General features: G+C 41.7%; 7 protein-coding genes and 1 long non-coding RNA gene across 8 annotated transcripts; 2 read left to right on the top strand and 6 right to left on the bottom strand.

Moving 5' to 3' along the window:
• Nucleotides 1-9,830: 9,830 nt before the first annotated feature.
• On the bottom strand, nucleotides 9,831-18,795 carry egf (epidermal growth factor). The gene is given in 14 exon segments (XM_071395330.1): nucleotides 9,831-9,927; nucleotides 14,856-15,020; nucleotides 15,450-15,566; nucleotides 16,168-16,357; nucleotides 16,504-16,579; nucleotides 16,716-16,920; nucleotides 16,922-17,002; nucleotides 17,004-17,016; nucleotides 17,139-17,183; nucleotides 17,186-17,257; nucleotides 17,421-17,665; nucleotides 17,771-17,875; nucleotides 18,282-18,430; nucleotides 18,688-18,795. Coding segments are annotated over 14 exon segments (1,668 nt in total).
• A 16,933-nt stretch (nucleotides 18,796-35,728) lies between these two features.
• Nucleotides 35,729-45,234, bottom strand: lrit3a (info leucine-rich repeat, immunoglobulin-like and transmembrane domains 3a). Its single transcript, XM_071395238.1, has 4 exons — nucleotides 45,119-45,234; nucleotides 43,813-44,279; nucleotides 37,505-37,810; nucleotides 35,729-37,306 (listed from the first exon to the last, which is right to left on the bottom strand). The coding sequence occupies exons 1-4, from the start codon at nucleotides 45,232-45,234 to the stop codon at nucleotides 36,270-36,272; spliced, it is 1,926 nt and encodes a 641-aa protein (XP_071251339.1). The 3' UTR covers nucleotides 35,729-36,269.
• Nucleotides 45,235-50,304: 5,070 nt separating this feature from the next.
• On the bottom strand, nucleotides 50,305-72,168 carry gpm6aa (glycoprotein M6Aa). Its single transcript, XM_071399009.1, has 7 exons — nucleotides 71,719-72,168; nucleotides 57,034-57,226; nucleotides 56,510-56,666; nucleotides 54,276-54,429; nucleotides 54,040-54,116; nucleotides 53,726-53,791; nucleotides 50,305-52,181 (listed from the first exon to the last, which is right to left on the bottom strand). The coding sequence occupies exons 1-7, from the start codon at nucleotides 71,753-71,755 to the stop codon at nucleotides 52,029-52,031; spliced, it is 837 nt and encodes a 278-aa protein (XP_071255110.1). The 5' UTR covers nucleotides 71,756-72,168; the 3' UTR covers nucleotides 50,305-52,028.
• Nucleotides 72,169-86,145: 13,977 nt separating this feature from the next.
• spata4 (spermatogenesis associated 4) lies at nucleotides 86,146-91,269 on the bottom strand. Its single transcript, XM_071395239.1, has 6 exons — nucleotides 90,885-91,269; nucleotides 88,465-88,594; nucleotides 88,076-88,194; nucleotides 86,723-86,943; nucleotides 86,428-86,541; nucleotides 86,146-86,327 (listed from the first exon to the last, which is right to left on the bottom strand). The coding sequence occupies exons 1-6, from the start codon at nucleotides 90,983-90,985 to the stop codon at nucleotides 86,233-86,235; spliced, it is 780 nt and encodes a 259-aa protein (XP_071251340.1). The 5' UTR covers nucleotides 90,986-91,269; the 3' UTR covers nucleotides 86,146-86,232.
• Nucleotides 91,270-91,416: 147 nt separating this feature from the next.
• asb5a (ankyrin repeat and SOCS box containing 5a) lies at nucleotides 91,417-95,332 on the bottom strand. The gene is given in 8 exon segments (XM_071399010.1): nucleotides 91,417-92,112; nucleotides 92,361-92,552; nucleotides 92,896-93,030; nucleotides 93,736-93,886; nucleotides 94,129-94,236; nucleotides 94,321-94,400; nucleotides 95,153-95,199; nucleotides 95,201-95,332. Coding segments are annotated over 8 exon segments (960 nt in total). The 5' UTR covers nucleotides 95,320-95,332; the 3' UTR covers nucleotides 91,417-91,984.
• Nucleotides 95,333-104,577: 9,245 nt separating this feature from the next.
• Nucleotides 104,578-110,663, top strand: neil3 (nei-like DNA glycosylase 3). The gene is made up of 10 exons (XM_071399011.1): nucleotides 104,578-104,813; nucleotides 104,926-105,035; nucleotides 105,182-105,316; nucleotides 107,446-107,659; nucleotides 107,928-108,002; nucleotides 108,144-108,310; nucleotides 108,689-108,858; nucleotides 109,132-109,558; nucleotides 109,919-110,099; nucleotides 110,280-110,663. The coding sequence occupies exons 1-10, from the start codon at nucleotides 104,706-104,708 to the stop codon at nucleotides 110,460-110,462; spliced, it is 1,770 nt and encodes a 589-aa protein (XP_071255112.1). The 5' UTR covers nucleotides 104,578-104,705; the 3' UTR covers nucleotides 110,463-110,663.
• A 32-nt stretch (nucleotides 110,664-110,695) lies between these two features.
• aga (aspartylglucosaminidase) lies at nucleotides 110,696-115,794 on the bottom strand. The gene is made up of 9 exons (XM_071399012.1): nucleotides 115,428-115,794; nucleotides 114,622-114,775; nucleotides 114,338-114,450; nucleotides 114,006-114,118; nucleotides 113,372-113,477; nucleotides 113,190-113,265; nucleotides 111,549-111,656; nucleotides 111,063-111,196; nucleotides 110,696-110,958 (listed from the first exon to the last, which is right to left on the bottom strand). Exons 1-9 carry the CDS (start codon nucleotides 115,525-115,527, stop codon nucleotides 110,858-110,860), a joined length of 1,005 nt encoding a protein of 334 aa, XP_071255113.1. The 5' UTR covers nucleotides 115,528-115,794; the 3' UTR covers nucleotides 110,696-110,857.
• Nucleotides 115,196-120,901, top strand: LOC139574447 (uncharacterized). Its single transcript, XR_011674774.1, has 4 exons — nucleotides 115,196-115,324; nucleotides 119,473-119,602; nucleotides 120,089-120,184; nucleotides 120,703-120,901. It is a non-coding gene; the product is annotated as an uncharacterized lncRNA (long non-coding RNA).
• The last annotated feature ends 995 nt before the right edge of the window (nucleotides 120,902-121,896 follow it).

Below are 121,896 nucleotides of genomic sequence, written 5' to 3' on the forward strand. Positions count from 1 at the left end.
TCTGTTACAGCACTCCTATCATATTTTATGATCAATCTCTTCCTCTGATTCTGCATCTGTTGGATTTATGTGCGTTTATGTACATATTTTCAAAAATAGCAAACGTACATTTAACCATAGTTGGAAATGTTATATTTAGTCAGTTTCCTTCTCTTGGATAGATCAAGTTGCTTGATATTCTGTGAATATATGCTTCTTTGCACTATGGAACCACCACTTGAAGACATACTGCTGCAGAAAGACTGATATAGGTGACCAGCGTACCATCTTGCATGGCTTAGCACTTGGTATGGGTAAACACAGTTCACATCATCAATCCCTCCTCCCCTCCATCTCTATCGGACTTCCTCTACCACCTCTAACCTCTCGACAACTCAATCAAGGGAGCAACAAGTAACTCACTCACTCAGCTTTTGGGCACAAGTGTTCATGCCAAAATACAGTAAATAAACATTATCCCCCATTCTTTCTAAATCTGCCCAAAGGCTTGCAAAACAGACCTAAAGTGCCCAGTTTAGACGCCAGGGGGACAAAGAAGTGACCTGAAGGATCAGGGTAAAGCCTTTGAGTGGACAGCTAATACTGTGTTTAGCCACTCTCATCTGTGGACCTAGCAGAGTGAAGAGACGATGGCCATCTTGAGCCAACTGCTTCCATCTACCACATGACTGGGAAATTAGGGGGTAAGAATAAGATACAGTAATCTTTTTTTCTGGGAAGGTAAGGTGTTGTTGTTTTCTCTCTCTGTCTGTCATTCTCGCTCTCTTGCTTTTTCTCTTACTCTCCCCGTCTCGCTCTCCTCTTTCTCTCCTCTCCCTCTCCCACTCTCTTTGTTGCTCTCTCTATCTTTCTCTCTCCCTCCCTCTCTTTCTCCTTCCCTCTCTCTGTCTCTCTCTCCCCCTGTCTCTCCCTCCCTCTCTCTTTCCCCCTCCCCCGTCTCTCTCCCACTCCCTCCGTTTCTCCCTCGCTCTCTGTGTCTCTCCCTCCCTCTCTCTCCCTCCCTCTCTCTGTCTCTCCTTTATCTCGCTCTCTCTCTCCCTCTCTGTCTCTCCCTCCCTCTCTGTCGCTCCCTTCCTCTCTCAGGTGGATAATCTCCTCATCCCTTGATCCCTCATTTTAAATTCCCAACAGCTGAAGCGAAAATGGGACTGGACACACACACTGAATGAAGTAGTAGCAGTAGTAGTCTTAGTAGTAGTAATGGCAGTAGTAGTAGTAGTAGCAGTGGTATCAGTAGTAGCAACAGCAGTAGCAGTAGAAGCAGTATTTGCAGTAGTAGTAGTAGTAGTATTAGTAGCAGTAGTAATAGTAGCAGCAGTACTATGGTCTGCCGGGTGGCGCAGTGGTCTAGGGCACTGCATCGCAGTGCTAGCTGCGCCACCAGAGTCTCTGGGTTCGCGCCCAGGCTGGGCTGGGTTCGCGCCCAGGCTCTGTCGCAGCCGGCCGCAACCGGGAGATCCGTGGGGCGACGCACAATTGGCATAGCGTCGTCCGGGTTAGGGAGGGTTTGGCCGGTAGGGATATCCTTGTCTCAGTATGTAAAAAATGTAATAAAATGTATGCACTCTACTGTAAGTCGCTCTGGATAAGAGCGTCTGCTAAATGACTAAAATGTAAAAATATAAATGCAGTAGCAGCAGTAGTATCAGTAGTAGTAGTAGCATTATTTGGAGTAGTAGTATCAGTAATAGTAGTAGTAGAAGTAGTAGTAGTAGTAGAAGCAGTAGTACTAGTATTAGTAGTCATAGTAGTAGTCATAGCAGTATTAGTAGTAGTATTATTATTATTTAGTAGTCATAGTAGTAGTAGTAGTAGTGGTAGTAGCAGTAGCAGCATCACTGGTAGTAGTAGTAGTAGCAGCAGCAGTAGTGGTAGTAGTATTAGTAGCAGTAGCAGTAGTAGTAGTGGCAGCATCAGTGGTAGTAGTAGTAGCAGTAGTAGCAGTAGTAGTATAAGTAGCAGGAGTAGCAGTGTTAGTAGTAGTTGTAGTTGTAGCAGTATTAGTAGAAGTAGCATCAGTAGTAGTAGTAGAAGCAGTAGTAGTAGACATAGCAGTATTAGTAGTATTAGTATTATTTAGTAGTAGAAGTAGTAGCAGTAGCAGTAGTAGCAGCAGCAGTAGCAGTAGTGGTAGTAGTATTAGTAGCAGTATCAGTAGTAGTAGTGGCAGCATCAGTGGTAGTAGTAGTAGCAGTATTATTAGTAGTAGCAGTAGTAGTAACATTAGTAGTAAAATTAGTAGTAGCAGTAGTAGCAGTAGTGGTGGTCATATTAGTTGTCATAGCACTATTAGTAGTGTTAGTAGTAGTAGTAGTACTAGCAGCAGTAGTAGTAGTAGTAGCAGTAGTAGTAGTAGTAGCAGTAGCAGAAGTAGTAATAGTAGTAGTAGCAGTAGTAGTAGTAGCAGTAGCAGAAGTAATACTACTAGTAGTAGCAGTAGCAGAAGTAGTAATAGTAATAGTAGCAGTAGTAGTAGTAGTAGTAGCCCTTGGTAATGGTAAACACAGTTCACATCATCAATCCCTCTGCCCCTCCCTCTCTATTGGACTCCCTCTACCCTCTTGTAGAGGGAGTAGTAGTAGTAGTAGTAGTAGCAGTAGTAGTAGTAGTAGCAGTAGTTGTAGCAGTAGTAGTAGTCATATTAGTTGTCAGCAGTATTAGTAGTAGTAGCAGTAGTAGCTATAGTAGCTGTAGTACTAGTAGCGGTAGTAGCAGTAGTAGTAGTAATAGTAGTAGTAGTAGCAGCAGTAGTAGTAGTAGTACCAGTAGTTGTAGCAGTATTAGTAGTCATATTAGTTTTCAGCAGTATTAGTAGTAGTAGCAGTAGTAGCAGTAGTAGCAGTAGTAGCAGTAGTAGCTGTAGTACTAGTAGCAGTAGTAGTAGTAATAGTAGTAGCAGTAGCAGTAGCAGTAGCAGTAGTAGTTGTAGCAGTAGTAGTAGTCATATTAGTTATCAGCAGTAGTAGCAGTAGTAGTAGTAGCAGTAGTAGCAGTAGTAGCAGTAGCATTTGTAGCAGTAGCAGTAATTGTAGCTCAACACAGGTCATGTATTCATTAGATTAAATATGTATCCCTCATGGTCAAACAACTAGCACCTCATCATCAAACAAATACAATTTCTTTAAACACAAAAGTTTAGATGGTGAGTATATAAAAACATCCTTGAAAATGAGAGGTTAACATTGTGAGAGAAAACGCCTTTTACTTACCATTGACTCTATTGCCCCTAATACAAAATAAATTGACACGGGTCCAATTTCATCTTTATTTCACGGCCGATCTACCACTATTTTAGAGTAGAGGGCCAAAAAGGCTACAATGGAGGGCAATATATAGATGTGTTCCCTTGCCAGGAAATCAATATCGATGTGGCCTCTAATAGTTTTTGAAGGGAAGTATTTTGTTTCCCCCTATCAGCTCGAAACAAAGAAGCGACGGTGGCCCTCCACTAACCACCCCCAGTGAGGCTTGAGAGAAAGGCGGGTGCATCGGGCACCAAAGTTGCCAGAGTGTTACAGATAGAATCATTTGGTCCCTTGACGGGAAAGCATCGTCGCTGGAGCACAACAGTCTTTACCTGGGTGAGGTGAGAGGCAGGGAAAGAGAGAGAAAGATATTGCCAGACGGGCAGGCAGGCAGGCAGGCAGGCAGGCAGGCAGGCAGGCAGGCAGGCAGGCAGGCAGGCAGGCAGGCAGACAGACAGACAGACAGACAGACAGACAGACAGACAGACAGACAGACAGACAGACAGACAGACAGACAGACAGACAGACAGACAGACAGACAGACAGACAGACAGACAGACAGACAGACAGACAGACAGACAGACAGACAGACAGACAGACAGACAGACAGACAGACAGACAGACAGATAGATAGATAGATAGATAGATAGATAGAGAGATAGAGAGATAGATAGAGAGAGAGAGAGAGACAAGCAGACAGACAAACAGAGAGATGATCTGTTATTCTTGAATTGTAGCCAGAGAGGCTCATGCAATCCATGAGGTATTCCATGAAATAATCACCAATAGCCTTTCTCGAAAAGGTTATTTAGAAGTTTCACAATGACTGTTCAAAGAAGTCACTGCCATTGGTTCTCTCCTCGTTGTTAGCTCTTCTTATTGCTAGAGGCATTAGTCTGATAAGGGTCATCTCCCCCCAAGGCTTTTGAACTATTCTTCTTTTAACATCTTACTCTTAGCCATAGTTGGAGTGCTTGTGGTATGATCTTGAGATGCTGGTACATGCTTTTCCTTTTTAAAGAACTAAGGTCAGGTAGTATGGTTGTTTTCATTGATTATTGACTACTGACTTTGTATTACATTTTTTTTGCACTGAGACAAACCCATATCACACTTGGATTGAAATTGTATTTTCTGGTACTGTTGAAAAGATATCCGTCTCTCCATCAGACAATTTTTTATGGATATAAGTATTTGATCACCCACAAAAATACACAAGCACTGACCCATATGTACGCTTTAACAGGTCAGTCCAGTTAAATGGAGAATGTGTATGATGAACAACAAAAATACAGCAAAACAGAATAGAAAAGGAAACCAGTTGTTATCAAGTTCTTGAAGAAGATCACACTCACTGTCAATTTTATTTATTTTATTTATTTAACCTTTATTTAACCAGGTAGGCAAATTGAGAACACGTTCTCATTTACAATTGCGACCTGGCCAAGATAAAGCAAAGCAGTTCGACACATACAACAACACATAGTTACACATGGAGTAAAACAAACATATAGTCAATAATACAGTGAAAAAAAAAAATAAGTCTATATACAATGTGAGCAAGTGAGGTGAGATAAGGTAGGTGAAGGCAAACAAATATATGTATAAATAAATAAAAATATAAAAGGCCATGGAGGCGAAGTGAGTACAACACAGCAAGTAAAATAAAAACTAAAAAAAACAATGGAATGGTTGGTTTGCAGTGGAAGAAAGTGCAAAGTAGAGACAGAAATAATGGGGTGCAAAGGAGCAAAATAAATTAATAAATAAATACAGTAGGTAAAGAGGTAGTTGTTTGGGCTAAATTGTAGATGGGTTATATACAGGTGCAGTAATCTATGAGCTGCTCTGACAGCTGGTGCTTAAAGCTAGTGAGGGAGATAGGTGTTTCCAGTTTCAGAGATTTTTGTAGTTCGTTCCAGTCATTGGCAGCAGAGAACTGGAAGGAGAGGCGTCCAAAGGAAGAATTGGTTTTGGGGGTGACTAGAGAGATATACCTGCTGGAGCGCGTGCTACAGGTAGGTGCTGCTATGGTGACCAGCGAGCTGAGATAAGGGGGGACTTTACCTAGCAGGGTCTTGTAGATGACCTGGAACCAGTGGGTTTGGCGACGAGTATGAAGCGAGGGCCAGCCAACGAGAGTGTACAGGTCGCAGTGGTGGGTAGTATATGGGGCTTTGGTGACAAAACGGATGGCACTGTGATAGACTGCATCCAATTTATTGAGTAGGGTTTTGGAGGCTATTTTGTAAATGACATCACCGAAGTCGAGGATTGGTAGGATGGTCAGTTTTACAAGGGTATGTTTGGCAGCATGAGTAAAGGATGCTTTGTTGCGGAATAGGAAGCCAATTCTAGATTTGACTTTGGATTGGAGATGTTTGATGTGAGTCTGGAAGGAGAGTTTACAGTCTAACCAGACACCTAGGTATTTGTAGGTGTCCACATATTCTAAGTCAGAGCCGTCCAAAGTAGTGATGTTGGACAGGCGGGCAGGAGCAGGCAGCGATCGGTTGAAGAGCATGCATTTGGTTTTACTTGTATTTAAGAGCAGTTGGAGGCCACGGAAGGAGAGTTGTATGGCATTGAAGCTCGCCTGGAGGGTTGTTAACACAGTGTCAAAAGAAGGGCCAGAAGTATACAGAATAGTGTCGTCTGCGTAGAGGTGGATCAGAGAATCACCAGCAGCAAGAGCGACATCATTGATGTAAACAGAGAAGAGAGTCGGTCCAAGAATTGAACCCTGTGGCACCCCCATAGAGACTGCCAGAGGCCCGGACAACAGACCCTCCGATTTGACACACTGAACTCGATCAGAGAAGTAGTTGGTGAACCAGGCGAGGCAATCATTAGAGAAACCAAGGCTGTCGAGTCTGCCAATGAGGATGTGGTGATTGACAGAGTCAAAGGCCTTGGCCAGGTCAATGAATACGGCTGCACAGTATTGTTTCCTATCGATGGCGGTTACGATATCGTTTATGACCTTGAGCGTGGCTGAGGTGCACCCATGACCAGCTCTGAAACCAGATTGCATTGCGGAGAAGGTGTGGTGGGATTCGAAATGGTCGGTAATCTGTTTGTTGACTTGGCTTTCGAAGACCTTAGAAAGGCAGGGTAGGATAGATATAGGTCTGTAGCAGTTAGGGTCAAGGGTGTCCCCCCCTTTGAAGAGGGGGATAACCGCAGCTGCTTTCCAATCTTTGGGGATCTCAGACGACACGAAAGAGAGGTTGAAGAGGCTAGTAATAGGGGTGGCAACAATTTCAGCAGATAGTTTTAGAAAGAAAGGGTCCAGATTATCTAGCCCGGCTGATTTGTAAGGGTCCAGATTTTGCAGCTCATTTAGAACATCAGCTGACTGTATTTGGGAGAAAGAGAAATGGGGAAGGCTTGGGCGAGTAGCAGAGGGGAGGGCAGTGCTGTTGTCCGGGGTGGGGGTAGCCAGGTGGAAAGCATGGCCAGCCGTAGAAAAATGCTTATTGAAATTCTCAATTATAGTGGATTTGTCGGTGGTGACAGTGTTTCCTATCTTCAGAGCGGTTGGAAGCTGGGAGGAGGTGTTCTTATTCTCCATGGACTTTACGGTGTCCCAGAACTTTTTTGAATTTGTGTTGCAGGAAGCAAATTTCTGCTTGAAATAGCTAGCCTTGGCTGTTCTAACTGCCTGTGTATATTGGTTTCTGGCTTCCCTGAAAAGTTGCATATCACGGGGGCTGTTCGATGCTAATGCAGAACGCCATAGGATGTTTTTCTGTTGGTTAAGGGCAGTCAGGTCAGGAGAGAACCAAGGGCTATATCTGTTCCTGGTTCTAAATTTCTTGAATGGGGCATGCTTATTCAAGATGGTGAGGAAGGCATTTTTAAAAAATGACCAGGCATCCTCTACTGACGGGATGAGATCAATATCCTTCCAGGATACCCCGGCCAGGTCGATTAGAAAGGCCTGCTCGCTGAAGTGTTTCAGGGAGCGTTTGACAGTGATGAGTGGAGGTCGTTTGACCGCTGACCCATTACGGATGCAGGCAATGAGGCAGTGATCGCTGAGATCTTGGTTGAAAACAGCAGAGGTGTATTTGGAGGGCAAGTTTGTTAGGATGATATCTATGAGGGTACCCGTGTTTACGGAATTGGGGTGGTACCTGGTAGGTTCATTTATAATTTGTGTGAGATTGAGGGCATCAAGCTTAGATTGTAGGGTGGCTGGGGTGTTGAGCATGTTCAAATTTAGGTCGCCTAGCAGCACGAGCTCTGAAGATAGATGGGGGGCAATCAGTTCACATATAGTGTCCAGAGCACAGCTGGGGGCAGAGGGTGGTCTATAGCAGGCAGCAACGGTGAGAGACTTGTTTTTAGAGAGGTGGATTTTTAAAAGTAGAAGTTCAAATTGTTTGGGAACAGACCTGGATAGTATAACAGAACTCTGCAGGCAGTCTTTGCAGTAGATTGCAACACCGCCCCCTTTGGCCGTTCTATCTTGTCTGAAAATCTTGTAATTGGGGATGAAAATGTCTGAATTTTTGGTGGTCTTTCTAAGCCAGGATTCAGACACGGCTAAAACATCCGGGTTGGCAGAGTGTGCTAAAGCAGTGAACAAAACAAACTTAGGGAGGAGGCTTCTAATGTTAACATGCATGAAGCCAAGGCTATTACGGTTACAGAAGTCATCAAAAGAGAGCGCCTGGGGAATAGGAGTGGAGCCAGGTACTGCAGGGCCTGGATTCACCTCTACATCACCAGAGGAACAGAGGAGGAGTAGGATAAGGGTACGGCTAAAAGCTATGAGAATTGGTCGCCTAGAGCTACTAGAGCAGAGAGTAAAAGGAGGTTTCTGGGGGCGATAAAATAGTTTAAAGGAATAATGTACAGACAAAGGTATGGTAGGATGTGAATACAGTGGAGGTAAACCTAGGTATTGAGTGATGATGAGAGAGATATTGTCTCTAGAAACATCATTGAAACCAGGTGATGTCATCGCATATGTGGGTGGTGGAACTGAGAGGTTGGATATGGTATAGAGAGCAGGGCTAGAGTCTCTACAGTGAAATAAGCCAATAAACACTAACCAGAACAGCAATGGACAAGGCATATTTACATTAAGGAGAGGCATGCTAATCGAGTGATCAATAAGGGTCCAGTGAGTAGAGGTTGGTTGGGGTCGTGGCGATCCAGACAGCTGGCCGGGTATATGGCTATCGGTAGCAGCATAGGATGGAGGTCTGTTTGTAGATACCTCGTGCGTTTCCGTCGGTAGGTTAGTGGGGTTCCGTGTAGTGGGGTTCCGTGTGGTAGAGGGGATCAATCCAAATTGGCAAAATAGATATAGTGACCCAAGGAAAAAATAAAATAAATAAATAATAATAATAATAATAGTTGTCCAATATACTTGTTCAAATAGCAGCCGATAAGACAGCTAACGATTAGCGGGCCTCAGATGAGCGTTCAGGTAACGTCGGGACGGAGGTGCCAGTTGGATAAATCCCTCGGGCAGATAACGTCGGCAGTCAGTCGCGGCAGTCAGTCGTGAAGGCCCGGTGGGTTCCGTATCTGCAGCAGCAACAAAAGAAACGGGTCCGGATGGTGATGGAACTCCTCAGCTGGCTAGCTCCAGGATGATTAGAGTTTGCTCCGGGGTCGACGTAAGCCAATAGTCACACGGTTTGCAGCTAGCTAGCTGCGAAATCAAAGTACAAGTGTCCAGAGCCTGCGGCTGGAATCCGGGGAAACTGAGAGAGAAAAAAAAAAAAAAAAAAAAAAAAAAAGAGTCCCGGAATAATAACTTGACCAGGTATAGACAAAGTCATATTGAAGCAGTGAAAAAGCAGAAATCAGTAGCATAACAAGTCTCCACTTTCCTTCTCTACTATTAGTAGCGTTCTACACCAGTACTCACAGATAGTGTGTCTCTATGGTTACGTACCAAATGGCACGGTCTACAAAGTGCTCCCTACATAGCCCTATGGGCCCTGGTCTAAAGTAGTGCACTACATAGGAAGTGGGGTGCTATTTGGGATGCATTCTCTTTCTTCTTTTTTTATTCAGACACCCCCAGCATCTCCAATGGAACCTTCCAGACAAAACAATGTTGTTTTCATGGCCTACTTGTAAAGCCTACTACTAGTAGGCTTTACAAGTAGGCCATCATTGTAAATAAGAATTTGTTCTTAACTGACTTGCCTAGTTAAATAATAAAAAAATACATTTATAAAGCCAAGCTCATCTCAGTCCAGAGCTTTGCTTCACTATACAGGAATTGTAAGGTATTTACAAAGAAATATCATAGTAAAATCATAATGACATAGTTATAACCTATGAATGACATGTTTTTGTTTGATTGGGAATCCTTAAAACAAGCATGTGTGATGGTACCTGTTTCGGAGGAGCAAGAGGGACTAACAGCTCTTCTTGGACAGCTCATGACGTGAATGACCTTTCCATCGCCACCATGTTCCAAAACAACATAGAACTAAAACAGAAGGGATAACCGTTGGGGGGCACAGTAAAGTAACATACTACTAGTGCATGGTCAAACTTTCTGCCGCTGACCAACACCGCCTTTTGTGATTGGTCAGTATACGTAAGTCACCATTAACTGGGTTCAAACTTACCCATTGCGAGTTGGGCACTTGTGCTTGTCTTGCTCATGTCATCCACAGAGGGGTGCTCCCGAAATAATCTCCTGGACCTGAAATCACAGTATGAATCAAATTACATTTTATTTGTCACATGCGCCGAATACAACAGGTGTAGGTAGACCTTACAGTGAAATGCTTACTACAAGCCCTTAACCAACAATGCAGTTTTAAGAAAATTCCCCCAAAATTAAGAGATAAGAATATGGATGGACATCAGAAATAGAGGAAGGACTAAGAACAAACAAGAGAGACCTATTGTAAAGTAGACTGTGTCTGTAAAATGTGTGTAAGATGTATAAATTGAAGGTAAAAGCAGAAGTGTTTATTAGTTTACTACAATTGGGGGATCGGCGGTAGGGTTTGCGGGGAATAATAATAAAGGTATATTCTTTAAAAAAGTATGTATGTCTATATAGGTATGTGTATGTATATATGTGTATATGTATGCATGCGTGTATGGATATATATATTTACCAAAAAAACATGGGGGATTGGAAATGATGCAGACAATTACATTGGAAGCAACATTCTTTCCGCAATATTAAGCTGATCCACCCCTTAAAAAATAGAAAAAAGATAAAAGAAAGAGATAAGAATAACAAATAATTAAAGAGCAGCATTAAATAACAATAGCAGGGCTATATACAAGGGGTACCGGTACAGAGTCAATTTGTCAATGTGCGGGGGGCATCGGTGTCGAGGTATTTGAGGTATTTATGTACATGTAGGTAGAGGTATTAAAGTGGCTATGCATAGATAATAACAGAGAGTAGCAGCAGCGTGGGGGGGGGCAATGCAAATAGTCTGGGTAGCCATGGCAGGAAGCTTGGCCCCGGTGATGTACAAGACCGTACAAACTACCCTCTGTAGTGCCTTGCAGTCGGAGGCCGAGCAGTTGCCATACCAGGCAGTGATGCAACCAGTCAGGTTGCTCTCGATTGTGCAGCTGAAGAACCTTTTGAGGATCTGAGGACTCATGCCAAATCTCCTGAGGGGGAATAGGTTTTGTCATGCCCTCTTCACGACTGTCTTGGTGTGCTTGAACCATGTTAGTTTGTTGGTGATATGGACACCAAGGAACTTGAAGCTCTCAACCTGCTCCACTACAGCCCCGTCGATGAGAATGGGGGCGTGCTCGGTCCTCCTTGCCCTGTAGTCCACAATCATCTCCTTTGTCTTGATCACGTTGAGGAAGAGGTTGATGTCCTGGCATCACACGGTCAGGTCTCTGACCTCCTCCCTATAGGCTGTATCATCGTTGTCGGTGATCAGGCCTACCACTGTTGTGTCATCGGAAAATGTAATGATGGTGTTGGAGTCGTGCCTGGCCGTGCAGTCATGAGTGAACAGGGAGTACAGGAGGGAACTGAGCACGCACCCCTGAGGGGCCTCCGTGTTGAGGATCAGCGTGGCGGATGTGTTGTCACCTACCCTTACCACCTGGGGGCGGCCCGTCAAGATGTCCAGGATCCAGTTGCAGAGGGAGGTGTTCAGTCTCAGGGTCCTTAGCTTAGTGATGAGCTTTGAGGGCACTATGGTGTTGAACGCTGAGCTGTAGTCAATGAATAGCATTCTCACATAGGTGTTCCTTTTGTCCAGGTGGGAAAGGGCAGTGTGGAGTGCAATAGAGATTGCATCGTCTGTGGATCTGTTGGTGCGGTATGCAAATTGGAGTTGGTCTAGGGTTTCTGGGATAATGGTGTTGAGGTGAGCCATGACCAGCCTTTTAAAGCATTTCATAGCTACAGATGTGAGTGCTACGGGTCGGTAGTCATTTAGGCAGGTTACCTTAGTGTTCTTGGGCACAGGGACAATGATGGTCTGCTTGAAACATGTTGGTATTACAGACTCAGACAGGGAGAGGTTGAAAATGTCAATGAAGACACTTGCCAGTTGGTCAGCGCATCCTCGGAGTACACGTCCTGGTAATCCGTCTCGAAGCAAGTATAGAAGTTATGTTGCTCATCTGGTAGGCTTGTGTCACTGGGCAGCTCTTGGCTGTGCTTCCTTTTGTAGCCTGTAATAGTTTGCAAGCTCTGCCACATCCGACGAGCGTCGGAGCCAGTGTAGTACCATTCAATCTTCGTCCTGTTCTAACGCTTTGTTCGTCGGAGGGCATAGCAGGATTTCTTCTAAGCTTCCGGGTTAGAGTCCAGCTCCTTGAAAGCAGCATCTCTACCCTTTAGCTCAGTGCCAATGTTGCCTGTAATCCATGGCTTCTGGTTGGGGTATGTACGTACAATCACTGTGAGAACTACATCCTCGATGCACTTATTGGTAAATCCAGTGACTGATGTGGTGTACTCCTCAATGCCATTGGAAGAATCCCGGAACATATTCCAGTCTGTGCTAGCAAAACAGTCCTGTAGTTTAGCATCTGCTTCATCTGACCACTTTTTTATAGACCGAGTCACTGGTGCTTCCTGCTTTAATTTTTGTTGTCAGCAGTAATCAGGAGGATAGAGTTATGGTCAGATTTGCCAATTGGAGGGCGAGGAAGAGCTTTGTACGCGTCTCTGTGTGTAGAGTAAAGGTGGTCTAGAATTTGTTTCCCTCTGGTTGCATATTTAACATGCTGATAGAAATTAGGGACAACTGATTTAAGTTTTCCTGCATCAAAGTCCCTGGCCACTAGGAGCGTTGCCTCTGGATGAGCGTTTTCCTGTTTGCTTATGGCGGTATACAGCTCATTGAGTGCAGTTTTACTGCCAGCATTGGTCTGTGGTGGTATGTAGACAGCTACGAAAAATACAGATGAAAACTCTCTAGGTAGATAGTGTGGTCTACAGCTCTTGATGAGATTCCTCAGGCGAGCAAAACCCTGAGACTTCCTTCGTGCACCAGCTATTGTTTACAAATATGCATAGGTCTCCGCCCCGTGTCTTACCAGAGGCTGTTGTTCTGTCCTGCTGATAGAGTGTATAACCCGCCAGCTGTATGCTCTTAATGTTGTCCTTCAGCCACGAGTCTGTATATCATTGTGTCCTATGTCATATGTGTCAAATCATTCTGGTAGACAAAGAATAGAGTAACATGTGATCCATCTGTCCATAATGCATTATAAACATGATTTATATAGGCTGCTGTTAGCGACCATGAGCTGTTAACAAGCATAGAATGATATAAGATACTTCCCTTCACATCATAATGTTGACACCCATTGCAACATTGTGAGTCTCAATCACAGGTCAAAGGTCAAGGGAATGGCGTTATGTTCAGTTCTCTTCAATACATTTCACATGACAACTCCAACACCAGTGTCACTACGGATATAAGCTGTGTAAATACTGTCATGTAAATATGGATGCTCCTATCTATGTAAATGGTGACCTGGGAATCCTGACTGGTGGTATCATTTTGATATCATTTTGACAGACCATATCAGTTCCACAGTAAAACCTGTCCCCACGGCCTACAGCCTCCCTAGATAATATTACATGCAAACAGACATGACTCAAAGGAAAAGATGGTGAAAACAACATTTTACAGTAAATTAAGTATGTTTTTACAGTGGATAGAGTAAGTGGCTTTATTACTTTTACAATTGTGTATGTTTGATCTATGTGACCTGTCCTTCCACCTGGAGAAGAGAGGTGTGTGTATGTGTGTGTGTGTATGTTTGAAAGTAAACTACATTTTCAGCAGATGTGAAGAAAGAGACAGGCAGAGAGAGAGTGAGTGTGTGACTGTGACTGTGACTGTGTGTGTGTGAGTGTCCCCAAACACTTGTATGTGTGGGGTGCATCAGTTAGAAAAACTAAACCGCAAGAGTATGTCTGCACATGCAGCCAAGTGCGAAAGGCAATTTGGGGGAAGAACTATTACCTATTGTCAACTGTGCAGAGATTGAACTGGGTTATAGCTCAGTGGGTCCATCTTGAGGCAGAGAAATTACCTATTTTCGTGTGTAATTGCTGTAGAACAAGCTAAACCAAGCATGTCATTGAAAGCGTGCCTCTTCCACCAGGAAGCCAAACGAAAACACCCTCGAAAAGGCCTTGCTTTGTGAGTCAGAAGAACCGCAGAGCCACCGCTGTGTCTCTCTAAGCCACCAAAACATCTGTCAAGAGAATCAGCCATTTAACTCAGATAGGGGAGTGTGTGTGTGTGTGTGTGTGTGTGTGTGTGTGTGTGTGTGTGTGTGTGTGTGTGTGTGTGTGTGTGTGTGTGTGTGTGTGTGTGTGTGTGTGTGTGTGTGTGTGTGTGTGTGTGTGTGTGTGTGGAATCAAATGGACGGGAATATAGAGTTTATGTATGCTACTGGCACCTCAGCAAAAGCCACTATTTGTTACATGTGATTAGCTTAATTCTTGTTTTTTCCCTGCTGTTGTGCCTTCACCTATATTACACGTACCATGACAAGGTGCGTTTGATGGACACCTCTGCATGTTTCTACAAAGGGATTGGATACTTGTCGTGGTGTTAACCCCACGAAGGGTCCACGTATTTAATCTGTTTTTTAGATGCTTCCATCTGAAAAGATTTGATGCATCACGTTTATACGTTTACACACACACAAAGACACACACACATCATCACCACCACCACCTCCATCACCACCACCATCACCACCATCGCCACGACCACCACCATCACCAAGATACATAAAGAAAGCTAGCATACGTGGTAAGGACTATAGCCTGTAAGTACATTGGTTTTTATTACACTGATGGTTACTGTGGTATAAGACCCACCTTATGTAAAGTGTGACCAAACCAACAAACCCCCTTCATCCCATCTCCTTTTCCCCTCTCTTCTTCCTCTCTCTCCTCTTTCCCCTTCAACCCATTACACTCTCACCTTCATCCCCATTCCCCCGTCCCCCTGTCCCCCCGTTCCCCTCTCACCTCCGTTCCCCTTTCACCTTCATCCCCCATTTCCCCGTTCCCCTCTCACCCCCGTCCTCCCCTTCCCCTCTCACCCTCGTTCCCCTCTCACCCCGTTCCTCCAGCCTCCCGCCCCCCCATTCCCCTCGCACCTGTAGCAGTAGTTGACGCAGGCAGTGATGGAGAGTAGTGGAATGAGGACCAGCATGCCCAGGGCGATGGCCATGTTCCTCCTCTTCTCCTGTTTGGCCTGCTGCAGCTCCCACCACTCCTGATAACTGAACTGACAGCGCTCGCACATGTAGCCAGAGACACAGCTGGGATCACCACGCACAAAACTCACTGTTAGTATAGATCACACAGTTTCACCTACTTGTGTAAACATAACACAACTTCTGAAAACAAGAAGCTCAAAACCAGTGTTGGCTGATTTATGAGAGAATTCTACTGAGGACGTCCTGTATATCTTGCAGATCCATGCAGATTTGAACTTTAGAATCATAAGTATTACTGTTTTACCCTACAGCTCACGTTGTTGCCATAGCTACCAAGGAAAGGCTTTACACATGGAACAATAGTGCCACCTACTGCCATTGTCTAGACTGGCTTACTTGAAAATCCCTATCCAGAAACAATATTCAACCCCAACTCCAAGGCACTGTATCTGAGTTAGTGTAATAAAAACAGCATTTTTGGCCCCTTAATGTTGTAGAATAGTCAGTCAACAATAGTGTTGATCCATGTACAAGGAGGTAGATAGGGGGACTTGGTTGCAGGTGTAGGACTCTATCTCTGCGAAGTAAAAGCAGACTCCCTCATAGAGACAGTAAGTATCATGAGATGAGGGGCAGCTCTCCACTTGTGTTGGTGTTCAGCCACTGGTTGGTGTTGTCAATATGGCTACTGGTGGTCACAAACAAGGACGTAGTTGTCATACTCTGCAAACACGCAGAGGGATGGAGAGTGGAGAAAGAGAGGGAGCAAGAGAGACAGAGAGAACTAGAGAGAGGGAGAGAGAGAGAGACAAAGATAACTAGAGAGAGACAGAGAGACGGAGAGAGAGAGAGAGAGACAGAGATAACTAGAGAGAGACAGAGAGACGGGGAGAGATAGAGAGAGAGAGAGAGGGAGAGAGAGAGAGACAGAGAGACAGAGCAACAGATAGATAGAGAGAGAGAGAGAGACAGAGAGAGAGAGAGCGAGACAGAGCAACAGATAAATAGAGAGGGAGAGAGATAGAGAGACAGAGAGAGAGGGGGGAGAGAAAGAAAGACAGAGAGACGAAGGAGACACAACAAAAGAGGAGAGAAAAATGGGATTATGGTGATAAAAAAAAAACTTAAAGCAGAAATTGAACATAATTGTCTTTCTAGAGATTGTTGCCGTAGTAATGTTTGTTATGATACTTACTGTATGTAGTGCTGCACCTTCCCACTGTAGCCAGTTTGACACTTGCAGCGCTACCCCATAGTATTCATGCATTCAGCTCGCTTGTCACATTTGTGTGTTCTCATTTTACACTCGTCAATATCTAGATGGGTAGTGAAAACGACATGAAAATTATGAAATGATGAAACGCATATCCACCGGCTGTGTTGACACACGGAGCTCTGGCTACTACACGGGGCCTTCCCCAACATGCACTCATCAAGGTCTAGAAACACAACACACAACGTTACACATCAACAAGTACAACCTGACACTTACCTTTTCCCCTTTTCCAGTTCAGGAATTATCCTGAATAGGAATCGATTGGAAATCAAAAAGAGTTCATAGATACACACACATGCATGCAATCACCCACACACAGCTCTCTATCCCCAGTGAAGCCTTCCAGGCAGTGGCAGGTGGGGTTGCCTCCAGCCAGCAGACATTAGTCATCCTGGTCTGTAAGTGCAAGGATGTTGCCAACCCTTTTTCAAAAGACCAGTTTCACTGGGACTATAATATGTACAGTATCTGGACAAAATCAGAGTGGCAGCCATTTTGTGCCCGTATGTAATCCCCAGTATTGTTGTTACAGAGGTGTGGTTTTTATCTGACACCATCTTTTCAGGGAAGAGTGTGGGCTCACTCCCTTTGTCCATGTTGTCCTCTGCCTCCTCCCCATCAGAGGAGAGAACAGGCATGAAGAGCGGCATGCTCTCATCATTCAATGTTTGGTTTTTCAGAGAGAACTGGTCTGCAGAATCACGATCTCCAGAATCTGTAGGAAAAAGCATGAGCAGAGCAAACTTATCTCTTAATTAATACCAAATGCCTGCTCTCACACACCTGCGCACAGCTCTGATTTTGATAGACAAACATTTGCTCCTGTGGAAATTAAAATGTAAAAAAAAAGTTATAAATACAACTTAGGTCAAAGACTGTGATAAAGCTAACATAGGTATTTAACAATATGGAGTCTCTCTCTCTCACTCTGTCTCTCTTGCCACCTGGCTTGGCAAGTGGGTAAACCACCACTATGGATGTGAGTTGGAACGCTCTGGGTTCATCCTGGTCCGCTTGTAAACGCTCAGGAGCAGCTGCTGCTTCCAGTCCGTGACCCACAACCCGGACCAACCAGAAGAGACGATGGAATTAGAATAAGAATATGTAGATTTAGCTATTATAGCCAATAACTTTTTGAATGTGTGTGCGTGTTTGTGTGTGCATGCTTGTGTGTGTGCATGCGTGTGTGTATCTGTGTACTGTATGTGTGCATATTTGTGTGTGTGTGTGTTCCACAGAAGCCTCATCTACATTGTTCTCTGTCAGGACTCGTCGGTTGGAGCCATACAGGGATGCCGTCTCCATTACACCACTCTTGCTATCATATCAGTGCAGCCTGTCTTCAGTGAAGTCAATGGTCAGACCACTAGGGGACAACAAGTCAGCGCCAGCGATGACCGAATGGTCACTTCCTTCCAAAGACGCACTCTGCACCACAGGCCTGGTACCCATATCGGTTCAGAACAACGTCCTAAAAAAACAAAACAGAAATGATAACTCAGCCTTCCAAAATTAACAGGCAGAGGACTACGTGTAGCAAAAATACTGACAAAGAAATATATTGAAAATATTGTACTTGGCTAAAGGATGAACGGCAATTCCCCTTGGTTTCTGTATCCCATTGCTAATAACGTTCTCTCTGTTGATGCCATCGAAAGTGCTGCGATCTAAAGTTGAGAGGCTGAAAGACAGAATACAAAAGTAATGTCCTAGGCCTAGGCTAAAAACAATATTAATAAAACAGTAGATATAAATGGAGTAGAATGAATGGAATAAAACAAACCACGCATAATATAATTAATAGTTTAAACTTCAAATAGTTCAGTGTGAATGTGAATGTCAAGGTAATTGTGTGTTTTAAATTCTGATAATAGCATTGGCCCCAGTACTGAACCCTAGGGTACACTACCAACCGTCGGTCAGTCCAGTAGGGCTTGGCCCCAGTACTGAACCCTAGGGTACACTACCAACCCTTGGTCAGTCCAGTAGAGCTTGGCCCCAGTACTGAACCCTAGGGTACACTACCAACCGTCGGTCAGTCCAGTAGAGCTTGGCCCCTGTACTGAACCCTGGGGTACACCACCCACCCTCAGTCAGTCCAGTAGAGCTTGCAGTTGACACAGTCCACAGCCAGGCCCTTTGGTGAGTCCAACCCCTCAGTGAGCAGAACTTCCCAGGACCCGCAGTCCAAATCAGCCCGGTCAATCTGCCTCAGTACCGTACTGGCAAAGTACACCTAGGAAAAGACACACATTTTATTATTTTTATCATAATGCCTCGTAAGCATCATTGCCTGACATGGACCAAACAGTTTCACTTCCTCATCATCAACAGTCCTACAGTAACCAGTTATGACATATAGGTGGCAGCAGATCTGAATACAGCTGACCCAAAGTGCTCCATAGTCAATAAAGAGCAGTCAAGTGATTTTGCACTGCAGTTTTGAAGTTGTAAAACTGACTTCACTGTAGTCTATTTCTACCATTTCCTTACTTTGTTTTGTACAGGATCATAGTCCAGAGCTAGCACTATTGCCCTCGGCTCCTCCACAAGGCTGTAGTCACCACTCCCATCCAGATGACCACATCTACTGTCTACCATTTTGGCAGCAGATAAGGCAGAGATGCTGGAACATATTAATAAGTGATGACAAATAAAAACAAGAAGGCAAACATAAATATTTTCCCATGTGTGTGTAGGCTTGCACATGTGTGTAATGTGTGAGTGCCTGCGTGTGTTGATATATTTATTGTGTGTGTACATGTACGTTTATCCGTGGCAGCATATGTGGTGTGTGTGAGTGTGTAGGAGTGGGGACTTACCAGTGGCTGTGCAGCGTTTGCCGTCTTGGTGGAGCTGGCACACAGGCAGAGTGATTAACCCTCCACTCAGTAACAATGATTAACCCTCCACTCAGTAACAGCAATAAACCCTCCACTCATTAACAGCAATAAACCCTCCACCCAGTAAAAGCAATTAACCCTCCACTCAGTAACAATGATTAACCCTCCACTCAGTAACAGCAGTAAACCCTCCACTCATTAACAGCAATAAACCCTCCACTCATTAACAGCAATAAAACCTCCACTCAGTAACAGCAATAAACCCTCCACTCAGTAACAGCAATAAACCCTCCACTCAGTAACAGCAGTAAACCCTCCACTCAGTAACAGCAGTAAACCCTCCACTCAGCAACAGCAATAAACCCTCCACTCAGTAACAGCAGTAAACCCTCCACTCAGTAACAGCAATAAACCCTCCACTCAGTAACAGCAGTAAACCCTCCACTCAGTAACAGCAATAAACCCTCCACTCAGTAACAGCAATAAACCCTCCACTCAGTAACAGCAATAAACCCTCCACTCAGTAACAGCAATAAACCCTCCACTCAGTAACAGCAATAAACCCTCCACTCAATAACAGCAATAAACCCTCCACCCAGTAACACTGATTAACCCTCCACTCAGTAACAGCAATAAACCCTCCACCCAGTAACACTGATTAACCCTCCACTCAGTAACTGCAATAAACCCTCCACTCAGTAACACTGATTAACCCTCCACTCAGTAACAGCAATTAACCCTCCGCTCAGTGTAAGAGGTGCGTAAATGGCTGCAGGGAAGTCAGGCGCAGTGAATAACCTTCTATTCAGTAAAAGCAATAAACCCTCCACTCAGTAACTGTCACGCCCTGATCTGTTTCACCCGTCTTTGTGATTGTCTCCACACACCTCCAGGGTTCACCCGTTTTCCCCATTAGGCCCTGGGTATTTATTCTGGGGTTCCCTGTTTGTCTGTTGAACCATCTGCCTCCCGTGTCTGCATCTGGGTCTCGCCCTGTGCCCTTATAGTACGAACTGGCCATGACAGACCCAGCAGACTTGGACCAGCTCTGCCACGCTGTCTCCCTGCAGGGAGCCACCATTGGGAGGCATGAGGAGTTACTGCTGGACCTTTTGGAAGGGCTTCGTTCCCTGACGGAACGCCACGACCAAGGGTTCAAGGCTATTATGGAGCAAATCAGAGAGTTAGCTCATAGGCAGCCAGCCACTTCTGTAGAATTCCGCACGTTGGCCGCCGAGAGTGCCTGGAATCCGGAGTTCCTATTCGATATTGTCCATCACAGATTATCAGAGGTGATAAAAGATGCGCTAGCTGCTCGGGAGTTACTGGTGGACCTCGATTCCCTCATCGCCCTCACCATTAGGATTGAGTGGACATCTACGGGAACACAGGACTGAGAGGAGGTCTGGCCTAGGTCACACTCGTCCATCCGCTCACTCAACTACGAAAGAATTTGGAAGTCCCCGATAGCTGTTTTTCCGAGAGGATCCGAGGCCACCTGAGCTCCCTCGAGAATCATCGACGACGGGTGAGTTGGATACACCGGAACCTATGCAACTGGGAAGGGCTAGATTATCGTCTAGGGAACGTTCACGCAGGCTAAGCTCCAGTAGTTGTCTGTATTGTGGTGGTGTAGGGCATTACATAGCCACCTGCCCAGTGAAGAGACCTGAATCCTTAGTAGGTACAAGTACATTGGTGAGCCTGACTGGGAACCCTCTAATTCCCAATACCCAAACTCCTTTTTATGTGATCTTGCTGTGGGGAGACCAGTCTAAGTCTCTCCAGGTGCTCATTGACTCTGTGACAGATGAGAGTTTCATGGACGCTACCCTGGTATCGGAGTATCTCTACTCAACTCCTCTCCATTCCCATGGATGCCAGGGCACAGGACGGCCATTCCATTGAAAGTCACACACAGCACAGTTCCCATTAATATGCGGGTATCTGGAAACCACAGTGAGTCAATACAGCTTCTCCTCATTGAGTCTCCCCACATCCCTAGGTTTTCAGCAAGGCTCGTGCTACCTCCCTTCCTCCACATAGTCCTTACGATTGTGCTATTGACCTCCTCCTGGGCACCACACTGCCTCGAGGCTGGCTATATTCCCTGTCTGGTCTTGAGACCGAGGCCATGGAGGAGTACATCAAGGACTCTCTGGCTGTTGGGAGTGTTCGTCCTTCTGCATCTCCTGCTGGCACAGGATTCTTCTTTGTGGGGAAGAAGGACAAGACCCTACGTCCATGCATTGATTACCAGGGCCTCAATGGCATTACGATCCAAAATCAGTACCCTCTACCTCTCCTCAGCTTTCAAACCTCTCCAGGGGGCTACCATATTTTCCAAACTGGACCTTCGGAATGTCTACCACCTTGTGCGGATACCAGAAGGAGACGAGTGGAAGACGGCTTTCAACACTGCCAATGGACACTATGAGTACCTGGTCATGCCATTTGGACTCACCTGTCTTCGAGGCACTGGTCAACGGGACATGTTGAATCGTTTAGTTTTTTTCTACCTCGATGACATCCTGGTTTTCTCTCGTTCTGCCCAGGAACACATTCTCCATGTTCGACAGGTCCTTCAGCACCTCCTGGACAATTAGTTGTTTGTTAAAGCTGAGAAGTGCAAGTTCCATCGCTCCACAATCTCCTTTCTGGGATACATCATTGTTGAAGGGAATGTTCAGATGGATCCGGGAAAAGGTGAGAGCGGTGGTGGATTGGCCCCCTCCCACATCCAGGGTGCAGCTACAACGGTTTCTGGGGGTTGCTAATTTCTACCACCGTTTCATTCGGGGCTACCTGGCGGCACCCCTCTCTGCACTCACCTCTCCCAAGTTACCATTCACATGGTCTCCAGCAGTGGACAAGGATATTGGGGATCTAAAGCAGCGATTCACTACTGCCCACATCTTCATCCATCCGGACTTGTCGATATGTGGTTGAGGTTGACGCTTCCGATGTGGGAGTAGGGGCCGTCCTTTCCCAACGATCCATCCAGGACCAAAGCTTCATTCCCTGTACGTTTAACAGGGCTCGTTGGGCCCTAGGTCCAAAAATGTGAAGCCGGACGCTCTCTCCGGTCTGTACAGTTCCACTGCCACTCCCTCTGAATCTGAGACCATCCTCCCTGCCGGCTTCGGTTGTTTGGGGTATTGAGGCTCTGGTCCGCAATGCACAACGTTCCCAGTGGGGAACGCTGGGGGGGCCCGGCTAACTGGATGTTCGTTCCTAATTCGGCCCAGCCGAAGTCGTGCTTGGCCGCGCAGATGTGTGTGAACAGTGAGTAAAGAAGGGGACTATGCACGCACCCCTGAGGGGCCCCAGTGTTGAGGATCAGCGTGGCGGATGTGTTGTTACCTACCCTTACCACCTGGGGATGGCCTGTCAGGAAGTCCAGGATCCAGTTGCAGAGGGAGGTGTTTAGTCACAGTGTCCTTAGCTTAATGATGAGCTTTGTGGGCACTATGGTGTTGAACGCTGAGCTGTAGTCAATGAACAGCATTCTCACGTAGGTTTTCCTTTTGTCCAGGTGGTTAAGGGCCGTGTGGAGTGTGATTGAGATTGCGTCATCTATGGATCTGTTGGGGCGGTATGCGAATTGGAGTGGGTCTAGGGTTTCCTGGGATGATGGTGTTGATGTGAGCACTTCATGACTACCGACGTGAGTGCTACGGGGCGGTAGTCATTTAGGCAGGTTACCTTCGCTTTCTTGGGCACAGGGACAATGGTGGTCTGCTTGAAACATGTAGGTATTACAGACTCTGTCAGGGAGAGGTTGAAAATGTCAATGAAGACATTTGCCAGTTGGTCTGCTCATGCTTTGAGTACACGTCCTGGTAATCCGTCTGGAATGGATATTTCACCCAAATTACAAAATGACAAATTGGTTTCTTTACCCTGTAAGCAGTCGATGGACAAGGTATGACAGCAATCCATGATTTTTGTTCTATCTCCTTAAACTGCTTCCAAATGCAAACGTTTTAGCCTTTCAAGTCATGATACCGGTATTAGCATTTTTTTCGCAACATGTCCAAATGATCCCGAAATAATCAAAAATTGATTGTGAAGTACAACAATGTCCCTTACAGTATACATAATTTGATAATTCAAAAAATGTAAATACTGGTACCATGACTTCAATGGGATTTGCGTCACAAAGGTTTTAACTTTTGCAACTATGCCAAAATAATTAACGACTGGTCGCATCTGACTGTGACAACCACATTTTGGATCAGACCATATCTTCTGGTGGAATAATTATATTTTGTGAATAACATTTTCTAAATAACGGTTTAATTTAAAATATGTAATTCATTGCTATTTGATTTTTTTTTGTATCCGTTTTATAAAAGCAATAAGGCACACAAGTCACTGCTGTATCATTCCATTTTATAAACTGGGTGGTTCGAGCCCTGAATAGTGATTGGCTGACAGCCGTGGTATATCAGACCGTATGCCACGGGTATGATAGAACACTCATTTTTACTGCTCTAATTCCATTGGTAAACAGTTTATAATGGCAATAAGGCACTGCTAATACACTGCCAATATACCACTGCTAAGGGCTGTGTCCAGGCACTGGGTGTTGCGTCGCGCTTATGAACAGCCCTTAGCCATGGTATATTGGCCATATTCCACACCCCCTTGGCCCTTATTCCTTAAATATAGCACTCTCTTGTGCCTTATTGCTTAATGGTTAGAGTTTGCTATTGTTGTATATTCTAATGAGACCATGTTGAAAATTGTTACAGTCCCATTTCTCATTTTATTATCCCAGTCTTAGATATGGACCTAGAATCGAAAAAAATATAAATGTTATTTTAAGACACTTAAACGATGTAATTACAATGTAATTACACAAAGAGCGAAACACTTTAACCACTATGCAAGTTGACACAGTTACCAGGTACTTAACTGCCTTGCAGCTGACTGCAAAACAAACTCTCACTGCAGTGCTTATACAGTACCTATACCCCTTCTTGTGTCGTCATAATTCTAGGATGTAGGTTAAACCAATTAACTTGGGTTTGATTGTAATCTAGTAATGCAAATTTCTCATGAGTAATTGAATGCATCGCTGAAGGTTTGAGAGTTGCCAAGCCATTGACGCAGAGTGCCTACATACACTAGCATTTAAAAGCTATTAAGCTACCATATACCCTACATGTAAAGACACATCTACCACACAATAAGAATTCCATTTCTGAGTAGGAATCAGTCATCTTCATGATGATTAAGACCACTTTGGCTCAAGGTCTCCTTGAAAACAACATATTCTGCATCAGCTTAAAAACATTCAACATTTTGTACCTTGACCTTTCTTCCTCTCTTTTCTCTGTCTACCTTACACCTTACTCTCCAGTGACCCCCCCTCCCCCCATGCTCTTATATACAGCCAGTCACAAGACTAAGTCCCCTCCACTTAGAGTCTGTGATTTTACCTATATAACCTGAGTGAGAGTTGGCACCTAGCCTCTGTCTGTCTTTTCTCTTTTATTAGGCCTCAGGGGTCAAGGTAAAGTCTAGGGGCCCCAACCAGGGCTTTAATACCTGTCACAAAGGGGACCCAAACAGGACTTTGATACCTGTCACACAGGGGTCCCAAATACCACAAAAGGCTGTGTAAGGATGAATGTGTACAAATACCACACCATATGATGTGGGAACTACTGATGTTGGTTGGAACTAGTGATGAGTACTTCTATGTGAAAACAAACTCCCATTGCACACAATCTCAAAGTCTAAAAACACAACATGTACAACAAAGTGTTTGTCGCTTACGTGAATGAGTATAAATAACCCCACTTTCCAAATCAACAAGACAATACCACTTTTGGTCAAGGAGCAGCACAGGATAATCAGTAGTTCAGCAGCACTGTCTTACCTGGGCAGGTCTTCCTATCAAGCAGCAAAACATAACCCTTGGGACATGTGCAGAAGTAGGAGCCTGGAATGTAAGAGCCGTTGACATCTAGGATGTGATTATTGTGTGTTTAGTCAAATTATTTATTAGTAATCATAGGTAATCATCCATCCTTAATAAAATACATATGTTATATTGTAATTTCATAACATCATATAGCATTGCACAGCATAGGTGCTAAACTAATGGATATCATACCATCACAGTAGCTCCCATGTTTGCTAAGGGCAAAGCCTTCAGTGCACTGGCAGATCTCCTGCTCAGCAGGGTTGGAGCACACATTCACACATTCTCCTGTACAACCATCGCACTCTGCATTGAAGTTCAAGGTTTTAGAACAGAGTTCAAGCATTTGGAACTGAGTTGTAGAACAGAGTTCAGAGTTTTAGAACATAGTTTTTAAACGGTGTTCAAGGTTTTAGAACAGAGGTTTAGAACAGAGTTCAAGGTTTGGCACAGAATTTTAGAACAGAGATCAGTTTTGGAAGAGAGTTTTAGAACAGAGTTCAGGGTTTTAGAACGTAGTTCGAGGTTTTAGAACAGAGTTTTAGAGCAGAGTTCAACGTTTCAGAACAGAATTTTAGAACAAAGATCATGATTTTAGAACAGAGTTTCAGAACAGAGTTTTAGAACAGAGTTCAAGGGTTTAGAAAGAGTTTTAGAACAGAGTAAAGGGTTTTTTAACAGAGTTTTAGAACAGAGTTCAAGGTTTTTGAACAGAGTTTTGGAACAGAGTTCAGAGTTTTTGGAACAGAGTTTTAGAACAGGGTTTAGGGTTTTAGAACAGAGTTTTACAACATAGTTCATGGTAGATCTTATTAATGTGGAGTAAGACCACATTTATTGAGGAATGAGGAAACCAACATTGAACTCTGACCTGGAAAGACAGGCATGGGGTCTTCAATTGGCTGGTTGAGGGGCTGTACCAACTTGACAGCGATGGGGGGGGGGGGGGTCATTCACTTTAGGTTGACGTTCTCTGCCTCACCCCCTGAGTACTTGTTGACTTGCCGTACGATCCGTGATTTCACATCAGCGTAGTAGACTTGATCCAGGAACACAGACATCCCCAAAGATTGAGACCTGATGGGAAGAATATTGAGAAGTTAGCAATGATATACACCGATCTACACGTGATATCTAATTATATACTACTCTAGTGCCAAACACAGATAGCTGCCCTAATGAAACATGATCTCAATAGAATATGTCAACACAGTGAACCATTGTGTTGATACCTTTGTTGAATCAATGTGGCTGGCTAAAAGCTTCTTCATATGGCCATAATGGGGTGGAGTTCAAGGCAGCTCTGGCTTTCCCTATTAAACAGTCATCTCTTAGCAACATGTGCGTTCACACTCTCCTTTCACGTGGTGAACATCCTCATATGTCAGTGAAGACAGTCTTGGACAGTCTGGCTTGTACGATTTCTTATGTGTGAGATCGTTTGTATCTTTCAAGTAGTGTAATATTGATTCAAATAGTAGAACATTTTGATTTTTTTCTTTAGCATGTAATGTTATATTACACTAAAATATCAATATGTCATGTTGTTTGGAAGAGAAACTGTTAACTGGGTGATTCCAATATATTATTTTTAAGTGGCAAAAGAATAGCTGAGACAACCGTTGTCTTGCCACCCGGTGAAACGGTCCAAAACATGGACGCTAGTTGTGTTGTATTGTGGTGTGTTGTGTCGTGTCGTGTTATCCACTTCCCTCCATTTTCTCCACCAGAGACAGTCATGTAACCTGCTGTCCAGATAGTGTGTGTATTCAGATTAGAATATGTACCCTGTATGTGTGTCTCTCTATCCTGTATAAGCATCTTCCTCTCCCTGAGTGAATCAGGCTGGATGAGTAAGCGGGGGAACTCGGAAAAGTGGAGAAGACTTGTTTTCTGTTTACTCAGGAGAGCCATCATCAGACTCCACCAACCAAACCACTATTCCTACCCAGGATGACATGCATATTGTTAGCAGCAGTGTCACAAGTGGCTTTGTAAGTAGCTGTAGGAGGGCTAACAAGGCTGGGAAGGGCTCAGTGTCTCCAGCTGTAGTTGAGTTGAGTTAGAAATGTGCCTGCTCAATGGCTTTTGCCCCGTGATTTCACCCCTGTTGACAGCATTTGAAAGAGGTATATCACTCCAGGTCACTCTAGGTCAGTCTAGGTCAGTCTAGGTCAAATACAGCACATATTGAACTCTCGTTGTCATCGGAACACTATGATGTATTGGGAAATGTCATGGAGTGCACCTTGGAATACTGTGTCACTGTTCACTGTTTTGTTGGTATGCCCAATCTGATGCTAAACAATGTTTACATGTAGACCAAATGAATCATACATTAATCATCTACCTAAGATTTTAAGTATGTACTGTATGTGGGACATGGTAACAAATGAACTAGGGTTCTTATTACCGTGTTACTATAACTATAAATATAACATGTTACACGGATCCTTCAAGAATGCAGAAGTAATAACACAGTAAAGTGTTCAAGGGGGGGCTCAAGACTAGCAGGTCCCACTAACTCATCCCATCTGTTAGTCAAACAACTTGGGTGTTGCCATGTTAATGGAATAGCTGGTATGACGGGTAGCGCCCAGACACGTGCAGCGGGTGGCATAGGCCAGGGTATCCATGGGAATGGCGTTCCAGCTCCACACATGTTATCAGGATTTACGGCAACACCTTTTCAGGCACACAGTAGGCCTTGACCCATTGATTACGGTCCCGCTCTCTCACTGTGCAGCCAGTCAGTGGGGCTAAAGGATAGGAGAGGAACACCCATGGGTCATAAGCGGATACATTCTGATATTTACATGCTCAAATACACAGTCACATGCATGTTGGTGGATACACAGACATCCACATAATCACTAAGTAACAACTGTGAGACAGTGGAAGTGGAGATCAGGGTGGGCTCGACAGAGAAGACAGAGGAAGGGTTGTAATGTTGAGAAATACACTACCGTTCAAAAGTTTGGGGTCACTTAGAAATGTCCTTGTCTCTGAAAGAAAAGCAATTTTTTTGTCCATTAAAATAACATCAAATTGATCAGAAATACAGTGTAGACATTGTTAATGTTGTCAATGACTATTGTAGCTGGAAAAAGCAGATTTTTAATGGAATATCTACATAGGTGTACATCAATCAATCAATCAAGTTTATTTTATATAGCCCTTCGTACATCAGCTAATATCTCGAAGTGCTGTACAGAAACCCAGCCTAAAACCCCAAACAGCAAGCAATGCAGGTGTAGAAGCACGGTGGCTAGGAAAAACTCCCTAGAAAGGCCAAAACCTAGGAAGAAACCTAGAGAGGAACCAGGCTATGAGGGGTGGCCAGTCCTCTTCTGGCTGTGCCGGGTGGAGATTATAACAGAACTATGCCAAGATGTTCAAAATGTTCATAAGTGACAAGCATGGTCAAATAATAATCATGAATAATTTTCAGTTGGCTTTTCATAGCCGATCATTAAGAGTTGAAAACAGCAGGTCTGGGACAGGTGGCGGTTCCATAACCGCAGGCAGAACAGTTGAAACTGGAATAGCAGCAAGGCCAGGTGGACTGGGGACAGCAAGGAGTCATCATGCCCGGTAGTCCTGACGTATGGTCCTAGGGCTCAGGTCCTCCGAGAGAGAGAAAGAAAGAGAGAAGGAGAGAATTAGAGAGAGCCAAGATTTTAAAAATGTTCATAAATGACAAGCATGGTCAAATAATAATCAGGAATAAATGTCAGTTGGCTTTTCATAGCCGATCATTAAGAGTTGAAAACAGCAGGTCTGGAACAGGTAGGGGTTCCATAACCGCAGGCAGAACAGTTGAAACTGGAATAGCAGCAAGGCCAGGCGGACTGGGGACAGCAAGGAGTCATCATGCCCGGTAGTCCTGACGTATGGTCCTAGGGCTCAGGTCCTCCGAGAGAGAGAAAGAAAGAGAGAAGGAGAGTATTAGAGAGAGCCAAGATTTTCAAAATGTTCATAAATGACAAGCATGGTCAAATAATAATCAGGAATAAAAGTCAGTTGGCTTTTCATAGCCGATCATTAAGAGTTGAAAGCAGCAGGTCTGGGACAGGTAGGGGTTCCATAACCGCAGGCAGAACAGTTGAAACTGGAACAGCAGCAAGGCCAGGTGGACTGGGGACAGCAAGGAGTCATCATGCCCGGTTTGCCGTGACGTAGGGTCCTAGGGCTCAGGTTCTCAGAGAGAGAGAAAGAAAGAGAGAACGAGAGAATTAGAGAGAGCATACTTAAATTCACACAGGACACTGGATAAGACAGGAGAAGTACTACAGGTATAACCAACTGACCCTAGCCCCCCGACACATAAACTACTGCAGCATAAATACTGGAGGCTGAGACAGGAGGGGTCAGGAGACACTGTGGCCCCATCCGATGATACCCCCGGACAGGGCCAAACAGGAAGGATATAACCCCACCCACTTTGCCAAAGCACAGCCCCCGCACCACTAGAGGGACATCTTCAACCACCAATTTACAATCCTGAGACAAGGCCGAGTATAGCCCACAAAGATCTCCACCACAGCACAAACCAAGGGGGGGCGCCAACCCAGACAGGAAGATCACGTCAGTAACTCAACCCACTCAAGTGACGCACCCCTCCTAGGGACGGCATGAAAGAGCACCAGTAAGCCAGTGACTCAGCCCCTGTAATAGGGTTAGAGGCAGAGAATCCCAGTGGAGAGAGGGGAACCGGCCAGGCAGAGACAGCAAGGGCGGTTCGTTGCTCCAGAGCCTTTCCGTTCACCTTCACACTCCTGGGCCAGACTACACTCAATCATATGACCTACTGAAGAGATAAGTCTTCAGTAAAGACTTAAAGGTTGAGACCGAGTCTGCGTCTCTCACATGGGTAGGCAGACCGTTCCATAAAAATGGAGATCTATAGGAGAAAGCCCTGCCTCCCGCTGTTTGCTTAGAAATTCTAGGGACAATTAGGAGGCCTGCGTCTTGTGACCGTAGCGTACGTATAGGTATGTACGGCAGGACCAACTCGGAAAGATAGGGAGGAGCAAGCCCATGTAACGCTTTATAGGTTAACAGTAAAACCTTGAAATCAGCCCTTGCCTTAACAGGAAGCCAGTGTAGGGAAGCTAGCACTGGAGTAATATGATCAAATTTCTTGGTTCTATCAGGATTCTAGCAGCCGTATTTAGCATTAACTGAAGTTTATTTAGTGCTTTATCCGGGTAGCCGGAAAGTAGAGCATTGCAGCAGTCTAACCTAGAAGTAACAAATGCATGGATTAATTTTTCTGCATCATTTTTGGACAGAAAATTTCTGATTTTTGCAATGTTACGTAGATGGAAAAAAGCTGTCCTTGAAACAGTCTTGATATGTTCGTCAAAAGAGAGATCAGGGTCAAGAGTAACGCCGAGGTCCTTCACAGTTTTATTTGAGATGACTTTACAACCATCAAGATTAATTGTCAGATTTAACAGAAGATCTCTTTGTTTCTTGGGACCTAGAACAAGCATCTCTGTTTTGTCCGAGTTTAAAAGTAGAACGTTTTCAGCCATCCACTTCCTTATGTCTGAAACACAGGCTTCTAGCGAGGGCAATTTTGGGGTTTCACCATGTTTCATTGAAATGTACAGCTGTGTGTCATCCGCATAGCAGTGAAAGTTAACATTATGTTTTCGAATAACATCCCCAAGAGGTAAAATATATAGTGAAAACAATAGTGGTCCTAAAACGGAACCTTGAGGAACACCGAAATGTACAGTTGATTTGTCAGAGGGCAAACCATTCACAGAGACAAACTGATATCTTTCCGACAGGTAAGATCTAAACCAGGCCAGAACTTGTCCGTGTAGACCAATTTGGGTTTCCAGTCTCTCCAAAAGAATGTGGTGATCGATGGTGTCAAAGGCAGCACTAAGGTCTAGTAGCACGAGGACAGATGCAGAGCCTCGGTCTGACGCCATTAAAAGGTCATTTACCACCTTCACAAGTGCAGTCTCAGTGCTATGATGGGGTCTAAAACCAGACTGAAGCATTTCATATACATTGTTTGTCTTCAGGAAGGCAGTGAGTTGCTGTGCAACAGCTTTTTCTAAAATTTTTGAGAGGAATGGAAGATTCGATATAGGCCGATAGTTTTTTATATTTTCCGGGTCCAGGTTTGGCTTTTTCAAGAGAGGCTTTATTACTGCCACTTTTAGTGAGTTTGGTACACATCCGGTGGATAGAGAGCCGTTTATTATGTTCAACATAGGAGGGCCAAGCACAGGAAGCAGCTCTTTCAGTAGTTTAGTAGGAATAGGATCCAGTATGCAGCTTGAAGGTTTAGAGGCCATGATTATTTTCATAATTGTGTCAAGAGATATAGTACTAAAACACTTAAGTGTCTCTCCCGATCCCAGGCCCTGGCAGAGCTGTGCAGATCCAGGACAGCTAAGCCCTGGAGGAATACGCAGATTTAAAGAGGAGTCCGTAATTTGCTTTCTAATGATCATGATCTTTTCCTCAAAGAAGTTCATGAATTTATTACTGCTGAAGTGAAAGCCATCCTCTCTTGGGGAATGCTGCTTTTTAGTTAGCTTTGCAACAGTATCAAAAATAAATTTTGGATTGTTCTTATTTTCCTCAATTAAGTTGGAAAAGTAGGATGATCGATCAGCAGTGAGGGCTCTTCGGCACTGCACGGTACAGTCTTTCCAAGCTAGTCGGAAGACTTCCAGTTTGGTGTGGCGCCATTTCCGTTCCAATTTTCTGGAAGCTTGCTTCAAAGCTCGGGTATTTTCTGTATACCAGGGAGCTAGTTTCTTATGACAAATGTTTTTCGTTTTTAGGGGTGCAACTGCATCTAGGGTATTGCGCAAGGTTAACTTCTTGGAACTATAGGGGGTGCTGTTCCGCATTAGCATATTTTGGTCTCCAAATTAAACTGCCTCGTGCTAAATTCTTGATCGTACAATATGCATATTATTGTTATTATTGGATAGAAAACACTTTCTAGTTTCTATAGCCGTTGGAATTTTGTCTCTGAGTGGTACAGAACTATATCTACAGCACTTTTCATGACAGGGGTCAGATTTCAGAAATTTTTACCCCTGATCTGGAGTCTGTTTTTAAGGTGACAGTGAATGCTATGAAGAAACCGACACTGCCTACGTCTTCCTCTGGGTGTCTGTACGTCATCACGTTTTGAATGGAGTCGATTGCACAATCACAGCCAATATAAAAGAACAAAACGTGGAGGTACCTCCCTTTCTCGTCGCGCGCCTGAAGCGTGAAGGACATCGGACTTGCCTCATTCCAAATCGTTGTTTAGCCAGCAATATTTCTCTGGTCATGTTTTTACTCGTTATAGTTGTTAAAAACATCATAATGTAGTTAATTTGAACCGTTTTATAGCAATTTATATCCGTTTAGTGCAATTCTGAGGAATTTCTTTGTCGTGCACTTTCTAGCTTTGGGAACGTTTCGGGGTCTCGGTCGTTGTTAGTGGACATTTCGAAGGACAGAGGACATCTATCGACCAAAAGAAGATTACAACATAGAAAGGATACATTGCCCAAGAATCTGATGGAAGAACAGCTCAAAGTAAGCAATATTTAATATGATAAATCGTTGTTCTGTCGAAATATTTTAAACGCATATTTCGCCATTTTGTTTGTTATCGCGTCACTTGGCGAACCCTGTATTGAAAAGTAAGGATAATTTTAAAAATGTAAGTCAGCGGTTGCATTAAGAACTAATTTGTCTTTCGATTCCTGTCAACCCTGTATTTTTTAGTCAAGTATATGATTAGCTTTCGATTAAACTAGATCACTCTGAAAGCTGACGTCCCTCATTTTGATGCTTGAGTTGCTACTATTTTCATTGTATAACCACGGTTTTGTATGGCTAAATATGCACATTTTCGAACAAACTGTATATGTATGTTGTAAAATGATGTTACAGGAGTGTCATCGGAAGAATTCTGAGAAGGTTAGTGAAAAAATTAATATATTTTGGCGGTGATTACGTTATAGCGCTCTTTGGCTGGAATCGATGCTCTGGTAACGTTTTCACATGTGGTATGCTAACTTATCGATTTATTGTATTTTCGCTGTAAAACGCTTAGAAAATCTGAAATATTGTCTGGAATCACAAGATCTGGGTCTTTCCATTGCTATGCTTTGTCTATTCTTATGAAATGTTTTATTAAGAGTAAATTGGTCATACACGTTGCTCTCTATAGTAATTCTAGTCGTCTTGTGATGGTCGGTGCAATTGTAAACTGTGATTTCTACCTGAAATATGCACTTTTTTCTAACAAAACCTATCCTATACCATAAATATGTTATCAGACTGTCATCTGAAGAGGTTTTTTCTTGGTTAGTGGCTATCAATATCTTAGTTTAGCCAAATTGGTGATAGCACCTGAAGTAGTAAGAAACTGATGGAGTTAGAAAAGTGGTGTATTTTGCTAACGTGTTTAGCTAATAGATTTACATATTTTGTCTTCCCTGTAAAACATTTTAAAAATCTGAAATGGTGGCTTTATTCACAAGATCTGTATCTTTCATCTGGTGTCTTGGACTTGTGATTTAATGATATTTAGATGCTACTATCTACTTGTGAAGCTATGCTAGCTATGCTAATCAGTGTGTGGGGGGGTGGGGGGTGATCCCGGACCCGGGGTAGAGGCTCGTTAGAGGTTAAATTGAGTTCCTCAGTTAGGTGGTTAACTGATTTTTGTCCTCTGACGTCCTTGGGTAGGCAGAAGGAGTCTGGAAGGGCATCAAGGAATTTTTGTGTTGTCTGAGAATTTATAGCACGACTTTTGATGCTCCTTGGTTGGGGTCTGAGCAGATTATTTGTTGCGATTGCAAACGTAATAAAATGGTGGTCCGATAGTCCAGGATTATGAGGAAAAACATTAAGATCTACAACATTTATTACATGGGACAAAACTAGGTCCAGAGTATGACTGTGGCAGTGAGTAGGTCCAGAGACATGTTGGACAAAACCCACTGAGTCGATGATGGCTCCGAAAGACTTTTGGAGTGGGTCTGTGGACTTCTCCATATGAATATTAAAATCACCAAAAATTAGAATATGATCTGCTATGACTACAAGGTCTGATAGGAATTCAGGGAACTCAGTGAGGAACGCTGTATATGGCCCAGGAGGCCTGTAAACAGTAGCTATAAAAAGTGATTGAGTAGGCTGCATAGATTTCATGACTAGAAGCTCAAAAGACGAAAACGTCTTTTTTTTTTTTTGTAAATTGAAATTTGCTATCGTAAATGTTAGCAACACCTCCGCCTTTGCGGGATGCACAGGGGATATGGTCACTAGTGTAACCAGGAGGTGAGGCCTCGTTTAACACAGTAAATTCATCAGGCTTAAGCCATGTTTCAGTCAGGCCAATCACATCAAGATTACGATCAGTGATTAGTTCATTGACTATAACTGCCTTTGAAGTGAGGGATCTAACATTAAGTAACCCTATTTTGAGATGTGAGGTATCACGATCTCTTTCAATAATGGCAATAATGGCAATAATGGCATCTACCTAAGATTTTAAGTTCTAATGGACCCATTATCAGCAAACATCACTCCTGTGTTCTAATGGCACATTGTGTTAGCTAATCCAAGTTTATCATTTTAAAAGGCTAATTGTTCATTAGTAAACCCTTTTGCAATTACGTTAGCACAGCTGAAAACTGTTGTCCTGATTAAAGAAGCAATAAAACTGGCCTTCTTTAGACTAGTTGAGTATCTGGAGCATCAGCATTTGTGGGTTCGATTACAGGCTCAAAATGGCCAGAAACAAAGAACCTTCTTCTGAAACTCGTCAGTCTATTCTTGTTCTGAGAAATGAAGGTTATTCCATGCAAGAAATTGCCAAGAAACTGAAGATCTCATACAACGTTGTCTACTACTCTCTTCACAGAACAGAGTAAACTAGCTCTAACCAGAATAGAAAGAGGAGCGGGAGGCTCTGGTGCACAACTGAGCAAGAGGACAAGTATATTGAAGTGTCTAGTTTGAGAAACAGATGCCTCTCAAGTCCTCAACTGGCAGCTTCATTAAATAGTACCTGCAAAACACCAGTCTCAATGTCAACAGTGAAGAGGCGACTCTGGGATGCTGCAAAGAAAAAGCCATATCTCAGACTGGCCAATAAAAAGAAAAGATTAAAATGGGCAAAAGAACGCAGACACTGGACAGAGGAAGATTGGGGGAAAAAATTATGGACAGAAGAATCTAAGTTTGAGATGTTCGGATCACAAAGAAGAACATTCATGAGACGCAGAAAAAAGGAAAAGATGCTGGAGGAGTGCTTGACACCATCTGTCAAGCATGCTGGAGGTGTGTGCAAACCTGGTCAAGAACTACAGGAAACGTGTGATCTCTGTAATTGCAAACAAAGGTTTCTGTACCAAATATTAAGTTCTGCTTTTCTGATGTATCAAATACTTATGTCATGCAATAAAATGCAAATGAATTACTTAAAAATCATACAATGTAATTTTCTGGATTTTTGTTTTAGATTCCGTCTCTCACAGTTGAAGTGTACCTATGATAAAAATTACAGACCTCTACATGCTTTGTAAGTAGGAAAACCTGCAAAATCGGCAGTGTATCAAATACTTGTTCTCCCCACTGTATACCAAATGCTTATATGAAATATGAGGACATGAAATACACAAAGATTTGTTTTTATTAAAAAGAAGAATACAATACCATTGTATGTACAAGTAAAAACAATACGTTACACAGAAACTGTTGCATTGTATGTAGGGCAGGTCAAATCTTCTAATATACTAGGGTTAGATAAAACTTTTTAGTAAAGTAAGGCAACAATTAGCTTGAAGGTTTGACTTTTGAGTGAACATTGCTAGCAGTTTGAATCAACGTGTTGTTGGACTAGGATAGTCGGCATGTCTATTTATACCATATTGAGATCAATGAATCTTTAAACCTGGTGTGGTGTATAGTGACAAAGAAGCAAGACATAGTGAACACTGTGGCAGATGATTTCATTATGGTATTATGGAAAATTGCATTAAACTGAGAATAAATGTGATAATAAATGTGAATAAGTGCTAAGCTGCAAAGACAGCAATCTTAACATTGAGTTGTCATGATGCTGTTTGTTTCCAGCATTAGGGCTGTTTTCCTAAAGAAATTAGAACATGTTTTTGTTTTTCTTGCCACGAAACTTCTGAATTTTGCGATACTGGTATTGTGACAAACCAAATCTCAAAGTGTGGTTAAAAAAATAAGAAATGAAGGCTTCAACAATCAGTGATGCCATGTAGAGTCTTCATCTAGTGCTAGCACAGAAATTCTGACCTGGAACTGTCACTCCTGTATGTTATTTGTGAGTCAATGCTGGACCTGGAGAAGAGGAGCATCCTCTCTTGGGACTCCTCGGTCTGCCTGTGGGCCCACAATTCACTGGGATTAGCGTTCAAGGTCCTCTGCTTCATCGACAGTGTTTCGAACTTCACATATGTGTCTTTAGACAGCTCGTCGTCCAAACCTGGCACACTGCTCTGGCAGTAGAGTGAGAGGATCTTGTAAACCAGCAGACCGATGACAGGTAAAGCCACGGCGCAGGCAATGCCGCTGATGATCATCAGCAGCTGGTTCTCGGCATCGTCCTCAACAATGTCCAGGGTGAAGAAGTTGATGCAGGGGTCTATCCCTGCCGCACTTCCCTTGGCAACCAGACAAACCTGGTACCTCATTCCAGAAGTTAAGCCTTCGAGGAGGACCTTGCCACTCCTGGCATCGGTATCCATTGTCCTTTTGGAGTCATCCTCATCGTCGTAAGTAGAGTACACAACGGTGAGAGGGGCATCGCTCGTCAAACCGTCTGCCGTCCAGAGTAGAACCGCGCTGTCCGCCGTTTCCTCCACGATCTCGAGATCTTGGACGGACTTGGAAGCGTCCTTCTTTTTGCTCTGATCCGCCGCCAGCATCCTGTCGCTGCCTTGCTGGATCTTGGATGGTTTGGGTGGGGCTTTCTGCTGCACATTGCTGGGCATGAGTTTCTTCTTGGTGGGAACGGGTGGCAGTGTGGTCGTGGCTGGGGTGGTGGTAGTAATCAGGGTGCTAGGGGAGTTGGGGAAGTCAGTTGACGGAGCAGAGGATGTTGTGGATGGGCTATTCCCTCCAGCCTCTCCATTGGACTTCTGTGGGGGCATGATTGTAGCGACATAACCTGCCACAGACAGGCTGATGGCAGCCTCTGCATTACCGGCGAAGTTCTTAGCCTTGCAGCTGTACTCCCCGTCGTCTTTGTGCGAGATCCCATTTAGGCTGATGATGGACCATCGGACACCTTCTCCCGGAGACTCCTGGACAACTGTAGGTAGATCATGAAAATGCCAAGACTTAGTAATCGCCAAGATGTAGACTTTCGTTAAATGAAACACAAAGATCAACTGTAGAGTAAAGGCAAATCCTATTAAATCAATTTCGAAATCTAAAACTATTTTTGATAACCATGTTGAATAAGACACTGTATGCGTTTTCTTAAAATAAAATGTCTCACTGTTGATACCTGTGTTGTTGACAGGTGAGCCATCTGAAGTGGTCCAGATTAGGGTAGGTGTGGGGTAACCCGTGGCATCACAGCGCAGAAGCACATTGCTGCCCAACAAGGCTGTAATCTTGGTGGCTGACATCATGACAGACGGCTTGAGACATTGGTCCAGCTCCGCCCTTTGGAACATAACCCCGGCCAGGTTCTCAGGCCCACTGCAAGACAGGAACTGATCCATTAGTACCACTGATGTGTCAGACATTTTGGAGAGCTCGATCAGCTTGGAGATCCTGCAGTCGCAGATCCACGGGTTGTCCTGAAGACCTGGAGGGGACAAGAGAGGAAATGTTTGTGATAGTTATGCTAAATAAAACTTACATGAATGTTTGTAAAAAGTTTAGGAACGTGCTTAGGAACGTGCAGTGCTTCAGAGATGAAGAACATGCTAATAATTATCAATGCTAATAGTAATGTGGCTGCGAATATAAACAAACTCAAAGAGTGGATTCCAGTCTCTCCTAGCTGATACACAAATTATACAAATGGTGGCACTTTATTATAACTCCATGTAACAAATAATTTATAATGGATTAGTAAAAAGTTGATTCATAATTTACTAATCATTTCTCCATTCATAAGATGTTTAATATTGTCCCTTATAAACAATCATTAGTTAAGGCTTTTCGCATGGCAAAAAAAGGGTGTCTGTTTTGCCCTATAGTTGCACACGCAGTCTTTTTGCGAGAAATTACACTGGTCACTCAAAAAATGTATAAAGTATTTATAAAGTATAAATAGAACACACATTAGGCCACGCAAAAGACTGGTAAATGGTTAATAAATGGTTTATAATGACCTATATTTAACATGTCATAAATTATCTTATGAATCATTATTAAACACTTTGATAGTTGTTTGTAAATGTGTGAATAACTAGGTTACTGACGTTTACAAATGTGGGAGAAAAGATTAATAAACAGTGGTGTAAAGTACTTCAATAAAAATACTTTAAAGTACTAAGTAGTATTAGGGTATCTGTGCTTGACTTTACAATTTATATTTTTGACAACTTTTACTTTTACTCCACTACATTCCTAAAGACGTAATGTACTTTTTACTCCCATACATTTTCTCTGACACCCAAAGTACTTGCTACATTTCAAATTCTCTGGCAGAACACAAAAATGGTCCAATTCATGCACCTATCAATATAATGCGTTGTCATCCCTACTACCTCTGATCTGGCAGACTCACTAAATGCAAATACTGCATTTGTAAATGATATCTGAGTGTTGGAGTGTGCCCCTGGCTGTCCGTAAATAAAAAAATAAAAAAGAATAATCCTGCCATCTGGTTTGCTTAATATAAGGAATTTGATGTATTGCATTTACTTGAACTTAATATTACTCAACTATGACAATTGAGTACTTTTTCCACCACTGCAATTAAGTACATTTAAAACCAGATTCTATTTGACATTTACTCAAGTATTATTTTACCTGGTGACTTTCACTTTTACTTGAGTCATTTTCTAATAAGGTATCTTTACTTTTATGTATGACAATTTAGTACTTTTCCCACCATTGTTAATAAATGATGAATAAACTATTTACTGATCCATTATAAATGCTTTATTACATGAAGTTATTTTTAAAGTCCTACCTACATATTTTGTATTTTAGTTGACTAACATGACTAACATTGTACTCTTCTTTGCACATCTTGTACTTATCTAAAGTCAACAAAAGCCTTGATTGCATATTATGCTATGAATTCCATGTTCATCTATTTTCCCGCCACAATTATAGAAAGAAAACTTTACACAGTTAATTTTCTGTACCGCTAGCATGTGTAACTTAGTGTTCTCATTCAGTGGTGAGTGGTGCAGCGGTCTAAGCCACTGCATCTCAGTGCTAGAGGTGTCACTACAGACACCCTGGTTCGAATCCAGGCTGTATCACAACCGGCCGTGATTGGGAGTCCCGTAGGGCAGTGCACAATTGGCCCAGCGTCGTCCGGGTTTGGCCGGTGTAGGCCATCATTGCAAATAAGAATTTGTTCTTAACTGACTTGCCTAGTTTAAAACAATTCTAGGTATGGATACAGTAGTTACAACTGAGCCATCCTTCTATTACCCTAATATTGGGATTTCCCAGACCGAGGGTCAGACATGGGTCAAATTTGGAGTCATATCATCTCTTACAAATGACATTAAGTTACTAGCATGTTACATGTGTGTGAAAGGAGGGTAGAGACGCTTTCCCAGAACACACACACAGACACACAAGCTAACGGAAACACAGCTACTGTACAAACACACACTCAAACACATATACAATCTCTCTCTCTCTCTCTCTCTCTCTCTCTCTCTCTCTCTCTCTCTCTCTCTCTCTCTCTCTCTCTCTCTCTCTCTCTCTCTCAATTCAATTCAATGGGCTTTATTGGCATGGGAAACATGTGTTAACATTGCCAAAGCAAGTGAGGTAGATATTATACAAAAGTGAAATAAACAATACAAATTAACAGTAAACAATACACATACAGAAGTTTCAAAACAATAAAGACATTCCAAATGTTATATTATATATATACAGTGTTGTAACAATGTACAAATGGTTAAAGCACACAAGTTAAAATAAATAAGCATAAATATGGGTTGTATTTACAATGGTGTTTGTTCTTCACTGGTTGCCCTTTTCTTGTGGCAACAGGTCACAAATCTTGCTGCTGTGATGGCACACTGTGGAATTTCTCCCAGTAGATATGGGAGTTTATCAAAATTGGATTTGTTTTCAAATTCTTTGTGGATCTGTGTAATCTGAGGGAAATATGTCTCTCTAATATGGTCATACATTGGGCAGGAGGTTAGGAAGTGCAGCTCAGTTTCCACCTCATTTTGTGGGCAGTGTGCACATAGCCTGTCTTCTCTTGAGAGCCATGTCTGCCTACGGCGGCCTTTCTCAATAGCAAGGCTATGCTCACTGAGTCTGTACATAGTCAAAGCTTTCCTTAAGTTTGGGTCAGTCACAGTGGTCAGGTATTCTGCCACTGTGTACTCTCTGTTTAGGGCCAAATAGCATTCTAGTTTGCTCAGTTTTTTTGTTAATTCTTTCCAATGTGTCAAGTAATTATCTTTTTGTTTTCTCATGATTTGGTTGGGTCTAATTGTGCTGTTGTCCTGGGGCTCTGTGGGGTGTGTTTGTGTTTGTGAACAGAGCCCTAGGACCAGCTTGCTTAGGGGACTCTTCTCCAGGTTCATCTCTCTGTAGGTGATGGCTTTGTTATGGAAGGTTTGGGAATCGCTTCCTTTTAGGTGGTTGTAGAATTTAACGGCTCTTTTCTGGATTTTGATAATTAGTGGGTATCGGCCTAATTCTGCTCTGCATGCATTATTTGGTGTTCTACGTTGTACACGGAGGATATTTTTGCAGAATTCTGAATGCAGAGTCTCAATTTGGTGTTTGTCCCATTTTGTGAAATCTTGGTTGGTGAGTGGACCCCAGACCTCACAACCATAAAGGGCAATGGGCTCTATGACTGATTCAAGTATTTTTAGCCAGATCCTAATTGGTATGTTGAAATTTATGTTCCTTTTGATGGCATAGAAGGCCCTTCTTGCCTTGTCTCTCAGATCGTTCACAGCTTTGTGGAAGTTACCTGTGGTGCTGATGTTTAGGCCGAGGTATGTATAGTTTTTTGTGTGCTCTAGGGCAACGGTGTCTAGATGGAATTTGTGGTCCTGGTGACTGGACCTTTTTTGGAACACCATTATTTTGGTCTTACTGAGATTTACTGTCAGGGCCCAGGTCTGACAGAATCTGTGCAGAAGATCTAGGTGCTGCTGTAGGCCCTCCTTGGTTGGTGACAGAAGCACCAGATCATCAGCAAACAGTAGACATTTGACTTCGGATTCTAGTCTCTATATATATATTCTATTCTCTCTCTCACTCACTCACTCACTCACTCACTCACTCACTCACTCACTCACTCACTCACTCACTCACTCACTCACTCACTCACTCACTCACTCATTCACTTACATGCACGCTCACACACATACACACACACTCACACACACACACACGCATGTGGAAGTGCATGTGTATTGTGGAAACCCCTTATGCTTAACCAGATTAGTTGTACTTAACTGGGGACAACCCAAACGCAAACTCTAAACCTGGTGTTGACTTTCTTCCCAAAATACAAAAGTGTTGTATCCTGTTCTTTTAAAGGGGCAATCTGCAGTTGTTACATTTTTGCACTTTTGAATGAATGATGTACAGTATACCCATTGATTCTTGAAGAATTTTACTTATAAATACTCCATGAGCTTAGTTCAACTGTCTTACCCCATAAAAACCCCAAATATAAGCTTTTTTTGCTCAATTGTTTGTAAACACTTTCACTTTAAACAAACACTGTATTGCCTCAACATGGTTAAAACTATATTGTGACATCATGGATGGTAAGTCTTTCCATCCATAGCCCTGTCTATGAATTTGAGAGTGTTGACATTTCTCCAGCCCCATTCCTCAGCTTTTACCAAAACCGTGGCAGGGTGTCCACTTTGTTATTGTTTGAACTGCATATTGAATGCTGATTGGCTGACAGAACCTCCAGTTTATAATAGCAAAAATGCACCTTGGGGGTTTGTGATGAATGGTCAATATACCACGGCTAAGGGCTGTATCCATAACAACAGCCGATAGCCGTGGTATATTGGCAATATACCACACCCCCACATGCATTTTAGTTTAATTCTATCATGTGATGGTACGGGAAGAGTCTATATTCTGTACATGGGACGTTATGTGTCTTCCTTAGGGATAGGCTAATCTTGTTTCTCCTTCCAGTACGCCAGAGAATAGAACAAGCTTTTTCAGCATGGAAAAGCTAGCTGGTCCTTAACATCCCATTAACATTATCTCACTCCTCAAGCTAGTTCTCAGACAGAGTGAAAGAGAGAGTATTTTCTTTAAGATGGACCATCTTCACTTATAATCAATTCTGTACTTCATTCATAAAGAACATTGTACATGTGATTTGTTTTAGAAATGTCCCTTAACAAGTCCCGGTTTATTTAATGATTTATTTATTTGTGTTGTATCCGAATGCTCTCTACAATGTACTGTATATGTCAGTTTGTACATCAGCGTTCTATTCAGCATTTGGCATGCCAATGAAAACCTGGGTACATCTGAGGGCCTGCTTACACCTTCCCATATTCTGTGAGATTTAGTGTGGAGCCCAAAATACATGGCATGTTTGTACAAATCAAAGCATGGAAAGATAACTAATTAGATTTGTCAAAGCCAAAGTTTAGAAAGGGACTATCATTGCATGATAACTTTAACTCCCGACTGCTTACGAGGTGGATCTAAAATAGGTTGACCTGGTAACCTGCAGCTACAGCACATAGAAGTCCAAGCGTTGTGGACATTTAGGTGATAGTCTATTGATAGTTTGTTGAGCATCTATAGATAGATTTTCCAAATAAAGAGCCGCCCAAAAAGGTTTTGGAACCTCAATGTGAAGATGGAAATATGCCTTTGGGTTAAACGTAACCGTCACTAAGTAAACACATTGCGTTACAGTCCAGGTGCCAGACAAAAAGTGACATCACGTTGAGGTGTTGTCATAACAATTGCCATGGATTTCATGTATGTACTACTTCCTAATGTTCGTAGGAAGGTTCAGCAAACGCCCTTTACGGGCTACGTAACAACCCAAAACTCGATACACTCCTACGAAGACCAGTGCCATGTTCTGTTATCACCCAACACTGCTTTACTGCAGGGGTGGTCAACCCACCTCCTGGAGAGCCACTGGGAGTTCAGGGTTTTGCTCCCTCCCTGCTCTAACACGTGGGTCAGCTAATCTCAGGTGTGTACTCAGTAGAAGCACGTGTTGTAGTCAGGGCAAAAGCCTGCTAAACCAGTACAGATGTAGGATCTTAATTTGAGCCAATTTGCTACAGCAGGAAAATAATTCTGTAGCAACAGGAAATGTAAATTGTTATGTGAATTATTATTAATGGACATGTTGTAGGGGTAAATCATTTTTTTGTAAAGGAAAATCAAGTCAGAAATTTCTAATGGAAAATTACAAACTTCAGAACCCTTTTTAAACCTCAAATACACTACAAGTTTGCATTGCAGGAAAGCTGCAATGCAGGGTGATCAAATAAGCATCAGGGTGATCAAAATAAGATCCTACATCTGTAGCTCTTGAGGGTGGAGGGTTGTGCACGCACCCCTGCCCAAAGTCCTAACCTTAAACCCTCATCCCCACATCACCCACTCACACTTCATTATCAGTTCTCTTACCGAGCACCACTTTCTGGGACAAGCTGGAGTAGACGTGCATTCCATTGAACGGCGGCCAGATATCCACGAGGTCCGAAGACAGGGTGGTCAACTTGTTGCTGGAGATATCCAGGTAGGTTATGTTGACCAGGTACGGGATAGCCTCCATGGCAACGCTGGTCAAGCGGTTGTTGTGAAGATCCAGCGTCCTCAGACTAGGCATCTCCTTTAGGGACTCCCAGGGGAAGGTGGAGATCAGGTTCCCATCCAGCCGCAGTTCGTGGAGGACCTTGAGGTTGTAGAAGGCAGCGGCGTCCACAGAGGAGATAGAGTTGTAGGTGATCCACAGGTAGCGCAGGTCGTTCAGGTAGTAGAAGGCCTCGGTGGGGATGCGCCTCACACCTGTCTTCTCTACCCGCAGTTTGACCGTATCCACAGGGACATTTACGGGGATGTCGGACATGTCTGGGTCATTACACAGCACAGATCTGAGAGGAACAGAATACATGGGCTCGGTTTAAATATATAAAAAATGTCCTTCTCCCTTTCATGGAGTTATCACTCTTCTGGACAGGTCAAAGCTAGAGTTCCATTGCATAGCTTTCACCTATCCAGTCTAGTCAGATCACTGATTACCATTCAGAAGGGGTTGGAAGGTTCTTCAGTTCTTGTTCTTGAGAACCACAGGGTGTTGTTCCGGCCCAGTAGCCTTAAAAACCACCTGATTCATCTGATCATCTAGCCCTTAATAGCTTGAGTCATGTGCGTTAATGCTGGGCTGGGACAAAAGCCTAGAAAACGGACCAGGATTGAAGAGCTCTGCACTTTGTGTTTCCATCTCCACAATTCATCTCTTACATACTTGTGGGACTTTAGAAAAGTTGTTCTATGATACTTTTCACGACTCCATACTCTGTTCCCAACTCTTGAGATGCAGTCATCCTAAACATGGGATAGGTATTGAGAAAAAGTGGTCCTCTATTGAACTCATACTTCAAAGCCTAAGAGGTCTGACACAATGTTCTAATACTAAGAGGGACAGGTGGTTTTAATACTAAGAGGGACGGGTGGTTCTAATACTAAGAAGGACAGGGGGTTATAATACTAAGAGGGACAGGGGGTTATAATACTAAGAGGGACAGGGGGTTCTAATACTAAGAGGGACATGGGGTTATAATACTAAGAGGGACAGGAGGTTCTAATACTAATAAAAAATACATGGATCATTTAAAAAAGATAGTGATACTGTATATCTGTGGAAAATGGTCCAGATTCAACTATAATAAAATATGTAAAGACAACCTCCTATAAGAAACATAGTAAATACCTGGTCCCCGTTCCATCACTCCGTCCATGGTAAACACAGGTACACTGGGAAGGACAGAATGAATGGGCCACACTGAAGCAGCACAGGAAGACATAGGCGTAGAGAAGAAGATGCATGGTTCACCAAATCAACCAAACACGATCACACCACAAGGTCAGGAGAAAGAGGAGAGGAAAAGACATCTGAATCCATGTAGAAAGGTTGAAAAAAAATACTCTTCATCTTTTGTAGAGAGGAAAATATATGAATAGTCCCAAAGTCCCGCATGCATAAGAAGTGCTTACAGGTGACCCATCGTTAGGATGGGAGAAGGGGGAGGGGAGGACAGTAAGGCCAGATTAGTCGAGGATTTCACAGGGCCGACTAGGTCACGCAAGCCAGGACAGGGAGGATAGAAATCAGCCTTGGGGACACAAACACTAATCGGCTAGCACACTTGGCGGGGAGGTTTCCCCTTACCCGATCCCCTGGATACCCTCACACACCCACAGCCTTCACCACCCCAGACTACCAATCCCTGACTCCCCTTAACACACACCCACAGCCTTCATCAACCCAGTCTACCTAGCCCAGACCTCCCTCCCTCCCACACACACACTCCCCCTGCTGTTTTCTCCTCCCTTACCGCTCTTCTAACCCTCACTGTTATGGCACTAGCCCTACCCGTACTGACACTGGGCTGGGCCTTTTCCTTAGAGTTGCGTGAGGGATCTCCGAGTGACACAAGGGTGCAAGCTGTAGTCTGGGGCGTGATTTATCTCCTCATGGAGGGGACCGGAGTGGAGGGGGTGGGGGGTGACCGGGGTGGCATGGGAAGAATGGCATTGTATGCTGTAGCGTTAAGATTTCCCTTCACTGGAACGAAGAGGCCTAGCCTGAACCATAAATAGCAGCCCCACATCATTAATCCTCCTTCACCAAACTTTACAGTTTGGTGAAGGATATGCATTGGCACAGGTAGCGTTCTCCTGGCATCCACCAAACCCAAATTCGTCAGTCGGACTACCAGATATGTGAAGCGTGATTCATTACTCCAGAGAACGCGTTTCCACTGCTGCGGAGTCAAATGGCGGCGAGCTTTACACCACTCCACCTGACGCTTGGCATTGCGCCTGGTGATATTAGGCTTGGGTGCGGCTGCTCGGCCATGGAAACCCATTTCATGAAACTCCCGACGAACAGTGCTGACATTGCCTCTAGAAGCAGTTTGGAACTCGGTAGTGTTGCAACCGAGGACAGGCGATTTTTACGCGCTATGCGCTTCAGCACTCTGCGGTCCCATTCTGTGAGCTTGTGTGGCCTACCACTTCGCGGCTGAGCCGTTGTTGCTCCTAGACATTTCCATTTCATAATAACAGCACTTACAGTTGACCTGGGCATCTCTAGCAGGCCGAAATTTGATGAACTGACTTGTTGGAAAGGTGTCATCCTATTGAAAGCCACGTTGAAAGTCACTGAGATCTTCAGTACGGGCCATTCTACTACCAATATTTGTCTTTGGAGATTGCATGGCTGTGTGCTCGCATTTTATACACCTGTCAGCAACGGGTGTGGCTGAAATACCCGAATCCACTAATTTGAATGGGTCTCCACATACATTTGTACTTATAGTATATCAAGCATATTATGCACTACAATATGGTATTTTACAGAAAGACTTTCTTCTGTGACGTACCAGATGAATATATATATATTTATATAATATAAGATAATTTGCCTTGAATGAGCTCCACCTGTAATCTAAAAGGTGTAGAAATGGTTACTTCACACATATTTATTGTATGGAGAACACCAGAATACACATCTTTCTAGGAAAGATTGATTAATTAACCATTATACTCATGAAAAATAGGAGTTATTCATTTCATTATTAGTGATTTTTGTATATTTACCCTTGAGTGGGTCAGAAACAGACTGCTGCTGGTCTTAGCTTGGTCCTGACTGAGTGAAAGAGGGACATCTGGTGTTAGAACGGCAGTTGGTTGAGTAGAGATAAAGTGGAGTACTTTTGCCTGTGTGGGCAATACATACATTACATACATACATACATACATACATACATACATACATACTCTCTCTCTCTCTCTCTCTCTCTCTCTCTCTCTCTCTCTCTCTCTCTCTCTCTCTCTCTCTCTCTCTCTCTCTCTCTCTCTCTCTCTCTATATATATATATATATATACACACACACACACACACACACACACACACACACACACACACACACACACACACACACACACACACACACACACAAACTTGAACCTGTTTGGGATATGGGGCAGCATTTTCACGTTCGGATGAAAAGCCTGCCCAGAGTAAACTTCCTGCTACTCAGGCCCAGAAGCTAATATGTGCATATTATTAGTAGATTTGGATAGAAAACACTCGGATGTTTCTAAAACTGTTTTAATGATGTCTGTGAGTATAACAGAACTCATATGGCAGGCGAAAACCTGAGAAGAATCCAACCAGGAAGTGGGAAATCTGAGGTTTGTAGTTTTCAACTCATTGCCTTTCTAATATACAGTGTCTATGGGGTCATATTGCACTTCCTAAGGCTTCTACTAGATGTCAACAGTCTTTAGAACCTTGTTTGAGGCTTCTACTGTAAAGGGGGAGAGAATGAGAGCTGTTTCAACCAGATGTCTGGCAGAGTGCCATGAGCTGGTCACGCGCGTGGCCGTGAGAGTGACCTGCGTTCCATTGCATTTCTAAAGACAAAGGAATTCTCCGGGTGAAACATTATTGAACATTTATGTTAAAAACATCCTAAAGATTGATTCTATACATTGTTTGACATGTTTCTACAAACTGTTATATAACTTTTTGGACTTTTCCTCTGAACTTTCGCCTGGACTTGCCCGCGCCTCGTGACTGGATTTGTGATCTAAACGTGCTAACAAAAAGGAGGTATTTGGACATAAATGATGGACTTTATCGAACAAAACAAACATTTTTTGTGGAACTGGGATTCCTGGGAGTGCATTCTGATGAAGATCATCAAAGGTAAGGGAATATTTATAATGCTATTTCTGACTTCTGTTGACCCCACAACATGGCGGGTACCTGTATGGCTTGTTTTTGTGTCTGAGCTCCGTACCCAGAATATTGCATGGTGTGCTTTTTCGGTAAAGCTTTTTTGAAATCTGACACAGCGGTTGCATTAAGGAGAAGTAAATCTTTAATTCTGTGCATAACACTTTTATCTTTTATCAAAGTTTATGATGAGTATTTCTGTAAATTGATGTGGCTCTCTGAAAATTCGCCGGATGTTTTCGAGGCACAACATTACTGACCATAACGCGTCAACGTAAACTGAGGTTTTTGGATATAAATATGAACTTTATCGAACAAAACATACATGTATTGTGTAACATGAAGTGCCATCCTATGAGTGCCATCTGATGAAGATCATCAAAGGTTAGTGATTAATTTTATCTCTATTTCTGCTTTTTGTGACTCCTCTCTTTGGCTGGAAAATGGCTGTATGTTTTTTTGTGACTAGGCTCTGACCTAACATAATCATATGGTGTGCTTTCGCTGTAAAGCTCGGACATGATGGGTAGATTAACAAGAAGTTAAGCTTTAATTTGGTGTATTGCACTTGTGAATGTATGAAAGTGAAATATTTCTAAAAATATTTTAGAATTTCGCGCTCTGCCTTTTCAGCGGATGTTGTCGAGCGTAAGAAGTTAAACCCCCTCATTCTTCTTTGAGACCCCTCTTTCAAAGTCACTGAGATCTCTTCTTCTAGCCATGGTAGCAAAAATAATGGGCAACTGGACATTTTTATACATGACCCTAAGCCTGATGGGATGTAAATTGTTTAATTAACTCAGGAACCACACATGTTGGAAGCCATGCTTTCAATAGACTTTGTATCCTGTCATGCCCTGATCTGTTTCACCGATCTTTGTGCTCGTCTCCACCCCCCTCCAGGTGTCGCCCATCTTCCCCATTATCCCCTGTGTACTTATACCTGTGTTTTCTGTTTGTCTGTTGCCAGTTCGTCTTGTTTGTCAAGCTTACCAGCGTTTGTCCTGTCAGCTCCTGTCTTTTCCCAGCCTCTCTTTTTCTCATCCTTCTGGTTTTGACCTTTGCCTGTCCTGACCCTGTACCCGCCTGCCTGACCACTGCCGGTCTCTGACCCTGCCTGCCGTCCTGTACCTTTGCTCCATCTCTGGATTACCGACCTCTGCCTGACCCTGAGCCTTCCTGCCATCCTGTACCTTGGCCTCTACTCTGGATTATCGACCCCTGCCTGCCTTGACCTGTCGTTTGCCTGCCCCTGTGGTTACAATAAACATTGTTACTTCACACAGTCTGCACTTGGGTCTTACCTTGATTCCTGATAGTATCCCTCATTTACTCAAGTGTTTCTTTTATTTTGGCAGTTACCTGTACACACTATTTTCTGTTTGTAATTACTCAATGTTACACTGTACTTACTGCAGTAACCCTAACTCTTACCCCAACCCAATTGGTCATTGGAAATGAAAATACTTGTTAAACTGTACTTAAAGGAGCAGTTATTGTAATAAGAACACTGCGGAGTGTTTCACAGGGAATACAGTGATTTTTATTTATGCAAGCAAATTTTGATCCTACATGCCAGAAAAGACACTTCAACTGTTAGCACACGTATGTACAAAACAGATTCAATTAAGAGAATGTTACTGTGTAACATTTAGAACGAACGACTGGGTCGCGTCCACAGATACAGAACAAAAAAACTGAACAACTGGGTCGCGTCTCTAGCAACCCTAGATTTGTGTCGGGACTATATATTGTGGAAGGATGAAATAGTATGAATAAATTTATAAAAATATATTTTTAGATTAAAATATGTCAAACATAAGTTGAATATGTTGGTAACCCGTTGTATAAAAGTGATAATGCCCTTGAAGCCGGTGTTTGGAGGATATTTTGGGACGGTTTGCCGACTTCGTCTCGGGCCTAAAAACACCCGTGCCAATATATCCTCCGATAACACTGGCTAAAAGACAGGAGCTGACAGGACAAACGCTGGTAAGCTTGACAAACAAGACGAACTGGCAACAGACAAACAGAAAACACAGGTATATCCTCCGATAACACCACCAGTAACACCGGCTTCGAGGTCATTATCACATAAGTAAGCATTCTTTGTGAAAGTACAAAAGACTAATACGAGGAGAAAGCTGAAAACATTGTCAGGTCATTTACTGAATAAGCAACGTTGGTACAATAGTCAGTTCAAGACATGGTTGAAAGCTCATCACAAACTAAACAGACACAACTCAAACACTACCGTCTAATATCAGTAGCATAATGCTGTTACCATGGGGGGTTTAGTACTGCACATGTAAACAAAAGGTTGACCCAGCAAGACAGGCAAAGTGTTAAACAAAATTGTCCATGCCACAAAAAACATCTAATTTCACAGTTTTTACCTAACAGTACAGTTATCCAACTCTGAGTTGAACACCAATGCACTTACACCTAGAGAGAGCACAGAAATGTTCAAATAAGTGCACAAAACTAGCTCTTAGAAATACTGACAAAACAAATATTGCCAGGCAATGAAATGGTAGGCCACCTTCAGAGTCCTATGGCATAATGATGTGTAAGCAATACAATCCAACTTTTACTGTCATAAATAAAATAACTTACTGTGACATACACTTTTCTTAAGTCTGATAAATCCAACAAAAAGTTCAGTTTTACATGAAATACTTTTTTTTGCGTCAATATTTTTGAAAGACTGGGATTCATAGCGAATTAAACCACAGTAACTTATTTTTATTCTCTTATGAATTGTCCTGAATTTGAAGTGCTTAACATCTAGGACCAAAGTATGCATTTATATCTCAATATATGCAGTGCAGAAGTCTGCAAAAACTTTCATACTTGTATTTATTAAGTTACACTTTATGAAATAAAAATGGGGGTATGAGAACATGTGTCCGTGTGCTTGTGTGGCATATGATTAAAGACGATGGAATCATTCACAGTCCTTAGATACATAGCTTTAAATTGGCAAGATGCCTCATATTGTAATAAAATAATCCATTGTTTATCATATTGGCAACTAATTTCTTCTTTGATAATGACCTAAGTGTTTCCTGTTTAACAGGCTTCCCGCTGGGCACACATTGGTTAAATCAATGTTGTTTCCACGTCATTTCAATGAAATTACATTGAACCAATGTGGAATAGACGTTTAATTGACATCTGTGCCCAGTGGGTTGGCACATCTAGTAAATCATGTTTTTGTATTATTATAATTTGGTAATGCTATTGTGTAACCGCAGGTAGAAAAAAAAGCTTTTCACTTCAAAGTTATTATTTAGATCCCTGGCATTACTGGTATTTAAAGGCTTCAGAAGCTTTAAAAGTTCCCCTGTGTGATTGAAAATATTGTAGTCTTCAACACCGATCACCCATCCATGTACATAGTGCTTTAAAATGAGATCTATACAGACACACAAACATGAGAAATGTGCTTCAAACCCTTTAAGCCCTAACTGACCACCTAAAAAATGAATAGAAATAAATTATAAAGGGGGGACACTTGATAAAACTACAAACTCATACAAATCCAAAGAAATTCTCCAAAGTAAAAAAGTAAATGAAAAATACTTCCAATTCTACTACGTACTGAACTACTAACTACTATAAAAGCCATAATAATACAGGTAATACTAATAATCATCATCATAATCATAATACAGTCCATAAGAGAGGTAATAGGGCTCATCATCTGAAATGCTGTTTGGAGGGGTTGTGAGGGTCCCCTGGACCACTTTGTCATATGACGCACCAGTGACATCAGCGGTGGCGAGGACCCCGGGCGCCACCCACCCCCCTCTTTAAAGGGGATGGTGGAGATGGAGGGGCAGGGTGGCAGGGCCAGGCATCACGCTGGCCTTATGTGTAGGCGTTGAGACGCTCCTTGGAGCGGGTGGAGTGGATGTCGTGGAGCTCCTGCTCCTCCTTGGACTTGGTGTCCTCGTACTTCTGCATCCTGCACGCATCCTTCACGTAGGCCCAGTTGGCTGACAGCACCATCAGGTAGTGGATCTAACAGAGATGAGTCACCCACAAGTTCAGTCAGGGAGAAAAATCAAACACACCACAAATGATTGGTCTTTCACTTTTCCACTGACATCCATCAGGGAAAGATGAATGCCTGTCAGGAAATGGAAGAAAGTGTACCATATTTATATATTGTATTATCACTACAGATTTCATGATACTGTCTTAATGGAGAACATAGAAATAGGAATTAGAATAATAGTAATTTAATAGGATCTCTATGGATTTTTAACATCATGACATCATCTGCAGAATTTTAAAGTGCTATTATTGAGGCCCACAGCTTGAATTAAACCTGGAAAATGAGTCAAATTAAGTATTCTAGGGCTGAAAAACAATGTCTCAAATTTCGAATTTTTTATTTTCAATTCACAAGGGTGTATTTCACTGATATGCCAGCAGGCGGCAGTACAGTAGAAGCAGTCGGTAGTACCCAGGGTTTCAACTGCAGAAAAGACTCATAGAGACGCACAGCCATTGTGAATGTATTTTGCTTAAATGCCTGTGGTTGTTACTTTGCCACACCTTTCACACTGAATCAGATCAATATAAGAAGCTAATAGATTTGAATTTACACAAAGACCAAATTACTGGTCTCTTAAGGATTTCAACAAAAGCTGCAGTCTCAGCTGCGAGGACTTGGAATAGTGAAAATACTGCATCCATTTCGTTGAACATCTCATCTCGTATTTGATGTTGATAGTTAATCATTTGTTTTAGTAATCAGTTATATAATCAGATAAAATGGAAGGACCATGCATTTTTTACTGCATTAACCCATTTTCAGTTCATCATGAGATAGAAGTCAGACATGCATTGATTCTTTTTTAACATTGTAGTTTCCTTTTTTTACTGCCACCCTTGTGTTGGTGGGTGTCTGTCGCGTACCACCACTGTTTCCTAGCCATTTGTTTTGTTAAAATGGGAGGCAATGTCTCACTGCAATTTGCACCATCATCTTTGACTAACGATGACCACATTCTCTTTCTTAGAAAATGGCTCCTCACAAATTACTGAGAGATGTTTTCAACAAGCTCTGGGCCTTTCTTCTCCCAGTTTCCATGACAACGCTGTGAAATGCCTAGCATCTCTGAGCCAAAGAAAAACCTTGTCTCTCCACTGCGCCAAAATACTGCCTCCCCAGCCATTCCCATAGACTTGCAGAAAAACAGAGATTTCAGCTACAGAAATCAACTGAGCCCATTAAAACACAACATTTGGTTTACCCCGTTACCACTTGTATTTGACCTATTACTGTCATTTTCAAAATGGCCATGTCAAATCAGAACCTTGTATTACATTTTTTTGCCTATGGACTAGTTGAATAAAACTAGTGCAGGGGGAAATCACTGACATGTCTGGTTCCTATTTTGTCACATGAGGAACATACAGCGACCTGCACAGATCTCAGCCGTTCATATACAGATTACATGGTCCATATATCCATTGCCCTCAAATGGATATAAATCAAAGCTGTAATATGAGCTATATCAACAGAGATAGAAAAGTAATAGGTTTTTGTGTCTCACCATAGCAATGACAGCAGCTCCAGCACCAGCCAGGGAACAAACGAACAGGTGGAACGTCATGTCCAGCTGTATCAAAGACAAAGGAAAGGGAAAAATGAGTCAGGCTTCCCCATAAAAACCCTAGTGAACCTGTAAAAGACCCACACACATTTTATTATATGCATTATTTAAAACCTTCATCGATGTTGCACGTAAATGTTCATTTTGCAAAAGCTTTTGAACTTTGAAACTTTGAAACCAAGTATCACATCATTTATTAAACATATGTCATTCACATTTGATGTATTTGTAGTTAAGTTATTTGTATCACCTACCTCATTTGATTCACACATTTTGTAGAACTTATCAGATCCAGTACATACAGTCTTCCCCTCCCCAACTGGCACAATACCTGAAAAGAGAGAACATTTCAATAGGCCATTCCGACATTTTCATATTAGTTTTGATTGATCTAATATTTATACCACAGATGTAACATTCATGGGTAATATGTTTGAAACTACCCACAGAGAAGCAGTAAACCCAACTACTGTATGTCATGAATCCTTACCATACTGGCGCGGGTCCAGGCACAGAGTGACTCCCTCCAGGATGGTGGCGTTTTGGCAAATGGTCCAGATGTTGAAGTAGATGAAGACAGGGAGGGAGGTGAACGCAGTCACCCCGAGCCAAGCCAGCATGAAGATGTACGTCAGCATGATGAACTAAGACATAGGATAGCGGAGACTCAGTAGATTCCAGATTCCAGGTACAGTGAGGGAAAAAAGTATTTGATCCCCTGCTGATTTTGTACGTTTGCCCACTGACAAAGAAATTATCAGTCTATAATTTTAATGGTAGGTTTATTTGAACAGTGAGAGACAGAATAACAACAAAAATATCCAGAAAAATGCATGTCAAAAATGTTATAAATTGATTTGCATTTTAATGAGGGAAATAAGTATTTGACCCCTTCTCAATCAAAAAGATTTCTGGCTCCCAGGTGTCTTTCATACAGGTAACGAACGGAGATTAGGAGCACACTCTTAAAGGGAGTGCTCCTAATCTCAGTTTCTTACCTGTATAAAAGATACCTGTCCACAGAAGCAATCAATCAATCAGATTCCAAACTCTCCACTATGGCCAAGACCAAAGAGCTCTCCAAGGATGTCAGGGACAAGATTGTAGACCTACACAAGGCTGGAATGGGCTACAAGACCATCGCCAAGCAGCTTGGTGAGAAGGTGACAACAGTTTCTGTGATTATTCGCAAATGGAAGAAACACAAAAGAACTGTCAATCTCCCTCAGCCTGGGGCTCCATGCAAGATCTCACCTCGTGGAGTTGCAATGATCATGAGAACGGTGAGGAATCAGCCCAGAACTACACAGGAGGATCTTGTCAATGATCTCAAGGCAGCTGGGACCATAGTCATCAAGAAAACAATTGGTAACACACTATGCCGTGAAGGACTGAAATCCTGCAGCGCCCGCAAGGTCCCCCTGCTCAAGAAAGCACATATACATGCCCGTCTGAAGTTTGCCAATGAACATCTGAATGATTCAGAGGACAACTGGGTGAACGTGTTGTGGTCAGATGAGACCAAAATGGAGTTCTTTGGCATCAACCCAACTTGCCGTGTTTGGAGGAGGAGGAATGCTGCCTATGACCCCAAGAAACCATCCCCACCGTCAAACATGGAGGTGGAAACATTATGCTTTGGGGGTGTTTTTCTGCTAAAGGGACAGGACAACTTCACCGCATCAAAGGGACGATGGACGGGGCCATGTACCATCAAATCTTGGGTGAAAACCTCCTTCCCTCAGCCAGGGTATTGAAAATGGGTCGTGGATGGGTATTCCAGCATGACAATGACCCAAAACACACGGCCAAGGCAACAAAGGAGTGGCTCAAGAAGAAGCACATTAAGGTCCTGGAGTGGCCTAGCCAGTCTCCAGACCTTAATCCCATAGAAAATCTGTGGAGGGAGCTGAAGGTTCGAGTTGCCAAACGTCAGCCTCGAAACCTTAATGACTTGAAGAAGATCTGCAAAGAGGAGTGGGACAAAATCCCTCCTGAGATGTGTGCAAACCTGGTGGCCAACTACAAGAAACGTCTGACCTCTGTGATTGCCAACAAGGGTTTTGCCACCAAGTACTAAGTCATGTTTTGCAGAGGGGTCAAATACTTATTTCCCTCATTAAAATGCAAATCAATTCATAACATTTTTGACATGCGTTTTTCTGGATTTTTTTGTTGATATTCTGTCTCTCACTGTTCAAATAAACCTACCATTAAAATTATAGACTGATAATTTCTTTGTCAGTGGGCAAACGTACAAAATCAGCAGGGGATCAAATACTTTTTTCCCTCACTGTATACCTCGCGTCAAGTGAATTAGGAACAACATTAAGAGCTGTTAGTATTTCCCATCAGGATTTATTGTGACTGAGTCTATATCAGTGTTTCCCAAATGTCTCCTCACATACCCCACATTCCACTTTTTGATCTATTCCAGTACTAGCACACTTAATTCCACTTAAACGTGATGATTGGCCACGTGAAACAGTTGTGCCAGTATAGAAAGTGGAACGGATGGGGGTACTCGGTGAGAGGCCTAAATTCTGCCCTTTACACAGAATTATCACATTTTAGCTACAATATTGTGATTGATTGCACTGCCATTTTAAAAGCTACTTTGTCCCTTAGGACCATTGCATTACACACAGGTCGTTCATAGAAAACGTTACCAGCTACTCTTGAAGATCATTAAACCTCATCATTCAGTGATTAATTACCCCTTACCCAAGCACTGACGCAACGTCCACAGGTGGTGATCTTGAAGTCTCCATAAAGGTCCTTAATGGCTCCGCTGGTAAAGAAGCCCTCCACCATCAACAGAATGCCGTAGACAAAGAACGCTGAGGCGATGCCATAGATCACATACTTAATGATGTCAATCCTAGATGGAAAAAGTGAAAAGTGTGTGGAAACAACTGTAATGTACAGTTATTACATTGTTGTTTAATTGTTATTGTGCATTAAAAACACATTTTTACATCCTCTGTAACTCTGTTTGGTCAAACTTATCAAGTTACATTGAATAGTGTATTTACACAGTAACTATACAAGTGACTCATTTGAAACCCAATTTAAATCGAGACAGTGTTCTTTCACCAGGATACAATGTTGGTCTTATCTAGCCCATCTGCAATGCAGGTTCTTCTAAAGTACAGAGAGCTACTCGGTATAGGGATAACTTTCAGGTGATACACAACAGTGTATCTTCAATGTTTCCAGTTTAGGTCATAGGTGTGTAGCCTGCTCACATGGTGAACACGTCAAGGGAATCCACGGGTCCTCTGACCACCTCAAAGTAGTTCTGCAGGATGGTGACGGTCCCAGAGAGGGCCTCGTGCCCACAGCCGCAGAACAGCGCCACCCCGGCGTACAACAGGATGGTAGCGATAAGCGACGGGTACGGGATGCCGCCCAGGCATTTGATGCAGCACTCCAGGCATCCTGAGCACACAGAGAGAAGAGAGACAGAGAAGGTCAGACTTCATGAAAGACAGGAGGGAATGTTCACTATATACAGTAAATCACAGGACAACAGAGGGAGAAACACTGGATTGAAAGTACTGGTTGAGAATGCTGGAAGATATCTTGAGAGGAATCAATCAGACTAAGCTGTGGTCAGTACAAGGCCTTTATATCACCACCACAACCACTAACATGATGTTGTTGCATGAGGTGCATAGCAATCATAGTAGTAGGTACCATAATCAACATGGTAACTGTTTCTAAAAATTGATATTATGTGATTGCACTTTATGAGGTTTTGACACAGCAGCCTTCACCTAAGAACAATATGGTACCGTATGGTATTTCACATACAGTGGTCATCCTCTACACACTGGTGGTTAAATGCAGTCGGAGGTGAAGCAGTGAGAGAGTGACTCCCCTCTTTGCTACAGATATTCCAGTATGAGGAATGAGGTGAACCCAACTTAAACCCTACTGAACCCAGCAGAGCCCTGGTGTGGATGACCCTTTCAGCCTGAGCCCTAAGTGAACTCTAACCCATAGGCGTCCCGGGCATCCACTCTGTTTGGCCACACATCGGACAGGGATCAGGGTGAATAATAACATGTTATGAGAAGTGTGTGTGTGTGTGTCTGTCTGTCTGTGTGCGTGTGTGAGACTGTGCCTCAGTCTAAGTGTCTGTGGGCGGGATGTCTGGGTGTATTTGACTGGATTGGTGTGTTTCTACAAAATGCTGTGACCATATTATAACAGCATCACAATCCCATGGAAGTGTTACTGTATGTTAGGGTTTGTGTATGTGTTTGAGGGAAGCAGTCTGGACAGTGAGTTCATCCTTCATCCTAACGGCTGCTATGCCAACATACTCTACAAATGCATGTCATACACAACTTTGTTTCAGACTAATGTCATACGCATCAGGTTTGTCCCATTCCAATTTCATTAGTGAACCCCACTCTTTTTCATGGCCAGATATGAGCTGTTATTGAGTCAAATAGTATTTCCTCTCCTCGCAGTGCACTCTGAAATATGCTCCCCAAATCAATGCGAAGCACTAATGAAATGTAATTTCACGCTCATACGACTGGAGATGTTCCTCCAATGCCTCTACATCACCATTAGAACCATTGATTAATTCTTCCCCATTCAATCAACGCTCATGTTTCCCATTCAACAAAAAAAAGTCTGAAAAACCGAGCTGACTATTTTATTTGTAATTCTCAGAGATACCAATCAATGACATCTCCCTCATCGCAGCCAAGCAGTCATTTATTTGCCATCTCCTCTATCACGCCTCGTGTTGATTATCCGTCGCACTGCATTGCGAAAGCAATAGCCCTCTTCCTCCTCCCTCCTCCACACTCTGCATCTGTTTCTATACAGATTGTGACTGGAATAGCAAGTAAGCTAGCTATCTACCTCCGCCTCAGCCTGCTAGGTTGGGGATCCTTTATTGAAAAAACACATGAATTTCACATGTGAACACATGTTAAGTGTTCCAAAAACACATGTGATCACACGTGATCTTATGTTAAGTTATTGTGATAACTTTGACAACATATAAAGCAACATAACATGAAACTATAAATTTGAAAACATCCGATCACGTGAAGTGTTCCAAAAACACATTTTCACATGATTTCACATTTTCACAAAATCATGTGATTTTCCACATGTGAAATCATGTGTTTTCCTCATCCTTTCTCCAGAAGTAATCCACCACCAGTGTCGTCATGTCATCAAGCCCGATTCCCATCGTTTCCCAGCTATGATATTTCCATTTGTGGGGCTCTTGTCCATTTCAGTGGGAATGGGTGACAAAAAGTGTCATGTTCATTATGAAGGTTTTATAAGACATACCTATGCATTATTTAGATACAGTATGACTGCTAAATGGAGGACCCATTTATTTGAGGTATATTATGAAATTTGTGTCTAATTATTATTACAAAGCAATTGCTATCTCATAGCACATTGAAATAATAAATTAGGAAAATATATTTAAAAAATATACAGTGGGGAGAACAAGTATTTGATACACTGCCGATTTTGAAGGTTTTCCTACTTACAAAGCATGTAGAGGTCTGTAATTTTTATCATAGGTACACTTCAACTGTGAGAGACGGAATCTAAAACAAAAATCCAGAAAATCCCATTGTATGATTTTTAAATAATTAATTTGCATTTTATTGCATGACATAAGTATTTGATCACCTACCAACCAGTAAGAATTCCGGCTCTCACAGACCTGTTAGTTTTTCTTTAAGAAGCCCTCCTGTTCTCCACTTATTACCTGTATTAACTGCACCTGTTTGAACTCGTTACCTGTATAAAAGACACCTGTCCACACACTCAATCAAACAGACTCCAACCTCTCCACAATGGCCAAGACCAGAGAGCTGTATAAGGACATCAGGGATAAAATTGTAGACATGCAACAGGCTGGGATGGGCTACAGGACAATAGGCAAGCAGCTTGGTGAGAAGGCAACAACTGTTGGCGCAATTATTAGAAAATGGAAGAAGTTCAAGATGACGGTCAATCACCCTCGGTCTGGGGCTCCATGCAAGATCTCACCTCGTGGGGCATCAATGATCACGAGGAAGGTGAGTTATCAGCCCAGAACTACACTGCAGGACCTGGTCAATGACCTGGAGAGAGCTGGGACCACAGTCTCAAAGAAAACCATTAGTAACACACTACACCGTCATGGATTAAAATCCTGCAGCGCACGCAAGGTCCACCTGCTCAAGCCAGCGCATGTCCAGGCCCGTCTGAAGTTTGCCAATGACCATCTGGATGATCCAGAGGAGGAATGGGAGAAGGTCATGTGGTCTGATGAGACAAAAATAGAGCTTTTTGGTCTAAACTCCACTCGCCGTGTTTGGAGGAAGAAGAAGGATGAGTACAACCCCAAGAACACCATCCCAACCGTGAAGCATGGAGGTGGAAACATCATTCTTTGGGGATGCTTTTCTGCAAAGGGTACAGGATGACTGCACCGTATTGAGGGGAGGATGGATGGGGCCATGTATCGCGAGATCTTGGCCAACAACCTCCTTCCCTCAGTAAGAGCATTGAAGATGGGTCGTGGCTGGGTCTTCCAGCATGACAACGACCCGAAACACACAGCCAGGGCAACTAAGGAGTGGCGCCGTAAGAAGCATCTCAAGGTCCTGGAGTGGCCTAGCCAGTCTCCAGACCTGAACCCAATAGAAAATCTTTGGAGGGAGCTGAAAGTCCGTATTGCCCAGAGACAGCCCCGAAACCTGAAGGATCTGGAGAAGATCTGTATGGAGGAGTGGGCCAAAATCCCTGCTGCAGTGTGTGCAAACCTGGTCAAGAACTACAGGAAACGTATGATCTCTGTAATTGCAAACAAAGGTTTCTGTACCAAATATTAAGATCTGCTTTTCTGATGTATCAAATACTTATGTCATGCAATAAAATGCAAATTAATTACTTAAAAATCATACAATGTGATTTTCTGGATTTTTGTTTTAGATTCCGTCTCTCATAGTTGAAGTGTACCCATGATAGAAATTACAGACCTCTACATGCTTTGTAAGTAGGAAAACCTGCAAAATCGGCAGTGTATCAAATACTTGTTCTCCCCACTGTATATGTATATATTTACCCCCAAAATATATGGGGTATTGGAAATGATGCAGACAATTACTTGATGGAAGCCACAATCTATCTACAATATTAAAGCTGATATAAAATGCCTGGAACCTGACGATGAAGACTAAAGCTATAGTGGGATAGAGTTGCCATGGCATTCATGATGGATATGGGTGTGATCGAGGTGAACACAGAGCAAGAGCAAGAGCACAGAGCAAGGAGAGGCTGCAAAAATAATTGTGTTTTTTATTGATTATGGGTTTTTGTGGAGGGACGCTATTGGTGATTTTTTTGGGGGGGTCTATCAACAATGACAAGGCACCGGGGTCTGACAACTAGGATGGAAAATTACTGAGAATAATAGCGGACGATATTGCCACTCCTATATGCCATATTTTCAATCTAAGCCTACTGGAAAGTGTGTGTCCTCAGACTTGGAGGGAAGCAAAAGTAATTATGCTACCCAAGAATAGCTCAAATAGCTGACCAATCAGCCGGTTACCAACCCTTAGTAAACTTTTGGAAAAAATTGTGTTTGATCAGATACAATACTATTTTACTGTAAACAAATTGACAACAGGCTTTCAGCACGGTTATAGGGAAGGGCATTCAACAAGCACGGCACTTACACAAATGACTGATGATTGGCTCAGAGAAATTGATGATAAAAAGATTGTGGGAACTGTTTTGTTAGACTTCAATGCGGCTTTTGACATTATCGATCATAGTCTGCTGATGGAAAAATGTATGTGTTATAGCTTTACACCCCCTGCTATACTGTGGATAAAGAGTTACATGTCTAACAGAACACAGAGGGTGTTCTCTAATGGAAGCCTCTCCAACATAATCCAAGTAGATTCAGGAATTCCCCAGGGCAGCTGTCTAGGCCCCTTACTTTTTTCAATCTTTACTAATGACATGTCACTGGCTTTGCGTAAAGTTAATGTGTCTATGTATGCGGATGACTCAACACTATACACGTCATCTACTACAGTTAGTGAAATGACTGCAACACTTAACAAAGAGCTGCAGTTAGTTTCAGAATGGGTGGCAAGGAATAATTTTGTCCTAAATATTTCAAAAACTAAAAGCATTGTATTTGGGACAAATCATGAATTAAACCCTAAACCTCAATTAAATCTTGTAAAAAATCATGTGGAAATTTAGCAAGTTGAGGTGACTAAACTGCTTGGAGTAACCCTGGATTGTAAACTGTCATGGTCAAAACATGATGATACGACTTCAGTCGTGTAGTTAGGTGCCACAAAGACGGACCTCGGAAAATTACAATTGGCTCAGAACAGGGCAGCACGGCTGGCCCTTAACTTCTCTAGGATAGGGGGCAGCATTTTCACTTTTAGATAAATAGCGTGCCCAATTTCAACTTCCTTCTACTCATCCCCAGAATATAAGATATGCATATTATAAGTAGATTCGGATAGACAACACTCTGAAGTTTCTAAAACTGTTTGAATCATGTCTGTAAGTATAACATAACTTATGTAGCAGGCAAAACCCCGAGGACTAACCATTCATTTTCTTTTTTTAGGTCACTGTCTGTTCAATGAGTTTTCTTTGGGATACTGGATTTCTAATCACCCTGTTTTCAGTTCCTACCGCTTCCACTGGAAGTCACCAGTCTTTGGAAATAGGTTGAGGTTATTCCTTTGTGCAATGAAGAAGTAAGGCCATCTGGAAACAGTGTAACGTCATGTGTACTGTTTGAGAGTTGCGCAAGACTAGAAAAGTAGCGTTAGTTTGTTGATCTCCTGTATTGAAAACAGATAGACCCGTCTTCAATTTGATCGATTATTAACGTTTACAAATACCTTAAGTTGTATTACAAAAGTAGTTTGAAATGTTTTGGCAAAGTTTAGAGGTAATTTTTGAGATATTTTGTAGTGACGTTGCGCAAATTGGAAGCTGTTTTTTTCTGGATCAAACGCGCCAAATAAATGGACAATTTGGATATATATGGATGGAATTAATCGAACAAAAGGACCATTTGTGAAGTTTATGGGACATATTGGAGTGCCAACAAAAGAATCTCATCAAAGGTAAGGCATGATTTATATTTTATTTCTGCATTTTGTGTCGTGCCTGCAGGGTTGAAATATGCTACACTCTCTTTGTTTACTGTTGTGCTATCATCAGATAATAGCATCTTATGCTTTCCCCAAAAAGCCTTTTTGAAATCTGACATGTTGGCTGGATTCACAACGAATGTAGCTTTAATTTGGTATCTTACATGTGTGATTTAATGAAAGTTTGATTTTATATAATGTTTTTGAATTTGGCGCTCTACATTTTCCCTGGCTATTGGCGAAGTGGGATGCTACCGTCCCACATATCCCAGAGAGATTAAATGTAAACAGAGAGCTAACATTAATAATATGCATGTACATCTCTCATGGCTCAAAGTGGAGGAGAGATTGACTTCATCACTACTTGTTTTTGTAAGAAGTGCTGACATGTTAAATGTACAGATGTGCCTGTTTAAACTACTAGCACACAGCTTGGACACCCACGCATACCCCACAAGACATGCCACCAAATGTGTCTTCCCAATCCCCAAGTAAAGAACAGACTATGGAAGGCGCACAGTACTACATAGAGCCATGGCTACATGGAACTCTATATATATTTTTTTTAAATTTCATCTTTATTTAAACAGGTAGGCCAGTTGAGAACAAGTTCTCATTTACAACTGCGACCTGGACAAGATAAAGCAAAGCAGTGTGACAAAGAAAACACATGGGATAAACAATCGTACAGTCAATAACACAATAGAAAAATCTATATACAGTGTGTGCAAATGTAGTAAGATTAGGGAGGTAAGACAATACATAGGCCATAGTGGCGAAATAATTACAATATAGCAATTAACACTTGAGTGATAGATGTGCAGAAGATGAATGTGCAAGTAAAGATACTGGGATGCAAAGGAGAAAAAATATATATAACAATATGGGGATGACGTAGTTGGGTGGGCTAGTTGGGTGGGCTGTGTACAGGTGCAATGATCGGTAAACTGCTCTGACAGCTGATGCTTAAAGTTAATGAGGGAGATATAAGACTCCAGCTCCAGTGATTTTTGCAATTCATTCCAGTCATTGGCAGCTGAGAACTGGAAGGAAAGGCGGCCAAAGGAGGAGTTGGCTTTGGGGATGACCAGTGAGGTATACCTGCTGGAGCACGTGCTACGGGTGTGTGCTGCTATGTGACTGGGACTGGGAGACTAGTCAGGGTCGAGGAAAATATGAACGAAGCAAAGTACAGGAAGATCCTTGATGAAAACCTCCACTAGAGCACTCTGAGCGCTCAGGACCTCAGACTGAGGTGAAGGTTCACCTTCCAACAGGACAACGACCCTAAGCACACAGTCAAGACAACGCAGGAGTGGCTTCGGGACAAGTCTCCAAATGTCTTTGAGTGGCCCAGCCAGAGCCCGGATTTGAACCTGTTCAAACATCTCTGGAAAGACCTGAAAAAAGCTGTGCAACGACACTCCCCATCCAACCTGACAGAGCATGAGAGGATCTGTAGAGAAGAATGGGAAAAAGCTGGAGAACAGCTAGTTTCCGTCCTCCTCTGGGTACATTGACTTCAATACAAAACCGAGGAGGCTCATGGTTCTCACCCCCTTCCATAAACTTATACAGTAATTATGACAACTTCCGGAGGACGTCCTCCAACCTATCAGAACTCCTGCAGCATGAACTGACATGTTGTCCACCCAATCAAAGGATCAGAGAATGAATCTAGTACTGAAAGCATCAGCTACAGCTAGCTAGCACTGCAGTACATAACATGTGGTGAGTAGTTGACTCAAAGAGAGAGAAAGACAATAGTTGAACAGTTTTGAACAAATTAATTTAAAAAATGAAGGAGAAGCCAGAGAGTGAGGAAGAGAGAGAGATAGCTATATTTCCTTGTATTTTTTTCACTTTCACTTACTTAGCTAGCAAATGCAGCTAGATAGTTTAGCCTATTCAAACACCTGACTCAAACAGAGAGGGATCGTATGTTAGCTAGCTGGCTATGGCTGTCCAACACTGGAACTCTTCCAAGTCAAGGTAAGCTTTTGGTTTTATTAATTTATTGCCACCTTGGCCTACAAGTGTAACTACTAAACTGCTTGCTGACTGTACACTGTACTGCATGATTGTAGCGGGTTCTATTAGCTATGTTGACTATGACGTTAGCTAATATGGTGACAACGATGTAGGCTGTGTGTAGAGTTTAGCGGTTATTTTTGCCTGGTCACAGACAGATGATGTGTTGTGCACTGACATCCACAAGCGAAGGGGAAAAGGTGAGAGGAGGATAGTGCGTAGATGCAAGAAGGAATTATACAACAAACAAAGCGATCATGCTGTTTGTATGTGGCTACTATGAAAGTGAACTGTGTTTTCGTGTGATCAGAGGTGTATTCATTCCGTTGATTCTGTTGAAAAACTTTTCTTAAACGGAAGCAAACGGAACAAAACGGGGATAAACATACCTGAATTTGTCCAGTAGAAACTCTCGTTAGCAACTGTTGAACTAATGATAACACCCTAGATCAGCTAGATGCAGGCAAGAGTGTGCAAGGCGGTATTGAATGCGTTACTGTCTGTCACGTTGATTACAAAAAAATTAGCAAGACCTATGCACCTATGTTGTAAACTTTCATTCATAGACCTCATGATGGGTATTGGGAAAATGTGAGTATCATGTGGTAATCTAACCTGTCGATGTTACATTGAGCTGGGTGAATGGAATATGAAGGACAGTTATCCAATATGCTGTAATAGAAATAAGGCCATGCTGATTCAAAAAATTATCTTCCTCCCTCATCTTAAACTGCACCGACCACCACTGGTGCGTTTTGAAAATGTTTTGTGTACTTCATGAATCATTATAAAAAGTTTGGGGAAAAAATTGAAATATTTGACAATATTAGAATTGTTAAAAACTCACATGGTTCTTCATTGCAACGGCATTGGGCGGTAGTACTGGTGGCCATATTGTCATTTAATGTTATACATATGAAGTCTTAAGGATTCATTGGGAACCAGATATGGTTATAATCATACATTTGCATGGCACTATTGTTTTCAGACAAGTTCAACAATTCTCCACTGGAAAACAACAGCTACTCCTCCCATCATAAGTCTAATTACCAGCCTTTTCACAGACTTACATTGCACTTGAGATTTTCCTGACTCAATCTGGCTGAGTGTTGGCGCTATGCTAGTGAAAATGACAACTAGTGTGAATTGACTGAAAGAGCCACTGGATGCTTGATCCATAATTTAGCACCAGCAGCACAGTAACAGCACAGCGCCAGCCACTTCCATCCATTATTTATGGCAGCTGCTTTACTGTTACATTACCTGGGATGAGAAAGATGCCTGTTTAATGAGCTGCCACTGGGGTTCCAATTGATCATGTTCACAGTGGAATAGGGTTGAGTGTGTTGTGGAACTTGTTGGGTATCAACTGGCCCAGTGTCAGTTTAAGTGGGTATATGTTATGAAAGGGAACATTCACTCTCTCTAGCAACCTATTTAACAACAAGACCAGTTTTTCTAGCCTGGGCACCAGTCTGTTTGTGTCATCATGACTAAGATGACAAGGAGCTGTCATGATAGCACAAACAGATCTGAAACCAGGCTACAGTTGTTCTTGGAGACGAGCATAACATAAAAGTTCAATTAACTGTTGTTTTTACCGATTGGCATTAGTAAAGCATTCCTCTAAAAGTGGCTAATGGTCAACAATGACATAGTCTTTTATATCTACCTCATGATGACCACACTTTGTTCTTGAACTTTATTCATATGAAACTTTCAAATTAGGGGGCCATTAAATATTACTTGCAATCACTACAGTATGTGAAAATATGGCTACATGTGGATTATCTCTAAACTGCCAATAAATGCTGAATCAAGAGACAGGCTCCAGCTCCACCTTCAATTGTACTCCACACAAACAGCCCCTCTTCAAAAAGTCTGTAATTCGGCTGTGACCCCAAACATGTCTCTCCAGTCCAATCAACAGTAGGCGTCTCTCTCTCTCTAACACAAAGAGAAAGGACAGGCCCCTCCCATGCCCCCTCCTCACTACCACGGTCACCACTCTCCCCTCTGTCAGCGTCATGTCCGACAGGCAAAAGGGACACACACACACACACCCTCAGCACCCAATGGCTCATTAAAAGGTTGAGGTTGCCATCATGTAATGGTCACCTCTCAGAAAACATTGATAATGCATCTTGAAGACAACAGCACTCCTAAGGATCATTCAGAAAATAATACATATAGTATCAGCCGCACAATCACAAGATCTATAGTGGCATTAGTTTCATTAAAACAGGGAAGGGGGAGCGAGAGACGGAGAAGGGGTGGAGGGAAACAGAGGGAGAGATTGAGAGAGAAGGAGATAGATTCAAAGAGAAAAGCTAATTAGTTTCTGGTTAGAATGGCTTGTGGTGTACACAAGGCACATTTTCACATTTATTAATGTTCATTTGATCTGGTGGCCTGGAGACGTCCATGGGGGGCGGAGTACGGGAAAATAAGCCTACACTAAGCAGTGGGGATGTTTCAGTCGGTGAATGTCGGAAGAGTACGTGTCTCAGCGTTCACTTTCCCTGTACCCCCACCCCCACCCCCAACATTTGTTATGCTGCATCTTGACACACATGTCCAGTTTATGGGGTAAAATAGTCTACTTTTATTTGATCAATGGGTTGTATTACCCCTTCTCGCGCACTTGCAAATTGTATCTTTTATTACATGACATTGAATATATGACTATATGAATATATGAATATATGGAAAACCTGTATTATGGCTTCTCTACTTGAATTCATGTTTTTTGTAATAATCTGATAGATTCCAAGAATTCCAATTCCAGTTTCTAGAATGAAAGTTTTCTTGACCAAGAGGGATGATTTTTTTGTCATGTTACCTGGATGCCAAAGGCCACTCTAGTGAATTATAAGATCTCTATGGTATGGACACTATCATAATGCAATACACCTCAGGCTGTGGGATGATTGTGAATCCAATTTGGTTGATTTTGCTTGCTACAAAAGCTTAGCCTCTTCCATTTGACAGCCAAAATAGATATGTTACACTAGTAGCAATATAACAGAAGATCAAAAGTAAGATGATAAATACCTGTCAAAAAACAACTTAAATAGATATTGTAACCCTTTGTTAACAGTGAAACTAAATGTGATGCAAACTATTTGGGGGTGTTTATTGTTATTTTGAGGATTTACAAAGCAGCCCTGAGAGGTATAAAATGCACAGTTTTAAATTTGCATGTACAGTCATGTTGTGTCTGAAAACCATACAGTGTCATGTTCTGTACAGTAGGTGCATTCCATTTGTACTATTTTTGCATGGTAGCCCCTAATGCCAGAACAGGGCTACAGACGATCTATAGAGCTCTGGTCCACACATAACGGATGTCCTCATAGGAGGTGACAGGGGGACAGTTGCTGGAGGAATGGCCCAGAGAAAGAGCACTTACATCTGCTTGTCCTCTTAAATATGTCATGGACTCAGGGTTCTCTGAGGTGGGGGGTCAGATTGTGACCAGTCACCCCAAAATGACAGTGAGGTCACATACTGTAGATTATAATATAACTACTAGATAAAAGCATAACTGTTTGATGCTGCTTCTCCCTGAGAGTTGCTCAGATTTATATATAATGCATGGTTAAAGCTAGGTGGCCTGACAACTTAAAGATGAACGACTTCAGCTCAGACTAAAAATAATACTACAGGAGCAGTGTTACCATACAAGTTATAAAAAAAATTATTACATAATCTCCACAACTCCAAGGAAATTAAAACTGAAATGAATTTGTCATCTAAGAAAACATACAAAACACATTGAACATTTAATATAAGCATTATAAAGCCATTTGAGAGGCCCTCAGGGCAGAGGCCCAAAGTCATTAATTGCCCTAACTCCCAGGAGGGTGTTAAATCTCCCCTTTCATGTGCTCTTAAACCAGCCTTTCAGCTCAGTAAATTTACAGTGGTCATGTGAATAATTGTCTCAACCAAGCGACAAGCGACAAGAGACTTAGAACCTTAAATATAACAGTAAGGTGTAATCTATAACTTGGTAATACGTTACATTAATATAAGTACTGTTTATGACGGGTTGTGGTTATATAAGTAGTTTATAGATCATCATTAGATAATATGTAGTTTATGAATCATTATTAAATAGTTATAATTTTGGTCGTTGCCAAATAATAGGTGTATTTATGGCTGCACTGAGGATTTTATTACTGTTATTAAAAGATGAATAACATAAACCACATTACCTCACTAAATGCGGAAGACACATTTCAGATGAATGCATTCAGTTGTACAACTATGTATCCCACTTACCCTTTCCCTTTCCCTCACTGTGAGGGTAATACTGTGAGAGCATACCCAAGTCCCCCTCAATATGGCTACTCTAGCTTTGTAAAGTGATGTATTTTCCTTGTGTCAATAATTGAAATGTCAGGAAAATGTTGGGGCAATTTGATGTTTGTTTGAGGTTGATGCCTTTTCTGTTTAGGGAGTGGTTTTAGGGCTAAGGTTTGCATGGAGGAGCCAAATGGCAAATATCAACAGAGAACCAGAAGTCCATTATTTGCTAGTGGGCAAGACACACTGCACATACTGTAGCAGGCCTAGAAACATGTAGGCCAACCTACTACATGGCATTTACACTATGCATGCATTCAGACTTCATAATTGGAAACAGGAGGGTCAAATCATCTTGTTTCAAGCACTAGACTTCTAAGTGTCCCTAGCTGAACTTCAGTAGCCTGGTCAGAGGCCTGTTTGTGCTGTATCCGACTCCTATGATCATTGTTATGGTTGAGCATGTTGTAGAACCATAGGAGTTGGCTATACAGCACAAACAGTTCTGGGACCAGGCAACTGAAGTTCATCAGTCAGTGTGTTGATTCAGAGAGGAAGCACTAAAGAAGAAGAGTGTTAATGTGGAGCAGCACTCAGCCAAGCTGCTTTAGCACCCTGTTTTATTTATAACTTTACAAATTTGATAGAGAAGAGATGTGTCAGTTAACCACTTTTGGGCCAGGGGGCCGCAGCGCTAGTAGTGTAAAGAGTGCTTGGCTAAGTATTATAGGAAGACTAACAAGGCCTTCACCCAAATGAATGGGCATGGTGTACTAGAGACACGCATGCACAGTCTGGGTGGTAGTCTCTTTCAGTATGGTGAACATTGATGGAGATGGCCAACTGTATGATGTGACAGATTGGGCTTCCAGGATGTAGAATTCACACAGAGAGAGCGAGTACAATACCCATCAGTCTCTATTATGGAGACTGATGGGTATTCAATCGAAACTGCTATCAAGAAGTTTCCGGTAGTCATCCCACAGGTTGGAGACATCTTAGTGTCAAAGAATCATGGATCATAGTGTGAAAACAGAATTCCTGATTCAATGTTATATTGCAGCCACCAATGGTTTTAACATCTTACCAGACAATAAAGGCCTATCACTTTGTAGTACATGCAATTATTCAGCTGTCCCCATAGCAGAACCCTTTTTGGCTCCAGGTAAAAACACTTTTTGGTTCCAGGTAGAATAATTTTGGGTTCCATGTAGAACCCTCTGTGGAAAGGGTTTTACATGGAACCCAACATGGTTCTACTTGGAACCAAAAGGGTTCTACCTTGAACAAACAAGGGTTTTTCATGGGCTTCTCCTATGGGGACAGCAGAAAAACACTTTCAGGTTCTAGATATCAGTTTTTTTTTTACGAGTGACCATCCATGACACTCACACAAACACGCACTCACACAAACACACGCACACAGACACTATGTAAACTATGTAAACAAAATGTCATCTGCAGGAACAGAACAGAGAGCAGAGAGTGGCTGCAGGGATAATGACCAGACTTGGCCAGTGCCATGGCAACTGTTACAGCACTCATGCCTGTGAAGCACTGGTTTTCAGGAAGGAGGGAAGAAAAGAAGCACAGACATACGAAGCCCTGTCACATGCACAGAACCTGGGAAGAAGGGGAAAAGGAAGGAAGGAAGGAGGAGGAGTGGAGGGGGAGAAATACACCTCAGAGTGGAGAGAACGACAGCATTTTCATTCATCCAGTGAGCATTTAAATGAATATGGAAGAAGGCTCATTCAAACCAACCGCTTGTAAACATCAATGTATTTATAGACTACTATTTTCGCCTCAAGCCTACACTTCTTCAACACTGGTGAAGGGGTGGATTTGCATTTTAAATGGCAACCCCTTTGCACAATGCAAATAACATACCCTGCATGCATATGCACAAGAAAGGAATCTTCACATGCGTCAAAAAAATGTCTGCTCTAAGCATGAAAGCGCTTTGATTTGAATACAATAGCCGGACATGCATATGTTCTGGATACAATGGTTTTATTAGCGAAAGCGGACTGGCTCGATGTCTCTTGTCTTCAATGTTCCCCTGAGCCATCTCGACAGGCATAGGAGAGCCTTACCGAGACACCCGTGAACAAAGACAATCCTCCCTGTGCTTTCACAGTCAACGCTCACAGAGGCAGGTCACACCCCTCTGACTGTTTCGACAGCAGACAACACCCACACCACACACACACACACTTTAGTCAAGCAGACAATCAATGGACAAAGGAACAACCCAAACAGATGCTCTTTTATACCCAGATTATTAACCAAATATTTTCTCAAACCTTTCCGCATAAGTACTTCACTGACAACAGACAAATAAATTAGGGGAGGATTTCACTCAAATGGAATCTCAATCCATCCACCTGAATATAAAATACACTTCTCTTTCCTTACCTTTCTGAGTCTGCCCCTCATCCATATCTTCTTCCATCTGGGCTATTCTAGATGTAGAGCAACTGATGTGACAAAAGCTCAGAACTCTGTTTCTGTGTGTGTTGTCGCCTGAGGGATAGTCCACAGAAGTCTCTCTCTTTCTCTCTCTCTCTCCCTCTCTACTCTGTGTTCAGACCTCTTGTCAGCAGAGATTTAATTCAAGTAGTCGTGCCGTTGATTTATGAGAGAGATCAGTGCGTCTTCACAGCGCTGTCCATCGCGAGCCTCTCTGGCAAGTGCTGAAAACCTGCTCTCAACAGTGGAGAATACAGGGGGTGGTGAGGGAAAAGGGTGGTCTCAGTATGCAGGAATAAGTATATTTGCAGGAAGGCGCAGGTGGTCAGGAAACAGAAAGCATAGAGAGGCAATGGTAGAAACACCGGCTCAGCCTTGAAAACAGCCCCTTACCCTGAGACCAGGAGGAGGGGTGTTTCTTTAGAGGTGTCGAACACTCTCCCACCCAGCCCACCCGGATAACCCCTTTTTTCAGAGAAAATGGTTAAGCCTGTCAGCCCCCTTGGCTATGTTCTGCTGCATTAAGTGAACCTTCTCCTTGACTGAAAAAGATATATTTCAGAAATCCAAAAGGGAATTCGCATTATCATATTAATCATCCAGGTTCAATTTGTTTATTACAAGGAGTTGTCATGGGACCCTTATCATACATACTGAACAAAAATATAAATGCAACATGCAACAATTTCAAACATTTTACTGAGTTACAGTTCATACAAGGAAATCAGTCGATTGAAATAAATGCATTATGCCCTAATCTATGGATTTCACATGACTGGGCAGGGGCGCAGCCATGGGTGAGCCTGGAAGGGCACACTTCTTTATGCATTTCTGTTTTACTCACCTGTAAGAAAACCTGTCCCTTTAAGAGTGACTGATGATGTCACAGCAAGCACGAGCTCACAGTTTTAATTAGTCTAACTCCCAAGTTCAGCTCGCCACCTGTGGCTGTGCAGAGAATCTCCGGTTTTCTAACATTATTATTCTAACTGTTGTATCCTTCACTGTGTGTGAATGCAAGAACTGTGAGTACAGTATAGTTGCCAATGTTTAAGTCATATTTTTGTCATTGTACAGCATTTTATGCACTTGGTTTTTGCCAGCTAAGAAACTACTGTTAGCCATATTTTGCCTGTAAGTTGACTAGCTAGCTAGCTATGTTGTAGCCATTTTAATGTCATTTCTGAGTCACTTTATTGTTATAGCAGATGAGAAATGTTTATTCTTGTTTGTTATCGCTAAATACACTACTTGACCAAAAGTATGTGGACACCTGCTCGTCAAACATCTCATTCCAAAATCATGGGCATTAATATGGAGTTGGTCCCCCTTTTTGTGCTCGCTTCACGTTTCAGCTCTCAATTTTATATATCTTTCAGCAACAGGTACAACGGGTGTGAATCCACAAATTTCAAGGGGTGTCCACATGCTTTTTTATATATAGTGTGTATGTGCCTTATTATAGACAAGTCAACGCTGTTTTCATGATTTCTGGTAGATCCCTAGTAGAAAAATCTGATCAGAGTTTGGAACCAGTCCTATTAGGATTCTACCCTATAGGATTGTATCCTATAGGAGCCTATAAGAATCCAATAGAAAAATCCTATCAAATTTTGGAACCAGTCATATTGGACTCCTATAGAATTTTATCCTGTAGGATATAGGATAAAATCCTATAAAATAAATACTGTAGGATTATATCCTATAGGATAAAACAATTATCATCTGATAGGATTTTCTATTGGATTTTATTTATTGGAATCCTATAGGATTTTTATACTAAGGTGTACATTGACTCGGTACCAGTACCCCTTGTATATAGCCTCGTCATTGTTATTTTATTGAGTTACTATTTGTCCTTTAGTTTATTTAGCACATTTTTCTTACTTACTTTTTAAAACTCTGCATTGTCAGTTAAGGGCTCTTAAGTAAGCATTTCACAGTAAGGTTGTTGCATTCTGCGCAAGTGACAAATAAAATGTTATTTGAAAAGACATTAGCAGAACCCTGCACGTAACCCAAAAGGGTTCTACTTGGAACCAAAAAGGGTTCTCTGATGGGGACAGCTAACAGTGTACTCTGACACTGACAAACTGAGATCAATTAAAAACAATCTGGTCTTAAATTCAAACAATAGCTCAGGCCAATAAAGTGACACAGATTGTACAATATTAGGAGGAAATACAGACAGATTAGTCAGCAGTAGGAATTTGCTTACCAAACTGAACGTTTTCCCGTGATTGTATTTTGAAATTTGTAAAATGACAACTGCAACCAACCATAAAAATATCATCCAAAAATGGCAGTTCCCATTCAAATCAGGACTGGCAGTAGTGTACCCATGAGTTTAAGTTTAACAGTTGAATTGCCAGGGTAAGAGGTTCCAAAACTCTTCTATGGATTATACGTCTATGGCCACAACACAATAAGCTGTTCTATATTTGGCTCGCATGCTGCCCAAATTGCGGCCTTCCCGACTGTAGGCATACCGGTAACTGCCAAAAGAAAGGAAACACTTGAGTAAATGAGGGATACAAAGTATATGTTATGATGTGATATGCATTTTCATGGCATGGTTTAAGTCCACTTGTAGAATCCATTCCAAGGTGCATTGAAGCTGTTCGTGGTGGCCCAACAACCTAATAACTTCTTATGGCTGGGGGCAGTATTGAGTAGCTTGGATGAATAAGGTGCACAGAGTAAACTGCCTGCTACTCAGGCCCAGAAGCTAAGATATGCATATTATTAGTATATCTGGATAGAAAACACTCTGAAGTTTCTAAAACTGTTTGAATGATGTCTGTGAGTATAACATAACTCATATGGCAGGCAAAAACCTGAGAAAAAATCCAACCAGGAAGTGGGAAATCTGAGGTTTGTAGGTTTTCAAGTCTTTGCCTATCCAATATACAGTGTCTATGGGGTCATGTTGCACTTCCTAAGGCTTCCACTAGATGTCAACAGTCTTTAGAACCTTGTTTCAGGCTTCTACTGTGAAGGGGGAGAGAATAAGAGCTGTTTGACTAAGGGGTCTGGCAGAAGGCCATGAGCTCAGTCAGGCATGTGCCCGTGAGAGTTAGCTGAGTTCCTTTTCCTTTCTAAAGACAAAGGAATTCTCCGGGTGAAACATTATTGAAGATTTATGATAAAAACATCCTAAAGATTGATTCTATACATCGTTTGACATGTTTCTACGAACTGTAATGGAACTTTTGGGACTTTTCGTCTGGCCTGCGCCTCGTGAATTTGGATTTGTGAACTAAACATGCGAACAAAAAGGAGGTATTTGCACATAGATGATGGACTTTATCGAACAAAACAAACATTTATTGTGGAACTGGGATTCCTGGGAATGCATTCTGATGAAGATCATCAAAGGTAAGTGAATATTTATAAATGCTATTTCTGACTTCTGTTGACTCCACAACATGGCGGGTATCTGTATCGCTTGTTTTGGTCTCTGAGCGCTGTACTCAGATTATTGCATTGTGTGCTTTTTCTGTAAAGTTAAAAAAAAATCTGACACAGCGATTGCATTAAGGAGAAGTTTATCTATAATTCCATGCATAACACTTGTTTCTTTTATCAATGTTAATTATGAGTAAATTGATGTGGCTCTCTGCAAAATCACGGGATGTTTTGGAAGCAAAACATTACTGAACATAACGCGCCAATGTAAACTGAGATTTTTGGATATAAATATGAACTTTATCGAACAAAACATACATGTATTGTGTAAAGCTTGGTCGCAAATGGGTCTTCCAAATGGACAATGACCTCAAGCATACTTCCAAAGTTGTGGAAAAATGGCTTAAGGACAAGAAAGTCACGGTATTGGAGTGGCTAGCACAAAGCTCTGACCTCAATCCTATAGAAAATGTGTGGGCAGAACTGAAAAAGCATGTGCGAGCAAGGAGGCCTACAAACCTGACTCAAACTACACCAGCTCTGTCAGGAGGAATGGGACAAAATTCACCCAATCTTATTGTGGGAAGCATGTGGAAGGCTACCCGAAACGTTTGACCCAAGTTAAACAATTTAAAGGCAATGCTACCAAATACTAATTGAGTGTATGTAAACTTCTGACCCATTGGGAATGTGATGAAAGAAATAAAAGCTGAAATAAATCATTCTCTCTACTATTATTCTGACATTTCACATTCTTAAAATAAAGTTGTGATCCTAACTGACCTAAGACGGGGAATTTTTACTAGGATTAAATGTCAGGAATTGTGAAAAACTGAGTTTAAATGTATTTGGCTAAGGTGTATGTAAACTTCCGACTTCAACCGTATATTCTAGGCGGTGTCAGAGGAAGGCCCAAAAAATGGTAAAAGACTCAAGTCACCCAAGTCATATACTGTTCTCTCTGCTACTGCATGGCAAGTAGTACCGGAGCGCCAAGTCTAGGTCCAAAAGGCTCTTTAACAGCTTATTTTCTTACTTTTTTTTACATTTTCTTTTACTTGAGATTATCTAGTAAATATTTTCTTAACCAACAATGCAGTTTTAAGAAAATAGATTTAAGGGCTTGTAAGCATTTCACGGTTGTATTCGACGCATGTGACAAATACAATTTGATTTGATTTGATGTCGGCGAGCATGGTGCGTTACATACACAGGAAGCGGTACAGACGTTTGCATGTTTACATTGCAGTATGAGTGAAATTCAAACATTTAATCAACCATTGGGAAAGTTTAGATTTAGATCATCTAAGATTGCCATCTTTGTTCACATCTCTGAACAAATCTTAAAGAAAGCTAATTGAAAGCTAACATGTTGACAAAATAAAATATAGAGAATTGAAAATTGTAGTATCTCTGTATACAATTTTGGTGATATTCGACTCATATTTATTCCCAGTATGGGTTAACCTCCTAACTGTATGCAACACAGTGGGATGGAGAGGGTAGGTGTGCTCCGCTCTTCTCACAATGATATACTATATTTCACTTCTACAGAATAAAAGGGGCTCAATTTAAGGCCTGACATTACAGTGTAGCTTCTGTTTAACATGGAGTTTTCTAAGGTTAGACAGAGTGGCAACAATGGTAGAGTGGTGGGAGGCTGTCATTAAATGTCACAACATAGCTGTACTTCACAGTTTGTGTCCCAAATGTAACAATATTCACTTTATAGTGCACTACTTTTGACCAGGGCCTCTGTAGTGCACTGCATAGGGAATATGGTACCATTTGGGACAAAGCCTACACATCCCACCCAATTGGTAATTGCATTTTTATTTATAAGTGTTAGGCTTTTGACAGCCTTGTGTTTTACAGACATATTGGAAGAAATGAAATAAATAAAAACAGTTTAAATGTGTATCTCAGGGATAAGGGAAAACAGTAACATTTTTAATTAATTGAGTCAGCCTTGAGTATGTACAGTAAAGTGATTATTACCAAACTGAATAAAACATGTCAATAAGCAAGTGTGGTTCATTGCCTGCACATACAGTACCAGCCGAAAGTTTGGGGAGGCTAAATGATTGTAAAGCCCAATATGGATTCATCTGCCTTTTTTTCAATTATTTTCCATTAGACAAAAGATTTAACCCACATGTTGGCTTAGTTTTTTTGTTGCCAAACTAACAATGTCTTACTGTATTTAAATAATGGTGTTAAATAATGGTCATTATGGTGTTTTGTGTGTAGATTGTTGAGGGGAAAAAACAATAGAATCCATTTAAGAATAAGGCTGTTATGTAACAAAATTTGGAAAAAGTCAAGGGCTCTGAAAGGGGTCCTTTCCAAATGCTCTTCCAAAAAGAGAACAATTCAACACCCTCATTCAAGGGGTTTTCTGTATTTTCACTATTTTCTACATTGTAGAATAATAGTGAAGACATCAAAACTATGAAATAACACATATGGAATCATGTAGTAACCAAAAAAGTGTTAAACAAATCAAAATATATTTTAGATTTGAGATTCTTCAAAGTAGCCATGCTTTGCCTTGATGACAGCTTTGCACACTCTTGGCATTCTCTCCAGCTTCATGAGAAATTGCCACACCAGCCTTCACTTTGGCTCCCCCTCCTGTCCAGCTCAGGCGTTCGGCGTTGCCGGCCTTCTAGATGCTGCCGATCCTGCTGCTGGCAAACGCCCTTCACTCATCAACCCCGGACTTGTCTCGTCATCATTACACACACCTGGTTCCAATCCCCACTCTATCACTGTATATATACTCCCTATATATACTCCCTCTGTCATTTGGCTTTGTCGGTCATTGTAAATGTTGTTTGTTTTCCTGAGAGGAATCTCTCCTGCTATTTCCTGAGTACTTTATTATGCTTTTCCTTCACTCTGCAGTCCAACTCATCCCAAACAATCTCAACTGGGTTGAGGTCGGGTGACTGTGGAGGGCAGGTCATCTGATGCAGCACTCCATCACTCTCCTTGGTCAAATATCCCTTACACAGCCTGGAGGTGTGTTTTGAAAAACAAATGATAGTCCCACTAAGCACAAACCAGATTGGATGGCGTATCGCTGCAGAATGCTGTGGTGCCATGCTGGATAAGTGTGCCTTCAATTCTACATAAATCACAGACAGTGTCACCAGCAAAGCACCCTCACACTTCCTCCTCCATGCTTCACAGTGGGAACAATACATGCAGAGATCTTCCGTTCACCTACTCTGTGTCTCACAAAGACACGGCGGTTGGAACCAAAAATCTAAATTTTGGACTCATCAGACCAAAGGACAGATTTCCACCGGTCTAATGTCCATTGCTCTTGCATCTTGGCCCAAGCAAGTATCTTCTCATTGGTGTCTTTTAGTTGTGGTTCATTTGTGGCATTTTGACCATGAAAGCCTGATTCACGCAGTCATTTTTCTTTGCTTATTTGAGCTGTACTTACCATAATTTTTACTTGGTCTTTTACCAAATAGGGCTATCTTCTCTATACCACCACTACCTTGTCACAACACAACTGATTGGCTCAAATGCATTAAGAAGGAAAGAAATTCCACAAATTAACTTTTAACAAGGCACACCTGTTAATTGAAATGCATTCCAGGTGACTACTTCATGAAGCTGGTAGAGAGAATGCTAAGAGTGTGTAAAGCTGTCATCAAGGCAAAGGGTAGTTACTTTGAAGAATCTCAAATATAAAATACATTTTGATTTGTTTAGCACTTTTTTGGTTAACTACATGTTATTTCGTAGTTTTGACGTCTTCACTATTATGTAGAAAATAGTAAAAATAAAGAAAAACCCTGGAATGAGTAGGTGTGTCCAAACTTTTGACTGATACTTTATATAGAACACTATATTACATTACACACACACACACGCGCTATATTAACATCTGCTATAAAGGATGCAGTGCTTACACACACACACACACACACACAAAGCGCCCCACCCTTGGCCTGAATACCATCCCATCGCACATACAGGCCTGTCACGGCTGCTTTGTTAACAAGGGTGGGAGATTTGCTGTTGGGGGGTTGGGGTCTTTTCTGGGGGAATCCTTAGCTCGCAAGCCCCCACAACACTCTCTGGCTAGTCATGTTCCTGGGCTGACCCACTCCCTCCCCCCCTCCCTGTGCCCACTTCCCTTCCTCTCATCCACCATCCCTCCTGTTTAGCCCTGTCGGTACCAATGGAGGAAGAGAGTGAGATAAAAAAACAGCAGATGGTGAAACACTCTGCGAGGGTATCTAGGCAGTATGCATTCCTTGTCACTGCCAAGCCATGTATGAAATTGTGTGGAAGTGGGACTGTGTAAATGTGTTTGGGTGAATCTATGAATGCATGTGTACGTGTGTGCGTGTGAAATTATATGCCAGTGTTTTTTGTTAATCATAATTTATAAACAGAAGGAGCCAAACAAGCTCACAGTAAGCTTATTACTGTCTCCTGGTTGCTCTCCAGTCTGTGTTCCTATGCGCTCGCAAGTTGCCATAGCAACCATCCCCATATATTGTTCAATAGGAAAGACTAACAAACGTAATAAATAGAAACAGCACCTCTGAAACCTCAGCCACTCCCTCTATACATCATCGCGCACATTTTAATGTAGAAAAATCACTATACTTAATAACCATTTTGCCCTAGGACGCTGTGAATTATATCAGTCTCAAATCACTGTCCTACTAATTTCAGAATTAATCATTTTCAATATTTCACATTATTTGTAGTGGCATTTTTTTCTCTCCATTGAAATCTACTGTATTATTTGCTGAACCTGAAAACCCAGTAATTCCAATACAAATCACTGGGCAACCCGAACAAGCCAAGAGAGTGTTGTTCTGTGTTAATGTTTGTTAATGTGTTAATGTAAGTGTTAATGTTTGTTCCCACCCAGTCGAGCTGAGAGAAATCAACAGAATCTGAAAGATTCAGGTCAAATTTTACAGCACACCAGTGAAGAGGTAAATACTTGACTAGGGCTTCAGTTCACATTGAGAACCATGGAAACAAGATGAGGGTCCTTTGAATGAAGCCTTGGGGAGTGAATTTATATTTTGTTTTAGGGAAAGAAAGTAACAAAACCGCTGTGGAGAGTTAGATAGATATCTAGTGTGACTCAATAAATTCTGCTAGTAGTTTGCAAATGATTTGTTGATAGACATCATCTGTAGGCGAAAGAGTAAAAGACCACATGCACATCTTACGGCTTTGAGCAGATGCTGGATATCGTATAGCCTCAATGTTCATCAACAAAACATGAACATTTGCCAGTACATTATAGCATTTGACCCTTAGGTTTATCTGACACATTGCTGCGATTAAACACACTAAGCTATGAACAGGTAATGCATGGAATCAGGAAATCTATCAATTTTATTAGAGAAAATGGTAACACATACTGTATATATCAGTATGCGGTCTCTCTCTTTTTCCACATCCTCTCCAGGAGATCTCTAGCCAGATAGATATGTGTCAGGCTTGAGGGACCTGCTAAACCACAGACTTCTCAGACCACATTGAGGGCTGGGCACACAGCCAGAAACACTTATCTAGCTGTCAACCTTTTACACTCAGTTTACAGCTCTATTATACATTGAGCAGGGTGTGGAGAGATTTAGTACCAACAGAGCAGCCCATTGGGAGTTAGAATTTCCCTTCAGGGTAATCGGACAACTCTGAATCCAGGTGGAGAGCAAACAGCAGCAGCAGCAAGCTGTCTTTCTTTGAACTCCGCTGACGATTGTAAAAAAAGGTATTTGTCACAAAACATTCCTGAATTTTGCAGGATGATAAGAGACTCGTAAAGACTCTTGACACCAAACAATTTAAGTGGTTATATGGATAACTCTTTATTTGAAGCTATGTACGTAATGCTGTCATATAGTGAAAAGCATCATTATGCAATGAAAACCGTTATGATGATGGAATGCCAGCAGTAAGCAGACATACAGTTGAAGTCGTAAGTTTACATACACTTAGGTTGGAGTCATTAAAACTAGCTTTTCAACCACTCCACAAATTTGTTGTTCACAAACTATAGTTTTGGCAAGTCGGTTAGGACATCTACTTTGTACATGACAACAAAAAAATTCTAACTATTGATTACAGACAGATTATTTCTCTTATAATTCACTGTATCACAATTCCAGCAGGTCAGAAGTTTACATACACAAAGTTGACTGTGCCTTTAAACAGCTTGGAAAATTCCAGAAAATGTGGTCATGGCTTTAGAAGCTTCTGATAGGCTAATTGACATCATTTGAGTCAATTGGAGGTCTACCTGTGGAATTATTTCAAGGCCTACCTTCAAACTCAGTGCCTCTTTGCTTGACATCATGGGAAAATCTAAATAAATCAGCCAAGACCGCAGAAAATAAATTGTAGACCTCCACAGGTCTGGTTCATCCTTGGGAGCAATTTCCAAACGCCTGAAGGTACCACGTTCATCTGTACAAACAATAGTACGAAGATATAAACACCATGGGACCACGTAGCCGTCATACCGCTCAGGAAGACTATGGTTTGACTACGATTTGCCACTGCACATGGGGACAAAGATCATACTTTTTGATCGTACTTTTCTGCACATGGGGACAAAGATCGTACACATTCATCAAATGTCCTCTGGTCTGATGAAACAAAAATATAACTTTTTGGCCATAATGACCATCGTTATGTTTGGAGGAAAAAGGTGGAGGCTTGCAAGCCGAAGAACACCATCCCAACCGTGAAGCACATGGGTGGCAGCATCATGTTGTGGGGGTGCTTTGCTGCAGGAGGGACTGGTGCACTTCACAAAATGGATGGCATCATGAGGCAGGAAAATTATGTGGATATATTGAAGCAACATCTCAAGACATCAGTCAGGAAGTTAAAGCTTGATCGCAAATGGGTCTTCCAAATGGACAATGACCCCAAGCATACTTCCAAAGTTGTGGAAAAATGGCTTAAGGACAACAAAGTCAAGGTATTGGAGTGACCATCACAAAGCCCTGACCTCAATCCCATAGAAAATGTGTGGGCAGAACTGAAACAGCGTGTGCGAGCAAGAAGGCCTACAAACCTGACTCACTTACACCAGCTCTGTCAGGAGGACTGGGCCAGAATTCACCCAACTTATTGTGGGAAGCTTGTGGAAGGCTACCCGAAACGTTTGACCCAAGTTAAACAATTTAAAGGCAATGCTACCAAATACTAATTGAGTGTATGTAAACTTCTGACCCACTGGGAATGTGATGAAAGAAATAAAACCTGAAATAAATCATTCTCTCTACTATTATTCTGACATTTCACATTCTTAAAATAAAGTGGTGATTCTAACTGACCCAAGACAGGGAATTTTTACTAGGATTAAATGTCAGGAATTGTGAAAAACTGAGTTTAAATGAATTTGGCCAAGGTGTATGAAATCTTCCGACTTCAACTGTATTAGCTGACTTTACAAAGGTTTGAAATATAATTTCTAACAAGTGTATAGTCATTATCTAGAGATAAGATAATTCTCATTGATTATAATCACAGCCGTGTATATCCCCCCCCAAGCAGACATCTCGACGGCCTTGAAAGAACTTCATTGGACTCTATGTAAACTGGAAGCCACATATACTGAGGCTGAATTTATTGTAGCTGGGGATTTTAACAAAGCTAATCTGAAAACAAGGCTCCCTAAATTTTATCAGCATATGGAATGCGCGACCCGGGTTGGCAGCATTCTGGATCATTGCTACTCTAACTTCCGCACCGCATACAAAGCCATCCCTCACCCTCCTTTCGGCAAATCTGACCACGACTCCATTTTGTTGATTCCAGCCTATAGACAGAAAGTAAATCATGAAACGCTCGTGCTCAGGTCTGTTCAATGCTGGTCCGACCAATCTGATTCCACGCTTAAAATTTGCTTCGATCACGTGTACTGGGATATGTTCCGGATAGCCTCAGACAACAACATTGATGTATGCGCTGATTCGGTGAGTGAGTTTATTAGCAAGTGCATCGGTAATGTTGTACCCACGGTGACTATTAAAACCTTCCCCAACCAGAAACTGTGGATTGATGGCAGCATTCACGCAAAACTGAAAGCGCGAACCACTGCTTTTAATCATGGCAAGGCGACCAGAAACAAGACCGAACACAAACAGTGTAGCTATGCCCTCCGCAAGGCAATCAAACAAGCTAAGCGTCAGTATAAAGACAAAGTAGTCGCAATTCAACGCCTCAGACACAAGATGTATGTTTCAGGGTCTAAAGTCAATCACGGATTACAAAAAGAAAACCAGCCCCGTCGCGGACACCAACGTCTTGCTCCCAGACAAACTTAACAACATCTTTGCTCGCTTTGAGGACAATACAGTGCCACTGACACGGCAAAACCTGCGGGCTCTCCTTCACCACAGCCAACGTGAATAAAATATTTAAACGTGTTAACCCTCGCAAGGCTGCCAGCCCAGATGGCATCCCTAGCCACGTCCTCAGAGTATGCGCAGACCAGCTGGTCTGTTTACAAACATATTCAATCAATCCCAATCCCAGTCTGCTGTTCCCACATGCTTCAAGAGGGCCACCATTGTTCCTGTTCCCAAGAAAGCTAAGGTAACTGAGCTAAACGACTATCGCCCCGTAGCCCCCATTATGAAGTACTTTGAGAGACTAGTCAAGGATCATATCGCCTCCACCCTACCTGACACCCTTGACTCACTCCAATTTGCTTACCGCCCCAATAGGTCCACAGACGATGCAATCACACTGCACACTGCCCGAACCCATCTGGACAAGAGGAATACCTATGTAAGAATGCTGTACATCGATTACAGTTCAGCATTTAACACCATAGTATCCTCCAAACTCGTCATTAAGCTCAAGACACTGGGACTCAACCCGTCTTGTGCAACTGGGTCCTGGACTTTCTGACGGGCCGCCCCCAGGTGGTGAGGGTAGGAAACAACATCTCCACCCCGCTGATCCTCAACACTGGGGCCCACAAGCTTCAGCTTGCTTCAGCAGTTTCAGCTCTCTCCTGTACTCCCTGTTCACCCATAACTGCATGGCCATGTACGCCTCCAACTCAATCATCAAGTTTGCAGACGACACTACAGTGGTAGGCTTGATTACCAACAACGACGAGACGGCCTACAGGGAGGAGGTGAGGGCCCTCAGAGTGTGGTGTCAGGAAAATAACCTCACTCAACGTCAACAAAACAAAGGAGATGATCGTGGACTTCAGGAAACAGCAGAGGGAGCACCCCCCTATCCACATTGACGGGACAGTAGTGGAGAAGGTGGAAAGTTTTAAGTTCCTCGGCGTACACATCACGGACAAACTGAAATGGTCCACCCACACAGACAGCGTGGTGAAGAAGGCGCAATAGCGCCTCTTCAACCTAAGGAGGCTGAAGAAATTTGGCTTGTCACCGAAAACACTCACAAACCTTTACAGATGCACAATCGAGAGCATCCTGTCGGGCTGTATCACTGCCTGGTACGATAACTGCTCCACCCACAACCGTAAGGCTCTCCAGAGGGTAGTGAGGTCTGCACAACGCATCACCGGGGGCAAACTACCTGCCCTCCAGGACACCTACACCACCCGATGTCACAGGAAGGCCAAAAAGATCATCAAGGACAACAACCACCCGAGCAACTGCCTGTTCACCCCGTTAATAAAATGCAAATGAATTACTTAAAAATCATACAATGTGATTTTCTGGATTTTCTAGATTCCATCTCTCACAGTTGAAGTGTACCTATGATAAAAAATTACAGACCTCTACATGCTTTATAAGTAGGAAAACCTGCAAAATCGGCAGTGTATCAAAAACTTGTTCTCCCCACTGTGAATGCTGGTGAAATAAGACATTAGGGATCTTTCATCACACAAAAGCTATTGCATTTCCCATCCTTCATTAGCTGAAACTGTATGGAGCCAGTGTAATACGGCAGACAGAGGTGGTAATTAACCATGTCCGATACCTGAAGACTTGTGTTAACTCCCAAAGGAACCTAGGGTTTAGCTCAGCTGGCTAAGACAGTTTTGTGATGTGCAGATGACCTGTGTTCAAACCCAGTCAGTCACAACAAACTAGTCATTATGAACGTGATGTTGAGATGGATGCACCAAGCATATTACCTAACACTGTATAAAGGACCCTACATGAAATGAGGGAATTTACAGGCAGAAGAGATGAGCAGACAATATAATGTCCTATTGTCCATTGTTAGTCACGGCTGTGAATAACTGGAATGTTAACAGACATTTGTGAAAAGCACAGATCTATAATACAGAATGCATTTATCAAAACGACCGTTGATCGTGCTTTGATTTTCAACCTGCCTCGCCCATGACTATAAACCAGACACAGCACCGCCACCTACTGGTAACCCGCTGAAATTGTAATTTTAGAGCAACTACTTATGGTTGAAGTACTGTAACTAATGGACTAATGAATAACTAGTAAAACAACACCGCTAAGGTAATATCTTGCATGTTAGTCATTGAGAACGGCTGTACTTGTATTCGTTCATAGAGGTACTTTTATTAGAGGAATAAAGGTACTTTTATTAGAGGACTAGAGGTATAGAGGTACTTTTATTAGAGGACTAGAGGTATAGAGGTACTTTTATTAGAGGAATAGAGGTATAGAGGTACTTTTATTAGAGGACTAGAGGTATAGAGGTACTTTTATTAGAGGACTAGAGGTATAGAGGTACTTTTATTAGAGGAATAGAGGTATAGAGGTACTTTTATTAGAGGAATAGAGGTATAGAGGTACTTTTATTAGAGGACTAGAGGTATAGAGGTACTTTTATTAGAGGAATAGAGGTATAGAGGTACTTTTATTAGAGAAATAGAGGTATTGAGGTACTTAAATTAGAAGAATAGAGGAAATTTTATTAGAGGAATAAAGGAATAAAGGAACTTTTATTAGAGGTATAGAGGTACTTATATTACAGAAATAGAGGTATAAAGGTACTTTTATTAGAGGTATCGTATCAGAGGCATCTCTCACAAATACACACCAAACGGCTACATCTCCTGGCCTTTTAAATTGCAATCAGCGAGCGTCTGTCCGTCTGACGCACCTCAATCTCCTTGAAATGGACACTGGCTTTACTCCTAATGGATGGTTCACATGACTCTATAGAAGGGAGGAAAAAGTAAGTGATGAGAAATAAAAGAGATTACAGTGTAGACACTGTAAAACTGGTGGTGGTGAAAAAACTATGTGAATGACTTACTTGCGGTTCCACTTTGTACTGAGGCGTTGCCATCGGAGCTGTCATCTCCGTGGTGAGAAGATGGGGGCAGTCTCACGGCCAGTTCTCCCAACGTGGGCTTCAGGTTGAAGCGCTCTGCCAGAGACAAATGCAGTTTTTTTTTTAAATATCCCAATTCAATTACATTATTTGTATTTGAATAACAGTAGCATTGAATCACAATCACATGATAGTCCTGTCGAATCCTAACCATAATGTTACCAACCTCATGGTCTATCCAAGAACCCCACTCTATCCCGATTGTTGGTGAACTCACTGGGGTTCTGGACTCTCTCGGCCGCCCTCTGCTCCAGGTGCATGTGGATGATGGCCTGCACCTTCCTCTGATTGGTGGAGATGTTGGGCTCGGCTATGACCTCGGTCAGCCGCAGGTTGTTCTTGATGGCCTTGGAGGCTGTGGCCCGAGCTAGCATGGGCAGCTGGTCCTGGTAGTCCCTGTCTGTGAAGTCAATCTCCCTGTCATGGATCCCTTTGATCCTGGACAGTTATACAGTATATCAGTTTTATCAGCTACAGTGCCCTCCATAATTATTGGAACAGTGAAGCATTTCTTCGGCTTTATACTTCGAAAGTTTGGACTTGAAATAAAACAATGACAATGAGGTTAAAGTGCAGACCGGCAGCTTTAATTTCAGAGTATTTTCATCCATATAGGGTGAACAGTTTAGAAATTGCTGCGCTTTTGTACATAGTCCCCCCATTTTAGGGGAGCAAAATTGGGACAAATTCACATATATGTGTATTAAAGGAGTAAAAAGTTAAGTATTTGGTCCCATATTCATAGCACACAAAGCACTTTATTAATTACATCAAGCTTCTGACTCCACCGACTTCTTAGATGCATTTGCTGTTTGTTTTGGTTGTGTTTCAGATTAGTTTGTGCCCAATAGAAATTATTGGTAAATAATGTAGTGTCATTTTGGAGTCACTTTTATTGTAAATAAGAATAGATTATGTTCCTTAACGTCTACATTAGTGTAGATGCTACCATGATTATGGATAATCCTGAATGAATCATGAATAATGATGAGTGAGAAAGTTACAGTTGCACACATTTTTGGGGGGGGTTGATATTTGTGCTTCTATGGAAAATATGAGGAACTGGATCTGGAAGACAGTAAAAGAAAGCCTGGTTAAACCAGACTGACCACAATGCTCACCAGTGAAACTATTGTAAGTGCAGCAGACAGTCTAGTTTCACAAAGCTAAGAAAGAGAATCGCTTGATGATCAGTTAGCGTCTATGCATTGTATTTATTTTAGCCAGGATACTCAGTAACAATTGGAAAACAGACAACCCATTGTCTCGCTCTCTTGATAAAGCCTATTGTAATCCTAATGTATTGATGAAAAGGAGAGGATTTGAATTGGTTGAGCATGCTAGGGCTCCCGAGTGGCGCAGCGGTCTAAGTCACTGCATCTCAGTGCTAGCGTCACTACAGACCCTGGTTCGATTCCAGGCTGTATCATAACCAGCCGTGATTGGGAGTCCCATGGGGTGGTGCACAATTGGCCCAGCGTCATCCGGGTTAGGGTTTGGCCTGGGTATGCCATCATTGTAAATAACAATTTGTTTTTAACTGACTTGCCTAGTTAAATATATGTCTCACCTCCTGTTAGTTAAGATGGTGTAAATCTCTTGCACTAGAAGCTCCGCTGCTCCTGGTTTGCAGTGGATGGTCCCGTCCAGAACTTCCTTTTGCAGATGGATGTTCTGTTTCACTAGAAACTGATAAGACAGTAGAAATGGATTCTCCATTATTCAACATGACAAACAAAAGAAAAGACAGGATGTCTGGAGTATAGAAAGACAACCTTCTCACAGAAAAAAACTGCAAGTGGACATAGGATTATACCCACCAGTTTATTTGTACTCATACACCTACTATTTTGTTACTGTCCGTTAGTCTTGGTTCCAGTCTGTTTAGCTAAGGAGTGTAATGTGATAACTGAACAGAGACGACAACCAGGCTACCTGGCCATACCCTCCAACTCTTACCCTCTCTATTTGGGCCCAGTTGCCCTGTTTGGTTGGAAGTGATGTCCCATTGTTGTAGGAGTGCATGGGGAAGTCTTCATGATAATACCAGGAGAACATCTCTGCCACAAGGTAGCCATTGGAGAAATCCCTGGTGAAGGGAAAATGTGACTCCATAACATAGGGGAGAGTGGGATAAGTTGAGCCATTTTTTATATTCATTACACTGCATTCAGAAATAATTCAGACTACTTCCTTTTCCCCCCACATTATTTACACTACAGCTTTATTCTAAAATTGATTAAAATAATGTTTTTCCTCATCAATCTATACACAATACCCCATAATGACAAAGCAAAAACAGGTTTTTAGATTTATATTTTTTATTATTTTACAGAAATACCTTATTTACATAAGTAGTCAGACCCTTTGCTATGAGATACGAAATTGAGCTCCAGTTTATCCTGTTTCCATTGATCATCTTTGAGATGTTTCTACAACTTGGAGTCCACCTGTGGTAAATTCAATTGATAGGACATGATTTGGAAAGGCACACCTGTCTATATAAGGTCCCACAGTTGACAGTGCATGTCAGAGCAAAAAACTAAGCCATGAGGTCGAAGAAATTGTCCATAGATCTGGGGAAGGGTACCAAAACATTTCTGCAGCATTGCAGGTCACCAAGAACACAGTGGCTCCATAATTCTTAAATGGAAGAAGTTTGGAACCACTAAGACTCTTCTTTGAGCTGGCCGCCCGGCCAAACTGAGCAATCGGGGGAGAAGGGCCTTGGTCAGGGAGGTGACCAAGAACCAGATGGGAGAACCTTCCAGAAGGACAACCATCTCTGCAGCACTCCACCAATCAGGTCTTTATGGTAGAGTGGCCAGACGGAAGCCACTCCTCAGTAAAAGGCACATGACAGCCAGCTTGGAGTTTGCCTAAAGACACCTAAAGACTCTCAGACCATGAGAAACAAGATTCTCTGGTCTGATGAAACCAAGAATGAACTATTTTGCCTCAATACCAAATATAACGTCTAGAGGAAACGTGGCACCATCCCTACGGTGAAGCATGGTGGTGGCAGCATCATGCTGTGGGGATGTTTTTCAGCGGCAGGAACTGGGAGACAAGTCAGGATCGAGGAATGATGAACGAGGCAAAGTACAGAGAGAGCCTTTATGAAAACCTGCCCCAGAGCACTCAGGACTTCAGACTGGGGTGAAGGTTCACCTTCCAACAGGACAATAACCCTAAGCACACAGCCAAGACAACGCAGGAGTGGCTTCGGGACAAGTATCTGAATGTCCTTGAGTGGCCCAGCCAGAGCCCAGACTTGAACCCAATCGAACATCTCTGGAGAGACCTGAAAATAGCTGTGCAGTGACGCTCTCCATCCAACCTGACAGAGCTTGAGAGGATCTGCAGAGAAGAATGGGAGAAACTCCCCAAATACAGGTGTGCCAAGCTGGTAGCGTCATACCCAAGAAGACTTAAGGCTGTAATCGCTGCCAAAGGTGCTTCAACCAAGTACTGAGTAAAGGGTCTGAATACTTATGTAAATGGGGCTAAAAAAAGATATACATAAATGTAGATTGATGAGAAATGTTTTTTAATCCATTGTAGAATCAGGCTAACATAACATGTGGAAAAAGTCAAGGGGTCTAAATACTTTCTGAATGCACTGTATATTCATTATGGAAATAATCAGAATTCCTGTAAACATTAGTTTTGAAAACATTGCTTATCCCAAAAAAAGTGGTGTCTTGGCACAACTTATCCTCGGTATGGGGTATGTTGTGCCCCTGTACAGGGTAAATTAAGCTGCCTACACATTTCTGTACTGAATGGAATATTGCCACTACTTTTTTGAAACCATGTCTATTTTTATTTCCCAAACACAATAACAATCTCTTTTTTGTCTTTTGATCATTTAAAGCATCTTTTAACACATGCTTTGTTTTTTTACCTCATGCCTTGCTTTATGCCTGGGAAGAAAACACTTCAATTTGTTCAACTTTACATTTGGATCAATTTACCACATAGCCATTGGCTCAACTTACTCCAATGCAAAAAAAATTACTATAGCCAACATAACTACAACATGCACTTTCAAGCTAGGTGTAGAACGTCATATTAAAGCTTATAGAGACCCCCAATAGAACAATCTTAAAATGATCTACTTTGGTTTAGATACAAGCATCATGAAACCTCTAACCTAATAAAAAATACATTTGTTTACATAACTTGCTTCCCACTTTTTCCATGTGGTTTATTCCTTCACAGACTACATGAAAATTGACACTTCCTAAATATTTGGTCAAATTATATATTTTGTGTATGGTTTCCTTGAAACAAAGGTAGCTCAATTTACCCGACTGTCCCCTTAAGGCTTACTTGGTTAGATAGACATGCTTTGCAATTTGCTAATGTACACTCACCTGCGCATATTCTTCGGAGAAAATGACAAATCCAGGCTTTGGAGCCACTTCAGAACTTCTCGTGGAAGTCCTGTCTTTTTGGGAGGCTGTGCATAAGCCATTGTCAGCTGTAATGTTAATTCAGCTAGCGTCTATGAACCAGCCACACACGCTTACAAAATGACACGATAAAATAAGTTACTGTTGGTCTACCTTTTCTGGTTCAGTATTTCGTTAAGTTGTTTCTATATAATACTGTGTCTTATAGAACATTTGTAGTAAACGAACTAGCTAAGCTAACCAGCTTACTAGCCCATATGGCACATTTGACATGTTTATCAACAGTTCCATAGCAACGGCCTTACTTCTTCTTTCTCCTGGAAAGGTGAACGTATCGCGGGAAGGTACATTGTTGCCACCCACTGGAAATATAAAATGTTGCGCACACTGAAGAGAGCTGCTTGCCTTCGAAAGACTTGCAAAAACGTGGAATTCAAAACGTTTTAATAATAGCAAGCAGCTCAGACAATAAGATCACACATAATAAAACACATCAAGCAAGCAAGTTTATTTCTATATTTTTGGAGGATATGAATGTAGGAGTGAAGTGTTCTCAATGATAATGGTAAGGATTTTGGTGAATTTCAAGTTTTGCAGATGCACAAGTCTAATCTAAAATACATAACAAGGTGATAAACCATGTTAATATAACAATCCAAATTAAATGTATTTTCCATAATATGAAAGCACTTTAAATTGTGTTATTGTATGTGCATATGAGCCAGCCACAGATTAATTTATAAACCTGCTGCAATATATTGATGAGGAACACATTTTCTAAGTGCCTTTAAACAGTCCAGCTCTGGATTTAAACGAAACTCTCCCTTGAAAATGTTCATAGCAAACCATGAGTGCTGGTCATTGCTCCAACCCCAAATTTTAGCAGTTTCTTGTGAACCATACTAAAATCAGGTATAGGCTAAATCAAGTATGTATTTCATTGCTTCAAGTGCAAGTAGTGCTCCTTCTATCCTTGCAGGCTGTTGAGTTCACATGAATGACTGACACCAGGAAGATGCCACCACCACCACAGCCTTTGAGATTGTGAAGTTCTATGCTCATCATCTGTACTGGAGGTAGTTCCTGAGGGGGTTGGGAAGGGGAAGATGGTTGATGAGGTGAAACCTGTCACGGCCCACACGGTCACGGATACGCTGTCGACACAGCTGACTTAATGGTTGGGGCGTGGCTGCAGAAAGGTGGAAGGGAGAAGGGAAAACATATCATGCTATTCAACCAAATCCACTACAGCACGGCTAGTTTGCTATTGCTTGAACAAGTGATATTCTATTCTATTCCAGACAATGATGGTTTAGTTTTAAACATATAATGGACAGCTAGTTTGACTTGGGTAATAAACCAATAACACTACGATACTTTGGCTATAGGAATTCACTGATTTCTAAGGATGACTGTGAATAGGCCTATAGAACTTACCCTCATAGACCAGTAGAAACTGCTCTGTCAGGCTGCTTGGGGGAGCAGCCTCCACAGGTCTCTGGAACTCGATGTTCCTGGCATGGATATCTGCCCCAAAGTCCAACAACAGCTTAACAATGGCAGTGCAGTCCTTCTCAGCGGCAGCGTGTAAGGGAGACTCCATATATCTACCTTTCTGTACATTTGCTCCTGTGTGGAGGCGTAAACCAAGGTATGGATATAACACACATTTAATAGTCCTATGTCATTCAGTTACAGGAAAGAAGTACTTTATCGATGTCATAACATGATGGATTTAGACTTATCCAGGTGGGTTAAACATATTAGTGGTGTAGAAATGGGCAGTTGCTCTGAGCTATCCCACCAAGACCAAGCTACTACAGCATTAGTGGTGGATGTGGCCATAGTGAGAGTGCTATACAGGTACAATACATTTCAAAACTTGGGGAGACAGTAATAATCTTACCACTAGTTCTCCTCTCATCATACCTGGCTATGGTGATTTGGCAGAGCAGATGTACATGTGCCTCACCTTCCCTCAGCAGCCTCTGGACACACTCTATCTCCTGAGAGACACAGGCGGTGTAGAGGGGCGTTCCCAGGTGAGGAATGTCAAAGTCCACGTCGGCTCCCCATCTGATTAGAGTCTCCACACACCCACTGCTGCCTACCGACCGTAGGCACATACATGGAAGTCATTACTGTCAGCTTTCCAATTACTGCGGTGGGCGTTTTAGCTAATTATTTCTGTACCCGGAATATGAGGATTACTCTAAGCATCATGGGACCTACTCTGACTTGAATTATGTTTGTGTATCTCAAACTGTACTCTGATTTGTGATATTTTGATTCAGATTTTTAAGTTTTATGTATTTGCCTCAATCCCAAGTTAGCATACAGCCCAAATGGTCAGTGAAGTACACTTCAAGGTTCATACCAATGATGTATATAAACCATAGATTGCTGATGCTAAGTATTAGCCAATGAGAGGCTTTAAATCCACCGGCCGCCATATTGGTACACCTCATAGGAATAAATGGAATTCAACAGTATTTCAATTAAATGTTTCAAGGACAAGATAACATGTATTTAAGTATTTCTTTTGTAGTGGGGACAGTAACATTAGTACTCACAAAAAAAATGAAAATGTTTATATATTTTTTTCAAATATATATATATGTTTAGCTCACATAATATAATTTAAAAGTATGCATTAAGTGTCTGTAATAGAATAAACTAATTTAGACATTAATACATGCATTGGCTTCAATACAGCAGCCCTTGTCATTCATCCAGTGTTTATATACATCATTGGGTTCATACTAGATTAATTAAGATAAGGATGTTGGAGTGATAAGGGTACTGAGCATACCTTTACTGCTGGCTTGGTGAATGGGCGAGGGCTGAAATACCAGAGCCTGGGGTTTGGCCCCGTTCTCCAGGAGGACCTCTGCACATGATACACTGCCCACTGAGCACGCGTTGAAAAGAGGAGTCACCCCATCAATGGTGGTGATGTTCACCTGCACAGAGTCTCATGTTAACGCTGACCGCTCAGCTGAATAACACAGCACCATTTTGGGGCAGAGAAAAAATAACAAATAACAGAGAACAAGATGTATTTTACAAAAGCTTATTAAACCATTTCTTACATTTATTATTTAGTACAAATTATTATTGCCTCATGTAAAAAAAAAAAAAAAGAAAGAAAAAAGAAAGAAAGAAGGTATTCTTGATTATTAACGGATCTTCTCCATTGACTCACATTGGCTCCTGCAGCGATCAGAGCTCTGGCACATGCTACATGGTCTCCAAGGCAGGTCTCGTGCAGAGGACTCACATGGTCTATAGTGACTACATTTACATTGTGGCCCTGTGGGAGCAGCAGAACACCACCATAGTACATTGCAGAAGGTAAGCAGTGGGTGCACACTGAATTGGATTAGCTTTGGCTCACCTGTAAAATGAGATTCCTCAGAGCTAAGAGACGACCTTGGCATGCAGCATCATGTAAGGGTGAGCGGTCTGCCCAGGACCCTGCAGCAAACACAAATGCTTGTCACCCACAACAGCTCACCGTCTCACCGTTTTGATGAATGATTCCATTTCACAGGGCACACACACCTGGGTCAATATCCAGAATAGCACCAGATGCGTTCCAGACTGCATCATCATTGTTACCTTTCTCCATATCACTGATCTATGACACTATTGAAACTTCTATTCTATTTCACGTCATATAAAGTAGTGTACTAAGGATCCATGTAGTCCAATTGAGGGTGAGCCAATTGGCAATAGCCGTCAAATCTATTTTCTCTTGAACTAGCCTAACCTACTTGATGTAAATCAGAAACAAAACATGTTCTGGGAAAACTAGTGTGAACTACATCACTGACCTTTAATAACGCACAACAAGATTTGATTTTGTGTTGCTGTTTGTTGCATTGGTGCTCCCTTTCCATGCGCCAAGCATGTTGGCACACTGTCTGTCACTGACACTGGGAAGCTTAAGTGCTGTTTTGGTCTGCAAGTCTGCCTACAGACCACAGTCAGTCAGGAATGAAAACTAGGGCAAGGGGGGGTGGGCCGTTCTATTAATAGTTTAGGGTAGAAATGAGCCTGACTGGTATGTACCGTATACACAGTTATGTTTCAGCTACTTTGCATGTTCAGGTCAACAAAGTGAGTATATGCATTGTTCACAGTAGCCAAATTATAAATAATCATTATTCAGATTTTTTTTTTATTGTGACAATAGACTAATACAGTAGAGAGATGTGGGTACTCACTGTGTCCTTGACCAAAATCATAGAACTCTGCAGATATCCTGGCCACCTCCTCTGATGATGTAAAAGTAGGAGAGGCAGTTGAGGCTTATCTTGATCAAGAGCTTGAAGCAGAACAGAGCCAGTATGGTGAGGTAAACATTGGAATAATGGAGCAAGGAGGGGATCATATGCCACTCTCAAGTGGTCCTCACTGAACTTCTGTGCCTGTGTTAAAATAGTTTAATTCTCATTGTTGTGTAGTGGAGTGTCATTTCAATTATGGAAGTTTCAGCACAGTCACTATCATCCTGTAACCAGTGTCCACTACTGGTTCCAAGGCATGTTAGGTGCTAAATTCAACTAGTAAATCAGAGCATTGTCCAGAATCAAGTTACAAGGAAGGAAGGAAGGAAAGGAGATACTTAGTCAGTTACACCATTGAATGCATTCAACCACAACAAGTCTTCCGCATTTAACCCAACCCCTGTGGGTGCACTTTTAATCCAGGAACAAGGAAAATGCCCACAATAAGGTGAAGTTTCCAACTGTATATGAATAAGACAAAGTGCCCATTTCAGCATCTCTTACCTATTAAAACATTATTGATACAAAGGAGTGAGTTGGTTAAAGGCATGGCTGGGTAGTATCATAAATGTTGTAGGTTAAATGCAGCAGAGAGCAGTATAGTTCCACTATTCATTGGGAAGGTGGGAGATTTTGCCAGTATTTCATTTCATTCTCTTAAGTTATTTTCAGCCTGGCTGAATCAACCATGTTGTCCAACAACAACCAACAAATTACCATCAAACATGACCTTATAATGTTTTGATTTACCTTGTTTTCTGCAATGTTAGTTTGGACATGATTCTTTATCAAAATAGCTTTCCTAGTATTAGCCCAGCTGCCATCGTTTGTCATCAATCGACATAAGGAATAATAGTGCCATCTGGCGGCAGTAGAACAATCCTAGTATTTGAATTCACATGTATTCCCAGGGGCTCAAGGGTGGGCAAACAATTCTTGGATGTGGAAGGTTCAAACAAAAGACAGGACAACAAACTCTGTGTTTAAACTTTCAAGCTTTAACCAAGCCAATTTCAACTTTATATGGAAAAATAAACATAATTATTTAAGAAAATTAGATATTGTAAAGTCTACTGAGGAAGGTGGACTGAATGCAATTGACTTTGATCCAATTAATTGATACACCATCCACAGTGTAATTAATAACTTCACCATGGTCAAAGGGATATTCAATATCTGCTTTTTTTTACCCATCTACCAATAGGTTCCCTTCTTTGCGAGGCATTGGAAAACCTCCCTGGTCTTTGTGATTGAATCTGTGTTTGATATTCACTGCTTGACTGAGGGACCTTACAGATAATTGTATGTGAGGGGTAAAGAGATAAGGTAGTCGTTCCTAAATCATGTTAAACACTATTATTGATCACATAGTGAGTCCATGAAACTTATTATGTGACTTGATAAGCACATTTTTACTCCTGAACTTATTTAGGCTTGTCATAACAAAGGGGATGAATACTTATTGACTCAAGACATTTCAGCTTTTCATTTTGAAATAATTTGTTAAAATGTCCACTTTGACATGGGGTATTTATTGTGTGTAGGCCGGTGACAAAAACAAATCTCAATTTAATCAAAATGTGAAAAAAGTAAAGGGGTGTGAATACTTGCTGAAGGCACTGCATCTGGTCTACCAACATTTAAAGGATGATTGTGGCAATGTTCTATTGTATAACAATTTAATTCAAAGTATTATCTTGTTTGCACCAACAGGCAATACTCTACAGTAGTTAAGGCAATTCCACAAGCAATGCTTTTTTTAATCAAAGGAATGTTGACATATTCTACTGCAGTACCACAGATGTTTTCATTGTTTATATATGGATGTCAATTCTTAGATTTTAAAAAAATGCAACATCAAATTCTTAATAAATTTGATTACTTCTGTGTTTCCTTTCACCTTTGAAAAGGAAATATTTGTTACAAGATTTCATTAGGATTTCTATAGTCATAATAAGAACCAGATACCTTTATTTTCCTTTATCACCATAAGAAGTTAATGAAAACCTTTATGGGATGCTTTTCAATATTGGATTACAGATAATGATCTTTCATTTATAATTATGTGATATTTTTTTGCTTCCTAATGGATGACAGTAATGTTGCATTTATGTACAATAATTCTTACAGAAATGTAGTTTCTTAAAAACTATATATATATACAGTGGGGAGAACAAGTATTTGATACACTGCTGATTTTGCAGGTTTTCCTACTTACAAAGCATGTAGAGGTCTGTAATTTTTATCATAGGTACACTTCAACTGTGAGAGACGGAATCTAAAACAAAAATCCAGAAAATCACATTGTATGATTTTTAAGTAATTAATTTGCATTTTATTGCATGACATAAGTCAGGGGTGTCAAACTCATTTCGCATCGTGGGCCACATACGGCCTAGGGAGATGTCAAGTGGGCCGGACATTAAAGTGCACATTTTTTAAATCACCACAGTAAGGATTCATCTTCACAGAGTTGTATTCTTTCAATGCAAACAGTATCTAAGGCAGCATTTTAAAGGTGTTAGTCTAGTCTGGACTTGTATTTGTTCCTGAAACTTGGCATCTTTTGGCCTGTACAAGTGCATCAACACCAGGTGTCATGTCCTGACTAGCTGTCACTTTCAGAATGTCATTTAAGTGCTTGTTTGTGAGCCTTGAACGCATTTTTGTTTTATTGATATTCATCACTGAGAAAATTTGTTCACAAAGGTAGGTTGTCCCAAACATGCACAAAATTTTAGCAGCCAGGGCTGTTAATTTGGGGTACCCTGGTAGTAGATACTGATAAAATCTGCTTCACTGACTTCTCGGCTCTGGATGAAAGTTGACTGCTGTTTCCTCAGACCCGCCAGCAATTCGTTAATCTTATCTCTTCTCAGTTGTCCTTGCAAGCCGTCATATTTTTCGCTGTGATGAGTCTCGTAGTGGCGTCGAATATTATATTCCTTCAATACCGAAACTTGTTGCAAACACACCAAGCACGAAGGTTTTCCGTGCATCTCTGTAAATAAATAGGACGTGGTCCATTTTTCTTTGAAAATTCTACACTCCTTATCTACTTTTCTCCGTTTGGATAACGACATTTTGGCTAATGAGGGTGTAGCGGAGAGGTAGAGACCAAGGTATTAACAACGTCGTAACAAGCAGCAGATGGCGCATTGATACCGTCTGCTGTTTTCAGTCTGTCTCAGTGATGCGGCTTGTCTTCTACTCTGATGGAAAGAGTGCGCCCCTTAGCGGATAATCCATGAATTGCAGCGAATTAAAAATATTAATTCCATGTCTTTTATGCATTTTTTCCACTTTCAAATTATCCTGCGGGCCTGATCGAACCTCCTTGGGGGCCGGTTCCGGCCCGCGGGCCGTATGTTTGACACCCCTGACGTAAGTATTTGATCACCTACCAACCAGTAAGAATTCCGGCTCTCACAGACCTGTTAGTTTTTCTTTAAGAAGCCCTCCTGTTCTCCACTCATTACCTGTATTAACTGCACCTGTTTGAACTCAATACCTGTATAAAAGACACCTGTCCACACACTCAATCAAATAGACTCCAACCTCTCCACAATGGCCAAGACCAGAGAGCTGTGTAAGGACATCAGGGATAAAATTGTAGACCTGCACAAGGCTGGGATGGGCTACAGGACAATAGGCAAGCAGCTTGGTGAGAAGGCAACAACTGTTGGCGCAATTATTAGAAGATGGAAGTTCAAGATGACGGTCAATCACCCTCGGTCTGGGGCTCCATGCAAGATCTCACCTCGTGGGGCATCAATGATCATGAGGAAGGTGAGGGATCAGCCCAGAACTACACGGCAGGACCTGGTCAATGACCTGAAGAGAGCTGGGACCACAGTCTCAAAGAAAACCATTAGTAACACACTACGCCATCATGGATTAAAATCCTGCAGCGCATGCAAGGTCCCCCTGCTCAAGCCAGCGCATGTCCAGGCCCGTCTGAAGTTTGCCAATGACCATCTGGATGATCCAGAGGAGGAATGGGAGAAGGTCATGTGGTCTGATGAGACAAAAATAGAGCTTTTTGGTCTAAACTCCACTCGCCCTGTTTGGAGGAAGAGGAAGGATGAGTACAACCCCAAGAACACCATCCCAACCGTGAAGCATGGAGGTAGAAACATCATTCTCTGGGGATGCTTTTCTGCAAAGGGGACAGGACGACTGCACCGTATTGAGGGCAGGATGGATGGGGCCATGTATCGCGAGATCTTGGCCAACAACCTCCTTCCCTCAGTAAGAGCATTGAAGATGGGTCGTGACTGGGTCTTCCAGCATGACAACGACCCGAAACATACAGCCAGGGCAACTAAGGAGTTGCTCCGTAAGAAGCATCTCGAGAGTCCTGGAGTGGCGTGGCCTAGCCAGTCTCCAGACCTGAACCCAATAGAAAATCTTTGGAGGGAGCTGAAAGTCCGTATTGCCCAGCGACAGCCCCGAAACCTAAAGGATCTGGAGAAGGTCTGTATGGAGGAGTGGGCCAAAAAACCCTGCTGCAGTGTGTGCAAACCTGGTCAAGAACTACAGGAAACGTATGATCTCTGTAATTGCAAACAAAGGTTTCTGTACCAAATATGAAGTTCTGCTTTTCTGATGTATCAAATACTTATGTCATGCAATAAAATGCAAATTAATTACTTAAAAATCATACAATGTGATTTTCTGGATTTTTGTTTTAGATTCCGTCTCTCACAGTTGAAGTGTACCTATGATAAAAATTACAGACCTCTACATGCTTTGTAAGTAGTAAAACCTGCAAAATCGGCAGTGTATCAAATACTTGTTCTCCCCACTGTATATATAAACTCAGCAAAAAAAAGAAACGTCCCTTTTTCAGGATTCTTTCAAAGATAATTAGTAAAAATCCAAATAACTTCACAGATCTTCATTGTAAAGGGTGTAAACATAGTTTCCCATGCTTGTTCAATGAACCATAAACAATTAATGAACATGCACCTGTGGAACGGTTGTTAAGACACTAACAGCTTACAGACGGTTGGTCAATTAAGGTCACAGTTATGAAAAATTAAAAAGGCCTTTCTACTGACTCTGAATAACACCAAAAGAAAGATGCCCAGGGTCCCTGCTCATCTGCGTGGACGTGCCTTAGGCATGCTGCAAGGAGGCATGAGAACTGCAGATGTTGCCAGGGCAATAAATTGCAATGTCCGTACTGTGAGACGCCTAAGATAGCCCTACAGGGAGACAGGACGGACAGCTGATTGTCCTTGCAGTGGCAGACCACGTGTACCAACACCTGCACAGGATCGGTACATCCGAACATCACACCTGTGGGACAGGTACAGGATGGCAACAACAACTGCCCGAGTTACACCAGGAACGCGCAATCCCTCTATCAGTGCTCAGACTGTCCGCAATAGGCTGAGAGAGGCTGAACTGAGGGCTTGTAGGCCTGATGTAAGGCAGGTCCTCATCAGACATCACCGGCAACAACGTTGTCTATGAGCACAAACCCACCGTCGCTGGACCAGACAGGACTGGCAAAAAGTGCTCTTCACTGACGAGTCACAGTTTTGTCTCACCAGGGGTGATGGTCGGATTTGCGTTTATTGTCGAAGGAATGAGCGTTACATTGAGGCCTGTACTCTGGTGCGGGATCGATTTGGAGGTGGAGGGTCCGTCATGGTCTGGGGTGGTGTGTCACAGCATCATCGGACTGAGCTTGTTGCCATTGCAGGCAATCTCAACACTGTGCGTTACAGGGAAGACATCCTCCTCCCTCATGTGGTACCCTTCCTGCAGGCTCATCCTGACGTGACCCTTCAGCATGACAACGCCACCAGCCATAATGCTCGTTCTGTGCATGATTTCCCGCAAGACAGGAATATCAGTGTTCTACCATGGCCAGTGAAGAGAACGGATCTCAATCTCATTGAGCACGTCTGGGACCTGTTGGATCGGAGGCTGAGGGCTAGTGCAATTCCCCCCAGAAATGTCTGGGAACTTGCAGGTGCTTTGGTGGAAGAGTGGGGTAACATCTCACAGCAAGAACTGGCAAATCTGGTGCAGTCCATGAGGAGGAAATGCACTGCAGTACGTAATGCAGCTGGTGGCCAGATACACCAGATACTGACTGTTACTTTTGATTTTGACCCCCCTTCTGTTCAGGGACACATTATTCCATTTCTGTTAGTCACATGTCTGTGGAACTTGTTCCGTTTATGTCTCAGTTGTTGAATCTTGTTATGTTCATACAAATATTTACACATGTTAAGTTTGCTGAAAATATATGCACTTGACAGTGAGAGGGTGTTTATATTTTTCCTGCATTTATATTTATAGTACCAGTCAAAAGTTTGGACACACCTACTCATTCAAGGGTTTTGTTTTTCTTTATTTTTACTATTTTCTACATTGTAGAATAATAGTGAAGACATCAAAACTATGAAATAACACATGGAATCATGTAGTTACCATAAAAGTGTTGAATAAAATCTAAATATATTTGATATTCGTCAAAGTAGCCACACTTTGCCTTGATGACAGCTTTGCACACTCTTGGCATTCTCTCAACCAGCTTCACCTGGAATGCTTTTCCAACAGTCTTGAAGGACTTCCCACATATGCTGAGCACTTGTTTGCTATTTATCCTTCACCCTGCGGTCCAACTCATCCAAAACCATCTCAATTGGGTTGAGGTTGAGGTATTGTGGAGGCCAGGTCATTTGATGCAGCACTCCATCACTCTCCTTATTGGTCAAATAGCCCTTACACATCCTGGAAATGTGTTGGGTCATTGTCCTGTTGAAAAACAGGCCAGAGGGGATGGTGTATCACTGCAGAATGCTGTGGTAGCCATGCTGGTTAAGTGTGCCTTGAATTCTAAATAAATCACTGACAGTGTCACCAGCAAAGCACCCCCACACCATAACACCTCCTACTCCATGCTACACGGTGGGAACCACACATGCAGAGATGATCCGTTCACCTACTCTGCGTCTCGCAAAGACACGGTGGGTGGAACCAAAAATCTCCAATTTGGATTCATCAGACCAAAGGACAGATTTCCACCTGTCTAATGTCCATTGCACGTGTTTCTTGGCCCAAGCAAGTCTCTTCTTCTTATTGGTGTCCTTTAGTAGTGGTTTATTTGCAGCAATTCGACCATGAAGGCCTGATTCACGCAGTCTCCTCTGAACAGTTAATGTTGAGATGTGTCTGTTACTTGAACTCTGTGATGCATTTATCTGGGCTGCAATTTGTGAGACGGATAACTTTAATGAACTTATCTTCTGCAGCAGAGGTAACTCTGGGTCTTCCTTTCTTGTGGCGGTCCTCATGAGAGCCAGTTTCATCATAGCACTTGATGGTTTTTGCGACTGCACTTGAAGAAACTTTCAAAGTTCTTGAAATGTTCCGTATTGACTGACCTTCATGTCTTAAAGTAATGATTGACTGTCGTTTCTCTTTGCTTATTTGAGCTGTTCTTGCCATAATATGAACTCGGTCTTTTACCAAATAAGGCTATATTCTGTATACCACCCAACCTTGTCCCAACACAACTGATTGGCTCAAATGCATTAAGAAGGAAAGAAATTCCACAAATTAATTAAGGATCTCTACAGACGGGTGTCCCACCCTCGCGACGGTTGAGCTAATGTGCGCTAATGTGATTAGCATGACGTTGTAAATAACAGAACATTTCCCAGGACATAGACATATCTGATATTGGCAGAAAGCTTACATTATTTTTAATCTAACTGCACTGTTCAATTTACAGTAGCTATTATAGTGAAATAATACCATGCTATTGTTTGAGGAGAGTGCACAGTTATGAACTTGAAAAGTTATTAATAAACCAATTAGGCACATTTGGGCAGTCTTGATACAACATTTTAAACAGAAATGCAATGTTTCATTGGATCAGTCTACAATACTGCTGCCATCTAGTGGCCAAAATCTAAATTTCGCCTGGGCTGGAATAATACATTATGGCCTTTCTCTTGCATTTTGAAGATGATGGTACAAAAATAAATACAAAAAAGTTTGGTTTTTCTTTGTATTATGTTTTACCATATCGAATGTGTTATATTCTCCTACATTCATTTCACATTTCCACAAAATTCAAAGAGTTTCCTTTCAAATGGTATCAAGAATATGCATACCCTTGCGTCAGGTCCTGAGCTACAGGCAGTTAGATTTGGGTATGTCATTTTAGGAGAAAATTGGAAAAAAAGAGGCGGATCCTTATTAACTTTTAACAAGGCACAAAACCCACCCCACTCCTTCAGTCACATTCTTACACAGGCTCAGGGGCCTGTGAGGGAGGAACATTCTTTGACAGGATTTCTTTCAATGCCTAACTGTAAACTCACTGACTCCCAAAAAGCATTCCGCTGCACTCGTAATGATTTCAATTTGTGCGGTGCAGTTTATGCCATTGCAATAAATGCTACAATGCCCAGCTTTTTGACATTGAATTTTAACATGGTCACATGATTAAAACGTGCATTAAAGTTACTCAATTTCCACCCCATCCAGTAGGTGGCGGCATACACCTTTTACGTTATCATTTAACGTTTGTTTGCAGCCATAGAAGAAGAAGAAGAAGAAGATTTAAATCACAGATAGCACAATGACCCAGACATGTCACCAGATGTATAAGTATGAAGCATCCGGTTGGTGTTTCCACTCACTACCAAATATGGTGTTGAGAGGAAGCCCAGTAACCGGAAGAGGGAGAAGACGGAGCGAGATGATTTAGGCCAACTATCAGCAAATTTGATCTCCATATAGTTTTGTGTTTCCAAAAATAGATTTTGTAACAAACAGAGTGGACTGTATTTTGTAGACCACTGGAAATGACATGCTCTGGTCAATCTTGGGTTAGTTATAAAAATCTTTGTTTAAATGTGCACATACATTGTACATTCCTGGACGTCCTATGAGATGCATGGGATTCATCCAGTCATTGATGTAGCTTGATGTACTGTAGCTTGTAGTAGAGAGTAATGTCTTTGCCAGCGAAAACTTAAAAGGAAAAACAGGTATGTCTTTCAATAACTTGACTACCAAAATATTTAATTCTTAGCTTGAAATTATAATTTTTTTATTCAGAATTTTTCACAATCAAATAGGAACATTTTACATACAAAAAAACACTTGATTCAATAAACAGAACAAGCAACTAGAAAACGCATGAATATATCTCTCAACCAGCTTCATGAGGTAGTCACCTGGAATGCATTTCAATTAATATGTCGGTTTTTGTATTTTGTATGTCGGTTTTTCTACAAATGATATTTTTTTCTTTCGTTTACCACCCGTACAGTAGGTGGCGGCATGCACCTCTAACCCTTGTTTTACAACCGCATTCATACCATAGATGAAGGAGATGAACCCATATGGCGGGAATCCGGATGTTTAGGTTTTGTAAAAATTCAGTACGCACAGCTTCTCGTTGTATGGTTTTTATCAAATAGTTTGCAACAATAACTTTAGATACCAAGGTAAAATGGTTGAGGGTCCAGGATGCACATTGAATGGAGAAAAGATCCGCTCGAAGGTCCAAAGAGGACAGAAGGTGAAAGAATTCAGGGGAAGCTTGACGACAAACACACAAGTAAGTTACTATTGTTAGCTAGCTAACAGTAGCTAGTTACAGTACCAGTTATATCTCTGCTGTTGTAGCTAGCTAACTTTAGGTGATTGTAACGAACGTTCTTTTTTTGCAGAGGAATGCCACCAATACGATCTCCTTCCAGATATTCATGGGCTGTCAATACACAGGAGTTGAGACCCTTGGAAAGGAACTCTTCATGTACTTTGGCCAAAGAGCTCTGAGGTAGCTAGCTGCTATTATGGGGGTGATGTCATTTTATTGATAGGAATCAACTGATTCAATTCGGGTATTAAATGTCTAATATACCACCCATGTAAAATGCATTTCTGAACTGTTTACATTTGTCATTATCTCTCTTCTAATGGCAGAGTCCACTTTGGTATGGATGGCTCTATGCGAATCAACCCCACTGACATCAAAAGCAGAAAGGGATCACCCCCTGTGCTGGAGATCCACCTGACCAATGACACAGTCTCCTTCTTTGACTCTACTGTGGAAATCAGGTATGGGGGATAATTCACACTGGGCTGGAACAAAAGCCTGCACTTGCAGCAGGCATCAAGGTACTACCCTTTCACTCCTGGCATCAACCCATAGTTCAAATTCAGGCTTTGATTGTAATCATTCTAACATGAAATGGTGTTCTCTCTACACACACACACACGATTGCAGACCGGAGGGGGGGGGGGGGCGGGCAAGTCACTATTCTTTGAGTTACAAGCAGGTCTCAAGTCAAAAGGTCAGTCTCAAGTTGAGTCCCAAGTAGATCGGGTCAAATCCAAGTTGTGCATTCTAACAACAAGTCAAGTTGAGTCACAAATCTGTCTATTTATTGAGGCTACCAGAACGAGTGTAGATTTATTTACAGGTCTAGGTGATCTAATGGTGAGAGCACCATATCATGCAAAATATACAAGTAGATTGACCAAATATACATGGGCAATAGCCTCTATATCAGGCTTAACCTCTCCTATCTGAATGTACACAGGTAGAGGGCAAGGCTGTACTGCCTCCCCTTGAGAAACCAAATCGAATCTGTCTAACAGGAGCTGAAACAGGCCTACATAATATAAGCACTTGGCCCCCAGGACCAAACCATTTTTCAATTGATAATTACAACCAATAAACTTGTTTTACAATATAAAATGTGATTTCCACATCCATTGTTACATTGGTACTTTTGTCTTAATCAGACTTAATGATATTTCAACACCATGGATACATGGAACAATCATTTTCTCTTATTCAACGTTCTGACTCCAAAGCATTGAGCGCAGGCCACATAGCCTATTTCTATGCACACTGAGACATGTGCGCTCCGATTACGCACAACAAAAATGACAGAGACATAGGACACAGACACACGGAACTCTGACATAACCCTGGGAAATATGAACAAAGGAAACCATACATTGAATCAAATAAACATAACTTCCACCTCATGAGTCTTGCAAACTGTCATGTGCACTATAAAGAGACGTTTAAAATGCATAGGGCCTATGTATTTTAAACGTGTGAAAGCAAATATTTCAACGGGGTAAAAAAGCACTCCACTGGCAGGAGTGTGGAGAGCGCAAGTGAAGAGCCTTGCCTATTGTGTGCGCCTTCTCAATAGTAATAATTAATTTGAACAAATTCCAAATGCAAACTTCATAAGTAAATTATCAATTTCAAGCAATTGTTACATACCAAAAGACCAGTAGGCCTGTGCTAGTAACTGTTGCCAATTGCTGGTGAGCTTGCAAAGTAAACAAATCATATTTATTTTTTATACCCCTTTTTCGCAGTATCCAATTGGTAGTTACAGTCCTGTCCCATCGCTGCAACTCCCGTACGGACTCGGGAGAGGCGAAGGTCGAAAGCCATGCGTCCTCTGAAACACAGCCAAGCCGCACTGATTCTTGACACACTGCTCGCTTAACCCGGAAGCTAGCCGCACCAATGTGTCGGAGGAAACACCTGGCGACTGTGTCAGTGTGCATTGAGCTCGGCCCGCCACAGGAGTCGCTACTGCGCGATGGGACAAGAACATCCCTGCCGGCCAAACCCTCCCCTAAGCCGGACGACGCTGGGCCAATTGTGCGCCACCCCATGGGTCTCCCGGTCGCGGCCGGCTGCGACAGAGCCTGGACTCGAACCAGGATCTCAGGTGGCACAACTAGCACTGCGATGCAGTGCCTTAGACCACTGCGCCATTCGGAAGGCCAACAGTTAATATTCTTGATCAACACATTTTTGGGGGGGCTACATATTTATTTATTATGGCAATCCTGTCCCGACAATTTGACCTTTGCGCTGTACCCATCCTATAACTGTACAGCAAATCAACAATCTGTTCACTAGCTCGCCGATCTGTGTTGATTGACAGTTTGCTGGTCAAATCAGAGTGCAATGTGTGCTGTTTACTAGCCAATTTGTTGCAGTTTTTTTTTGAAGGGCAACAGTGCTGCAACTCTCTGGCTACATGTAGACTCTGTGCCACAAAACATTACAAAACCTGGCCAGATTAATTTCAAGTCATCAACCTCAAGTCAAAGTCGAGTCCCGAGTCTTGAGGGTCCAAGTCAAGTTTCAAGTTATTTTATATCAAGTCGAGTCTCGAGTCAGACTCGAGTCCACAACTCTGTTGCAGACTGACGGAGGACTGTGAACAGAGAGTGAGAGCTATGGAGAGTCTGGATGTCTGCTCCTGTAAGTTCAGCTTCTCCCACGCGGAGGAGACTGTGAGGAGGCAGAGCTGCAGGATGCTGTGTGACGTACTCCTAGACCAGGCCGTCCTACCAGGAGTGGGAAACATCATTAAGAACGAAGCCCTGTTTGACTCCGGTCTTCACCCTTCTGTTAAAGTGGGTAAAGCTGATACACCATCATTTTAGATACCTATACATAATGAGCAAGGTCCAGTCATGTTTTGGATTGCCTCTAGGCTATTTAGCATGCATTACAAACTACATGGAATTCATTCAGTAAGTGACTTTGGATGAGTTTATTCAGCACTGTTGTGACTGAGTAGTGTATTGCATTGCTATAATTTGCTAAATGGTTAAGATTTCAAAATGCTAATTAGAATGGAACCAAGTCAATGGCATGGACACAATTTTCCAAATCTTTCAGGTCAAGCAACTCACGGATACCCAACTCCACCATCTTGTGAAAATGACACGAGATTTCACCCTCCTATTTTACAAGGTAGACTACACTTAGCAATGTAATGAAAGCAATATCCTATGTGCTAAATTACCTCTTAATTGAATAAAGATGCTTTACAGTAGTGTAAAGACCGTGTATTCATCAGCCATGTCCCTTTTGTTTCACTTCTGTTTACCTCAGTGCCGTAAGACAGGCTCCGCTCTCAACAAACACTACAAAGTCTACAAACGGCCTCAGTGTGGTCAGTGCAACGGGGCCGTCACCGTCTGTCGCCTCGGAGACAACGGAAGGATGACGTACTTCTGCGACCGCTGCCAGACTGGGGACCCAAGTGAGGTTAATGTGAGGTAAAGTCACAGGATCTGAATTAAAATAGAAATGAGTTGGGATCCCAACACCTCCACATTTTCCCCACATGGGCTGGCATACAATTTAACATTGGTTATGATCATTGGCCACCCGCGGTGGGCGCAAATGTTGTTTGAATCATGCTGCATGATAGCAGGTCAGCTGGAGAGAAATCCAAGATTCACTGGGGTAAACAGGTAAAAATGTTCGTTTTTTATTTTTTTTAAATGTATTATTTTATTTAAGCCATTATGCATCTTGTAGGTGAATTTTGCATATATAGTACAATCTGAATATAAAAAGTACTGGTGGACAAGAATTCAATGTATTTGCGACTCACATTAAACTTGTCTTCCTTTATACCTCCTCTTCTTTAGCAAGCTCCCAACCAGGAACACGTTAGTTGGCTGGGCTTACCAAGGCAGCATAGGGAGCAACGATCATGTGGCCAAGAGGGAGGAAGAGGAGTGGGCCTGTCAACTCTGCACTCTGATCAACCAGCCTATGAGCAAAGCCTGTGATGCCTGCCTGACCCCTAGGCCTGAGCGTGAGTAGTCAACTACTCTTATATGGATGAATGTGGTTGTGTCAAACCAATTCTAATCACATTTAGGTCTGGTTTTATGTGTGGGCAGGTTTCCTTGTCCCAGAATGAGCCTCCTCCTGGACTAATAAAGCATTCTCAATGTTGAATCTCAATTTAGTTACCCTACCCTTCAGGCCAAAAATCCAGCTCTAAACTAACAGAATTGAATGTGAATCTAATTGATGTTGTTGAATAAAATAAACAGTTTTCCCACTGTCCTCATCCCCTCCACAGTCCCCAAAGACAATGTCAGCCCAGAGAGTTCACCCTTCACCAGAGATCTGATCAAGTACCCCTGCAATGCCTTCTCCAAACCACAAGAGGGCCTGAAAGTCAACCGCAGGGCCGCATTCGGGAACACCACCCTGATGTTCACCGACCTCAGCCCAAAGGCTAGCCGCGTCAACTCTCCCCTTCCCCTATCCTCCACCAACAGTCAGTTAAATTCCACGGCAAGAGGTTTAAATAAACACGATGTCTGCCAGGGAAAAATAAGTAGTCCCAATTATGCCTCTGGTGGCTGGCAGGACAAAAGCGGGGAGCTCTCCAAAGGGGAATCAACAATGGTCTCCTACAGTCAGCCGCACAAGAAAATGAGAATTGATCACAGTCCCTTTTCTGTCAGTAACAAACCTCAAAACGGAACCCACCATCATTTGAGGTGAGGGAATGGTGCTGCTTTCGTATTCATAAGTAAAATATTATAACAAGGTAGTTAGACTTTTGTGTGGGTAACTGGGATGGAAAAGCCTCCTGCGCTCTGTACTTTACAGAATAGTTGATTAGTGACCATACTGTACGTGTTGCTCCACTCAGTGAGCCCAGAATGTAGGTCAGTGTGCTAAATAAAATGTTCACTGAAACTGTTGTATGCCAACAAATGCATGTGGAATTGTTTAAATTCAAAGATGTTATCAAGTGTAGCGATAATTAAACATACTCAATTTAAATTAACAGCTGATCCTTTGACAGTGAATGTTATACCATTTATCTAACAATAATACTTTTCTCCAACTGTCAGTCCCCCTCAAAACAATGCACCAACTGGGTGTACACAGACCCAGTCCCCTCCCAGCAACCCTTGCTGTGTGTCCCATGGGCGGCCCAGTGTGCTCCGATTGGTCACCAAGCAGGGGGACAACAAAGGAAGACAGTTCTACACCTGCTCGCTCCCCAGGGAGACACAGTGCAAATTCTTTGAGGTAGGAATTATGGTGGAATTGGTCTACATGTCCATTAGCAAGTAGATATGTGTTTGTTCAACATAAACAAGTACATATTGAAGAGGTATTTTCCTCCTGATTTACAGACATAGAAGACTATTAGACTGACCAGGAAAAACTGGTGCCTCAGAATGACTGTATTCTCTCTTATGTCCTTAGTGGGCTGATACACACTTTCCATTCTGTAACCATGCAAAACGCTGCCTGGTGAGGACTGTACTCAAACTAGGACCAAACAACGGCCGCAACTTTTACGTATGCAGTTTTCCAAAGGGCAAGCAGTGTGATTTCTTCCAGTGGGCAGAAAATGGTCCAGGAATCTCCATCCTTCCTGGTTGCTGATGAGAGGAAAGGGGCAGGATACAAAGACAAGAACTGTTTTGAACATCACTGCTTTTTGTACTGCTATTTATCCATTTTAGTGTACATTTTTTTAATTAATCAATGTATCACTTAAGTTTTCTTAAACTTCACCCTTGTTATAATATTAAAATCCATCACTGTCATTAAATAAATAATTGATCGCTTTCAATATAAACCATGGCTGACATTTGAAATGTTATGAACTGCACAGCTTTTTGTATTATGAGTTTATTCATAAAATGTGAACTATTTCTGTATTTATGAAAACATTCAAACAGTTTAGATTAAAATCCATGGCTCATAAGAAAGTATTGATTATCATAATTGACAGTGGCACTAGGGTACACATTACCTCAAATTAACATTGAATGGTTTTAAAAACAGTCAACTGATTGTAAAAGTGGAGAATTGGTCTGAGAGTTGTACACCACAAAAGGAAATTTGGAGAAGCCAGGAACTTTGTTGCATGCAGCACCTTAGAAAGAAGACAGAACAACGGGTAAGCATCACATTTATCAGTCATAATTTGACTCACTTATGACCATTGTAACCATAACTGGGTTAATCTAGAGAACTCACCATAGTGGCCTGTTGTGTTGGCACAGATGACAGCCCCAAAGAACCCTGGGTAATGTATCTTGATCCTGGAGATGGATGTCTTACAAGCAGTGGATGGATCTGTTCCTGTCTTCATTAGCTCCACAGCCAGGTAACTGCATTCGTAAACAAATTAAACACATTTCATTAGTACCGTATCTGGTTTTGGCATCTAGCACGTTTAGCGATGAGCCATTTGATAATCCTTAAAATATTTAAATGTCAGCTGTGACTAAAAAGTAGACCCAAATGTAGACAAAGCAGAAATGTGAGTCTTATCTGGGGTGTAATTCAGTGATGTAAAACGTTCTGAGCGTTGCAGATAGAAATATAATGAATAGAGCTGACATGACACAAGCTGACACTTCTATGACAATCGTATTTTGTCTACACCATATGTTTCTATCTGAACGTTCTTTAACGTTACATCCTTCTGAACATCTCTGCGCTAGAAGCCTGGATGGATACCTAGGTAGGAAGCGCATCATGACATCTCCATCTCCCGTTGCTGCCGCACCCCCTGCGGTGCTGTCGGCATAGGACCCTGCTCCAGCGATGGGAGAGTCCCCTACACGCCTACAGGACAAATCAAGGAGATGTACAGGTATACTCATCGTCAATATTCATTATATACAGTACCAGTTAAGTTTGGACACATCTACTCATTCAAGGGTTTTCTACATTGTGGACTGCCAAGAGTGTGCAAAGCTGTCATCAAGACCAAGTGTTGCTACTTTGAAGAATCTCAAATATATATTTCGATTTTACACTTTTTTGGTAACTACATGATTCCATATGTGTTATTTCATAGTTTTGATGTCTTCACTATTATTCTACAATGTAGAAAATAGTAAAAATAAAGAAAAGTCCTTGAATGAGTAGTTGTCCAAACTTTTGACTGGTACTGTACCAGTGCCTTCGGAAAGTTTTCAGACCCCTTGACTTTTTCCACATTTGTTATGTTACAGCCTTATTCTAAAATTGATAAAACATATATAATACTCAGCAATCTACACACAATACCCCATAATGACAAAGCGAAAACAGATTAGACATTTTTGCAAATGTATAAAAAAGAAATATCAAATACCTTATTTACACAAGTATTCAGACCCTTTGCTATGAGTCTCAAAGTTGAGCTCCGGTGCATCCTGTTTCCATTGATCACCCTTGAGATGTTTCTACAACTTGATTGGAGTCCACCTGTGGTAAATTCAAACGATTGGACATGATTTGGAAAGGCACACACCTGTCAGTAAAAGGCACATGACAAGCCGCTTGGAGTTTGCCTAAAGGCACCTAAATACTCTCAGACCATGAGAAACAAGATTCTCTGTTCGGATGAAACCAAGATTGAACTATTTGGTCTGAATTCCAAGCGACACGTCTGGAGGAAACCTGGCACCATCCCTACAGTGAAGCATGGTGGTGGCAGCAACATGCTGTGGGTATGTTCTTCAGCGGCAGGGTCTGGGAGACTAGTCAGGATCGAGACAAAGATGAACGGAGCAAAGTACAGAGAGATCCTTGATGAAAACCTGCTCCAGAGCGCTCAGGACCTCCGACCGGGTTGAAGGTTCACCTTCCAACAGGACAACGACCCTAAGCACACAGGCAAGACAACGCAGGAGTGGCTTCGGGACAAGTATATGAATGTCCTTGAGTGGCCCAGCCAGAGCCCGGACATGAACTTGATCGAACATCTCTGGAGACCTGAGAATAGCTGTGCATCAACACTCTCCATCCAACCTGACAGAGCTTGAGAGTATCTGCAGAGAAGAATGGGAGAAACTCCCCAAATACAGGTGTGCCAAGCTTGTAACATCATACCCAAGAAGACTCGAGGCTGTAATCGCTGCCATAGGTGCTTCTACAAAGTATGGCGTAAAGGGTCTGAATACATATGTAAATGTGATATTTAAGTTGTTTATTTTTAATAAATTAGCAAACATTTCTAAAAACCTGTTTTTGCTTTGTAACTATGGGGTATTGTGAGTAGATGAAAAAAAAAATAATAATACATTTTATAACAAGGCTGTAAATGTAACAAAAGTCAAGGGGTCTGAATCCTTTCCGAAGGCACTTTCATTTTAAACAACACATGCATACCCCGGGACCTTGTGGTTCGCTCCATTGGTTGATGTTCCTGCTGCAACTTGGCCATCTTTACCAATCACAATCATCCCTAATGTCAGGAAAGGGTACACAATATTAAATGTACAATTCTGATCTGAAGATCAAAGTTGACTATCGACCTCTACAAAACAATTCATTAATTTAATGAACTATACCAATAGTGTCATGTGCATGTATATCAATCTGTCGTTTTCTCCTTTGCCTCAGTGTGACTCTAGGTTTGTATGGGCCACAGTATTGTGAAGGATCTGGGAAAACATTCTGTTGATATTAAAGGGGAAAGATTAGTCAACATCAATTTGGGTTAAGACCGTTCTATCACAGCAGCAATAGACAAATAACACATTAGGTTGTTTGATTATATCCACAGTTCTGTAAAGGATTTTTTTATTACATTTTTTTTTATAATTTAGCAGATGCTCTTATCCAGAGCGACTTGCAGTAAAGCAAAGAGAAGGCTTCCAATTTAATGAAGATATTTTCTACTTCGACCAGCACACTACCTAAGCACCTTAATCTTTTGGCTATGGTTACCCAGCTCAATAGTAATTTAAGCAGCCGGTAGCCCAATATGCATAAGCATTGTATTGTCTACAGGGCTTTGGTTGTGCCAATGGTAACAGCATGTTGGGATAAACAAGAGTCTCTTTCATACATCCCCTAATGCATTATTCATAACATGGAAGTCCATTTAATTCATTACTTTTTCAAACATGGTGATATCCTTACATTTTTTCAGTACAGTATACAAGATAATGACAGACCAAAGCTAGAGTAGAAAACACGCACCTTGCGATAATTGGGTTGGCAGTTGTCCTTCAACCACTGTGTGAAAATGCTGATAGATTTGTTGGTTGTAAGGTCTTCTGGAGTGAAGCCCATGTTCTCAGCAAATACTGATGCTGTGTTGAACATGGTAGTGGGGTTAAAAATAACAATATAGGGTCAAAAGCAGCAAACGGCAATACAATGTACTACTAACTGTATATGATGGAATGGTTAGCTATAGGAGGCTACTGTATGTTAAAAGATAGGTGATGAGATACATGCAAAAGGAGTCAAATGTTTTTGCTGTGTCTGTCCCCTTAGCAAATAAAAGCCTATTTTGAATCCTGCAATACCTGATTCGCCCACCAGTAGTGTGTGGTCGGTGCGTTCCATCACGGCTCTGGCCACCCCAATGGCATTCTTGATTCTCCGCAGGTCTCCTACAGCGCCCACCTCCATTGTATTACTGCATCCACACAAAAACAGGAAACCTTTAATGAAGAATATTAATAATATTTCAAAAAAATGCCATGTCCCACTATAACTTAATTAAATATTGTATTGACTGAAATGGGATCAACTGATTTTAGACACCCCCAAGCCCTACTCTAATGACTAGTTAGTGGGTATGACTTGCCCGTTCATGATCATGGCATCCAGGGTGGTCTCTCCTCTCTCATCTGGGCTCCCTCCAAACCCCACACTGCCATCACACTGGTCAGCCTCGCAGCGGGCACAGCCCTTCTCCACGGCATCCAGCACAGAGCCTCCAGCCTGCAGAGCACTCCACGCTTTGAGAGAGAGAGTCACAGACAGACAGATGAGTGTTTGACTTAGTAAGAATATTGCAGTCTTGCTACATTCTAGGAATAAGTCTACACATGAAAATATACTTTATAAAAAATAAATGGATGTGCCTCCTGATTCGCCAATTAAACATTAATGGGTCCAAAGAGCATAATTTGTACATAAAATAATATGTTGGTTCCCACGCAACACACAATATGTAGCAGAGGTAGAACCTAGAAGCACACAATATTTACCTTTTTCACAGTATTTAGACATGATTTTGGTCACGCATTATCAGAGTGCCAGACAGTACAGTCCCAATCCTGCCAGATAACATGACCATCTCAAGGGATTGCCCATGAAAAGGAATAGGCCTAGGCCTAGGCTGCCAAAGAACCATTTGGTCAATGATCCCCCCTGTTGCCAAGGATTAGTATGCCAACTGGTGATATTTCGACAGCTTGGATTGTCCACATCAACTCAGAAAATCAAATCAAAATATTTTAGAGGGCCACATTCATCTCTTGGGCTGGCAGGACAGATCTAGCTAGGTAATTTCATGAATGAATTCTTACAACTTTATCAAATGATACAATGTATCAAAATGGATAACTTACTTGCAACAATAAGAACAAAATGATACAATGTAGTTACCTGCCGCTGTAGCATGCTCGAATGGCCATGTGTTTATAACAAGAGGCAATGTTGCGTGACCAAATGGCAACAAAAACATCAATATAAAACAAAGATGCATTTTGACAAAAGTTTTGCAAAAGAAATAACGTTAGCTTTCAGTTTCAACTGCAATTTTTGTCCAGAACATGTTAATTGCACGTTATTATTTTTGAAGGTCCACAGTATTTCGAAAATATACGAGGCGTTTTGAAATTAGTTGGTTAAAAATAAACCTAGCTTTCATGAAGGATTTCATTATGAATAAACGTTCATTTTTCGACTTCCTTGTTTTGGCACATGACTAGTGGGCAGGCTTTTCATTAAAGGGCCAGTGTATATTTTCAGTGCAACGCATATGTTGAAATACAGCTTAATGCTCTGCATTGCTTTTCTGCAATTACATGGGACTTGATAAAGTAAACAATAAAAAAGACCATGTTTGCTGCGCTCATCATGCCAACACATATCTAAATTCAGATCACACATGTTAACTCCTTCACAACTGTAGCCTAACAATACATCTGTGAAATAAATGGACTGACTCCATCCATTTAAAATAGGTTCACGATTAATGTTAGTTGCGGGAGATATTGGATTCAACGTTTTGCTGGAACTGAAAACAGTGGATTTAATTTGATCTTCTCATCTCAAACAAAATAAGACAAAAGCACAGGCTACACAGGGAAAGTAACAAAACAATCAAGTCTAACCTTGAGAAGTGAACCTTAGTAGTGTGTCATCTTTTACATTATTCATTTGGAAAATGCAATTTTCACTGATATTTTATTCATTGGTTAGTCCTTAAACATGACATGACATACCATGATTGTTACAAGGTGCCTGGTGGGGAACAATGAAGAGAGAAATATAGAGTATAACTTTTTCTGTGTTATTGATCAAAATGAAAGAGCAGAGGCTAAAAGGATTGCCCTTATAGGATATAACTTAATCAATCACACATGCCCTTTGTGATGCAATTTTCATGATGTCCTCCACAGCTTTTCAATAAACAATGTCACTATAGTTGTGTAGAATAAGCATCACAGCTCAATCCTATGAATAAATGTTGCATGTCAGCATAAAAGACAGTGAGAAAAGACACCACGTGCACATACTGTATGAGTCTATAGTCTCATAAGAAGAAATGAAATATTATGAATGCTTATAGCATGTGAAATAATTTGGGCTGTCGGTCAATTCAAATGGGTGATTGATTTATTTTCCCTATTAGTTGATTACTAATACCAATGAATCTGATACAAAGAGTTAGTAATCCTGACCTTTGTTGTGTGTTGTGGCCAGAGTAAGCAATAATTAGCCCTCTTGTCAGTCAACTGTTGACTTCGTATGTGACATACATTTTACTTGTGGGGTTTGAAGGGAGCTAATGATCTAATCGTTATTGAATGGTCATGTTAGAGGTTAAACATTTATGATTCAACTGATTCATCTTTTTTTTTAATAAGTTGTTGACTGAACCATTAGTTGATTGGCCTGATTAATCCATTAATAGCGTATAGCTGTATGCACACTATAGCAGTTTATGGTTGAGACACCGAACTTGTCAAATTGAATTGCAAGGCCTAATAATGATGTGTTTTATTGCTCTGCCTTTACAGTGTTGGCTAATACAAAAAAAGTTGCGCAAATCACTAACTCATGAATTTGATATGGACCCTAAAAGCCACAAGTTATCGAGGTGGTGGTAGTGGTGTACCACTGTTTTTCATGTAACTTTTTTTTTACAACTTCACATGTAAATACCTTTGCAGCATGCACTTTGTAAAGGACCATGGGATCACAATTGAGGTGAGATAACAGGCGATAATAGCGCAAAAGAAAAATCATGATAGGGTTCAGCTCATGTTATGAAAAACTTGAGAGCGAGATCATTAACTACACTTTTTTCTTGAAAGGAACTTTGCAAATAGTTAATGTTTCTGTTTAAAACATGTTAAATCCTCCCAATTTGTCTCATGACCATAGGGACTAAGAAGAGTTCCATGATTAGCCACTCTTCAGATGATTAAATATAGCTCGGAAGAAACTTTTTAAAAAATAAAAAATTCTAAGCAACACCAAAGTCAGTTGGTTCCATTTGGAGCAAAACCATTGAATGTGAAACAGATGGTAGAGAGATTTGTCAAGAGACCTGGCTTTGCAACACATGCGCAGTGAAGAGATTCATGGGTAGCGATTTAAAGGTCCGATAAAAGACCAGCAGTGTTTCAAAGCGAGCAAATGGAGTAAGACGCCAGCTAGGTAAACAGCGATAGCAGCTGCCCGACCAGAAGAAGAAAAAAACGTTCTTTTAAACGGCTGGCATTGGAATAAGCGTGGAGCACAACAGATCTGCCTTCAAAGGAATTAAAATGCAAATAAACAAAGCATTGATTATTGAAGTATTCCCACAAGAAATGATATTGCTATTTGGTGAAGGTGAAGTGACGATAATAAGGATGGTAGGCACTTTTCCAAATTTTTATCTGTCAAACAATGCCAATAAAATCCTAATTGCGGGGGTAATTACTAAAATTATTTATTCAGAGTTTAGTGGCCAACTCGGCAGTCTCTTTGTTGTATTTCTTTGCCGATTTGGATGAAGTACAGATAATATTTTTTTGTATTTCTGCAACTTACGAATGAAAAGTATTTTCTTTACACGTTTCAATGAAAACTAACATTTTATCTTTATTTCAGATATAGAAGTGAAGAAAAAAGTTAGATGATTTTAAATCAATCCAAACTTAGATCTGTATAAACATTAAGCATATCTGTTTGTATCTTTGTCAACAATGTGTATTTGATACATTACCTAGCTTGAAAGTAAAGATTTACAATAAGTCAAATGTCCATTGCTGTATTACCAAAAGTTGGCCAATTTCTAGCTATCATTAAAAAAGTGAAGCACTTGTGAAGAGCAAACCAATAGCTTATTTATTCATTTTTATATCAATCTAGTTCGGTAATGCAATAGCCTCAGTGAAAAAAATGCACAAAAAACATGATAGGTAAACTTAAATATGTATATTTAAAAAAATATATTCTAAAAAGACTAAACTGGAGCACCAAGATAATGCTAGCTACACTCATACTTCGTCCGACACTTTTTTTTTTTAAGAGATCAATGAGAAACATTTTCTATTATTGAATATCAAATAGTATTTTATTTGTAATATCAAAGAGTCATTATAAACTTTAATTTGGCACTGTTTTTGAAACAAACATTCACTCAAATATAAGCAAACAAAATGTACCCGAAGACAAAACATTTAACTTGAAATGTTCCTTTAGGAAACTACAATAACATCAGTGGATTAGGTGCATTTCTGCTCAGTCAAGCACCCTTTTCAAGAAGCTTAGGAACCCTATGTATGGATATTTCCTTGTGCTTTTCATTGCGATTTGAATGCGTTAAATCCTTCCAATAGCCTTGCATTCGAGGCTACTCAAGCAGATCTCAATGTTTGATTTGGTTGAAGCATTTAAGAACTGAGACGGACTCAAAGGTTTGTTTCTGGACAAAGGCTAGGACAGGCAACGCTTTGTCACATTTCAAACAAAATGTTTAACAGGGGAGACACGGGTCCATCAATATTTATTATGCAAGGCAAATCAACATTTCTCTTAGTCTTATGGTGCTTTTTAATCAGCCAAAATGTTTTCAAAAATATAAACTAAATATCCCTTTAAAAGTAATTTCACATCATGCAATAAGGAATGTAACGTAAAGAAGCAGATTACTCAAAAGGGGCATGAGCAAAACTGTTCAAAACACTTAATTATCATTCTATTGTGGGCTTATGTGTGTACCCCAAACTTTTAACACTCACAATATCCATAGAGATTCATCATTTGCAATGACCTCTTTTTCAGCTCTGTCAGCAGTTGTGTACAATCTAGTAATCAATTCAGAGACTGGCTTAGAGGCAAGATATATATCATTTAAGTCTGTTAATGCTGTGTGTAATGTATTTTGTAATGTGTAATGTATCTTGGAATGGCCTACTGTGTTGTTTCTCAGGTTGCTGCTGTCACAACTGGTGAATGTGAACTGCTTAACATTGCAATTGATACAAGGCAGATGCCAAGGTGGACTAGAATGGCTATTTGGAATCTGCCAGTGGAAGGACCAACATTTTGTGAAGTGAAAGGTAAATTCAGACTTTGCTGTCTTTTTCTTCTTCTGACTAGAACGTTAAGGTACTCAGAGCCAATATCAATCATGCATCAGTAGCTGATTGACCAATAATTATTAAAGATTCAGAATGTATGCTATGAGAACAAGATGTGAAGTATGTTATTTTGGCTCAGACTAGAGTATACAGTACATCCAACACAATGTAATGACCTATAGATCCAGTGGATGGGGCTGAAGTGGAACCTCTCAATCCTATTACCCTACATGATGAACAATGATTGTAAAATCCTTAGGATCAACAGAATTGATTGATCCACAGGAATTGCTTTTCTTGTTACTCACGTGCAATCAAAAAGATTAAGTAATTTATATTTGGTTTATTTTTGGAAATACTGCTTGTGAATGAACATGAATGGAAAACACAATTCAAAACTTTTGATGATATTTTGTACTTTACGCCAGGTTACTTCTTTTAAAGCTTTTCTCCCAAAATCTTCAGTGTACCAGATCAACATTTGGCAGAAGGTGCATCCCAAGACAAATTCAAAGCAGTTTGAATGCTATTTCAAGAAGAGGAAGAAGAGGAATGCCATTGGTAAGTATCACAAAACATCAGGTATTCCTCTTGAGATTTAAATTCCTCTTCACACACAAGAGAGCAGGAATAGCCTCTATCCTAGCTTTGGCAACCGTATGAAGTATCTTCCTTTGCCTGTTCTTTTCTCTACTGCCTGTGCAGCTGTGATAAGACACTAGTTGTATCAGTGGAGAGGCAGCGGCGACTACCCGAGGTGTGGTGTTATGCTTTCGATGGAGTCACTGATGAACTGTTTACTCTAAATGGTAATGATGTGCTAGGGGGAGCACCAATCTTTACAGAAAGCTGTTAGGTGACTAGTGTCAACACAAAAGCCTCTGCCATGCCTGTGTCATGATCCCACTTTAATGAAACAATGAGATAGTAACCCCATGAGAGCAAATAGGTTTGTTTGTGATACTATTGGCATCAAGTGTTTTGAGTGTTACATTTCCTGTAGATAGCACTAAGGTGGCAAGCAAATATTGTGGATCTAAACACGTTTCAGGTAACTGTTCCTATCCTATCTTCAACAGTCCACTGATCTGAAAGAGGTGAACGTGGTGGGAGGCCACTATTTTACATGTTGGAATTGCAGCCATACATTTGAACCATGCAAATGCACATAGCTGAGTGAAGTATGTGGGCTATGATCAGCTCAATCTAACAGTGAAAGGCATTTCATATTCAGAAGATATTTCCTTGAAAAAATAAAGCAGTATCAATTGAAGTCTCCTTTTCTCTCCACTGCATTCTTATTTCTTTACCTGCTTTGAATTCCGTTGCAGCTCTTTAGACTTGGACAACACCAGACAAAATCCAATTTATCTTGTTTTCATTTGTACACAAAGAAGAAGTGTTCAAAAACATAAAAGGTGCAGTACCAAAATATGCAAAGGTACAACCAGGTGATATTACCGATGTAAATATTGACTCACACTATACAATTTAAACACCTATCCTAGATGTTATATACACAGACTCGGTCTATAAATTATAAACACCTTTCATAGAGGTTATTTCCACATTATATAAAATGGCTTAGCAATGCCAGTCTGTATTAAACGTGTTTATGTTGTAAGGTACACTTCAGGGAATCAATTCAGTCAATCAAATACCAAATGAATTAGATCTTGTTTTCTGATTACTGACCACATTACATTTTTCTTTGAGGTAAACGTGCAGAATGATATTTGCAGTTAATTAAAATAAATTGTACGAACTAGATTAATTGTGATTGAATTAGATGGTCAATCTGTACACCAAATTTCTCATTTCAATTGTTTAGTGGGCAATAGCTCCCAATCAGTTTTGGACACCTCCTTTCACTCCTGGGTGGAGATGGAAACTAAACAACTGACAGCATACATTCATTTGTGTTCTAAAGATTTAAGAGCACCAAAACCCATTCAATTAAAGGGACATTTATTCCAGGGCAATAGAAAAGGTCCCAGAACCGCTGAGAGTATTATAGAAAAAAGTCTTATTGACTTGGATTCAAATGAAGCTGTTGTGAGGAAATTGATTTGTTTGTCGAAAAGCGCTGCATGTGTCACTCCAAACAATGAGAGTAAAATAACCACTTTAATTCCTATGTTCTGTCGTCATCAAAGTGATCAGTGACAGCGTTTTGACTGGCACCTGTTGAGGAATCGATGTAATTGAATAACTTTTTGTTCCCCACCATCTGGTTCTCTGTTAAAAACACTGTGAGGACTGATTTAGAAAGC

The sequence above is a fragment of the Salvelinus alpinus genome, chromosome 4, assembly GCF_045679555.1.
Source record: "Salvelinus alpinus chromosome 4, SLU_Salpinus.1, whole genome shotgun sequence".
Classification (NCBI taxonomy): Eukaryota; Metazoa; Chordata; class Actinopteri; order Salmoniformes; family Salmonidae; genus Salvelinus; species Salvelinus alpinus.

Excerpts from the sequence above, each read along its gene's own strand:
- lrit3a (XM_071395238.1), bottom strand. The coding sequence starts at position 45,234 with ATGCATCTTCTTCTCTACGCCTATGTCTTCCTGTGCTGCTTCAGTGTG. Across the intron at positions 44,280-45,118 it reads AGTGATGGAACGGGGACCAG|ATCTGTGCTGTGTAATGACC; the intron begins GTATTTACTATG and ends TGTTCCTCTCAG. Across the intron at positions 37,307-37,504 it reads CTCACCTGTCAACAACACAG|TTGTCCAGGAGTCTCCGGGA; the intron begins GTATCAACAGTG and ends ATCTACCTACAG.
- aga (XM_071399012.1), bottom strand. The coding sequence starts at position 115,527 with ATGCATCTTTGTTTTATATTGATGTTTTTGTTGCCATTTGGTCACGCA. Across the intron at positions 111,197-111,548 it reads ATGATGCGCTTCCTACCTAG|TTACCTGGCTGTGGAGCTAA; the intron begins GTATCCATCCAG and ends TTACGAATGCAG. Across the intron at positions 110,959-111,062 it reads CAACACAACAGGCCACTATG|GTGCTGCATGCAACAAAGTT; the intron begins GTGAGTTCTCTA and ends CTTCTTTCTAAG.
- gpm6aa (XM_071399009.1), bottom strand. The coding sequence starts at position 71,755 with ATGGAAGAAGATATGGATGAGGGGCAGACTCAGAAAG. Across the intron at positions 54,430-56,509 it reads GACGTTGCGTCAGTGCTTGG|TTCATCATGCTGACGTACAT; the intron begins GTAAGGGGTAAT and ends CCTATGTCTTAG. Across the intron at positions 54,117-54,275 it reads CCTGGACCCGCGCCAGTATG|GTATTGTGCCAGTTGGGGAG; the intron begins GTAAGGATTCAT and ends CTCTCTTTTCAG.
- neil3 (XM_071399011.1), top strand. The coding sequence starts at position 104,706 with ATGGTTGAGGGTCCAGGATGCACATTGAATGGAGAAAAGATCCGCTCG. Across the intron at positions 107,660-107,927 it reads GTCTTCACCCTTCTGTTAAA|GTCAAGCAACTCACGGATAC; the intron begins GTGGGTAAAGCT and ends CAAATCTTTCAG. Across the intron at positions 109,559-109,918 it reads GGAACCCACCATCATTTGAG|TCCCCCTCAAAACAATGCAC; the intron begins GTGAGGGAATGG and ends TCCAACTGTCAG.
- spata4 (XM_071395239.1), bottom strand. The coding sequence starts at position 90,985 with ATGGCTTATGCACAGCCTCCCAAAAAGACAGGACTTCCACGAGAAGTT. Across the intron at positions 88,595-90,884 it reads TCTCCGAAGAATATGCGCAG|GGATTTCTCCAATGGCTACC; the intron begins GTGAGTGTACAT and ends TCCCTTCACCAG. Across the intron at positions 86,944-88,075 it reads ACCATCTTAACTAACAGGAG|GATCAAAGGGATCCATGACA; the intron begins GTGAGACATATA and ends ATAACTGTCCAG.